The sequence below is a fragment of the Schistocerca nitens genome, chromosome 5 (assembly GCF_023898315.1).
Source record: "Schistocerca nitens isolate TAMUIC-IGC-003100 chromosome 5, iqSchNite1.1, whole genome shotgun sequence".
Lineage (NCBI taxonomy): Eukaryota > Metazoa > Arthropoda > Insecta > Orthoptera > Acrididae > Schistocerca > Schistocerca nitens.
Window position 1 is genome coordinate 873,439,783 of NC_064618.1, and position 144,179 is coordinate 873,583,961.

A 144,179-nucleotide genomic window follows, 5' to 3' on the forward strand; every position below is an offset into this window, starting at 1 on the left:
CATTTCCTGCAACAAAGTGTTTGAAGTCACACTGGTACGTTCTGTTACTATGTGTTTCCATTCCATGATTAATGTGATTTGAAGAGAAGTAATAAAATGAGCTGTAACATGGAAAGTAAGCGTTTCCGGACATATATCCACATATTTTCTTTCTTTGTGTACGAGGAATGTTTCCTGAAAGTTTGGCCGTATCTTTTTGTAACACCTGTATATGTGATGAACGCTAAATTAGGTTACATTTTAACTTATTCATCGAAACTAAATCGTTAGCTTCGGGCTGTTTTTAAGTTGCCTCATTATACGAGCCTCTGTTGCAGCTACCTCGCTCGCTCGCTGCTTCATTATCCAACTTGTGTCGAGTCCGGATAGTAACTAAAGGCGTAACGAAAGACGGTCTCCCATCCCCAGTTCAACAAGTGAAATTCAGTCAGAAATGTGCGCCTGATTATTTTCACGGGTATGGTACTTCAACTTCTAAAACTCACCGAATTAGACGATGGCATCAGGAATAGTACTGCTAGTTTATGTGAGTCGTGGAGGAATCCATGGGTCGCCCGTTATGCTTATTCGAGACATGGGGTGTTTCTCCACAGTTTTGCACGCAGTCCAGAGAAGTCGCCTCGGTGTGCCAACCCAGAATTAGCCATCTTCATGTGCCCATGTAAATTTTTGTGCCGAAATTTGTGTTCCGAAACATTCAGGAGTCATCTGATATAATCATTCCGTGATGTTGGCACGCAACGAACTGTTTTGTGAATTCAGTCTCAGCTTGGAGATGGATGACAACTTCCATTCACGGTTAGTGCTCAGTGATTCTCAGTTTCCTTCAATGAGGAAAGAGAACTGCTACAACTTAAGAATTTGAGAATACAACAGGTACACACTACTTTTGAACGCGACAAAGACTCGCCAAAAGTTGATGGATTATGTGCCGTTTCCCGGGAAGACAGTCAAAACCGATCATTTCTGAGGAAAAGACAGTTACGAAATCGCACAAATTGATATACTAGTGATCCAGTGAGTTGCCACCAGAACTTACCGGAAGTTTCACTTTCTCAACACCGCACTGGCGCTTGTATGTAAACAACTTCATTTCTTAACAATAAGCTGACTACACAACGGATTTGTCTTAAAGGGTCGTACGTAACACGTAATGCTGCCAATCGCTTCCAAAGTCGCCTGTTCTCATTTGTTTTTTAGGGACTGAGTGGGTCCCCGACCAACATTTTTGGGTGAGCTGTGCCACCGAAAATCAACAGTCAGTAACTGCAGTTACTCCAAACACATTCGCGAAAATATAGGACGAGTCTGACTATCGTTTGGAAGTTAGTCATTCGTCCGGTGGAGCGCATCTGAGCCATGTGAAAGTAAACGAAAACGTTCGATAAAAAGAAATTAATCCTTGCACGAGGTCTGTTCAGAATATCCTGGAACTTAATCCACAATTTCTTTCTACACTTACCTTTTACTTACTGTGCGTCGTCTCTTTCGAAATACTCTCCTCCACAATTGATACAACACCCCCAACGCCCTTGCCACTTCAGGAGTCTCGGTACACCTCTTTCTGGATTCCAGCGAAGCGCCATCTGCGAATTCTCTTTTATCTCGTCTATCGTTGCAGATATTCGTCCATTCAACGTCTAGGCAGCACAACCCTAGACCCACGTCTCATCACCAATTATGATTCTCTTAAGCATTATCTCCCATTTGCGCGATCCAAAAGCTCTTCACAGATTGTGAGGTGAAGCTCTTTCTGTTCTTGACTTACGAGCGGTGGGACGAACTTGGCGGCAACACGATGTATACCAAGAAGCTGTGTCCGTATTTCATGACACCATCCGACTGAAACAGTACATTCTTCTGCATTTTCTCGGACAGTCGGTCTTCGATTGGACGCACAAATTCGCTGACGTTCCCGACATGAGCGACTTCGGTAGACGTCGACGGCGTTCTTCTGTCCGACCATTTTTAAATCTTCAGAACCATTCGTAACACCGAGTACGGCTTAAGCGCTCATCACCGTAGCCTTCCTGCATCATTTGGCGTGTCTCTGTAGAGGTTCTCTTGAGTTTCACGCAAAATGTAATGTAGATCCTTTGTTCCTGTAACTCAGCCATCTCGAAACTCGCAAACTGTGCTACACAACGTTCTACTCAATACAGTACTGAACAATAACTAGGAAACGTACAACAATGAAACTTCCGACAGTTACGCATTAAACACGGTTTTGTGGGGATGCCAACCGAATTGCATCACAACACACCACTGACGCGGAATTTCGAATGTACCGGAACTTTTTTGAACAGACCTCGTATTTGCAGGTATACATGAGATATACCCTTGTTAGCCAGGCAGACGCTTTGCAGGTACGAACTTTGCGTGTGTTAGGATCTACCTCAAGTTCTATATTTCTATCCACATCATACATGACCTATACATCCTAACGAAGGTCCGAGCCACATCACGCAGACACTTTTTTTTGTACCTCAAGAGTCCAATGAGAGTACCCACAGGGCGCTCTCACTGGTGCAGCAGGTGCCTGTCACTCTGAAAGATGAGGTCGCCGGGGGCGCTCCTCTACTCGCTCGTTTCGCAGCTGAGTTGTTTGAGCCAGCCGCCGTCGTCGCACTTGTTGCAATTTTTGATGAGTTTCCTCCATCTGCTGCGGTCTTTGTCATTTGTGGCAGTTTATACGAAGTATGTTCATTTTGCGCTTGACGTAATCTTCAAAGCGCACTGCAGGTTAAAAGATGTTAAATGCGTGTGAATTCCTAAGGGACCAGACTGCTGAGGTCATAGGTGCCTAGACTTACACACTAATTTAACTTACGCTAAGGACAACACACACACACACCCACGGCCGAGGGAGGACTCTAACCTCCGGCGGGAGCGACCGGTCAATCCGTGACATGGCGCCTTAAACCGCGCGGTCACTCCGCGCGGCGCACTGAGGGTCTTCCAGCGGACTCTTGGCAAGTGATATCTCACTAAACAAGTGATATCTCACTAAAATGGAACCGTCGACAACATGACATATTTTAAGGAGAGGACAGTACACTAGCAAAATATCAAACCCAACAATAGATCCCACGCGAAAATCTGGGCCATAATACTGATAGTGCCCGGTTATGACATTGTGAATCTACTGCTTTTTAATTCCGCGCGTACCTGGTGTTTTGTCACCCACTTGGTCGCACTGCAGCTCCTTAACTCCCGAGCGTGAATTGCTGTACAGCGGAGCCAAACGTTTGTGAAATATTACTGTGACTTTGGTGATATGCTTCGTTCATTACGTCAAAGTACCAATTTGCTAACCTGTATCTTGCGCCAGAGATCTCTGCACTGAACATTTTCATGCTGCGATTCACAAATTTAGTGTAAACGAGTAAAACGAATAAATTTGTGATTGAAGGAACAGTGGAGTACTATTTACAGGGTTATTACAAATGATTGAAGCGATTTCACAGCTCTACAATAACTTTATTATTTGAGATATTTTCACAATGCTTTGCACACACACAAAAACTCAAAAAGTTTTTTTAGGCATTCACAAATGTTCGATATGTGCCCCTTTAGTGATTCGCGAGACATCAAGCCGATAATCAAGTTCCTCCCACACTCGGCGCAGCATGTCCCCATCAATGAGTTCGAAAGCATTGTTGATGCGAGCTCGCAGTTCTGGCACGTTTCTTGGTAGAGGAGGTTTAAACACTGAATCTTTCACATAACCCAACAGAAAGAAATCGCATGGGGTTAAGTCGGGAGAGCGTGGAGGCCATGACATGAATTGCTGATCATGATCTCCACCACGACCGATCCATCGGTTTTAAAATCTCCTGTTTAAGAAATGCCGAACATCATGATGGAAGTGCGGTGGAGCACCATCCTGTTGAAAGATGAAGTCAGCGCTGTCGGTCTCCAGTTGTGGAATGAGCCAATTTTCCACCATGTCCAGATACACGTGTCCTGTCACGTTTTTTTCGCAGAAGAAAAAGGGGCCGTAAACTTTAAACCGTGAGATTGCACAAAACACGTTAACTTTTGGTGAATTGCGAATTTGCTGCACGAATGCGTGAGGATTCTCTACCGCCCAGATTCACACATTGTGTCTGTTCACTTCGCCATTAAGAAAAAATGTTGCTTCATCAGTGAAAACAAGTTTCGCACTGAACGCATCCTCTTCCATGAGCTGTTGCAACCGCGCCGAAAATTCAAAGCGTTTGACTTTGTCATCGGGTGTCAGGGCTTGTAGCAATTGTAAACGGTATGGCTTCTGCTTTGGCCTTTTCCGTAAGATTTTCCAAACCGTCGGCTGTGGTACGTTTAGCTCCCTGCTTGCTTTATTCGTCGACTTGCGCGGGCTACGCGTAAAACTTGCCCGCACGCGTTCAACCGTTTCTTCGCTCACTGCAGGCCGACCCGTTGATTTCCCCTTACAAAGGCATCCAGAAGCTTTAAACTGCGCATACCATCGCCGAATGGAGTTAGCAGTTGGTAGATCTTTGTTGAACTTCGTCCTGAAGTGTCGTTGCACTGTTATGACTGACTGATGTGAGTGCATTTCAAGCACGACATACGCTTTCTCGGTTCCTGTCGCCATTTTGTCTCACTGCACTCTCGAGCGCTCTGGCGGCAGAAACCTGAAGTGCAGCTTCAGCCGAACAAAACTTTATGAGTTTTTCTACGTATCTGTAGTGTGTCGTGGCCATATGTCAATGAATGGAGCTACAGTGAATTTATGAAATCGCTTCAATCATTTGTAATAGCCCTGTAGTTATTAACACTACCGCCGAGCTCGATTGTCTTTGGATTTTAGGGCTACCAACTTAAAAGTAAAGTACATTTACAGGAGTCCTGCTACCCGTCAACGTGTCTGGCATGATTAAATTGAAGGTGTCGGCGGAAGAAAGTACTAACCCTCAATTATAAATCATTAGTGAAATCGGGAATTACCAGGATGAGGCAAATGACACGAAAGGACTTGGCCACTTTAACTAACGTCATTTATCATTCGAAAACACCATTTATTTCTATATTTTGGGGTAACAAAAGGTCCTCTTTGAAAAACAGGTACCAAAACTGAAGTTAATTTGCCATTTCAGATATGAAGAATTTCAATAATCATAATCTCAAACAAACTGAGCAAATAAAACCTTAACAATACTAGCCCCTTTAAAAATTTTGAAATTAAACAATTTTAAACCATCTAATTAAAATAATTAAAAGAGTTCAAGATAAACTTCTTCAGGCGGATTCAAATACAAGATATTAGCCAGCTCACCAAAAGATAAATATTAACAATGATAACACTTGTCCTACACAGATTACCCAAAAGGTTTACAACTAAAATTTCCAATAAAACTTAGAACAATGGTACAATATGTATTAAACATTAAAGGGAAAATTTCTTGTGCGAAGCCAGTTAATAAAAGTCCTCTTGGTGAATACCAAAACTTCGTTTGCAGTGAAATTCAGATAACAGCAGATGCTCAGCTTGAGCACAGACAACCAGGGCGCAAGACTCCAAACAAACAGCAAGCCGCGCTGGCAAATGTTCGAGAGACTTGCACGCGGCCGCAAGAAAGCCAGGCCCACGCGGCGAGAAGGCTTCAACACTGAACACTCTGCCAGCAACTTAGTAAGTGCTTTCAAGAAACAAGAAACATAAGCGTCTGGGTGGATTATACTACAGGTAAAGTTATGGTTTAACCATGAATGCACTTATAGAGCGTTTCCAACAATAATTTTATCTTGGAACCCTTCCACTTGGCCCGTGTTTGCATAGAAAAACAATAATATCAGAAACTGAGTCCGCCTTGATGCAAAACACCTTGTTATTCGTTTATTTCTTTATTCTCCCAAACTAGTTTCGGCCACAAATATCACCATCATCGGTAGGTTTTTTTCATCTAAAACATGCAGAAAATAGCTTGGTTATACAGACACAGTAGCACATATTACATTTTTACTATTCGTTTTTTGAAATATAGTTTTCTATGGATACTGTCATATTACCTTATTTATTGTACGTTACAGCATGTTTTAAGAATGATCGTCGCTGTTTGCGACATATTTTCTGTGCGCTTTTCTTCTGTTGACGTTTTTCACTCAGCAAACAGTATGTCATCTGCAACCGTGTGAGCGGCTGTTAGTAAACAAAATCCTAAAAGGTGAACTTCGTATACTCACGTTCGTTGGATGGTATGTAGCTGTTTTTATACACAGAAAAACAAAACTTAAGCACTTTGATTCTGATCCAGAATATTACGCCATCTTGCTGTTCGCGTGTGTTGCGAGAGGTGTATCGCATGTGGCGAGAAAGGCTATGAAAAACTGTAGAGCGGATTGCGACGACTTGGGTTCATTATTTACGTCTCTGTGTGTGGTGGGGAAGTGGTTCTTTTGCGCGTGTGTGCGCTTTCTGTTCTGTGTCCTTGGTCAGTTCTCTCAGAGCGGTGAAGAGTGTGTTGTTGCAAAGTGTTGTGTTTTCGTTTATTACATTTTTTCCCTTCGACTACAGCCTTTTGTATGTAGTAATTTTCTTCTATCGTTAATTGTCGGTATAGACTGTTGCTGTTTCTCAGAATGTGTAGATCGTTTTCGATATTAGTGGAGTTATGGTTTCTGTTCATTAGATGTTCTGCAAAAGTTGAATGTGTGCTGTCACTTTTTAGAGCTCTCATGTGCTCTGTGTACCTCGTTCGGAAGTTTCTACTTGTTTGTCCAACAAGTCGATACTCAAAACGTGCTAAACGTGCTTAAGCGGCTATATAAGAGTGATAACAGAGAGCACACCTTTTTTTTTTTTTTTTTGCTAGATCAGGCATAGGCCTCTGATATACCTATGCGTGACAATTGGGCACATTACATAGCCATAACAACATTATTCATGACAAATTATTTGAGACAGAACGTTGGCCACCAGGTTAACGCAATTTACTTCAAAATCACAACAGGGCAATCCACTAGTCCTACAATCACAGAGCCAAATAATAAGGCGTGCATGACAACTCAACGAACATAAACGCGAACATCTGCTCACGCAGCTTGCGGAGCGAGAAATCGCTGCATATAGCTGAACAACTAGTTGCGCATGACATAAGCGGACCAGATCTTTGCCTTCCGCCCAGTACTGGCGAAGAAGACTGAACAACGGCGCGGAAAAGAGGTCGTGCCCATCCGAACCGCGTGTCCGTCACTCCAAGCACTGGTGCTGCCACCGTCAACAGCCGGCGCCGCGATCTCCGGAGGCCTTTCTCCCTAGTGTCCGCTTTTGAAGACTATCTGAGACAGCGATAACCGCACAAGGAAGTAATCCACGCCCTCTGGCGAGACATCAGCCAGCAGATATCGATACTGGAAGACGAAATGAGCCGCCACGGCTCAACCTCCCACACTCAAGCCAGAAACCTCACCCCCCACTTCCTATTTTCTGATTTCTAAATGAGAACAGAACGAGAGAAACAAATTACTTAGGTAGCTTTTATTTGGGTGACATGTACTTCCAAGCTTTTCCCAGTCACCAGGTTGCATACTATCATATTAATGGGACTTCATATTAACAACTGCACAGCTGTCCCATAAACCTGGGAACAAGCTTCCTGGTAATAAGCTTCCTAATAATAACATTACCCTGAATACCACCCATACACAAATTCCTAACAAAAGCCTTATCCCCAATTTGGCTGCCAAAGAGTTTCATCCCCTGATTATACCATCTCACTTGACAGTGATGGGCCAAGTCGGTGTTCCTAGCTCTATACCTGTTTTCTTTAATCAGACAGGGCTAATCCGCTAAGGCAACTGACGGTATACTCTATGGGCGAATTAAGGCAATAAGAAAACATCAAAGCGGCAGGAGCTTCACACGGTGCCGAATTTAAGGCAGCATCAATCCAAGGGATGGAAATGTCCCATTTGGTCTGATCCTTAACATGACAAATAATAGAGATGGCCTGAAGATTACGATTACCCCTCTCCAGAAAGGAAGGATGAGGCTAATAGGGCATTGTTGCATTATGCGTAATGGTTCAAATGGCTCTGAGCACTATGGGACTTAATATCTGAGGTCATCAGTCCCCTAGAACTTAGAACTACTTAAACCTAACTAACCTAAGGACATCACACACATCCATGCCCGAGGCAGGATTCCAACCTGTGACCATAGCACTCACTCGGTTCCGGACTGAAGCGCCTAGAACCCCTCGGCCACCGCGGCCTAAAATATGCGTAATGGTATTACCAAAACAAAACTGCTTAAATTCTCGTGACACAAGGGCGGGGCATTGTCACCGACAAGCGCATTTAGTGGTCAGAACTAGGAAAATATTTGAGTTAAGTGACAAATATTTAGCGAGGCAGTAAGCCCTCTACCGGGCAGTAGCCACGCAAAGGTAGAAAAGGGATCCACGACAACTAATATATAACGGTACCAGCTATTGTTCGAGACAGGGGACCCACATATTCAGTGAACAGTTTATCCAGAGGGTGCTTCGCTCTCTTCCGGAATCAGCAAGCCTTTATGTGAGTTTGAAATGGGCTTCATCAGTTTTCAAGAATAACACTCCTGAACCAATTGGCGAGGATCCTTATCTACCATGTAAAATGAGCACGGACCTTAGCAAGAGTTTTATAGAGGCCCAAACACCCACTTAATAAGGAACTATGAAAATAACTAAATACGGATGCCACCAGTTCAACCGGTAAACAAAGTTTGGGTTCGCTTAATTTCCCAGCTTTACGACAAAGTATATCCTTCCTCAAAGAATAACCCTGAAGTTGCTCACAAGGTAACAACCACCTTCTTATAAGACCTAAATAAATATCTCGCTCCTACTTAACCTGACATCAGAAAATAAATGAGTTACTTCAATTAAGACGTTAAAAACGGAAGACCTGACTACCGAACAACACTCCCAGGAATCATGGGCGCCCTCCTCAAACATGCTGCTGAGCATATTGACCATCTAGTTATCTGAACCCCTGATACGGCGAACTTTGAAAGGAAACGCAGTTACACGGATCGCCCACCTCGCAGTCCTGCCTGTCTTTCTTGGGCGAGCCAAAATCCAACTTAAGGCCAAACTGTAAATCTCTAGATCAAATTCTCTGCGTTCAAGATGAAATTTTAACTTTTCAAAAGCGAACAGAACAACAGAACAGCCAGAGCCTCTCACTCATACACGAAATGCTTAAGTTCACGTCCCACCAGTCTTCACGAGGCGAGTGCAACGAGTCGTCTTTCACGTCGGTCTTCCCGTAAAAGGACTGGGGACTCCCAGGCCTTACACGCGTCGGTCTGGAAAACGAATCTGTTTTCGAAATAAGGAATCGCTAATGCTGGAGGGTTACTTAAAGCAGTCTTAATCGCCTCAAATGCGGCCTGTTGGCTCCATCCCCGAAGAAATTCCAGTCCCTTCTTATAAAGATCGTTAAGAGGGGTAGCTAACTGAGGGAAATGAGGGACAAACTTCCTAAAGTGGTTGGCCATCCCGATAAATGGGGTGACTCCTTTTAGGGGAGGCAATATTCCTAAGATCGGAAGAAATACCAGGTGTCCCAAAAACGAAATTTGATGACTGGCGAGAGTGACCTTAGAGGATTTGACTGTCAACCCAGCAGACCGAAGCCTCAATAAGACCTGTTGCCAAAGACGTTCAGCAAGGGACCGACTACACAGAACAACATCATTAAGATAATAATAAACACAGCTAAATTTTAAACGCTCGAATCGAGATCTGCAAGCTCCAGCAGCTATCCCAAAGGGTACATGGTTGCCTTTAAAACGGGGAAATAGATAAAGTTAGATATAGTGGGAATTTGTGAAGTTCGATGGCAGGAGGAACAAGACCTCTGGTCAGGATAATGCAGGGTTATAAATACAAAATCAAGTAAGAGTAGTGCAGGAGTAGGTTTAATAATGAATAAAGAAATAGGAACGTGGATAAGCTACTACGAACACCAAGCGAGCGCATTATTGTAGCCAAAATACACACGAAGCCCACGCCTACCACATTAGTATAAGATTATATGCCAACTTCTTCCCAGATGATGAAGAGATCGAACATATGTATGATGCGATAAAGGAAATTATTCAGATAGTTAAGGGAGACGAAAATGTAATAGTCATGGGGAACGGGAATTCAATAGTAGGAAAAGGAAGAGAACGAAAAGTAGTAGGTGAATATGGAATGGGGGTAAGGAATGAAAGAGGAAATCGCCGGGTAGAATTTTGCACAAACTTAATCATAGCTAACACTTGGTTTAAGAACCATGAAAGAGGCCTGGAGACACTGGACGGTTTCAGATAGATTATATAATGGTAAGACAGATATTTATGAACCAGGTTTTAAATTGTAAGACTTTTCCAGGGGCAGATGTGGACTCTGACCACAATTTATTGGTTATGAACTATAGACCAAAACTGAAGAAACTGCAAAAAGATAGGAATTATGGAGATAAGACCTGAATAAACTGAATGAACTAGAGGCTGTAGAAGTTCTAGAGAGAACATTGGGAAACGAGTGAAAAGAACAGGGGAAAGAAATGGAGTAGAAGAAGAATGGGTAGCTTTGAGAGATGAAATAGTGAAGGCATCAGAGGATCAGGTAGTTGGAAAGACTAGGACTACTAGAAATACATGGGTAACACAATAGATATTGAATTTAGTTGATGAAAGGAGAAAATATAAAAATGTAGTAAATGAAGCAGGCGATAAGGAATAGAAACGTCTCAAAAATGAGATCGGTAGGTAGTGAAAAATGGCTAAGCAGGGATGGTTAGAGGACAAATATAAGGCGGAAGAAGCATGTGTCACTAGGGATAGGACAGAAACTGCCTATAAGGAAATTAAAGAGACCTTTGAGAAAAGAGAACCACCTTTATGAATATTAAGAGTTCAGATGGAAAACCGGTCCTAAGCAAAGAAGGGAAAGCAGAAAGGTGGAAGGAGTATATAGAGGGTCTATACAAGGGCAATCTACTTGGGGGACAATATTATGGAAATGCAAGAGGACGTAGATGAAGATTAAATTGAAAATATGACACTGCGTGAAGAATTTGACAGCACTGAAAGACCTGAGTCGAAGCAAGACCCCGGGAGTAGACATCATTCCTTTAGAACTACTGACAGCTTGGGAGAGCCAGCCACGACAAAACTCTTCCATCTCTTGTCATGTTTGAGACTGTGAAATACCCTCACACTTCAAGAAGAATATAATAATTCCAATCCCACAGAAAGCAGGTATTGACAGGTGTGAAAACTACCTAACTATCAGTTTAATAAGTCATGGTTGCAAAATACTAATACCAATTCTTTACTGGAAAAACTGGTGGAAGCCGACCTGGGGGATGATCAGTTTGGATTCCATAGAAATGTTGGAACACGCGAGGCGATACTGACCCTACGATGTATCTTACAAGATAGGTTAAGAAAAGGCAAACCTACGTTTCTAGCATCTGCAGACTTAGAGTAAGCTTTTGACAGTGTTGACTGGAATATTCTCTTTCAAATTCTGAAGGTTGCAGGGTCAGATACATGGTGCGAAAGGCAATTTACAATCTGTACAGAAACCAGATGGCAGAATAACAGTGAAAGGGCAAGAAAGGGAAGCAGTGGTTGAGAATGTATTGATACAGGGTTGTAGACTATCCCCACTGTTATTCAATCTCTATATTGAGCAAAGGAAACAAAAGAAAAATTAGGAGTAGGAATTAAAATCCATGGAGAAGAAACAAAAACGTTGAGGATTACCGACGACGTTGTAGTTCTGTCAGAGATAGCTAAGCACCTGGAAGATCAGCTGAACGAAATGGATAGTGACGTGAATGTAGGATATAAGATGAACATGAACAAATGCAAAACGAGGATAATGGAATGTAGTCGAATTAAATCAGGTGATGCTGAAGGAATTAGATTAGGAAATTAGACACTTAAAGTATTACATGAGTTTTTCTATTTGAAAAGCAAAATAACTGTTGACTGTCGCAGGGGAGAGGATATTAAACGTAGACTGACAATGGCAAGGAAAGTGTTTCTGAAGAACATAAATTTGTTAACATCGAGAGTATATATTTAAATGTCAGGATGTCTTTTCTGAAAGTATTTCTATGGAGTGCAGCCACCATGTATGGAAGTGAAACATGAACGATAAACAGTTTGGACAAGAAGACGATAGAAGCTTTCGAAATGTGGTGCTACAGAAGAATGCTGAAATTTAGATTTGAGGTGTAGTGTCCTGCGGTCGGCAGGAAAGAACTAACGATCTAGTTTGAACACACTTTATTTAACTAAAACGATTTCTTGGCATTCATTAATTTCGAAACTCAAGAACAACAAGAAACACAATAATTCTTGTGGTGGCGAAAGCCAGATAAAAGTTACAATTCAATGAAAAGAAATAATAACAACCAAAATACCACGCTACACAATTCCAAAGTGGCGTTACGCTCAAGAAGATACAAATTTCTGCAGACTACGACGAGTGTCTACTGAATTGGTGTAGGTACTGGCCGAAGCTGTCCTATCTGTAGGTACGCACTGCCTCTGTGACTCTGCTGGCGTGCTTATAACACCGATTCTGCGGTGGTCTACACTTAGTCAGATTAGCTCTAGTTGGTGGATCTCTGTCACACTCCTTTTCACGAAGTAGTGCCGCGTTTATGCGGAAAGTCTGTTGATGTTTACATTCTCTGGCGGTGATTTGATATGAGCTCTTGAAGAGACTTTTGAGTGGTGCGCCCAGAGCAGCGGCGCTGGTCACCTTTACGCGAGTTCTTGAAGGAAACAGATATGTCTGTGGTACCGTGCGATGTTATTTCATGTAAGTGACAGACACTGAGCGGTGAAGGGTCACTACCAATACTTTGAGTTTGGAAGAGGTCTGAATGTGCTCCAGTGCTGAACTTTAACTTTTTCGCCTACATTATGGAACTGAGTCTCAACAGATTATAACTTCCTACCCATTGTCTGTCATGTGTAAATTAAATTGTCATACTGTGAACCCTGAATTATTTAGAGCTGGCAAATGTTTATTATGTTGTTCGTGGGTCTTGTATGACTGTTTACCTTGAGGATTCTGCTACCATTCTCATAACGTACTCAATATAACTTTTTTCCATGTCTGTGCTATAACTTGTTACTGTAGTATCACTTTCTGTTTGTTTGAGAATACTTTCTTGAGTAAACGGTACTCAACAGAAGTCGCTGGTGTGATCTACATCAGTTTCTGATGTCGGAATCGAACCATTTTTAATTATTAATGCCGGCCGCTGGTGCCGAGCGGTTCTAGGCGTTTCAGTCTGGAACCGCGCGACCGCTACGGTCGCAGGTTATAATCCTGTCTCGGGCATGGATGTGTGTGATGTCCTTGGGTTAGTTAAGTTTAAGTAGGTCTAAGTTCTAGGGGACTGATGACCTGAGATGTTAAAGACCATAGTGCTCAGAACCATTTGAACCATTTTTAATTATTAATTTACCTTTATATAATGTTTCTGTTTGTTATATTAATTCGCAATTCTAGCCAATGCATAGACTTTTTGACTGTAGGATCACAGTCTTGTGTTAACATTTGCATCGAGTTATCTAACGAAGGCCAAACGGTACCGACCGGTTGCTGTGTCATCCACAGCACACAAGCGTCACTGCGTGCGGATACAAAGGCCGGCCGTGTGTCAGTCTACGAGACCGGATCCGCTACTTCTCAGTCAAGTAGCTGATAAGTTTGCCTCACAAGGGCCGAGTGCACCCCGCTTTCCAACAGCGATCGGTAGACCGGATGGTCACCCATCCAAGTGCTAGCCCAGCCCGACAGTGCTTAACTTTGGTGATCTGAGGGGTGTTACCACTGCGGCAAGGCCGATGGAAGCGAGTTATTTGCTGGGCTTGAGACCAGATGTGTGCGGCTCTATTCTACAACATTATGATGCTATTCTCTATAAACAGATCTGTGCGTAGCCTAATTACCTATGGCATGAGCAAGATCAGGTAAACTCACAATTGGTTTTCTCGTACAGGATATTGGTTAGAGAAGCCATTCAGAAATCATTTAGGTAACGTCACAATTCGTTTTATCTTGTGGGATTCTGGTTAGAGATTCTACACTGAATAATCCCTCTAGGTAAGGTCTCAATCTTTTAAAGTCGATATATGGATCAAGGATCATTCAGCATGAGGCATTTGTCCTACTCATTAGTACGCAATCTACAGGGCTTTATCGTCAGTTTGATCACACGTGCTGGTAGAACTATGCAAAGCTCTTACTCGATAATAAACAAATAAAATTTAAAATTCGTGTTCTAAATACGCAACTCGCTTCGAGATTTAGAGTAGTCGCTAAGGGCTCTACCTCTGATTACGCTTTTGCAGACATTAACTAGGTTCTGCACATTACTCGAAATTACCTACCTGCTTGTACCAAGGAATTAATTAATGCCAGTATTGTCATATTTGCAAACAGAAGAGAGAACTGATTTTAAGTCAATGGTTCCCTTGTGAAGCGGCACCAGTACTGATGGCGCAGGATCCATATTGGTACGGACAAAGGGAGAACTCAAATACTAGTATCACTCTCGAGAATTACTTGAACCCATTCCAGGATTCGAGATTAAAAACTCTCCCGAACACATATAGAATCTAAGGGAGCAGTTCCTTAACAAACAACAAATGTCTGTCCTCACATAAAAAACAGACATGCACCAATACATGTGAGTTCCTTATAATTTTTCATGTAACATATAAAGAAAATTTTTCACAATAAGGCCATATAATACAAATCGAAACATCATTAATTATTATTTAGTCTAGTTACTTTGGTCACTCTTGAAAAATTCTCCAATAGAGTATAACGGATGCTGTCTCAGGTCAGGTTCAATTTTCCTTTTGAATAATCCTGCGGCAGACATTGCACTTCTCGAGACAATGCGATGAACATTTTAGAGCAACCATTGTAAAATTATCTTGCGTTCCAGACTGTCAACATCTTGGCAGCTTGGTATTTCGATGTTCCTCAGGTTGCACATATCATAATTATGTACTTCTTGTTTCTTTTATACTAATGAGGAATTAAAACACATAATTAATGTAGGTTGATTCTTATAAAGAAGAATCAACCCATATTAATTGTACACAGAATCGGTCTCACCATGTCCGTTTTAAACAAAATAACATACAGGCTGAAAATTATCAATACGCCTGGTCACGAAAATATAGATCTGCGTTGCTCCAATGTTTTGCTTGAAGTTATGATTTTGACACAATCTTTTTTATCATTTACACTGCACTGATGAGTTGACACAGCCTTTTGTTTCCTCAGGACTTACATTACACGGGAGAGGTTGGAGCACATGTTCACCATGTGCTCATTCACAGAGTTTGCTGTTAATCATGACGTCCAGTACTTTGAGTGCCTCCTTGTTATCCTGGTATACAACGTTGCTGATGTTTCATATCAGATGATATATTTTTTCTTCGTACATTTTCATTTTTTTCTTTTTTTGACGAATCATTCTATGATGTTTTCAAAGAACAAATCTGTAACATGCAGAGCCTGTGCAGCAATTTTTCCTTCGGCGAAAAGGGTAGTGTCATCGGAAAACTGTAATATGTGGTTACTACAGTCTCTACAATTAACATAAGAAAGGACAGGAGAGCTCTTATGACGGATCCCTCAAGCACGTCATTCTCCAATTTTTGTTCTTGGAAGATTGCCCCATACCCTTAACCTAACTACCTGCGGTTTTCAAGACAAGGTTAATGAGTTTCCAGAACAACACCTCCAGTACCGTAACACTTAAGCGTATGAAGCGGTTTCAAGTGCGAGACGCAGTCAAATATCTCGCCGAGGTCACCGAGCCCCAGCGTGACGCTTTCTCCGTCCTGAGACCCCTGCCTCATCTTTATACTTAAATCCAGTGCTGCTGTAACCGTTGACTTTACTTTGCGAAAAGCATGCTATGTGCCATGGAACAGTTTATTGTCTTCAAAGTAACTTATTATCCGGTGTTTCAGCGCAGATTCTCTACCGTTAGCTAAGAGTGGGATTTTTGAAAATGGTCTAAACCTGCACACTTTGTAGACTGACACTATCAGCGCAAGTTTCAGCAAGTGAGGGAAGACACTAAGGATAAGCACTCTGGAATAATTTTCTTCAGGAGTGTGCAGCACATTCCAAATACGTCTGCAGTGTCTGAATAATCACATGAATTCACAATTTTTACGATGACTTTAGGGTGCAGTTCATTCTAGTTGCTAATGCTGCAACAGCTTATATTTTCGTATGAACTGTAGAATCTGAGCCTAAGTCTCGAATTTCCTTTACAGTGTTTTTTCAGTATCCTAACTAAGTACTCGTTGAAGAAATTCGGACTCCATGAATTTAAGGCGGAGGTAGGCTTCTTCCTGTGACCATTTATTGGATTCCAAGCTGCTTTACATGAATTACGAGCCTCTTAAATGAACCTATTGAAATTTTTCTTTGCATTCTCTGCTCTCCATCTGTAAATTCTCTTGTCTCTTTTTTTTTTTTACAATGAAGCCCCGCTTTAGCTGGAGGATCTAGAGCTGGCTTCATCTGGTGCCTGAACATTATGAAAATTCATTTTAATTTATCTAGCTCAGTTGTATACCACACCTTTTAAGTGGTTATCCATTGTGATTTGCCTACAGGATTCTTCTTGATGGGAACATGTCGTCGAATTTCTTTCTTAAGCTTGGTAACATATATTCAGGTGAGTCACTGGCAATTATTGCTGCAGTTTTCTGCTGCTAATTTAAGCCAAACGTAGCAGCTTTCATCTCATTTACTCTTTTTTATATAATGATCCTTTTCCACAATGTGTAACTTGAGTACTACGCGCTTGGTTGCAGTTTACTGTTGATCTTCGTACTGAGTTCCATCATTAATGTGCTGTGATCTGCAATCATAGGTTCAACTACACTGATACTATAATTCCCAGAATTGAGATCTATAACTGCGTCTAGACAGGCCTCACCAATTGTTAGCAAGCTGGTTGGCTACAAACAACCAATAGCTGTTTATGAAGCTCATAAGGGTTCTCTGCTTAGTACATCTATCACATATATGTATGCTGACCTGATATTGTTTAGTTTTTACACTGAGCGTGCAGTAAAGGAAACCAAAGAAAATTTTTGAGTAGGTATTAAAGTCCACGGAAAAGGAATGAAAAGTCTGATGTTTACTAATCACATTGTAATTTTGTCAGACACATCAAAGGTCTTCGAAGAGCAGCTGATCGGATTGGACATTGCGTTGGAAGGAGAATATAAGATGAACATCAACAAAAATAAAACAAGGTTAATGGAATGTAGTCTTCTTCAGTCAGGCGATGCAGACCGTATTAGATTAGGAAACAAGACACTGAAATTAGTAGGTGAGTTTTGCTATTTCGACAGTAAAATAACTGGTGACGGCCGAAGGAGAGAGGATATAAAATGTAGACTGGCAATGGGAAGAAAAGCGTTTGTGAAGAAGGGAAATTTGTTAGCGTTTAATATAGATTTGAGTTTTAGGAAGATTTTATGAAGGGATTTGTCTGGAGTTAGCCTGTTCTGGAAGCGAGATGTGGTCGGTAAACAGTTCAGGCAAGAAGAGAACAGTAGCTTTTAAGATATAGCGCTACAGAAGAATGCTAAAGATCAGATGGGTAGATCATATAACTAATGAGGGGGTACTGAGTGGAATTGGTGAGAAGAGAAATTTTCGGCAGAACTTGACTAAAAGGAGACGTCGCTAGATACGACAGATTTTGAGACATCATGGATCACCAATTTACTACTAGAGGAAGTGAGGGGTGGGGAGAAGTAAAACTTGTGGTGGTAAATCAAGAGGTGAATAAAATAAGCAGTTTCCTAAAGATGTCGGTTGCAGTAGTTATTCGGATATCAAGAGGCTCGCACAGGATAGAGCAGCATGGAGAGCTGTATCAAACGAGTGTGTGGACTGTAGACCACAACAACATGTGTGCTGAAGCCAACAGCGGTCACAGAGAGGACCAGTACTTACTTAAGGGGCTGGAGGGGTATATCATTAACAGTACTTCAGAACGAATGAAACAAGAACGCTTGGACTCGAGAATAAGTCCCTTGATAAGTCTCACTGGAGAGGCCCAGTAAGTTGCTATTTCGTTATCAGAAATAACCAGAAAGTCTCTGCTTCCCTCAACAGCAGATCTGAACTACCTAGGCCAAACATTCGTGATGCACGAATTATTCTTCGACAAGTAGTGGATAAGGACAGAAAGTTGGTTGTGGCATAATAAATAATTTTTTTTTCGCACCATGCACAATATCTTCCTAATGGTATAAAAAACGCACAAGCAAAACCATCGGTGCAGCGTGTAAATGAGTTTAGGCGACATAAGAGAAGCGGAAATGGTGACATTTACCCGACAAGACATGCAAGAAAAATGGAAGTGTGCTTGGAGATCCATGTTTCACAGGAACAGTCTCACTGAATTCTGTGTCACCCTGGATCGTTGGTTGGAGGCTAACGGCAGCCTCACTATGGAATTACGACTCCGTGTGTAGGTTGCCGTTAAAGTCACAACACAAACGGCTGCATACTGGAGGGGTGCCATGATATGGAACTGTAGAATGCCGATCAATGCCGTCGCATTGTGTTAAGCGATGAATCGCGGGTTCTACACTACTCTGGACGACCATGGCGGCGACCTGGGGAGAAATGCCATTCTTCCAATATTTTGGAGAGACAAAGGTGTAATTCCTGGTAGAATGGAGTGGGGAGCCATCAGATGTGGCTCCAGGTCAAGGCTGGCAGTGATTAAGGGAACACACTACAGCGCTAGGTCACGGATGTCCTGTGTCCTCATGTGTTACCACTCATGCAACAGTAACGTGGACACATTTTTCAACAGGACAACGCTCATCCAGTCGTCGCACGTGTCTCTGTAAACTGTCTATGTGTTACTGAGGTGTACCCGTGGCCAACAGCATCCCAAGATCCGTCCTAGACAGGACATGTGTGGAATGTGATCGGCTGTCATCTCTGTCCTAGTGCCAAGACCAACAGCTGTGTAGCAGGTTTCCTCAGGAGAGAATACAACGGCTTTATGACACCCTTCCCAACCAAATTACTGTATGCATGCAAGACAGCAATGTCATACTGATAGATGAGATCAGCAGATCTTTCTAAACTTCATTCGATTTTGTAATCATGTAAGATCAAATAAGGCAGAACGGATAGATAACCTTTCATCAGAATTTCTAAAATCGTTGGGGGAAGAGGCAACAAAATAACTATTCACGATGGTGTGTAGAATGTATGAGTCTGGCGACATACCATCTGACTTTCGGAAAAATATCATCCACACAATTCCGAAGACTGCGAGACAAGTGCGAGAATTATCGCACAATCAGCTTAACATCTCATGCATCCAAATTGGTGACAAGAACAATATACAGAAGAATGGAAAAGATAATTGAAGATGTGCTGGATGGCAATCAGTTTGGCTTTAGGAAAGATAAAGGCACCAGAGGGGCAATTCTAATATTGCGGTTCATACAAGAAGCAAGAGTACAGAAAAAAATCAAGACACTTCCATAGGATTTGTCCACCTGAAAACACGTTCGACAATGTAAAATGGTGCAAGATGTTCGAAATTTTTAGAAAAATATGGGTAAACTGTAGGGAGAGATGGGTAATATACAATATGTACAAGAGTCAAGAGGAAATAATATGAGTGAAGACCAAAAACGAAGTGCTCGGATTAAAAAGTGTGTAAGATAGGGATGTACTCTTTTGCGTCTACTGTTCAATCCGTACATCGAAGAAGCAATGATGGAAATAAAAGAAAGCTTTAGGAGTCGAAGTAAAATTTAAGGTGGAAGGATATCAATGATACGATTCGCTGATGACATTAGTATCCTGAGTGAAAGTGAAGAAGAATTACATGATACGCTGAATGGAATGAACAATCTAATGAGTACAGAACATGGGTTGAAGGAAGACGAAAGTAATAAGAAGTAGCAGAAATGAGAACAGCGAGAAACTTACAAAGACTGATGGTCACGATGTACATGAAGTTAAGGAATTCTGCCACCCAGACAGTAAAATAAATGACGGACGGAGTAAGGAGGACATCAAAAGCAGACTAGCAATGGCAAAATGAGTATTCCTGGGCAAGAGAAGTCTACTAGTATCAAACGTGGATCCTAATTTTAGGAAGAAATTTCTAAGAATGTATAGCATCGTATAATAGTCAAACATGGACTGTGCGAAAACGGCATCACAAGAGAATCGAAGCAATTGAGGTATGGTGCTACACACTAATGTTGAAAATTAGGCCGGTTGGTAAGGTAAGGAATGAGGAGGTTGTGCGAAAAATCGGAGAGGAAAAGAATATGCAGAAAACACTGATAAGGTGAAGGGAAGGGATGATAGGACATCTGTTAAGACATGAAGGAATGACTTCCATGGTACTAGAGGGACCTGTAGAGGGCAAAAACTATAGAGGAAGACAGAGACTGGAATACATCCAGCAAATAATTGAGGACGTAGTTTGCAAATGCTACGCTGAGAGGAAAGGGTTGGCACATGAACGAAATTTTCGTATTCACACCTGTATATAAGCTGAGAAAGGTAGCTGATGAACCGTATCACCTTCATCTTTGCCTAGGGGTGGCGTGTCGTCTTACGGAGCCTTGGCTCTGCTCTGCCGCGATTGGTCCGTTTGCTTTTAAATTTTGGAGGGCGCTGCGTTCTGTGGAGAGACCTGCTGACGACGAGAGTATCGAGTGCTGCTGCCGGAGTGAGACGGTTAGTTTAGTTTCCGGTTGTGTGGCAGCGCAATGTTGCGGGAAAGGTGGTATGACTTCCTGTGAACGCACGTGCCCGCATCTCGTGGTCGTGCGGTAGCGTTCTCGCTTCCCACGCCCGGGTTCCCGGGTTCGATTCCCGGCGGGGTCAGGGATTTTCTCTGCCTCGTGATGGCTGGGTGTTGTGTGCTGTCCTTAGGTTAGTTAGGTTTAAGTAGTTCTAAGTTCTAGGGGACTGATGACCACAGCAGTTGAGTCCCATAGTGCTCAGAGCCATTTGAACCATTTTTTGTGAACGCACGTGATTGCTACGAGCGTGTGTACTCGGGACGGCGGCAGTCGTTCTGGACGGGCTGCGTGATAAGGAGGCTCGGCGTGGCAGCTGTTGACGCGGCGTGTCCGCGTTGCTGTGGCGGAACTGGGGCGATCGACGTAACTCGAGTTGGTGCTGGTTGCAACCTGTCAGCGAATGCTTGTCTGCATTCTGGACTAACGGTGAGAATTTCTTGATGTGTCTCACTCAATTTCTGCCCGTGTCGTCGGGTGTGTTTTGCTCTAAGGTCGTGTGCCATGGTGTTATGCAACTTCAGTAGGCTCAGGCGTGCCCGAAATCCCGATTCAATGATCTACTGTTGTACTGTCAAGTGTAACTATCACTAGGAAAAGAGTGTTAGAAAAGAGTGTTAACTCTCTGTGCATTAACAACTGAACCTAAAATATTATCTGTGGTTGAAATTTTATTCTGACCCAAGTGCAATAACGATCTTCTATTTTACAATTTGTTGAGTGGTATTATTATTTAGTACTGGCCGTCACATTTACTAAGTCGAAGGTTTACGAAGGCCAGTGGGCGTCATTAACAGTTCCTGCCTAGATAGGCGTTATATTTTGAACCATGTGTTTCAATGTTTAGTAATTTTTATTTTATGTGTTACAGAGAGTTGCTGTCATGCCCCATGTGGACGATTCGCCACCTTGGTGAAGTTTCTAGTTGTTCTGCTGGTCTGTGCCATATTGCTAAAGCAGGCAGTCCTAGCACAGCTGATTGTAAATTTTTCCGAGTGGTGAGGAGCACGGGCTGGTTTTAAGTGCTAACTCACTAACTTAAGCCATTCTCAAACATTTATTACTACTGATATTCGGGCCCTTCAGGCCGAGTAGCGACGTCACTACCACTTTTTGGTTATTAATTTTATCTTGTTAGCTTGTTTCATTACAAAAAATCCTTTGGTATATGAATTTGTCTTTTGGCCTTTACTGCTCCTTTGGACGAAGTAAATTAACTGTTGGTTTTACATTCTTGTAGCATTATCAAAACAGCATTTGTGGTTATATTTGATTGGCCCTTCTGGCCGAATGAAATGGCTCTGAGCACTATGGGACTTAACGTCTGAGGTAGTCACCTAGAACTTAGAATTAAGTAAACCTAACTAACCTGAGGACATCATACATATTCATGCCCGAGGCAGGATTCGAACCTGCGACCGTCGCGATCGGTCGGTTCCAGATGATAGCGCCTAGAACCACACGGCCACTCCGGCCGGCACCAATGATTAAAGTCAATCCTTTCAGTAACTTATTGTATTGGTCAATAATTAAAGGTGTTGGGTCCTTCAGACAATGATTATCTCCTTATGTTGAATATTAAGGTTGTCGTTCTGACATTACAGTTGTGAATGTTCAGCGGCCCTTCAGGCCTGGAGCTTAAAAATTTTTATTGTGTTTTGTGATATATAAAATTAAATTGTGTTTGAAACTGTAACCTCATTTGGTTCTACGCTTTCACTCCCTGCAGTTTCTGAGCTCTGCTTACCAAACGTTTTGGTTAAGTTTTCCCGTACCACGACGTATCAGAACTAGTATACAACTTTTAAACGCCTTTACGTGCGGTAATTGACGTACAAAAAAATCAACAATCGAGTTTTAATTTCCAGCAGGACACTACAGAAAGGAGTAGGGGAGCTGAACCGTTTCACAAGCCAGCCGCAGATCTTATCGTTGAGTCAGCTCGTGATAAACGGTTTCACTATCGCGGCCTCTGGCGATTGTGACGCCGCTGTGCCTGGCGCCTCAGACGGCTCCTATATCTGCTCCAAGGTCAGTTTACACGGCCGGCGAGAGAGGCGACACGAGCGAGGCCAGTCCGCCTTCGTTCAGCAGTACCAACGCAACGCGCCAGTGCGGTACGCGCTCCAAGGCTGAAGGCGTACACGGGAATATCGACGCAAAATGGGAGTAAGTTGGCAGCATTGCGTGAGAAATTTAGTTTTGCTGAAACTGGCTTCTCTTGCACCAGCAGCGTGTGTATTCAAGTGTATATAGTGTTGTTGCCGAACGAGTCTGCATTGTAGAAATGAGCCCGTAAGATACGTTGTGTGTTAAATGTGGAGAAATGCTGGTTAAAAATGGTAAGAAAACGTTAAGAAAATCTACGTAGATATGATGCTAAAGTCACAGAAAGATTAGCAGTAATATTTCTCGTGAATGTGTCTAGAGCATGAAATTCCTTGGAGCTCGTGACTCGAGAAGTAGTCATCCACGTACGGAGCCAAGTGTGGTCATATCTGTGGTATACTACGAGTCCGTAACAGATAATATTATCTTGGCTGGTTTAAGGCTATACAAAATGTTGATTGTTCAACGAAGAGCGGCGCGTTTCGTCACAGCATCGTTTAATCGACGTGACAGCGTTACAGAAATACTACAGTAGCAGACACGGGCGTACTTAAAGTGTCCTTGCGTCACAGAGGCTTTTACTACTAAAATTTCGAGAGAGTAATTTCCGTTACGTGTCTGACAACGTATTAGTTCCTCCCACATGTTGTTGTTGTGGACCTCTGTCCGAAGACTGGTTTGAAACAGCTCTCCATGTTACTATGTACTGCGCAAGCCTCTACATCTTCGATTCACTAATGCGAATCTCTATTCTTACAATTTGTCTGGTTATATACTAATGTCAGAGCTTCGTGCAAAAGAGTAATAGTGCTTTTGGTGTTAAACGTAAGTTCAGCAATTCCTGAGTTTTTAAAATAATTTAACGTAAGTACGTTACAGGGTTCTTGAAAAGGTGTGTAAACAGTTTTGCGGGAAGTTTCGTTGTAGTAAGCAGGACGAATTATTCAGTGTCTGCTAAGTGCCATATTATTAGCATTTTTATTGCCTCCTTTGATGTTACTCTCCTGCATACTGTGACTGTAGTTGCAGTTCAAAACTTCAAATGGCTGTGAGCACTATGGTACTTATCATCTGAGGTCATCAGTCCCCTAGAACTTAGAACTACTAAAACCTAACTTATCTAAAGACATTGCACACATCCATTCTCGAGACAGGATTCGAACCTGCGACCGTAGCGGTCGCGCTGTTCTGGACTGAAGCGCCTAGAACCGCTCGGTCACAGTGGCTGGCGTAGTTGTAGTGGCAGTGGTATCGATAGTAGTAACAGCAGTAATAGAAATAGTTTTGTTCATTGGTGGTTCACTTTTAAAGAGATAAGAGAGTGTCGTAGTATTTAAATTTAAGATGAGAAAAGGTTCTTCATATACACAAAATTTACGAACACCTAGGTGACAAAAGTCGTCGAATATCTCCTGATATCGTGCTGGACCTCGTTTCCCCCTGCCTGGTGCAGCCTCTCGACGTGACATCGACTCAACAAGTCGCTGAAAGTCGAAACATTGAGACATACTGCTTCTGCAGCCGTCTATACTCGTGAATGTGTTGCCGGAGCTGTATTTTGTACACGAACTTAACTCTCGATTATGCCCCACCAACGTTCGATGGGATTCATGTTGGGCTATCTGGGCGGCCAGATCATTCGCTCGAATTGTCCAGAATGTTCTTCAAACCTATCAGGAATAATTGTAGCATGGCGACAATTCCATCGATGTTTGCGAACAAGAAATCCGTGAATGGCTTCAGATGGTTTCCAAGTAGCCATACATAACCACTTCTACTCACTGATCGGTTCAGTTGGACCAGAGCACCCTGGTCATTCCATGGTAAAGCAGCCCACACCATTATGGAGCCACCACCAGCTAGCACAATATCTTCTTGACAACTTGGGACCATGGCTTCGTGGGATCTGCGCCACTCTCGGACCCTACCATCAGCTCTTACCAACTGAAATCGGTAGTTTTGTGGACAGGTTACGGTTTTCCAGTCGCCTACTGTCCAACCGGTATGGTACCGAGCCCAGGAGAAGCGCTGCAGGCGATCTAGTGCTGTCATCAAAGGCTTTCGCGTCGGTCGTCTGCTGGCATTAACGCCGAATTGTGCCGCACTTTCCTAACGGATACGTTCGTCGTCCGTCCCACATTGATTCCCGCTGTTATTTCACGCAGTGTTGCCTGTCTGTTAGCACTTACAACATTTCTGAAACACCGTTGCTATTCGCCATTACGTGAAGGTTGTCGGACACTGCATTGTTTATGGTGAGAAGCAATGCTCGAAATCTGGTATTCTCGGCACACGCTTGTCACTGTGGATCTCGGAATACTGAATTCCCTAACGATTTCCGAAATGGAACCACCATTCCGCGTTTGGAGGCTGTTAACTGCCCTCATGCGGCCATATTCACGTCTGAAACCTTTTCACACGAAACACCTCAGTACAAACGCCAATGTACTGTCCTTTTATACCTGGAGTACGCGATACTACCATCATCTGTGTGTGTACATATCGCTATCCCATGCCTTCTATCACTTCAGTGTACTTACAAGTGTAGTTGGCGAGGATGGGCAGTCGGTTGTATGCCTGTGTTAGTGAAGATTCCGGAACTTTCCTGAAGTAATTTAGGAAAAATGACAAAATCTAAAAATCAAAATGCCCAGGCTCCATCACCCCAAATGCAAACCCATTCTGTTAAAAGCAGTGCACGTCCACCGGGGTAATCCTTAGTGTACAAGATACTGCTTTGTTTACACACAATCCCAAAAAAAAAATATTTCATAATCTGAAAAGCTAAAACCGTTCGTTCATGTCTCAGCAGCACACACTGCACACAAAATCCACCCTGTACACGCACAATCACTGATAACAGGACCATGGCGATTAGGTTTGGTTTCCATTTTGTGTACTGTAGTTTCTCATTTACTAGCCTGAGGTACTGATGCTGAATAATATAAATGTAGTGCATCGGTTGTTTGACGCTACTTTTTTTTTTTTTTTTAATTTTGTGTACTACGACCTTTAGCTGCGTAGCCATTCCGAAACAACATAATGAGAATACAAAATAACAATTCGTTACAGTTAGCAGAATAAAACCGGTGCAAAAACAAAATAAAAGAGCATTCACAATATTTAAACTGTTAACTGTATATGTTTGGTTTACATTCATATAATATTGTCAGCAGTCTCTGACTGTCCTGATGTACAATAAAGTAAAATAAAAATTAAACACTACATAAGTACAGGTAATAAGTTTACCAGACAGCCATTGAAAGCGTCATGTTATAAAATGGTTAACCACATTATTGGCTTGTAGAGCTGCAGGCATGATGTTCGGTTCAGTACAGACAGCAGCACACAGCCAAGCCATTTACTAGTGCGTGGGAACCAGTGGACTGTGTGCTGCAACACCCCACAGCAAACAAGTCAGGCGTAAGCCAGTGCGCACGCATGCGCTTCATGTGTGTCCACCAACCTACTGTACCCCTGATAGGTGTACAGCAGCGTGTACACTCCTATGATGAGGATCTCTAGTATTCTGATGGCTAGTATTCTATTGATCAGCATAGAGACTTGTACATCATCATAAGCAGCTGAGATAGGCAGATGTCCAGGAGGAGGTTGAACTAAATGAACGAGGGCCAGCTGTCAACTACCATCTGATGGTCACACATTGAGTATACGAGCCTCGCAGTCTCCTGGCCTCGGGGAGGGCCATTCTGGCGAAAAAAAATATCTCCTAGCACTATGGGACATGACATTTGAGGTCATCAGTCCCCTAGACATAGACTACTTAACCCTAACTAACCTAAGGACCTCACACACATCCATGCCCGAGGTAGGATTCGAACCTGCGATCGTAGCAGTCACGCGGTTCCGGACTGAACCGCCTACAACCGCTCGACCACAGCGGCCGGCTTTGGCGAAATCGGTTGGTATTCGCTGGAGTAACCTCTGACGTCACAGTGGGGAGACAAGCGCCTCGCGGCTATCTCGTAAACGAGCCACATCACATACACAAATAAAATCAAGTGAATTACAGATGTATTATACCTTAGGACTAATTATATGGTATTTTTGATGAAAGATACAGATGAAGAGGCAACCAGCAGCTGTTTTCTCCTTGTGGCACATTGCCTCATAGCTTTCAGCTTAGCTGTATGATTCAGATAACTAATTCTTATAAAAGTTCTTGTTCCTACATAAAGAGCTATATCTATGTCATAAAACTCAGGAGACCTTTATTCCAAAGTAGAGCATAGAGATTTTTGAATTTTGTTTCCTTGCACACTCTGATTCCAAGAGGAGCAGCCAATTCAGGTCCAAAATGTGATACTTGGTTTGTCAATGCTGTTGTTTAAGCCTTAAGACATCCAAGAGATGTAATTGTTATCCAATCTGCAATAGATTCTCTTATTTCACTTTTGACATTTAAATGCAAAGTTGCCTGAACTGCATTTTTCTACATCTGGAAGAACAACTGAGATCATTGATTCATCACACTTAATTAGTACATCTATTAAATCCATAATTCGAAGTGCTGGTGTTGTGTAGTCGTTAAGATAAATTTCTCACACACAGGTTGTGGGTTTGAATCTCATTTTTTTATTTTTATTTTTAAATCGTTATCTAAATGAGTTTCATCATTATTTTTATTTAATTACGTAGGTTTAATGTAGTTTCTTATTTTTGATATTTTTGCTGTTTTAATTGGTTCATTAACGCTTTTATTTGTTCTAATTTTTCCCTTATGTCATTCTTGTTTTGTTTGAAGGACTGCAGGGACTCGTGACTGTTAATGGCTTCCTCACCTCTGGCGACCTCTCCTCTCCTTGTTACAAAATGTGTGGATGCAAGAGTTCAGCCGCGATTCGTGCTATATTCTCACAATGAAACAGTGGCAACTCGTTCAAAATCTTACCAGTGTGCTGCAAAATTACGAAAAGATACAGCAAACAAATCCACAAAAAATATATTAAAATAAAAAGTGTAACTCACAAACTGACGAAATAATAAAGTCCGTAATCACTGTTTTCTGCTGCAGAATTTATCCGTACCTTTGGAGTTGAGACCCTCAACGTTGGTCATCATATTGTTCTCAGTGGAGAGCCGTTAAGTCATTGTTCTGACATGTTATTTCAAAGAGAGGTCTTACACCTCTTCAGAGATGAGAAATGTCTTTCAGGTTCAGCAGGCGTCATCAGTCTTATCTGTACTATTTTCAGAGGTCCTGTTATGTGAGAGCAAATATCCTACAGGTTGTTTCTCGAAATGGAGTATTGATACAGCCTCGACGAAAGATCCATACCCAAAAATTGGAAAGTTGCACATATCACACCAATATTCAAGAAACGTAGTAGGAATAATCCACTAAATGGCATGCCCATATGATTAACGCCGATATGCAACAGGATTTTGGAGCATATATTGTGTGCGAACATTATGAATTATCTCGAAGAGAACGGTTTATTGACACACATTCATTACGGATTTAGAAAACATCGTTCTTGGGAAACACAACGAGCACTTTACACACACCAAGTGTTGAGTGCTATTGACAAGGGATTTCAAATTGATTCCGTATTTCTAGATTTGCAGAAGGCTTTTGACACTGTACCTCAGGAGCGGCTTGTGGTGAAATTGCGTGCTTATGGAATATATGTGACTGGATTCGTGATTTCCTTTCAGAGAGGTAACAGTTCGTAATAACTGACGGAAAGTCATCGAGTAAGAGAGAAGTGATTTCTAGCGTTTCCAAAGGTAGTGATATGGGCCCTCTGCTGTTGCTCATCTATATAAACGATTTAGGAGTCAATCTGGGCAGTCGTCTTAGGTTGTTTGCAGATAATGCTGTCGTTTATCGTCTAGTAAACTCATCAGAAGTTCAAAACAAATTGCAAAATGATTTGGAAAAGACATTTCAGTACTACGAAAATTAGCAACTGATCCTACATAATGAAAAGTGTGTTGTCACGCACATGAGTGCAAAAAGGAATACCTTAAACTTCGGTTCGATGAATCAGTCTAAACTAATGCCGGTAAATTCAACTAAATACCAAGGTATTACAACTGCGAAGAATTTAGATTTGAAAGAATTCATAGAAATTGTTGTACGGAAGGCAAACCTAAGACTGCGTTTCACTGGCAGAACGCTTAGAAAGTGTAACAGATCCACTGAAGAGACTGCCTATGCCACGGTTGTCCGTCCTCTTTTAGAATACTGCCTCACGGTGTGGGATCCTTATCACATAGAATTAATGGAGTACTTTTAAAAAGTTCAAAGAAGAGCAGAACGTTTTGTATTATGGCGAAACAGGGGAAAGAGTGTCACGGGCACGATACAGGATTTGGGATGTACACCATTAAAACAAAGGCGTTATTCGTTGCGGCGAAATCTTCTCACGAAATTTCAATCAACAACTTTTCCTTCGAATTCAAAAATATTTTGTTGACGCCGACCTTCATAGAGAGAAGCGATTATCATAACAAAATAAGGGAAATCAGAGCTCGCTCGAAAAGATATAGGGGTTCGTTTTCTCGGTGCGCAGTTCGAGAGAGGAATAACAGAGAGAATTGTTAAGGTGGATCGATGACCCTTGCCTGGCACTTAAGTTTGATTTGCAGAGTATCCATGTAGATGTGGATGTTCCTGAAGTCAAGTCGTTGATACAATATCGACAGCTCTGCCTTTAACCTTCGTTTCTCCTACATATTGGAAGCCTGGACAACAACAATAAGTTCTTTCTTAGGAAAACAGGTTTTCTTCAAACTTGAGAAATTTAACAGCATTGTTGCGTCCAGATGATATAAGGCTTGGAAACGATCATGGGATTTTCTGTTAATCCTACCACATAATTCTTTTGCCTCGTAATATCGAGAAAGACTATCTTCTAGAGCTTGCTCTGAGAGGTGGTTGTTGCTCTAATGTAGTGCTGAAGGTACGAAGCTCTGATAGTACTGGCGGAGGTGATGCCACATCATAGAGTGCTGAAACGAACACACAAGACCATAGTGCAGCTGAAATTATTTCTGTACTCGGCGCTGTGGTTCCTAGTTGTGCGCCAGAGCGTTCTACAAGAGATGTTGTTGTCTGTTTTGTTTGTATACCACCACACATTCAAAGGGAAGTGCTGTAATTTTAGTGCGGTTTCTGGCTCGCATTCACAGATAATTTTAGTCGGTATTTACAGTCTCCTATAGCACATTTTTCCCGAGGACATGCAGCTTTACTGTATGATTAAATGATGATGGCGTCCTCTTGGGTAAAATATTCCGGAGGTAAAATAGTCCCCCATTCGGATCTCCGGGCGGGGACTACTCAAGAGGACGTCGTTATCAGGAGAAAGAAAACTGGCATTCTACGGATCGGAGCGTGGAATGTCAGATCCCTTAATCGGGCAGGTACGTTAGAAAATTAAAAAGGGAAATGGATATGTTAAAGTTAGATATAGTGGGAATTAGTGAAGTTCGGTGGCAAGAGGAACAAGACTTTTGGTCAGGTGATTACAGGGTTATAAATACATAAACAAATAGGGGTAATGCAGGAGTAGGTTTAATAATGAATAAAAAAATAGGCGTGCGGGTAAGCTACTACAAACAGCATAGTGAACGCATTATTAATGCCAAGATAGACACAAAGCCCATGCCTGCTACGGTAGTTCAAGTTTATATGCCAACTAGCTCTGCAGATGATGAAGAAATAGTTGAAATGTATGACGAGATATAAGAAACTATTCAGGTAGTGAAGGGAGACGAAAATTTGATAGTCATGGGTGACTGGAATTCGTCAGTAGGAAAAGGGAGAGAAGGAAACATAGTAGGTGAATATGGATTGGGGGGAAGAAATGAAAGAGGAAGCCGCCTTGTAGAATTTTGCACAGAGCATAACTTAATCATAGCTAACACTTTGTTCAAGAATCATAAAAGATGGTTGTATACATGGAAGAATCCTGGAGATACTAAAAGGTATCAGATAGATTATATAATGGTAAGACATAGATTTAGGAACCAGATTTTAAATTGTAAGACACTTCCAGGGGTAAATGTGGATTCTGACCACAATCTATTGGTTATGAACTGCAGATTGAAACTGAAGAAACTGCAAAAAGGTGGGAATTTAAGGAGATGGGACCTGGATAAACTGAAAGAACCAGAGGTTGTACAGTGTTTCAGGGAGAGCATAAGGGAACAATTGACAGGAATGGGGAAAGAAATACAGTAGAAGAACAATGGGTAGCTCTGAGGGATGAAGTAGTGAAGGCAGCAGAGGATCAAGTAGGTAAAAAGACGAGGGCTAATAGAAATCCTTGAGTAACAGAAGAAATATTGAATTTAATTGATGAAAGGAGAAAATATAAAAATGCAGTAAATGAAGCAGGTTAAAAGGAATACAAACGTCTCAAAAATGAGATCGACAGGAAGTGCAAAATGGCTAAGCAGGGATGGCTAGAGGACAAATGTAAGGATGTAGAGGCTTGTCTCACTAGGGGTAAGATAGATACTGCCTACAGGAAAATTAGAGAGACCTTTGGAGAGAAGAGAACCACTTGTATGAATATCAAGAGCTCAGATGGCAACCCAGTTCTAAGCAAAGAAGGGAAAGCAGAAAGGTGGAAGGAGTATATAGAGGGTTTATACAGGGGCGATGTACTTGAGGACAATATTATGGAAATGGATGAGGATGTAGATGAAGATGAAATGGGAGATAAGATACTGCGTGAAGAGTTTGACAGAGCACTGAAAGACCTGAGTCGAAACAAGGCCCCGGGAGTAGACAACATTCCATTGGAACTACTGACGGCCTTGGGAGAGCCAGTCCTGACTAAACTCTACCATCTGGTGAGCAAGATGTATGAGACAGGCGAAATACCCACAGACTTAAAGAAGAATATAATAATTCCAATCCCAAAGAAAGCAGGTGTTGACAGATGTGAAAATTACCGAACTATCAGTTTAATAAGTCACAGCTGCAAAATACTAACGCGAATTCTTTACAGACGAATGGAAAAACTGGTAGAAGCGGACCTCGGGGAAGATCAGTTTGGATTCCGTAGAAATGTTGGTACACGTGAGGCAATACTAACCTTACGACTTATCTTAGAAGAAAGATTAAGAAAAGGCAAACCTACGTATCTAGCATTTGTAGACTTAGAGAAAGCTTTTGACAACGTTAACTGGAATACTCTCTTTCAAATTCTGAAGGTGGCAGGGGTAAAATACAGGGAGCGAAAGGCTATTTACAATTTGTACAGAAACCATATGGCAGTTATAAGAATCGAGGGGCATGAAAGGGAAGCAGTGGTTGGGAAAGGAGTGAGACAGGGTTGTAGCCTCTCCCCGATGTTATTCAATCTGTATATTGAGCAAGCAGTAAAGGAAACAAAAGAAAAATTCGGAGTAGGTATTGAAATTCATGGAGAAGAAGTAAAAACTTTGAGTTTCGCCGGTGACATTGTAATTCTGTCACAGACGGCAAAGGACTAGGAAGAGCAGTTGAGCGGAATGGACAGTGTCTTGAGGGGAGGATGAACATCAACAAAAGCAAAACGAGGATAATGGAATGTAGTCAAATTAAGTCGGGTGATGCTGAGGGGATTAGATTAGGAAATGAGACACTTAAAGTAGTAAAGGAGTTTTGCTATTTAGGGAGTAAAATAACTGATGATGGTCGAAGTAGAGAGGATATAAATGTAGACTGGCAATGGCAAGGAAATCGTTTCTGAAGAAGAGAAATTTGTTAACGTCGAGTATAGATTTAAGTGTCAGGAAGTCGTTTCGGAAAGTATTTGTATGGAGTGTAGCCATGTATGGAAGTGAAACATGGACGATAACCAATTTGGACAAGAAGAGAATAGAAGCTTTCGAAATGTGGTGCTACAGAATAATGCTGAAGATTAGGTGGATAGATCACGTAACTAATGAGGAGGTATTGAATAGGATTGGGGAGAAGAGATGTTTGTGGCACAACTTGACTAGAAGAAGGGATCGGTTGGTAGGACATGTTTTGAGGCATCAAGGGATCACAAATTTAGCATTGGAGGGCAGCGTGGAGGTTAAAAATTGTAGAGGGAGACCAAGAGATGAATACACTAAGCAGATTCAGAAGGATGTAGGTTGCAGTAGGTACTGGAAGATAATGAAGCTTGCACAGGATAGAGTAGCATGGAGAGCTGCATCAAACCAGTCTCAGGACTGAAGACCACAACAACAACAACAATAGCACATTATCACATTATCAACAGCTGCCACTGCACTGAAATAGTTAATATGTCATTAGAATACGAAAAAAACAGTTATTTCTACGAGAAATGAAGCTATAATATCCAGGATCAAAAGCTAAAAAACCTAAGCAACACAATTTATTTATTTCCTATTCATAAATTGTTTCAGAGTACTGCAGTAAGGTGTGAAACATAAAATTTATGGAAATTAATTTATGCGAAAGTAATATCTGAGTTTTAATTAATTTGAATGTTAATTATTTAACTGCCGACTTCTTATCTTTTCACTTGCATCCTTATTCTCTACGTTTTTTTTCCCTTTAGAGTTTGGAATGTTTATGCTGCAGGTTGATATGGACAGTAGCTTCTTTGTTGAAGGTAATCACGAAGTTCGTTTCTTAAATCTCATTCGTAATTTTCTGGCTGAAAATGAAATGAACCACCTTAACTCTTTGAATTCAGTTTGCCGGCGTGTATGCAAGTGAAGAATCTTACAAAAGCATACAAAGCTGCGAGTACATCTACGAATAGACCATAGGTATAGGTAATCAATCAGTCGTACACCATCAGCTGTGTATACCAGTATTCATCTACATCTACATCTACATGGATACTCTGCAAATCACATTAAAGTGCCTGGTAGGGGGTTCATCGAACCACCTTCACAATTATCTATTATTCCAATTTTACATGGCGCGCGGAAATAACGAACACCTATATCTTTCCATACGAGCTTTGATTTCGCTTATTTTATCGTGATGATTGTTCCTCCCTATGTTGGTCGGTGCCAACAAAATATTTTCGCAGTCGGAGGAGAAAGTTGGTGATTGAATTTCGTGAGAAGATTCCGTCGCAACGAAAAACGCCTTTCTTTTAACGATTTCAAGCCCAAACCCTGTATCACTTCTGTGACACTCTCTCCCATATTCAGTATTCAGTATTGTTTTCCAATACACACAATGAAAAAACCACGCACATGCAAAAATTCAGCGTTCATTAGACGTGCAGTACGTCGCAAAAATTGTTGTTTTACACGTTGCTACTAGCCTGATGCGAACAGTGGTCCATATGTTACACATTATACTTGCCACACATGTAGATATAATTATATAAATGATATGACTGTATTGATTTGATGGAAAGAAACTCGTGTACTCTTTTTTCATTTCAAATCTGCTAAAGGAAGGAAAAAAACGTCTCTATTTTCAGCATAAAGATTACGAAAATGATAATTGATTCATCAGTAACGGATAATTTGCAAAGGCTTGGTAAATTTGTTGTTAGAATTAGGTGGGAATGAATAAAAGTACCAGCAGTGAGACAGGATTCACAGACCTCTTGCTTATAAAGATAGGTCCTTGCTCTACTTGCTGCGGTCGCTTTGAAACTCGATTTTTCTCGATAAAGTTTGAGAGTTGCGTCTTCCCGTTTACATATGTTTAAATCTTACGAGGTGAATTTGTACGGTATCCTTATAAGCCAGCTGCAAATGCACGGCCGAGTGGCAAGGAGTCAAAATGCAGCTACGAAATATTACGTAGCAAAATATTAAAATTCAATATGATGGACCTGCATGATAAATGAGAAAAGCAAATTGTGCATCCTGGCGTCAAATGTTATACCCAGCATTGCACCATCCTGTGCAAAGTCTAGTTTTCAAACTGACTTTTATAAGCAATGGTTGTAAATAAATTTTAAATTACTCTACCGATAAACCGAAACTGCCACAATCATAAACGATTTGTTAAACAGGTGCTTCGTTGTGCACTGAATGCATGGTGCCACAGTTTGCCTGCAACTTAGCTTAGATCAAAAGTGTCAAGAATATAATTAAAACCATTCATTTAAGCCAACCAAAATGATAAGTATCCAACACTTACACGTATTATGACGTTACAGTCTCAATCTACAGGTCTACCCTTTTCAGATATGTAAGACATTTCTGTTCCGAGTTGTTATGCTGTTCCATTGTGACAGGCCTCCAATTATATTATCTGCAAATCAAGTTTGGTGTATGCCGTATTAAAAAAATAAAATAGTACCACGTGACCTAACAGGAAATGCGCTCTGTTCTAATATGACACGCTTAAATATATAAAAATATTCTCCGGTATTTGCTTATTTTAAAAGTTCTGCGTGCTGGCACCAGATCATGTTTTCATTAATATTTAACATAATATGAATGAACGAATGTTACTTATGATCGAAAAGTGATCAGCTTGGGGAGACACTCATTTGAATGCGTTTAGTCTTAAGAAAGTGACATACTTTCAGTGATGGTTTCATGGTCTCTCGATGTAAGTTTGTAAGACATTGGCCTACATGTATCATGGTGTGGTTTCCAGAGAGTCGGCTGTTTTCTCAAGGTCGGATCTGGAGCGCAGCTTGAGGTCGGTCTGCGTAATTTTTGACAGGAGGTCAGCTTCATCTCTGTATGGTAGTTCAGCTGCACCGTTCCAACACCTGAAAATTTTACGGGTGACGCAATTGTTAAACAGCGCCTGGGGGCTTAAACATTCTCACGCTGCTTTCGAGTGTTGTCTGTTTTCGCTGTTTGAGGTCTTATCTTTTCCCGAATGTTAGACTGTGATGAACTTTAGCGGACAGAAGCAGCCTCGCTGGTAAACTTTACTAATGACGCGTGACTGGAACCAGGATTTTGGTTCTGGTTTCACGGCAGGCGATCTAACTGACGACTCGACCTAATGTCATTAACTATTCACGCGATCTTAACTTCTGCTACGATCTTACTTCTTTAACCTTCTTGTGTAAGACTGTTCGCATTTAACAAATTCATTTAAAGCTATCATGTATACACCTGTGTTTTGAATGAATGATATTAAACATCCAGCTTAAATTCGCCATGGCCTTGAGTACCTTCTTCGTTGTTTTGTTTCCACTGAATTTTAATTCAATTTATTTAACGTATCTACTTAGTCTTTAGCTGTTACAATATATGCCAAACTTCGTGTATGTAATCGTTGATTGCCTAACACACGTGTTGTAGGCTGATGGTGCAGTTACGAGGGAAGAAGTACTTTGTAGGACGACCGACCTCGCATCTCGTGGTCGTGCGGTAGCGTTCTCGCTTCACACGCCCGAGTGCCCGGGTTCGATTTCCGGCCGGGTCAGGGATTTTCTCTGCCTCGTGATGACTGGGTGTTGTGTGCTGTCCTTAGGTTAGTTAGGTTTAAGTAGTTCTAAGTTCTAGGGGACTGATGACCATAGATGTTAAGTCCCATAGTGCTCAGAGCCATTTGCACCATTTTGAACGACCGACCTCTATGACAGCAGCACATAATTCGTTGTTAGGGCAGTTTACTATCCCCCGAGGCCCAACAAACTCTAGAACCAATAAGAGAATGTTAACGCAATACGTCCTGAATATTTTTCTCAAATAGGGGAGGGGGAGTCAGGTTGCAACACGATCGCTTTACTTTCTAAAAATTATTTTGGTTGTTCTGGAGTAACTAAATGTATTCCAGCCCAATGTCCAGCAATGTTTTAACAATCTGTTTCAGAGATCAGCACAATCGTTACTGCAGTATTTACCTTGCTCTGCATTGATTTTGGTGGCTTACTTCATTGAGTGCGATCCTATAGGGCACATTTTACCGAAGATTGATAGGGAATGTTGCGATGGCTCTGCTGGAAATAATCCTGTAACAAATGTTTCCAATCCCGAAAGCCTTGTGAAAGATTTGCTAAAATACCAGCAGAAATTTTCTCATTGTATCAGGTGCATATCGAAAGCGCGCATACACCACAAAATCGAACAAAGTACCGTGAGGCCTGACGGATGTTGAGTAGAATGTGTCCAAATGACGGCCGATATATACAGGGTTGATTGTGTCCACTAAGTCTTCCATCTAGCCGGTGAACATGTCCGATCCTGTGCATGTATGTCTTGTTTCGCAGCCTCTCGACTCTTCGTCATCGTAGCACCTCCCGTCAGTCAGATACCGATAGACTTTCTAGAGTCACTTTGGCGTGGGCTCGAACGTCACTGTACTGTGAAGTAAAAGGGTCTTTCCCTATGTACACTGTGTGGCGTCGCGAGTTTGTTCCGAGCGAACGTTTGTTTTAGGATAGAAGCCGACCTCGGGAAAGATCAGTGAGGGTTCAGTAGAAATACTGAACACGTGAGGGAATACTGACCCTTCGACTTATCTTAGAAGCTAGATTAAGGAAAGGCAAAAAACCTACGTTTCTAGCATTTGTAGACTTAGAGAAAGCTTTTGACATTGTTGACTTGAATACTCTCTTTCAAATTCTGAAGGTGGCAGGGATAAAATACAGGGAGCGAAAGGCTATTTACAATTTGTACAGAAACCAGATGGGAGTTATAACAGTCAAGGGACACGAAAGGGAAGCAGTGGTTGGGAAGGGAGTGAGACAGGGTTGTAGCCTCTCCCCGATGTTATTCAATCTATATATTGAGCAAGCAGTGAAGGAAACAAAAGAAAATTTCAGAGTAGGTATTAAAATCCATGGAGAAGAAATAAAAACTTTGAGGTTCGCCGACGACATTGTAATTCTGTCAGAGATAGCAAAGGACTTGGAAGAGCAGTTGAACGGAATGGATAGTGTCTTGAAATGAGGATATAAGATGAACATCAACAAAAGCAAAACGAGGATAATGGAATGTAGTCGACTTAAGTCGAGTGATGCTGAGGGAATTAGAGTAGGAAATGAGACACTTAAAGTAGTAAAGGAGTTTTGCTATTTGGGGAGCAAAATAACTGATGATGGGCGAAGTAGAGAGGATATAAAATGTAGACTGGTAATGGCAAGGTAAGCGTTTCTGAAGAAGAGAAATTTGTTAACATCGAGTATAGATTTAAGTGTCAGGAAGTCGTTTCTGAAAGTATTTGTTTGGAGTGTAGCCATGTATGGAAGCGAAACATGGACGATAAATAGTTTGGACTAGGAGAGAATAGAAGCTATCGAAATGTGGTGCTACAGAAGAATGCTGAAGATTAGATGGGTAGATCACATAACTAATGATGAGGTATTGAATAGGATTGGGAAGAAGAGGGGTTTGTGGCATAACGTGAGTAGAAGAAGGCATCAGTTGGTAGGACACATTCTGAGGCATCAAGGGATCAATTTAGTATTGGAGGGCAGCGTGGAGGGTAAAAATCATAGAGGGAAACCAAGAGATGAATACACTAAGCAAATTCAGAATGTTGTAGGTTGAAGTAGGTACTGGGAGATGAAGGAGCTTGCACAGCATAGAGTAGCTTGGAGAGCTGCATCAAACCAGTCTCAGGACTGAAGACCACAACAACAACAACAGATAGCTGCATGTAACTTCGGGGGCTGACATCTGGCGGCCTAACCAGGATACACACGCGCATCTGTCACTACCTGCCCTGGGAAAGCTATCCAATGTCTCTTACTGGACACTTACATTCACCACCTATAAGAACCTAAATAAATTATATTAAATATTATTTAATCATTTTCAAAATCGGTACACTACCTTTTTACATTCAGGAGAAGATTTTACCCAAATTTCAGCTTTATAACAATCATAGTTTCAGAGATAAAAAAGTTGCTAAAAAAGTAAAAAACTGACACTTAGAAAACTAAATTAAATTAGAAAATGTAATAGTTTATCCTTTGGAGTTATCCTAAAACATAAACAGAAGTCGCAGGGTGCAGAATTAAATAATTGAGATTTTCATATTAAAATTTTTAATTATTTTTCGTTTTCATAATATGAAAATCAGACTAAATTATTATTTGTGTCTAATATTATTGAGAGAGTCAATATAACTGAATGAGAGTGTGTACGTGGGACATTCGTCAAATTGTAATCTTGAATTATATGCTTTCTTCAGTAACCTGAAAGAATTACGCAAGCCTGTCGAGGGAATTGTTCATAGGGAATTTACCTACTTTGCTGATGACGTACGTCTAGGTGTGATTCCTATCGCAACAGAGCAGCCAGAAAGGCAGCTGTAGTATTATCTGTATCTAAATGATATTTCCAGAGTTATTGCTGCGTTTCCGTTTTCGTTTATTAAAATTACTTTAATATTTGTATATCAGAATGAAGTAGATGCGTCTGTATGTAAGGATTGCTGCAGGCCAGTTTTGGCGCGAGTATGACCATGAGCGAGCATTCTGGTTGGCAGCGAGTATGGTTAGCCAATCGGAACTGACACGGTTCCCGCTCGTTACCTGATACACTGGGAGTGATGCCACAAGGAGGGAGTCTCCCGCTAGCTTTGAACGCGGACAGTCATGTTACTAAATTGCGAGTCAAAACAATGTGTAAAATGAGGTAATGCTGAGTTCCTCTCGTTTGATACGTGTTGTGACTAACGCTGATGTAATTACGGACAGTTTTGTGAAGTTTGGAAGCTTTAGAACTTAATGTTGCAATGATATTCGAGTGTGAAAATTTGGCCTTCGTAGTATCCGCGTGGCATGTTCCGGTATTCAACCACTGAGCATTTTTGGCGAGCAATTTCTTTTTTGAAATCCACAAGAAGGACCGAATGCAATAACTCATGTTAGTGGTGGAATTAATGACTGTGGAAACGTTGTTTAACTCAGGTCAGATTTGGACAGATTTCTGGTTGCTGTGCGTGTGAAATGAGTGTAAAAATTGTGAACTTGAAGAAAATAGCCAATAGTTTAAATGTGGACTGAATAGTACCGTTTCTTTGGATAGATGGACAAAAATAAACCTTTTAGTGGCGAAATTTCGGACATTGTTTTTCAGAAGCCATTCCACTTTCTTACTGGCCGATGAAAAATTTTAATGACAGTTTTTCTACAGAAATTTATTTCATCACTAGAGTTGCGCGGCCTCAGTAATTGTAGATATTAGATAGTGTTTATATCAACGCTGCTTTCACATCATCTTGTAAGTACGTTGCCGAGTGGAAGGACATCGAGCAGGCGCTGTGTTGAGGTAGGTGATTTCTAATATGCAGCCTGCAAAGCAGAGTAAAACGCCGCCACGCCGCAACTGCTGGCTAAACTTGCTTAATGTTAACCATCTTAAAGAAATGGGCTGACAGCATTGCGTCTTCCACCCTATGTTTCATCCAGTGTGGTCGTGTGGGAGATTGGTGAAATCTATTTTTATCCTGCTCTCATACTGTTCGGTCGGCATTGTGGCAGTTTCATTGCGTTGACCCAAATACCTCGGTGAATGCGAATTTGCTGCTAGAGTGAGCAGTATGGGCTAGTGATTAGACCGCGTGAGGTTTCTCAAGGCTCTGCAGTTACATATCAGAGCGAGAGAAGAAGGACAGACGGAGACGTCAAGATCTCAGTGTTGCGTCCTGTCAAGTCGTCTAATATATGGTGCCTAGGGAACCTGCTTTCTCGGATCGCTAGACAACAATTCATGCAAATTGTATTAATGAGATTTTATTATAGTACGATAATTGAAAATACTTAACTTTTGTGAAATACAGAAGTGTCGCAAACAGTGAGCGACAGATACATATCAGCAAGCTCTTCACATTATGCAATTCGTAATTCAAGCGAAGCAATATGGGTCATAAGTCGCTGCTGTAGAGCTCTTACAAGGGAACCTCCCCATCGCACCCCCCTCAGATTTAGGCATAAGTTGGCACAGTGGGTACGCCTTGAAAAACTGAACACAGATCAATCGAGAAAACAGGAAGAAGTTGTGTGGAACTATGAAAAAATAAGCAAAATATACAAACTGAGTAGTCCATGCGCAAGATAAGCAACATCAAGGACACTGTGAGCTCAGGAGCGCCGTGGTCCCGTGGTTAGCGTGAGCAGCTGCGAATCAAGAGGTTCTTGGTTCAAATCTTACCTCGAGTGAAACTTGTACTTTCTTTATTTTCGCAAAGTTATGATCTGTCCGTTCGTTCATTGATGTCTCTGTTCACTGTAATAAGTTTAGTTTAGTGTCTGTGTTTTGCGACCGCACCGAAAGACCGTGCGATTAGTAGACGAAAGGACGTGCTTCTCCCATGCGAACCGAAAACAGTTGATCGCAAGGTCATAAGTCAACCGATTCCTCCATAGGAAAACATATCTGATATATTCTATACGACACTGGTGACAATAATTGTCTGAAAATAAAAAATTAAATTTTTCGCGTGAGGGTAGACTTGAATCAAGGACCTTTCGTTCCGCAGCTGCTCACGCTAACCACGGGACCACGGCGCTACTGAGCTCAAGCTTTCCATGATATTGCATATATTGCAAATAAACAATTCAGTTTGTATATTTTGCTTATTTTTTCATAGTTCCACACAACTTCTTCCTGTTTTCTCGATTGATCTGTGTTCAGTTTTTCATGGCCTATCCACTGTGCCAACTTACAACTAAATCTGAGGGGGGTGCGATGGGGAGGTTCCCTTGTTAGAACGGCTCGTCTTCAACACGGCCGCTGCTCGGCGCTTGTGCCCTCTTTGTCTAGGTGGCGCTACTGTCTCGTTGTCCTAGAGAGGGGTCGGTCTGCGTGCTATTGGCTGACGTCTTCTCACCGCCGTCTCTGTATTATATCTCTCAAAAACAATAATGTAACTATTTATCTAGAGGAAACTCTCCGAGTAAATTTGTTTGTCTTTGATCGTGATATGTTACTGATTTTTAGTGAAGCTAGTTTTTACGTTTAGCTTTCAAAAAAAAATACAAAACAGATATAATAAGCAAAATAGTGAATTTCGTAGGTTGCCAATTACGTATTATATCTGGTTTTATCGAGCGCCAGGCTCCCTACAAATTACTGTAAATGCAATAGCGTAGTATTATTCAGCTCCAGTTCACTATCACAGAAAATATACAAGTTTTAATAAAATTTCACTGGATTCCTTCAATTAATCTCACTGAATATTTTAACATAATTTCTTCCGCTCCGGCTATCACACATTGTGCTGTGAAAAAATATTTTTAAATGTACCGCGTAATGGCGGCTAATTGTTAACAGTCAGAGATCACTGTTACTCGCTCCGCAGCAGCTGGAAACATGCTAAATAATTTTCATTAAATATTCTTTTCATAAGATAAATGTGGCGTAGGTTCTTGAAATAACACACGGAGATCACTTTACACTAATATATTCTTACTAGGACACAGTTTACACCATAAAATATTTGCATTTACGTTACGACAGAAACAAATGCTAGCGCAGAACAATAGCTTGCGTACCTTATTCCAGCTAACACCAGAACGAACAGACCAAACAGACTAGACAGAAGAATGAACATTGCATTGTGTTTTATACTCTTACAAAACGATAATACTTCTTTTAATTACTTACACATCACAATCTCATACAATAAAAATAATGTCTTTTCTGCATCTATCGATCTATATTGTATATTTTTACAGTTAGTGTTATTACCTTTCGCTGATAAATCGATGTTTGCAGCTCATTTTGAGTCACGTACAGTCATTTTTATTTATGTTTCACCTCGATAAGGGTGAATATTGCAAAAGGGACACTACATCTGCTTTAACGTTCTTGCCCGTTGTGCCGGAGCTTGACTTCCCGCCGGTAACACTCCGTTGCGTCCACTACAGGCCTTCAGGTAAAAGTTCTCTACTGGTTACACATGCAGTTATAAGAACATTTTGCCCACAATTTCCCCACGTATAAAAGTCAAAAGTAGTACTGGGAAACCCACAATTTCGCCATTTAAAAAGTCATAAACTACACAGTGCGAATGTAGAACTGAGGAACACCGAGATCATGACCTGAAATATGAATGTTAATTTGACTGACAATGTCGTTAAAGTGTCGTGCGACATCTCACTGACTTTTTCAAAAGTGCACCATTTCCAAACCAAAAGCTTGGTAATAGTAATTACATCATAGATCATGCTTTTATTCCTTTTTAAATTACAAATTAAAATAATATATCTGTAATGCATAATGTACCTAAAATCTAACTATAATATAGATACTTTTATCATTCCAAAACAGTCAATTTTCTGAAAGAAATATTTTCACTCTAAAAATATATGCATATGTTTAATGAATGAATATTTCACATGTCTATTAATTTTTTTTTTCACAATTTCGATATATATATACAGCCTTCAAGGTTAATAAATCTATGATTACTTTAACTATCGTACTGAATCCAAAAACCGTCTTACTACTTACAAGGCTTTGCGGATTTTAAAAATGAAAAAAACTATGAAACGTGAACTAAAATATCTTGTAGTTTATATGTGTGACAACAGCACCTATTCAATAAATAAGCGTTTTCAATCGTGTTTCTGTCAAGTTCTGCAGCCTTCGCTGGTCCTTCGATACCGTGATGTCTGACTGTACTGTGACCAACAGTTTCACTGCCGCTGTAATTTAATCTTGTAACAGGATTTACAGTGTTTTTACCACAATACATGCTGTTTGTTGAGCATTTAATCTGTTATTAATTATCTTCACTGTTTATACATCTACATCCATACTCCGCACGCCACCTGACGGTGTGTGGCGGAGGGTACCTTGAGTACCTCTATCGGTTCTTCCTTCTATTCCAGTCTCGTATTGTTCGTGGAAAGGAGGATTGTCGGTATGCCTCTGTGTGGGCTCTAATCTCTCTGATTTTATCCTCATGGTCTCTTCGCGAGATATACGTAGGACGGACCGTACTGTAACCTACTTCCCTTGTTTTCGGATTGCATTTCCTTAGGATTCTTCCAATGAATCTCAGTCTGGCATCTGCTTTACCGACGATCAACGTTATGTGATCATTGCATTTTAAATCACTCCTAATGCGTACTCCCGGATAATTTATGTAATTAACTGCTTCCAATTGCTGACCTGCTATATTGTAGCTAAATGATATGGGACCTTTCTTTCTATTTATTCGCAGCACATTACACTTGCCTACATTGAGATTCAATTGCTATTCCCTGGACCATGCGTCAATTCTCTGCAGATCCTCCTGCATTTCAGTACAATTTTCCATTGTTACAACCTCTCGATATACCACAGCATAATCTGCAAAAAGCCTCAGTGAACTTCCGATGTCATTCACAATGTCATTTATGTATATTGTGAATAGCAACGGTCCTATGACACTCCCCTGCGGCACACCTGAAATCACTCTTACTTCGGAAGACTTCTCTCCATGGAGAATGACATGCTGCGTTCTGTTATCTAGCTACTCTTCAAGCCAATCACACAATTGATCTGATAGTCCATATGCTCTTACTTTGTTCATTAAACGACTGTGGGGAACTGTATCGAACGCCTTGCGGAAGTCAAGAAACACGGCATCTACCTGTGAACCCGTGTCTATGGCTCTCTGAGTCTCGTGGACGAATAGCGCGAGCTGGGTTTCACACGACCGTCTTTTTCGAAACCCATGCTGATACCTACAGAGTAGATTTCTAATCTCCAGAAAAGTCATTATACTCGAACATAATACGTGTTCCAAAATTCTACAACTGATTGACGTTAGAGATATAGGTCTACAGTTCTGCACATCTGTTCGACGTCCCTTCTTGAATCTCAATGTAGAGATTTAAAGTACGAGGGCTATTCCGAAAGTAAGGTCCGATCGGTCACGAAATGGAAACGACTATGAAAATCCGATAAAGCTTTGCACAGATGTGTTGGGTAGTGTCTCTAGTATAACCCCAGTTAGCATCACGTCGCTCTTCTCATTTCTGAGCTCGCAGTGAGTGCGTAAAGATGTCTAGAAAATAGTGTCTGCCGCCAAGTACGGGGGCCTGGTGAGAAATTTCCCCTGAAGCTATGCAGCTAACATTACATAACTGTCGTGCTGTTTCGTCTTCAAGACAATTCTCAGCCGCATTCTGCAGGGGCAATGAAGATGCTCCTGCATCGTTTTCAAATGGAAATGTGAGAGTACCCACAATACAGCCCGTAATTGTCTCCCTCTGAGTTTCAGCTCTGGTCACATGAACCGCTGGTTATGAAGACAACATTTCGGCACAAGACAACGAGCCGTAGGCCAGCGTAGAGAATTGGCGGAGAGCACTGGCGGCTGCCTTCTATAGCGAGGGTATGGGAAAGTTGGTACAACGCTACGATACACGTCTAAGTCGGGTCGGCGACTATGGAGATAAGTAGCTGCAAGGTGTATCTAACTGTTGCAAATAAAACATTTTTGATTTTTACCGTGTTTTCCATTTCGCGACCTATCGGACCTTACTTTCTGAATAGCCCTCGTAAATCAGCCAAGAACTCTGAATTAAACCAGTCAAGTGCTTTTTGAAAGGTTTGGTGACAACTTTTCTCCTTTATTTATTTCATATAGACATATATTTATATACTGCGTATATTACAAAAGTATGTATAGCTTGTGTCCGCCAATATCTTCATTAAGGGATCGTGTAGGAAATCCACTAAGAACGGTTAGAGATTTTTAGTAACATCGTTCCCCCTTTATGTACCACATACAAAACTAGTTCAAGTGACATTACAACATGTTATGTTGACAGTGATCTTCCCTTGTCCCGAACGTAAAGCGTGCAAAATTTCACCAAAATCGAAATGAAACTTCAGATTTCCATTAATTACAAAGAAACAACAAACAAACTGACACTAACAAGAGGCTGCGTCCTCACAAGTAGGTGGACAGAAGAAGGGAGATGATATTCAGTTATTTTTCAAACTGAGTGATGACAATACTTGAAGGATGTTAAACAGACAGTGATACATGACACCGTTGGATCTTTGGCTTAGCGCATAAAACTGATTTACTAGGCACTTTCCGAGTTTCGCTTCGTGTGGGTCACCCGGTTTGGTAGTTACGTTTACTATACGTGCAGTCCTACCTGCCGCTGTTACAGGTGAGTGCTGTCCTGCTGCTGCTGTTGGTGACGTCAGCGCCGCTGCTGCCGGGCCTGGAGGCTGCCGAGGTGCTGGGGCTGTTCCAGTCGCCGGGCCGGAGCCAGTGGCTGCTGGCGGAGACGTACCTGAGGGCGCTGGAGCGGCGCGGCCACCGCGTCACCGCCGTCACCACGTTCCCCTCCAGCCAGGGCGGCGCCGCGGCCAACTGGACCGAGATCCTCATACCGAACCCTGTCAACGAAGACGGTGAGCATCATGCGCATCATCAGAGTCTTCTTTGCATTCCAGCCTGGAGGAGGAACCTGTTACCAGAGAAAACAATTTATTGCCTGACCCGCTACCTACGTCTCTTTGGAAGTCACATTGTTTTTTTTTTTTTTCACAAGCTCATGTTTTTGCTTCGGAATTTTAATACCAAAGCCATAAAGATAAATACCTTTAGTTCTCAAAGTAATATTGGCTTGGAGTATCGCGAGTAGCTCGTTTGCGTCTGTAACTCTTACTACAAATGACTTAAATTGTAGTGAAATGAAATATGCGAGTTGTTAAGCCCTCGCGTCGGGTATACTGTCCGCCGGATGCAAGTCTTTTTAGTCGGTGTCGCTTAGGTGTGCCGATGAGGATGAAAGTATGACAAAGGTAATACAATACCCAGTACGCAAGTGGAGAAAATCTCCGACACATCTAGAAATCGAACCTAGGCCCCTTGCATGGCATTCTGCCTCGCTGAACACTCAGTTACGGAGGCGAATAATTGTGGCACAAGAAAGAAATAAAACTTGTGCCCCAACACAAAAAACAGTCTGACGAACTCACTGCTTTCTAAACATTGGAAGAACCACTCACTTTGTTAACGATTCCGAGAGCCTACCAATTTTTTTTATTTTTTTTTTTTTTGGTCATCAGTCTACTGACTGGTTTGATGCGGCCCGCCACGAATTCCTTTCCTGTGCTAACCTCTTCATCTCAGAGTAGCTATTGCAACCTACGTCCTCAATTATTTGCTTGACGTATTCCAATCTCTGTCTTCCTCTACAGTTTTTGCCCTCTGCAGCTCCCTCTAGTACCATGGAAGTCATTCCCTCATGTCTTAGCAGATGTCCTATCATCCTGTCCCTCCTCCTTATCAGCCCGCATCTCGTGGTCGTGCGGTAGCGTCCTCGCTTCCCACGCCCGGGTTCCCGGGTTCGATTCCCGGCGGGGTCAGGGATTTTCTCTGCCTCGTGATGGCTGGGTGTTGTGTGCTGTCCTTAGGTTAGTTAGGTTTAAGTAGTTCTAAGTTCTAGGGGACTGAAGACCATACATGTTAAGTCCCATAGTGCTCAGAGCCATTTGAACCATTTTTGAATCCTCCTTATCAGTGTTTTCCACATATTCCTTTCCTCTCCGATTCTGCGTAGAACCTCCTCATTCCTTACCTTATCAGTCCACCTAATTTTCAACATTCGTCTATAGCACCACATCTCAAATGCTTCGATTCTCTTCTGTTCCGGTTTTCCCACAGTCCATGTTTCACTACCATACAATGCTGTACTCCAGACGTACATCCTCAGACATTTCTTCCTCAAATTAAGGCCGGTATTTGATATTAGTAGACTTCTCTTGGCCAGAAATGCCTTTTTTGCCATAGCGAGTCTGCTTTTGATGTCCTCCTTGCTCCGTCCGTCATTGGTTATTTTACTGCCTAGGTAGCAGAATTCCTTAACTTCATTGACTTCGTGACCATCAATCCTGATGTTAAGTTTCTCGCTGTTCTCATTTCTACTACTTCTCATTACCTTCGTCTTTCTCCGATTTACTCTCAACCCATACTGTGTACTCATTAGACTGTTCATTCCGTTCAGCAGATCATTTAATTCTTCTTCACTTTCAATCAGGATAGCAATGTCATCAGCGAATCGTATCATTGATATCCTTTCACCTTGTATTTTAATTCCACTTCTGAATCTTTCTTTTATTTCCATCATTGCTTCCTCGATGTACAGATTGAAGAGTAGGGGCGAAAGGCTACAGCCTTGTCTTACACCCTTCTTAATACGAGCACTTCGTTCTTGATCGTCCACTCTTATTATTCCCTCTTGGTTGTTGTACATATTGTACATGACCCGTCTCTCCCTATAGCTTACCCCTACTTTTTTCAGAATCTCGAACAGCTTGCACCATTTTATATTGTCGAACGCTTTTTCCAGGTCGACAAATCCTATGAAAGTGTCTTGATGTTTCTTTAGCCTTGCTTCCATTATTAGTCGTAACGTCAGAATTGTCTCTCTCGTCCCTTTACTTTTCCTAAAGCCAAACTGATCGTCACCTAGCGCATTCTCAGTTTTCTTTTCCATTCTTCTGTATATTATTCTTGTAAGCAGCTTCGATGCATGAGCTGTTAAGCTGATTGTGCGATAATTCTCGCACTTGTCAGCTCTTGCCGTCTTCGGAATTGTGTGGATGATGCTTTTCTGAAAGTCAGATGGTATATCGCCAGGCTCATATATTCTACACACCAACGCGAATAGTCGTTCTGTTGCCACTTCCCCCAATGATTTTAGAAATTCTGATGGAATGTTAGCTATCCCTTCTGCCTTATTTGACCGTAAGTCCTCCAAAGCTCTTTTAAATTCCGATTCTAATACTGGATCCCCTATCTCTTCTAAATCGACTCCTGTTTCTTCTTCTATCACATCAGACAAATCTTCACCCTCATAGAGGCTTTCAATGTATTCTTTCCACCTATCTGCTCTCTCCTCTGCATTTAACAGTGGAATTCCCGTTGCGCTCTTAATGTTACCACTGTTGCTTTTAATGTCACCGAAGGTTGTTTTGACTTTCCTGTATGCTGAGTCTGTCCTTCCGACAATCATATCTTTTTCGATGTCTTCACATTTTTCCTGCAGCTATTTGGTCTTAGCTTCCCTGCACTTCCTATTTATTTCATTCCTCAGCGACGTGTATTTCTGTATTTCTGATTTTCCCGGAACATGTTTGTACTTCCTCCTTTCATCAATCAACTGAAGTATTTCTTCTGTTACCCATGGTTTCTTCGCAGCTACCTTCTTTGTACCTATGTTTTCCTTCCCAAATTCTGTAATGGCCCTTTTTAGATATGTCCATTCCTCTTCAACTGTACTACCTACTGCGCTATTCCTTATTGCTGTATCTATAGCGTTAGAGAACTTCAAACGTATCTCGTCATTCCTTAGTACTTCCGTATCCCACTTCTTTGCGTATTGATTCTTCCTAATGTCTTGAACTTCAGCCTACTCTTCATCACTACTATACTGTGATCTGAGTCTATATCTGCTCCTGGGTACGCCTTAAAATCCAGTATCTGATTTCGGAATCTCTGTCTGACCATGATGTAATCTAATTGAAATCTTCCCGTATCTCCCGGCCTTTTCCAAGTATACCTTCTCCTCTTGTGATTCTTGAACAGGGCATTCGCTATTACTAGCTGAAACTTGTTACAGAACTCAATTAGTCTTTCTCCTCTTTCATTCTTTGTCCCAGGCCCATATTCTCATGTAACCCTTTCTTCTACTCCTTCCCCTACAACTGCATTCCAGTCGCTCAGGACTGTTAGATTTTCGTCCCCCTGTACATACTGCATTACCCTTTCAATATCCTCATACTCTTTCTCTATCTGTTCATCTTCAGCTTGCGACGTCGGCATGTATACCTGAACTATCGTTGTCGGTGTTGGTCTGCTGTCGATTCTGATTAGAACAACCCAGTCACTGAACCGTTCACAGTAACACACCCTCTGCCCTACCTTCCTATTCATAACGAATCCTACACCTCTTATACCATTTTCTGCTGCTGTTGATATTACCCGATACTCATCTGACCAGAAATCCTTGTCTTCGTTCCACTTCACTTCACTGACCCCTACTATATCTAGAGTAAGCCTTTGCATTTCCCTTTTCAGATTTTCTAGTTTCCCTACCACGTTTAAGCTTCTGACATTCCACGCCGCGACTCGTAGAACGTTATCCTTTCGTTGATTATTGAATCTTTTTCTCATGGTAACCTCCCCCTTGGCAGTCCCCTCCCGGAGATCCGAATGGGGGACTATTCCGGAATCTTTTGCCAATGGAGAGATCATCATGACACTTCTTCAATTACAGGCCACATGTCCTGTGGATACACGTTACGTGTCTTTAATGAGTGGTTTCCATTGCCTTCTGCATCCTCATGTCGTTGATCATTGCTGATTCTTCCGCCTTTAGGGGTAATTTCCCACCCCTAGGACAAGAGAGTGCCCTGAACCTCTATCCGCTCCTCCGCCCTCTTTGACAAGGCCGTTGGCAGAATGAGGCTGACTTCTTATGCCGGAAGTCTTCGGCCGCCAATGCTGATTATTTATCATAATTTAGGCAGTGGCGGGGATCGAACCCGGGACCGAAGACGTTCGATTATGAACCAAAGACGCTACCGCTAGACTACGGCCTACCAATATGTTACTGATAAATTGTGAGTAATACTAATTCTCACCCAGGTCCACGTGACGTCACCCTTAACTGCAGACGGACAGTGATGAGTCAGCTGGCTCTGCCTGTGTCTCCACAGAGCTGATCAGCTATGCAAGACAGCGGTATAGCTATAGCGACCCTGACACCCTTTGTTTGCACTTGTCAGAACATTATGACCACCTACCTAACAGCCGGCATGTCCGCCTTTGGCATGATTAACTTAACAGACGTGTCGTGTCATGGAAGCAATGAGGCCTTGGCAAGTCGCTAGAGGTAGCTGGAGGCACATCTGCTCACACAAGTCACCTAATCCCCGTAAATTAGTGGGAGAGGGGCGGTGAGCTCTGACGCCACGTTCAATCATATCCAAGATGTGTCCACATCTGGTGAGTTGGGAAAAAAGCCAGCACATCGACTGAAACTCGCCACTGTGTTCCTCTAACCCGTCCATCACATTCCTGGCCTTCTGACATGGTGCATTGTCTTGTTGAAAAATTACACTGCCGTCAGGAAACATGACCGTCGTGAATGGGTGTACGTGACCGGCAACCAGCGTACGATATTCCATGACCATCATGGTGCTTTGCACGAGCTCCACTAGATTCAAGGATGCCCACATGAATGTTTCCCAGAGCATAATGGAGCCCCCGTCAGATTCTCTCCATCCCACAGCACAGGCGTCAATGATCTGTTCTCCTGGAAGACGATGGATTCGCGTCCCCCCATAGGCATGATGAGGAAGATATCCGAATTCATGAGGCCATGTAACGCTCTGCCACTGCACCAATATCCATTGCCGATGGTTAAGTGCCCATTTCAGTCGTAGCTGATGTCATGGTGTTGACGTAGGCGCATGGATGGGTCGTCGGCTGCAAAGGTCAATCGTTAGGAGTGTTCGGTGGACTGTGTGTTCAGACACGCTTGTACTCTGCCCAGCATTAAAGTCTGATTTTAGTTCCGCCACAGTTCGCTGCCTGTCCTGCTTTAATAGTCTGCCCAGCCTACGACTTCCGACATCTACAATGAGGAGTGCCCGGCCAACCGCACAAGTCGTGAAGTTTCCGGAATGTTCATGCCGAGCCGCTGGGCCATCCCAGTTTGCCCTCAGTCAAACTCGAGACAGATCGCGCGTCATCCCCATTTTACACATGGACAGCGCACTCACCGATACTGCATGCAACGTGCGTGTGTGTGACTAGCTGTCATTGCTCGCCAGGTGAAGCTGCTATCGTCTGGACGTGTTTATGACGGCAGTAGGCGGGTCGTCATAATGTTCTGCCTGATCAGTGTAAGCGCCACCATTTTGTGACATTGTGACCCAGGTCAGTGCCCTACTCATGACGTCGGAAGGCCTACCCCCGGTTTCAATCACAAACCATGATGTAATAACTCTTATCAATGAAGTCATCAAATGGCTCTAAGCGCTATGGGACTTAACATCGGAGTAGACTTAGAAGTACTTACACCTACGGGCATCACACACTTCCATGCCCGAGGCAGGATTCGAACCTGCGACCGTAGCAACAGCTCGGTTCCAGACTGAATCGCCTAGAACCGATCGGCCACAGCGGCCGGCAGTGAAGTCATCAGCCTTATCGGGACGCCTCCTCCACTCTCATCTACTACCTCCCACTCAATCTCTCCAGCCGATTACACTGCACTATTAAAGTGATGCACCCAAACAGTAGTGTCACTCTCCTCTAAGGCAGAGTTATAGTAAACTCAGACAAGTTCTTCGTATAGTGCATTTGTGTGCTTAAATAATGCACCGTGGTAATTATTCAGCATTCAAAGATCAGTATTTACGGGCATCTTTGATTGAAGATCTTGGAAAGTGTGCATTTATTTTCTCTCTAGTTTGTTTACTTTCGGCCTACGCACTGTAAATTCAACAAGCGTCTCTCCTTCTCTTTTCTCTCTCTCTCTCTCTCTCTCTCTCTCTCTCGCTCTCTCCCCTTTAACATGAAACACAGAGATACGTGTGCATATACACACTTCAGTACCCCATTTTACGTACGTAATGCATGTCTTTGACACTGGAGTCATTTTAACATTACGCCAGAGGTATGTACAAGTAGACAATGTTTATGTAAATGACCTTCACATTTTAATACAAAACCTTAATGTATGTATGTGCATAGAACTTCTGTAACATGACACAATTTTTATGCATAATTTTAATGCAGTCGTCGTCGTACATGTAGATTTGCCCAGTACAGCGTGAACGCAAGCTTGTGTGTTATGCTACGACCTCTAATGATATTCCGTTTAATATTGAATTTAAATACGCCGGTGGTGCATTTACCGAATTAGCTGACAGGTTTCAATATGATACTAATGGTGTACTGAATCAGTTACGTGTTGAGAATACACCCAGGTACTGTAATATGGTGTTGAGGAAATACGTGTTTGAACCTCACAATATTCGTTGAAGAGTACAGTGGGTACACAATTATCTATCGGAAAAAATGTAACTTGACGCAATTTTTAGGCACCTTTATAATAGAATGAGATTTTCACTCTGCAGCGGAGTGTGCGCTGATATGAAACTTCCTGGCAGATTAAAACTGTGTGCCGGACCGAGACTCGAACTCGGGACCTTTGCCTTTCGCGGGCAAGTGCTCTGCCAACTGATACTGGCAGAAGTAAAGCTGTGAGGACGGGGCGTTAGTCGTGCTTGGGTAGCTCAGTTGGCAAAGCAGTTGCCCGCGAATGGAAGGTTGGAAGGTAGGAGACGAGATACTGGCAGAAGTAAAGCTGTGAGGACGGGTGTGAGTCGTGGTTGGGTTGCACAGTTGGCAGAGCACTTGCCTGCGGTAGGCAAAGGTCCCGAGTTCGAGTCTTGGTCGGGACACAGTTTTAATCTGCCAGGAAGTTTCACCTTTATGATACTTTAGTTTGATAGGCTGGGGAGAAGAGAAGAGGTGGCACGACAGGGTTTTTAACATCCCACTAACATACTTCCTCTCCTTTGACCGAATTTTTTGATTGAACTTTACTTTTTAATACCTTGCTGTGATTGGCTAGTGATAAGTGAAGGGGAGCGGATGTGGGGAAGTTTTTAATTTCACAGTAACACAACTGGGCTGTTTCTATTATCTTGAGTTTTATTACGGGCTCTCATTTTTAGTACTGTGTTATGAGCAGATGAAGATAAGGGATTTCCGGAAAGCATTTCAGACGGGGCCCCACTGAAGACAATTGACGAGGGTCAGAACATATGGATTAGGCTCCCAGATACATCAGTATCTCGAAGACTTCTTAACTTATAGAACTCAGTGCGTAGATCGCGACGGTGGGTGTTTATCGGAAAAGTGGTATTGTCAGGAGCGCCCAAGGAATTTTTATAGGACTGCGGTTATTCTCTGTATACAATAAAATATACATTAACTATCTAACGTACGGCTCGTGGTCTCGCGGTAGCGTTCTCGCTTCTCGAGCATGGGGTCCCGGGTTCGATTCCGGGCGGGGTCAGCGATTTTCACTGCCTTGAGATGACTGGGTGTTGTTGCGTCGTCTTCATCATTCATCCCCATTACGGTCGGAGTACTGCAATGGAAAACCAACTCCACTAGGACCTTGCCTAGTAGGGCGGTGCGGGTCTCCCGCTATGTTAAGGAGTATGGGACTTGATTATCATCTGACGGACAGAGTGAACGGCAATCAGCGTCTGTTTGCTGTGATGCTGTTTCATGTCGGTAGGTGTCGTTGTTAAGGGACAGTAGGTGGACGAAAGGCGTCTTGGGAAAATTTCTAGCTGGTGTGACGAATGGCAGGTAGCTTTAAATGTAGATAAATTTACATTAATGCGGATGAGTAGGAGAAACAGTGCTGTAACGCTCCGATACATTAGTAGCGTGATACTTGACACAATCACATCGATTAAATATCTAGGCATAACATTGTAAAGCAGTATGAAATGGAAGGAACACGGAAGGCTGGTAGTGGAGAAGTCAAATTCTCGACTTAGTTTTATTGGGAGAATTCTGGAAAAGCGTAGCTCATCTGTACAGGAGACGGCGTGTAGAGCACTAGTGCGACCCGTTCTGGAGTCTTCTCGAGTGTCTGCTCCTCACCAGGTAGGATAAAAGGAAGGCACCAAAGAAATTCAGACGCGTGCTACTGGATTTGTTACCGGTAGGTCTGGAAATCCACCGTGAGCTCGAATGGGAATCCCTGGAGAGAAGGCGACACTCGTTTCGTGAGGCACTACTGAGGAAATTGACAGAACCGGCACTTGAGGCTGATTGTAAGAACGAGTCTACTGCCGCCAACGTAGATTTCGCCTAAGGACGACAAAAATTCAGGGAAATTATGGCTCGTACGAAGGCCTGTACATAGTCGTTTTTCCCTCACTCTATTTGTGAATTCACCAGGAAAGTAGTGGTACAGGGTACCCTCTGTCAGACTCCGTTCATTGACTCGTGGAGTGCATATGTAGATGTTGAGGTAGATGTAGACTTCCAGCGGCACAAAAACACTCTTGTATTCTTTGAGAAGTTTCTGACCGTGCTTGAAACACTTTCTGAGTAAGTTCAAGGATTTTGCTGGCTGGAGGCATGTATGGAAGTATACGTCTCCCCGTTGCATCCCAATGAGTGGACTGGATAAATCAATGAAGGATCCACACATTCCTCAAGGCGTTTATAGTGTGGTGTGGAGTGATGTGTCGTCCCTTGGTATCCTGGCCACCAGATATGTGACAACAGAGTATAACATTCGTGCCACATACTGGCGAACATTCGACAACCTTTCAGCAGTTACCAAATTAGTCCTGTTGTCATATCCAATAACCCTTCACACCTCATTCCAGGAGTGGAAGAGGTATAGGTCTCCAGTATGGCTGCCACCTGTGACCTTCCAGCGGGCTGTCCCCAGACACTGTCACGCCGATCTGACCGCCACGGACAGAAGTGAAAACCATTGATGAGCAGCTACCGTGTCCCAGCTGACCCAAGCTGTACACCTCGGGTAGGCATCGGCCCGCAATTTGGTTTCAATGCGGCCCACGGAAGAAAACGTGGGCGACACAGTGACACACTCCCGCTGTACCTCGGCCCGGACACATTTTCTGGTATTTCCGTCGACGCTGAGTTCGCCTCAGATTTACAAATTATGACACAGATAAGTGAAAGTATTGCTTGCCCCGAGCATGCGCAATGCCATTTCGCCGCCACTGGATTTGAACGACACGTTTCCAGTGTAAGCTCCAAGTTACTCCCCATGTGCTCATGTGAGTTTGGAGTCTGGGGGCCACAGCTCTGCGTTGAGGGGCTACACGTTAGTTAACTGCTTACTACCTTTATCTGCTCTGTTCGCTGCTCGATCACAAACCATGATAATGGGCGACAGTTGCACGAAAGGTGTTCACTATCCGCAAAATGCGCCGATTGTGTGATTGGACTGAAGAGTTCCTAGATAACAGAACGCAGCATGTCATTTTCAATGGAGAGAAGTCTTCCGAAGTACGAGTGATTTCAGGTGTGCCGCAGGGGAGTGTCGTAGGACCGTTGCTATTCACAATATACATAAATGACATTGTGGATGACATCGGAAGTTCACTGAGGCTTTTTGCGGATGATGCTGTGGTATATCGAGAAGTTGTAACAATGGAAAATTGTACTGAAATGCAGGAGGATCTGCAGCGAATTGACGCATGGTGCAGGGAGTGGCAGTTGAATCTCTATGTAAACATTTGTAATGTGCTGCGAATACATAGAAAGAAAGATCCCTTATAATTTAGCTACAATATAGCAGATCAGCAACTGGAAGCAGTTAATTCCATAAATTATCTGGGAGTACGCATTAGGAGTGATTTAAAATGGAATGATCATATAAAATTGATCGTCGGTAAAGCAGATGCCAGACTGAGATTCATTGGAAGAATCCTAAGGAAATGCAATCCGAAAACAAAGGAAGTAGGTTACAGTACGCTTGTTCACCCACTGCTTGAATACTGCTCAGAAGCGTGTGATCCGTACCAGATAGGGTTGATAGAAGAGATAGAGAAGATCCAACGGAGAGCAGAGCGCTTCGTTACAGGATCATTTAGTAATCGCGAAAGCGTTACGGAGATGATAGATAAACTCCAATGGAAGACTCTGCAGGAGAGACGCTCAGTAGCTCGGTACGGGCTTTTGTTGAAGTTTCGGGAACATACCTTCACCGAGGAGTCAAGCAGTATATTGCTCCCTCCTACGTGTATCTCGCGAAGAGACCATGAGTATGAAATCAGAGAGATTAGAGCCCACACAGAGACATACCGACAATCCATCTTTCCACGAACTATACGAGACTGGAATAGAAGGGCGAACCGATACAGGTACTCAAGGTACCCTCCGCCACACACCGTCAGGTGGCTTGCGGAGTATGGTTGCAGATGTAGATGTAGATGTAGATTTGAACAGAAAGGTGTAGTTAGATCGGTATGTCATCCAACAAACATTTGCGTCACGGACGTTCCTATAGACTTCATGCTCCAGGAGCGCTGCTGTCGCGTCCCGTGACAAGGCAGTCCGCGAGCTTATGGGGTAGTCCTTCTTGAACGCAGGAAAAATATGTGATTTCGTAATTTTATTTTCAGCTGAAATGTAACTCTAACTCTGTTGATATAGTTTTATTCCTTACACTTTTGTCTTTAAGAATTAATCTTTGTGTACTCATCGGACACTCCATGTAACTGCCGCACCACGAAGAAGGACCCCTTGCAGCTGGAACGTTATTTATCGGCAGCAGTTTTCTCCTATTTGGTCCGTAACAAAATAATTTTATGTAAGTCATTTTCAATATACTTTCTATTAGCATACACAAGATAATTGAAAAATACACTCCTGGAAATTGAAATAAGAACACCGTGAATTCATTGTCTCAGGAAGGGGAAACTTTATTGACACATTCCTGGGGTCAGATACATCACATGATCACACTGACAGAACCACAGGCACATAGACACAGGCAACAGAGCATGCACAATGTCGGCACTAGTACAGTGTATATCCACCTTTCGCAGCAATGCAGGCTGCTATTCTCCCATGGAGACGATCGTAGAGATGCTGGATGTAGTCCTGTGGAACGGCTTGCCATGCCATTTCCACCTGGCTCCTCAGTTGGACCAGCGTTCGTGCTGGACGTGCAGACCGCGTGAGACGACGCTTCATCCAGTCGCAAACATGCTCAATGGGGGACAGATCCGGAGATGTTGCTGGCCAGGGTAGTTGACTTACACCTTCTAGAGCACGTTGGGTGGCACGGGATACATGCGGACGTGCATTGTCCTGTTGGAACAGCAAGTTCCCTTGCCGGTCTAGGAATGGTAGAACGATGGGTTCGATTACGGTTTGGATGTACCGTGCACTATTCAGTGTCCCCTCGACGATCACCAGTGGTGTACGGCCAGTGTAGGAGATCGCTCCCCACACCATGATGCCGGGTGTTGGCCCTGTGTGCCTCGGTCGTATGCAGTCCTGATTGTGGCGCTCACCTGCACGGCGCCAAACACGCATACGACCATCATTGGCACCAAGGCAGAAGCGACTCTCATCGCTGAAGACGACACGTCTCCATTCGTCCCTCCATTCACGCCTGTCGCGACACCACTGGAGGCGGGCTGCACGATGTTGGGGCGTGAGCGGAAGACGGCCTAACGGCGTGCGGGACCGTAGCCCAGCTTCATGGAGACGGTTGCGAATGGTCCTCGCCGATACCCCAGGAGCAACAGTGTCCCTAATTTGCTGGGAAGTGGCGGTGCGGTCCCCTACGGCACTGCGTAGGATCCTACGGTCTTGACGTGCATCCGTGCGTCCCTGCGGTCCGGTCCCAGGTCGACGGGCACGTGCACCTTCCGCCGACCACTGGCGACAACATCGATGTACTGTGGAGACCTCACGCCCCACGTGTTGAGCAATTCGGCGGTACGTCCACCCGGCCTCCCGCATGCCCACTATACGCCCTCGCTCAAAGTCCGTCAACTGCACATACGGTTCACGTCCACGCTGTCGCGGCATGCTACCAGTGTTAAAGACTGCGATGGAGCTCCGTATGCCACGGCAAACTGGCTGACACTGACGGCGGCGGTGCACAAATGCTGCGCAGCTAGCGCCATTCGACGGCCAACACCGCGGTTTCTGGTGTGTCCGTTGTGCCGTGCGTATGATCATTGCTTGTACAGCCCTCTCGCAGTGTCCGGAGCAAGTATGGTGGGTCTGACACACCGGTGTCAATGTGTTCTTTTTTCCATTTCCAGGAGTGTATTAAGCACTAACAAAATGGTAACGTGTTGAAATAAATGTCACTTTCTTCGCCCACAAAATTGAGACAGAAGCTTGAACCGAAAATAGACTTTTGAAGATATCGCAGAACGGCTACGTACAATGGTAAAGAATTCAGTTCAGAATGGCAACATCAAAATTCAATCAAAATCTCATGTACCGTTCTCAAGCTATGTTTCCTGGCAGTTTGAAAAATATGCTTTCATAAGAAACATACCGCTAGTGAGCGACTCCTGGATCATGCAGCAGTCCTTTCAGATCCTCGTGGTCGCGCAGGTCCTGCGAGGCTCTTTGGCAACCTTTGCCATTCGCTTCTCCGTTCGCTCGATACGATTTACGTTCGCTTGCATGCAGAAGCTGTAGCAGACTGGTCCGATCTCAAATTCAAGCAAGTTCATAATTTCAATAATGCCTGTCAGTCCATCACTGAAATTATTTGTCAAGTATGTCTTTCCATACTCTGTGAATGGTTTTCGGAGACACTTTTTTCGAAATCGGCTTGTAACCTGAGAACAGAGTTTCTGGCAAATTTGGGCTGAACGCTGCCCAAGTAGACATCCCGGAGAACGTATCAAGCATAAAAAACACAATTTCAAATTTTCAAAGAGGACTACACCTTTAAGTAAGAATGCGAATCAAGCCTACGGTTCACCGAAGGTTGCTCAGGCAAGTATCGCAAACAAGTCCCTGAGCACAATGTGTTACAATTTTCGCCTGAGAAGCACCACTGACGTCAGAAACACCTAACAGGCATCAAGTGCCCATACCATTTAGCATCTGTAGGAATAGGTTTACTCTGTACTGAACATACGAGAGTCGTTCGAAAAGTGATGCAACTCGTGTTGTCTTGGCCAGCTTGGGGTGAAAATTGCGGAATTTTTTTTTGGCACATCGTGCGATATTCCCTCTTCAGCCGCTATTGTTTTATGAAGTTCCAATTGGTGGCGGCACTTATATGTAGCCTTCCAAATGGTGTCTGAAACAGAGGTGAGTCCATACAGGGAGCTCTCACTGGGTTTCTTTTTGCGGAAAACCAGAGCGTCGCAGAATTCACAGACGCTTTCAGAATATGTAGGGAGATCCAGCAGTGAACAAAAGCGCGGTGAGTCGTTTGGCCCGGCGCCTGCCAGCATCACAACAAGTCGCGCGAACCTGTCCGATCTCCTTCGTGGTGATCGGCCACACACAGCTGTGAATCTTGCAATGTTGGAACGTGCTGACTCTCTGACTTGAGGTGATCGATGGATCATAATCACGTCGCTGCTCAAATAGACGTCTCTACAAGTAGTAGTGAACACTCGTCTACCAGTTGAGGTACATAAACGTGTGGGCGTGCTGGCTTCGCCACCGCCTAAGAAAAGATCGTAAATACCAACGAAGGACCATCTGTGCCGAACTGCTGGCCCATTACGAGGCGAACCAAACCTTATTCCATGGAGTAGCATCACACCACCTCTCCTCAGAAGGAAAAGATCGAAGGGCACCCTCCGCTGGTAAAGACAAGGCGACGGTCTCCCGAGGCTCTGAAAGAGTTGTTTCCTCATTGCCTGACGATCGTCTCTGAAGTGTACAGTCCTTCCATCAGGAATTTGGAGAAATAATTTTAGCGTGGTCGACGCCACAACAGAACGAAAGAACTTCTCCTTCCCCATGACAACCCAAGGCCTCAGACAAGTCTGCTCACCCGAGAGCAGCTTAGAAAACTTCATTGGACTGGTCTTCCTCACCCGCCATACAATCTGGGTCTCGCATGTTCCATCTGTGTGGCCCAATGAAGGATGCACCCCACGGGAAGTAGTACGTGGACCATGAGCACGTTACTGCCGTAGCAAGGTGTTGGTTCAGTCATCGACCAGTGGGCATGCAGGCCCTCCCAGTGTCATGGCGTAAAATCGTCGCATTGAACGGTTATTGTGTTGGAAAATAGTGGTTCATAGCCAAATGAGTATTGGTATCCCGGATAAACCAAAACATTTTTAAAAAAAGTGATGCGTTACCTTATTGAATGCCTCTCGTACGCTCGCATAAGAATGAAAGTTTAATCAACTATGGCACTGCCATGGTCCTAATGGGGTATTAGTTTGGTAGCTTTTATTCAACGTGTGCCGTTGTTGTTGTGGTCTTCAGTGCTGAGACTGGTTTGATGCAGCTCTCCATGCAACTCTATCCTTTGCAAGCTTCTTCATCTCCCAGTACTTACTGCAACCTACATCCTTCTGAATCTGCTTAGTGTATTCATCTCTTGGTCTCACTCCACGGTTTTTACCCTCCACGCTGCCCTCCAATGCTAAATTTGTGATCCCTTGATGCCTCAGAAAATGTTCTACTAACCGGTCCTTCTTTTTGTCAAGTTATGCCACATACTCCTCTTCTCCCCAATTCTATTCAATACTTCATCATTAGTTATGTGATCTACATATCTAATCTTCAGCATTCTTCTGTAGCACACACTTCGAAAGCTTCTATTCTCTTCTTGTCCAAACTATTTATCGTCCATGTTTCACTTCCATACATGGCTACACTCCATACAAATACTTTCAGAAACGACTTCCTAACACTTAAATCTATACTGGATGTTAACAAATTTCTTTCTTCAGAAACGCTTTCCTTGCCATTGCCAGTCTACATTTTATTTCTTCTCTACTTCGACCATCATCAGTTATTTTGCTCCCCAAATAGCAAAACTCCTTTACTACTTTAAGTGTCTCATTTCGTAATCTACTTCCCTCAGCATCACCCGACTTAATTCGACCACATTCCATTATCCTCGTTTTGCTTTTGTTGATGTTCATCTTATATCCTCCTTTCAAGACACTGTCCATTCCGTTCAACTGCTCTTCCAAGTCCTTTGCTGTCTCTGACAGAATTACAATGTCATCGGCGAACCTCAAAGTTTTTATTTCTTCTCCATGGATTTTAATACCCACTCCGAATTTTTCTTTTGTTTCCTTTACTGCCTGCTCAATATACAGATAGAATAACATCGGGGAGAGGCTACAACCCTGTTTCACTCCCTTCCCAACCACTGCCTCCCTTTCATGCCCCTCGACCCTTATAACTGCCATCTGGTTTCTGTACAAATTGTAAATAGTCTTTCGCTCCCTGTATTTTACCCCTGCCATCTTTAGAATTTGAAAGAGAGTATTCCAGTCAACATTGTCAAAAGCTTTCTCTAAGTCTACAAATGCTAGAAACGTAGGTTTGTCTTTCCTTAATCTTTCTTCTAAGATAAGTCGTAAGGTCAGTATTGCCTCACGTGTTCCAACATTTCTACGGAATCCAAACTGATCTTCCCCGAGGTCGGCTTCCACCAGTCTTTCCATTCGTCTGTAAAGAATTCGCGTTAGTATTTTGAGGCTGTGACTTATTAAAGTGATAGATCGGAAAGTTTCACATCCGTCAACACCTGCTTTCTTTGGGATATACCACTACCAATTTTTATCAGTGTATCTGCCATACAAATGAAAATGAAATCTACATATTGGGCTTTTTAAGAAATAATTACTGAGCGGAACCGCTTAAGGAAGTAACTGCTGTTCTAGCACCGATATAAACAGCCTACGGGCAGTTTTGTGACATAATATCAGAGTGACCTTGCATGGGGTCTCAGTAGAGTCCACCAATAGTAAAAATTTCGACTTTAAACTTGATCATTCTTGAAACTAGACATCTCGCCTGGTTGAACAGGCTACGCAATTCAACTCACTGCTTCCTTTTTCTTTTCAGGTAATCTCAACGTATTCGAAGCGGCCTCGACAACTCTCTTGGATTTGGCGAAGGAGTTCCTTGTGCTTGCTGAAAAAATGTGTCACGGATTTCTGAGGGACGAAAATGTACAGAAGTTACACAAGTCGGGCAAGAAATTTGACGTCATTATTCTGGAGAACCTCTTCACAGAATGTGTACACGGATACGCTCATGGCCTGAAAGCGCCTGTAATTGTGCTCTCCAGTTTCCCGGGAACGGACTGGATGGCCGACATGGTGGGAAATCCGACCCCGTACTCTTATGTACCGAACCCATTCCTCGCGTTAGGCACCCACATGAGTTTTATCGAGCGACTTCAGAATGCACTTGTAAGTATAGGAGGAAAAATCATCCGTCAGTTTCTGTATCTGCCAATGCTGGATTCAATTTTACAGACGTATCTGAAAGATCCGTCACTACCTTCATTGTCCGAAATCGAAAGACAGACGTCGCTTTTCCTGGTTAATTACCACTTCACCCACGGTTGTCCCCGGCCACTTGTACCCAACATGGTGGAAGTTGGAGGGTTGCATGTCAGGCAACCAAAAAAGCTACCCGAGGTAAGTTATGGCAACATTAACTCGAATACTAAATCTTAACGAATCTGGATATGTAGGTATTATACACCTTCTCTGTTGATTAGCGCCGGCAAGTGTGGCCGAGCGGTTCTAGGCGCGTCAGTCTAGAACCGCGCGACCGCTACGGTAGCAGGTTCGAATCCTGCCTCGGTCATGGATGTGTGTGATGCCCTTAGGTTAGTTAGGTTTAAGTAGTTCTACGTTCTAGGGCACTGATGACTTCAGTTGTTAAGTCCCATAGCGCTTAGAGCCATTTGAACCATTTTTGAACTTGCGAAAGTATACAATGACTAATATGACGAAAATCCACCCTTTGAGCCACGCTACCTTTTTTAACAGGCCCCTATGCTCGTTTTCGACGACGGTTTGTGTGCCTACTTCTTTTCGTCTGTATCTTAAAAGAATAAACGGAATCTGTTGGTTCATAGAATAACTTTGTCAATTGCGTTAGGCATCTTTAAGCATTCAATATCAAATACTACCGCGAATGTGATGTAGCGCGTTTTGAAACGGGTAACGAAACTCACAGAAAGTAAATCACTGTAGAAAAAATTCAGATTGGAAATGCAATAAATACATTCCGCTAGAGGAGTCAACCCATAAAACTGAAATATGTATATCAACGCTTTGGGAGACAATATGAACAGCCGCCTCAGGTTGCCTGCAGATGGTACTGTCGTTTATCGACTAGTAAATTCATCCACCCTAAAGAACGAATAGTGTGAGGTCATCCACACGAGTGCTAAAAAGAATCTGTTAAACTTCGATTACACGATAAATCAGTCATCTGTAAAGGCCGTAAATTCAACCAGACACCTAGGAATTACAATTACTAACAACTTAAATTGGAAGGAATACATAGAAAATATTATGGGAAATGGTAAGTAAATTCTCCCTTTTATTGGTAGGATACTTAGAAAATGTGACAGATCTACTAAAGAGGCTGCTTACACTACGCTTGTCCGCTATTTTTTAGAATACTGCTGCGCGGTGTGGTATCATTATAAGATAGGAAGTTGAAAGAGGAGTGGCACTTTTGTATTATCGCGAAATAGGGGAGAGAGTGTCACTGAAATGATACAGAATTTCGGGTGGACGTCATTAAAACAAAGGCGTTTCTTGTTGCACGGGATCTTCTCATGAAATTTGTATCAGAAACTCTCTCCTCCGAATGCGAAAATATTTTGTTGGCGGAGACCTACATAGGGAGAAACGGTCATCATATTAAAATAAGGTAAATCAGATCTCTCACGGAAAGATATATGTCTACGCTTTTTCCGCGCGCTGTACGAGATTGGAATAATAGACAATTATTGTGAAGGTGGTTCGACGAACGCTCTGCCAGACACTAAAGTGTGATTCGCAGGGTACCCATGTAGATGTAGATGAAGATTAATTTCATAGGTGATACAGCTGTTCTGCCGTGTATGGCAAAGCGAGCTTTAAGCGGCTGATTCGTCTTCAGCTTGCCAACGGACACCACTGGCAGCCAGTAGAAACAATAAAAAAATAAAAACAATACGCGTCTGCACGATGAAGCGTCACTTTCCTGATTATGATGGCTTCCGAGCATTCCGCTTGTTAGCGAGACACACTGGTCATATCAGTTATGTTCCAAAACTTGATGATATTATACACTACGCAACAAAATTAAATTATCACTTTTTCGAAATTTCGTACTTTCTTCCCATTACGATGTGTAAGTTTGAAATTTGTCTAAAAGTTGAATACAACTTTCCTGTGTAGTGATGCAAAATCTTGGCGCCCTTGTGCCGGCCGAAGTGGCCGTGCGGTTAAAGGCGCTACAGTCTGGAACCGCAAGACCGCTACGGTCGCAGGTTCGAATCCTGCCTCGGGCATGGATGTTTGTGATGTCCTTAGGTTAGTTAGGTTTAACTAGTTCTAAGTTCTAGGGGACAAATGACCTCAGAAGTTGAGTTCCATAGTGCTCAGAGCCATTTGAACCATTATTTTCTTGGCGCCCTGCGACGTCACCGCCCGGCTGTCATCACATGCGAAAAAAAAACACTAAAGCTCAGAAGTTGACAAAAGGTTCGGAGGCATTACACTCCGGCACGCCGTAATACATGCGCAGTGGAATGCCGACTCGGCGTGTTGTCTCGACGCCGACGAAGTGGACTTCGCACGTGGCCAAGGGGATATGCGACGGGGCAGCAACGTTTCGTACACTGCCCAACGAAATTGAAACACCACTTTTACGAAACGTTGCAGTTGTCTCCCACTGCGATGCATAACTTCGGGGAAAAAAAAGAAAACAGAGAGAGAGAGAGAGAGAGAGAGAGGGAGAAGGCCACACCTCGGAATATCATGTGCGCTACAAGTGGGTTAGTGATGTCATAATGGCACAAATCTCTCGACAATTCAACCCAATACAACTATGGGCGTGTCACACGATGGGAAGGTCGTCACAGCGCCTCTTGCAGACATCTAACCCCCTTCTTCTGACGTCTCTGCGATGGAGATCAACCCGCCGGAGTGGCCGTGCGGTTCTAGGCGTCAGTCTGCTTTCGGCTGCGGTGTGACGAGGACGTCCGCTGCGCCCCGCCGTGCGCGACCGTGAGCACCTGCTTGTGTTTACCTTCTCGCGGCGCGAGTTGTATTTGTTCCAAGTTCAGTGCGACTATGGCACACACAGGGCGCCACGATACGATCAAAATTACTTTCCAACCAGATCACGCGCGTCCTCGAGCCTATGAAACAGAACAGTTCATACGCGACGATCTACGTTTAGATCCGGCGACTGTCGTCGGAATACATTTTTCTATAACGGCGAGCGTGGTTTATGTTAAAATGACCAGTGCAGAGGTCTGCGCGACAGAGGTTTCTAAATACTCGAACTCTCTCCGATTCAAACATTCTGACGGGCACATCGGTGCAGTGACGGTGGATCATGCAGGCATGGGCCTAAGGACTGTAAAGGTTTTTGAGCTCCCCTTCGAGGTCCCAGAGGAAGTTGTCAAGGACGCCTTCCGACCATATGGCAATGTTATCAGCCACGTTGCAGAAAAGTGGCAAACTTTCTCGACGTATAAGGTCTACAATGTTGTGCGCCAAATTGAGCTCAAGAAACATGTGCCGTCCTATTTGAACATCGGTGGCTGTCGTGCAATCATCATGTACGACGGTCAACCGCGTACCTGTTCCGGATGTGGGCAGGAAGGCCATGTTCGGTCGAGCTGCTTACAACGTAGAATTACGCAGATACCAGTGGGGGACTCCGTTTCCCCGACGGGGACGACAATCCTGCCCCTCACGTACGCTCAGATGACGATGCGCACCATAGTAGAGGACGAAACGGGCGATCAGACACACCCATCGACGTCAGAAGTACCAAGGGAGGAAGAGGAAGGACCCTCGGTGCCAACCAATATGTCGCCCCCTCCACAGCAACAACAACAGCAACAGTCCCACGGACTCCAGACGCAACATAACATTCAGAACGCGATGGACGTGGACGCGAAAATTGTCCCGACCGCGGCTTTCCTAGCGGAAGGTGATACGACGCTGGATTGCCTCCCACATTCGGATACGGATGTCCACGTTCGAAAGCAACGTTCGCCTCGACGACGCAAGCGACGTCGGCGGACCCCTTCTGACGATTGCCTCCTACACACTGCCGGTCAAGAAGGTGACATCTCATCAGACGGCATGGATGCTGCGCCTGCTGAGGATCTAAGTGGTGTAGACGGTTCACTTGCCAATACTACGAGTGCCCAGTTACTTCTTGCACCACAAACGCGGCAGGTCGCGTCGATGGATGGCGATCCGTCTACCTCTACCAAAGACGACGTACGTGAGAGAGATTTAGGTGCCGATCAGCTACACAGCATCGTGTTGCACCCACTGTGGTCGGACGATGTTGAGGAACTTCCTGAAGAGGGCACGGGTGACAGGGGAGGGGGCGGCATTGAGGGTACCACTCCTAGCGTGGAAGACTCATAATTTGTAACGGGTTTGGTGGGTCCGGCATCTCTTGCGGTTAGCTTTTATTGCCATGGCGTCTACCCTAGGTGAAGAGGCTAGGCAGCACACCTTTCGCCCTGCCACAATCAATATCAACGCGATAAGGGCACCACACAAACTAACAATGCTACAACGCATGCTTGATGCGGCAGACATCGACGTGGCCCTCTTACAGGAAGTATGTGTCGCTAGTTTCTCTCTTCTACCGATTGTGGTGTGGCTGTCCTGCTACGGGACGGTTTGGCGGCTACGGACGTACTGTACTTACCGAGTGCAAGAGCCCTCGTATAAACGGTGTACGACTCATCAATGTATATGCGCCTTCAGGATCAGGGAGACGGAGAGATCGGGCCCGCTTTTTTTCGGAAGATATTACGCGTCTATTTATGGGCCGCATAGACGATATGGTGCTCGGAGGAGATTTTAAGTGTACATTATCTCCGTCTGATCAGCAGCCACATCACGTCCCGTGTGCGGAATTGGAAATGCTAGTGCCTGACCTCCACCTGATTGACACGTGGCGCCACATCCATGGCTCAGCTCCTGGTTACACCAATTATACAAGCCATTCGTAAAGTCGGTTGGACAGGATTTACGTCACAAGCACCATTTCGACGGCGACGAGAGGAGCAGAGCTCTGGCCCACTGCATTCACCGACCACACAGCCTGTATTTGCACCACTGCCCTCCAACCTGCACGTGTGTGGCGCAGTAGGCCTCCCTGGAAACTGAACGTCGCCCATCTGGACAAGCCGGCATGTAAAGGTGCTGTCGAAGAGTCGTGGAACGCGTCCTTACAGCGTCGTGGTCGTTACCGATCGACCCTCAGTTGGTGGATTGAATGTGCGAAACCTGCTCTTAGGCGCACCTTCATGGCTTACGGCCGGGAAGCAGCGGCATGGAGGAGGAGCACAGAAAACTTTTATTACACCGTCCTACGGGAATGTCTTGCTATGGAGCCCTCACCTGACAGGCAGATCATAGTCAATCGTGCGAAAGCGCAGCTCGTCTGCTTAGCACGCCATCATTTACAGAGCGCTGTTATACGGTCGCGTGCTCCAGACATGATACAATCAGAAAGGGCAACGCAGGAGGCGCCGTAGGGCACTGGTAACCGACATGATAACCGACGACGGTCGACATGTGGTAGAACAAGCAGATATAGCAGAAGCCTTCTATGGGCATTACGCTCAACTTTATTCAGCAGTGCTCCCTGATATGGCGACGGTAGACACCGTTTCAGCACATGTCCACGGTACAGTTCCACCAAACATGGTACCGACTTTACTGGGAGAAGTGACAGAAGAGGAAGTGCTCGACGCCATTGGTAAAGGTGCTCCCCATAAATCACCAGGAATCGATGGATTACCATTAGAGTTCTATCGAGCCTTTAAACAACTGTTGCTACCGTGTTTGATTGAAATTTGCCAGGAATTGATGTCCCCGGGTATAACATTGCCTGCACCATTCTTGGAAGGTCTGATTGTCCCCATCCATAAGCTGAAGGGACGGAATCATGTCCGCGACTATCGTCCCTTAACGTTATTGAACAGCGACTTCAAGATCTTTTCGAGGCTGCTATCAGTACGTATTCGCGGCACACTATGGCACGTCTTGTCCGGCGATCAGACGTCCTTGGGGGGACCCAACAACATCAGAACTGCGTTATGTCGTTACAGAGATCTCATCTCCCTTGCACGGGTGAGACGTTTGCCGGCAGCCCTCGCGTCTATCGGCTTTAGCCAGACTTTTGACCGTGTGGGCCACACTTTCCTCACGGCCGTTCTACGGCGCATGGAATACCCCGACCCCTTTATCACAGTGTTGACACGCCTACTACATGGTGCAACTTCTCGAGTTCTTGTTAATGGAAGACTGACGGCACCCATGCCGATCCGCCGATCAGTACGACAGGGATGTCCATTATCAACATTGTTATTTGCATTGGCCTTAGAACCCTTGTTGTGTGGTCTCCGAGACAGGCTCACTGGAATACAGTTCGGCGGCTCCATCTATCGTTGCACCGCATATGCGGATGATTTGATGATCGTCATGCGTGGAGCTGACGACATGGCCGCGGCTTTGGTCTGGATTGCAACCTACGGTACAGCTTCTGGTAGCCAAATCAACGTTGACAAGTCCGTCGCCTTGAGCACCGGGATTGGGCTACCGCAGGAACACATTGCCCCCTTACGCTTCAGTGATACTGTACGCTGCTTGGGCTTAGATTTCATGAACGACATGCGACGCGCGACGACGCTCAATTATCGACGCCTTCTTAACCAAATTAGGGCCGGAATTGCAAATCAGCGCTTGCGATCCCTCAACATCGTTCAGCGGGCGTATTATGCCAATGTATACCTTGCGTCCCGCATACCGCATGTCGCCCAAACGCTACCCATTCCGAAGTCCTTGGCTCGTAGCATTATGGCAGCGCTGGGATACTTCGTCACCGCTGGTATGTTACTGAAGATCAGATACGAATCTCTTACCCTCCCCAAGGAAAAAGGTGGTCTAGGCCTAGTTAACGTCCATGATAGGGCCATTGCCCTCTACGTTAGCTCACATTTATGTCTGCTGCGCCGTTGTCCTACGAGCCTCACGAGTCTGCTTCTGACGGCGCTACGACCTGCTTCACTAAGAGCGCCGGTGCCACTACAGGACATCCCAGCGCCCCTCTTTTACATAGGACGTTTCTATTTAGAACAAAGTTACTGCAGAGTCGCGCTCACGATACCACAAATGGCCACAACTCGACGCCTATGTCATGACATGCTGCAACGCCGCCCCCTAAATGTGGTCGAACTAAAATATCGTGACGTACGGTGGCGCGTGGTGTGGAAGACTGTACACGATGCCATGCTTGATTCCGATGTTGTTTCACAATGGTACGTAGTCGTTAATGGCAAGCTGGTGACGCAAGAACGTCTCTACAATATCCACATGGCAGAATCTCCCAATTGTGTGGGTTGTAATATAGTAGATTCTGACGAGCACCGCCTCAGCTGTGGAGAGGCGGAACCGGTTTGGCACCTAGTGCGGCAGATGCTGGCTTATCTCTTGCGAGTTAGGCCGGAGCATATATCTGCACGCACGTTATTGTTTCCGGATGAGACATTTTACCCCAAGACTCGAACCAACTCTTGTCACCTGGATACGTGGACATGCAGTCCATTACCTCTGTCGTGACTTCTGGCTCTATTTGCAAGAAAGACATCATGCTATTTCCGGGCATACCAGATATCGACAGTGCTTCGCAAACTACCTATGGAGTGCCTTTCACAGCCCGCCGTGCATCTGGAATGTTCCAGGCAGTGGCAGATGAGGTCAGAACGAACTGCAAACGAGCATATATTGAACAATCTTTATCAGTGGGCGCAGTCCCTGGGAAGCCTCACTACGACGTGGTAGCTTTCTTTTCATTTTATTTATGTTTCATATCTTCGATGGCGTCTTCATTCTGTTTTAGTTTTCCAGGCTTGATTAACTATGACTGTTCGCACATTGATATCTATATAAATAAAAAAAAGATTAAAAAAAGTGGTCAGGAGACCTGCGTTCGAATCCAAATAAATACACAAGAACAAAATAAGAACAAAATGAACAACAAATAAAATGTAATAAAGTATTATACCCTTTCCTTTTTCCTTTTATTTTATTTTTTATATAAAGTTCAGAGGCATATTTAATTTTTGTTCGTTGGCGGAACCTGAAGTGGTGGCGAACGGCCGTCCTAGTTAGCTTTAGGATGAAAGTGGCAGTGGCAATAGCTTTGTTTTGGTTTTTAGGCTAGATGGGTTTTTGGGAGTAGTATGGGTGATACGGCCCAACGCCTGAAGTGGAAGAGGTAATAAAAAATAAATAAATTAAAAAAATGAAAAAAAAGGAAAAAAAGGGCGCTACAGTCAGGAGCCGAGCGACCGCTACGATCGCAGGTTCGAATCCTGCCTCGGGCATGGATGTGTGTGATGTCCTTAGGTTAGTTAGGTTTAAGTAGTTCTAAGTTCTAGGCGACTGATGACCTCGGAAGAAGTCGCATAGTGCTCAGAGCCATTTGAACCATGTTTTTGATGGAGGTCAGAATCGCGACACCCAGCGTTGAAATCACGCGGTTTCCTTATGGATGGCCAAGGAAAACATTTCAGACACAAAGACTTCCAGAATCGACTTGAAAACACCTGAGTAGAGGGAGTGGTGGGTTTCATTGAAACATCCCTTTTCCTGGGGAGTCGATTCCCACACATTCTGTCATTGAAAACGACAAATCGCAGTGCGATGAGTAACAGGTTGTTGACAGACTTTGACATAGCTGATCGCCTCAGACGTTTAAACCCTTCTCTAAGGACATTGTGGGCTGCAATAGGATTGAACGTGGTCGTATCCCTTTGGAGCGCAACGCAAATACAATTTTTGTCTCATTTTCAAAACCAGTGAACGAAATTTGAACGTGATCAGAAACATCAGAAGGTACTGATGGTTTTTCTATCCTCCTGTTTTCCACCCCGCTGTGGAGTGATCGTGTGAAAGTGCAACATTAAAACGTGCGTGGATAAAACGGCAAAGGATCCCTCTAAGGCCCTCCAGGTTCGGAAGTACCTCAATTCCAGCGACGCACTTTTGTCGCCTACATTAGTTATGTAGCTGCCGGTTAGGTAACCCTTTCGACTCCTCCTGGGTAGGGTTAGTTACATGTTCCACAGATCTTTGCAACGATCCTTTACCGAAATTATGTGGAACGACGCATTTTAAAGGATGTGCATACATGATAAGTGTTAACATTAATGAACACATTATCGTTTATACCAGTATAAACTGAAGGTGGCGTTGCGAGAAAGGAAAAGGAAGGGGCTGTCATTGTCACTTGGAATTTGTCCTCAACAACATGGACCAGTTTTAAAAGAACAGTGACATTCGTGATTATAATACCACAAGAAAGAAAGGCTTGCACTATCCCCTACTTAACCTATCTTTGGCGCAATGTCTGACAGACAGCAGTAATAGTTTCAAAAATAAACTGACACTCCTTCACATCAGTTACCATACCATAGGTGAATTCTTGAATAGGAATAAACAAATGTATGTAATATACGCATTTTGTGCTATTTAAAGGAATGGGTAGTTATTAAAAATTTTAAGCTTAAAAAAAAAGCCTTGATTCATGTGTGCATTTGTTGTGCACTTGAAACGTTCCACATCATAACGGTAACCGTGAGATTGATCAATGTCACACGTAACTAGCTAACCTGCATCGGGACTTTGTGTGGAATCAGCAGCGAAAGAACAGGCACCACGCTTTCGTACAAGAAATTATCGTTTTAATTTTTTGTTTGTTTTTGCCTACTTTCTTTCGCTAGAGCACATGCCAGGCTAAACTGGTGTCGAAGTATCTAAGAGGCTCATTGGTAACTTTCTCAACAAAGTTGCATGGGTGCACAGAGGGTATGTCGAACTTGGATGGCGGGGAGGGGGGGGGGGGGAGGTCGGCTTCTTGGAGGCCACTTTGATGCTTTATTCACGCACGTAAGCATGGAGAAAAACAGCAGGGTTGAAAGGGCATCATCACCCATAGCCGCTTCGCTTCACATTCAAATTTTGTTGGCTAGTTTTGAAAGCGAGACAAAGGTTGGGGTCGCGCTGCACTCCAAAGGGGTGCGTTTACGTTCAGTGTGGATGTAGCCCCACAGCGTCCTTAGACAAGTGCTGAGACGTCCGAGGAGTCAGCAGTGTTAAAGGTTGTCAACAACGTCTTGCTGTTGGTCAACACACTGCGATCTGTCGTTCTCAACAGCGAAATGTCTGTGAATCAACTTCGCAGGGAAAATGAGGTGGTTTCGTTGACGTCCTTCATTGGATCCACTGACGCGTTTTGGTTTGGAGTCATTCTGAGCGTGAGTGTGTGTCTGAAATGTTTCCCTGTGCCACTCATAAGAAAAGCGCGTTATTTCAACTCTGGTTGTCTTGGCTCTGACCTCATAGCAGAGGCGTCCAAAGAAGGGGTAAAACGTGGATAAGAGCAGCTGTGAAGACCTTCCCATGCCGTGACACATTGGTGGTGGCACTGGCCAGAACTGTGGTGAAATCTGGTGCACTTGTGACGTCACAGATCCACCTCACAGTTAACGTGAACTTTCGAGCCGTGGCCCTTGTTTCACACGCGTCGACACCTCGGCGTTTGAAGCGTCAACGGACCACGGGGTGACGTCACAGGGCACCGCGCCTTTGCAGTACCACAAAGGAAGGTAGTAGGTAACTTTGAGCCAAATTTCAAACTTATGTGTCATAATGGAAGGCAATTGCCAGATTTGGGAAAAGCGATCCTCTGATTCTGTTGCAAAGTGTACACATCTTCTGCAACGCATACCACATTAAACCCGGCACCACAGGTAAAATTGCAGTTAATATTAAAGCGTCCAACAGATAAACATGTACCTATCATTAGCTGTGAAAATATGTAGATATTCTGCTGAAGTAACTTCCCTCTGATGCAGGATATACAAAAGTTTCTGGACGAGGCCACGGACGGAGCGATATACTTCAGTATGGGCTCTAACTTGCAAAGTGCCCACTGGCCTGAGGAGAAGCGGTCCGCCTTCCTGAAGGTGTTTTCGCAGCTGAAGCAGCGAGTCCTGTGGAAGTGGGAGACGGACTCGATGCCCGGCCAGCCGCCCAACGTGAAGACGGGCAAGTGGTTGCCGCAGTCCGACATACTGGGTGAGTCGCACCACCTCTTGAACCAGACCACGACACAATAAATAAGCAGCGGTAGCCATTCCACCTTTTATATGGTATTTTTTTATTTACACTTGTACAAACATGTGGAAAACATTGACAAGAAGGAACAGTGTGACAGGAGATTAGTTAAGTCATCAAGGAATAACATCCATGGTACGGTACGTGAGGAAAGTGCAGGGGGTGAAAACCGCGGGGGAAGGCAGAGATCGGAATGCTCGTATATACAATAAACTGTTGAAGACATAGGGTGCAAGTGGTACTCCAGGAATGTAGAGCTTGGCAGGGGGGGTCAGTTCGTGGAGAACCTTATCAAACCGGTCATAAGAGTCATGAATAAAAAAATAGAACACATTCTCTTCCCTTCTCTGCGGCCGCAGTGGACAGCTCAAAAAGAGGAAAGAAGCCATAATAAGGAGAAGAATTGGACAAGGAAACTATAGTCTAGTGGAAGCTTGATATGTGTTCGAAAGTAACATATTTTAGACGACGAATACTTGTTTCGGGATAAACTGAATGTGGACGAAGATTATTGTTAATTTCTACTAGACTATTAGCTACAGAAATATGCAGAGTAAGACTCTGTAACGCGGAAAACAATTATGTTTTCCGAGAAGTTACCCGATACCATGATACGAGGGCTATTCGGAATGTAAGGAACGATAGGTCGCGAAATGGAAACCACAGTGAAAACCAAAACTGTTTTATTTGTTACAGTTAGCTACAACTTCCAGATACTTATCTCCATAGTCGCCGATCCGACTTACACGTTTGTTGTAGCGTTGTAGCACCTTTTCAGTACCCTCATTACAGAATGCCGCCGCCAGTGCTTTCCGCCAATTCTCTACGGCAGAGTTTCCCAACAACATTTTCTCGAGGACCCCCTCATCGAGCATGATTGGTACCTTGTCATATGACAGTTTCAAGTACCTATGAAGCCAAATTAAGAGTCTGTTTATACGTTTTCTATTTTTGGTAGTTAGAAAAAAACATTAACATATTCATTATTGAAAACATATTGAGCAGCCAAAACAAAAAATATGTTATCATACGAAATATATTTAATGTATTTTTTATTCTAGTAGAATCTTGCGGACCCCTCTAGCATAGCTCGCAGACCCCTGGGGGTCTGCGGACCACCTGTTGGGAACCACTGCTCTACGCTGGCCTAGAGCTCGTTGTCTGTGCCAAAATGTTGTCTTCATAGCCAGCGGTTCATGCGAGCAGAGATGAAACTCAGAGGGAGGGAACTACCGGCTGTATTGTGGGTAATCAAACATTTCCAATTGAAAACGATGCAGGAGCATTTTCATTGCTCCTGCAGAATGCGGCTGAGAATTGTCTTGAAAAAGAAAACGCACGACAGTTATGTAATGTTGGCTGCATAGCTTCAGGCGAAATTTCTCACCAGGTCTACTTGGCGGGAGACACTATTGTTGTAGGTATCTTTATGTGCTCCCTGTGTGTTCAGATCTAAAAAGAACGACGTAACGCTATCGATGGGCATACGAGAGACACTGCCCAACACACCCGTGCAAAACTTCTTCGCATTTTCACTGGGGTATCCATTTCGCGACCAATCGTTTCTTACTTTCCGAATAACCCTCGTATTTCATGTCATTACTGAATCGGTTTCTGTCTAGAAACTATACTTTCTGGCACGTAAACGTTGTCACTGCCAGCACAATCTCTCACAGAGAGGTCTCTGTGACATTCCTTTCCGACAGCGTCGTGCAAGCAGTTATAATTTTTTGTTAATTTTCGCCACTGTTATATGCAGATTACACTCTTTTAACACGTGGAATATTTCGTTTGTACCGGCTGAGGTAATATTTCCTTCAGAAGTCAAAATCACAGTTTTAGTTCGTATTCTGCAATTAAAGCACTGATGCGTTCTTCGGACCATGTTGCCATATCCTACCTTCTTCCACAACAAAACCACTCAGACGCTTCACCTCTTGAGAGCACACGTGTGAGTGAATGCTTCGGCTTCTACAGGCCACATTCATGTAACGTTGCATGCACCGTGAGGTACCGCTGTAGAGGTCCTCTTCCCAGCTATGGTTATCTGGAAAATTTTACCAGATGCGACGTTCCCTAGCCTGGTCTTACTTTATTACAAGCTGTTTTCCACCAGCCACACACACGTTAAGTTAAGCTTTATCATTAGTCGCTATTAAAACACTACACACTTTCGCATAAGGTGTGTCCCAGGAGTAACACGCCCTTACTCAAGCTGTAGTCCAGTGAGTTGGTGTCGTCCGACTCACCCAGCCTGGGATCAAAGGTCTAGGAGAAAGGTCACTGCCAGGTCCCATGACATCTCATTCCTGAGAGTGACCTGGAAAGCCCAGCAGAATGAGAGTGTTACGATTAGTGGCGCGTAGGATACTGAAGACCAGCAGAGTCCAGCAGATCAGGATCAAGAGATGAGAACAGTCAAGACATTTTGATAAATTAAATAAAACCTCTCTTGTGATTGCACAGAATGGTGTCCTCGAGTAGTGAAAGAAGAGGTGTAAGTGCCTAGGATGAGTTAGTGATATTACCAAAGGCACATGACGAGAAGAAAAGGGAGATGCAAGAGTTTATTGAGGACGTGAACGCCGCATTTGGTGAGGTAAAAAGCGAGGATGAGACGCTCTTATTCCAGTATGTGAAATCCAAAACAACAGGGGATGCCTGTAAGGGATATGACTAGTTAGTGGGCTGAGATAAGAATCATTTTAGAGAGGGATTATTATGTCAAGAGAAAGATTGAATTTTGTGTGTGTAGGATATTTCGATCTGGACAGAACTCATGGAAATCAATAGCCTACTGCATAAATAGGATACATGAGGTAGCCAGATCATTCAGAGTTGCCATAGGGTAACAGAAAGAAAGCAGTTAAAAGGTGCAGTGGAGTTAGTTCACACACTACGTTATGCTTGTTTCATTCAGAGAATGGCAAATGAGAAAATACAGCCTACTACGGACCATGTTTACGTGTATTAAGCATCTGGAGGCTGTGGATCCCTATAAACACAGAATTTTAAGAATACAGAACATTGTGCACAGTAGAGGCGAAGACATTAGCATAACCGAGTCAGCTGAAATAACAAAAGAAGAGGTGGTCGTTATAATATCTATGGGAGAAAATTTGGAAATTTGTCTTTGACTAATGGTACCAAACTGCTGAGGTCATCGATCTCTAAGCTTACGCACTACTTAATGTAACTTAAACTAACTTACGCTAAGGACAACACACATACCCACGCCCGAGGGAGGACTCGAACCTCCGATGGGGGCAGGCGTGCGGACCGTGACAAGGCGCCGCACACCACGCGGCTACCCCACGCGTCTATATGGGAGAAAAAAAGAAGTTTCTAGGGGAACATCATTGGCAGTGTAATAATAATAATATAATAATAAAATATACGAAATACTACATCTGTGGTAAACTGGACGGGTGTAGACACACACCTGGGCAAGAGGAGCGAGGAGGTTCCAAGATTTTTGTTACCATCGTGATGAGTCAGAGCGTCCACATGCAATGCGTACCAAAATAACAGCGTGTGAACATGTTAGAGGTATTGACATAATGCAAAATACTATAGAGCTAAATGTTTTCTTTGTGTTTCGTGTGGACATTCATCGTATCAGTGTATTGAAAAGCCCAGGGGACGAATGACACAAGATGGCAAACGAAGCCGGTGGTGTGCACAGCAGCCAAGCATCACCACCGTCAAATGGCCTAAGGGTGGGGTGGTAAGCAGCGGGGCAGGAAATGAGGTAATGATGGCCGACTCATATGCTTGCAACGGTCGAACTGATCGCAGCAAAAGTTTATGTTACCTGTAAAGAACCGATGACGTACGTCACATGCTAACAGGGACATGTAAACAAAACATTGCTGGCGCACATTTAACCAGATGTCACTATGAGTGCATGTTCCCCGTGATTCTGGCGTTCTGTTCTTCTGTGTTTCCCATGACTAATGGGTTGGAGAAAATGAAATACAACATGGAAACAAACCGTTTCCAGACCCACGTTGACATAACATGATTTCTTCGTCTACATGCGAAAAAAGTCCTGCAATTTGTGCCGTAGATTTTTGTTACACCCTGTATTCTTTATTCTGTATTTCTTACAATTTTTTTGACAATTCTCCTCTTCTTTTGCCCTCCTGGCATTGTGAAATGATGCATTAGGGCTTTGGTTTCCGGTAACAGCTGTAAGTTATCTGTAGCCCCATTCATTAATATATTACATTCTACATTCCTAACGCTAAGTTCCTACACCTATATTTACAATGCAGTACTGCCCTCAGTCCTACCTGTTTCACAGCGTGAAATTTCCCGTTTGCTGTCCTGAGATGTTACCAGCTTCCAGGTTGTTCTAGTTATGCCGACTTCCCCTTCATGATGATAATGTATACCTGCGGACGTCTTTGTCGTGATGAGTGTCGGTTAGACCGTCAGTGAGAGAGCACTTCGATTTCCTGCTGCTAATAAGGCGAGTACACCGTTCGCTTGTTACACATTTTTACGAGCTTCAAACAGGTACAACTTATTTCAGTTATCTGGGTAGTTACTATTTTATTTTTGTAATTTCTTGCGTGTTTGAGTGCCTACTAGACACAACCTTTTATTTTAATAACAGTGTAGTGTACAGTATCGCCGTTGCTATCGACCCTCGTATCGTACAGGCTTTTGTTTGTTTGGTTAGAACAGCTCAGTGTCGGTTAGACCGTCAGTGAGAGAACACTTCGATTTCCTGCTGCTAATAAGGCGAGTACACCGTTCGCTTGTAGGGTAAACATAGTCATGTGTAGGGACTGTGGTTGTTGTGAGCGGACGCAAGGAGAATTGGCCACTCTTCGGGGGCAGGTGGAGGCTTTGTCTGTTAGGCTCATCGAGCTCGAGGCGCAGGCGTCGGCTCGTAGTGGCGTTGGGGCAACTGTGGTGAGACCTATGCCTACTTCGGTGGCCTTGGAATCGCATGGAACCCCTGATGTCGCTGCGTCTTCCGGCAGTGAGCATCTTACCGGTCAGCCATCACTCCAGGGTGAATGGCGGACAGTGGTGGGCTCGCGCGTGCCTGGCCGAAAGGCGAAGGTGGGATCTGGCCGCGTGGCAGCTGCCTTACCCCTTTCCAACAGGTACGGGGTACTTCCTAGTGGTGATGACATCGTTTCCGAGCCACCACAGGATGCCTCGCCTGTTGGGCCAGTGGCCGATTCTCCGGCAAGGTCCCGACAGTCACAGAGGGCGGGCCTATTAGTTATAGGGAGCTCCAACGTTAGGCGGGTTATGGAGCCCCTTAGGAAAATAGCGGGTAGGTCGGGGAAGAATGCCAGTGTGCACTCGGTGTGCTTGCCGGGGGGTCTCGTCCGTAATGTGGAGGAGGCCCTTCCGGCAGCTATTGAACGCACTGGGTGTGACCGGCTGCAGATAGTAGCACATGTCGGAACGAATGACGCCTGCCGCTTGGGTTCTGAGGCCATCCTTGGTTCCTTCCGGCGACTGGCTGATTTGGTGAAGACAACCAGCATCGCACGCGGAGTGCAAGCTGAGCTTAATATCTGCAGCATAGTGCCCAGAGTCGATCGCGGTCCTCTGGTTTGGAGCCGTGTGGAGGGTCTAAACCAGAGGCTCAGACGACTCTGCGACTATAATGGTTGCAAATTCATCGACCTCCGTTATTGGGTGGAGAACTGTAGGGCCCCCCTAGACAGGTCAGGCGTGCACTACACACCGGAAGCAGCTACTAGGGTAGCAGAGTACGTGTGGCGTGCACACGGGGGTTTTTTAGGTTAGAGGGACCCCCCCTTGGGCGAAACGATATAATACCTGACGGCTTACCAGAGAGGACATCATCATCGTTGATAAAGAACGTCCGTCCTCAGAGACCAAAAACAGGAAAAGTCAACGTAATATTGGTAAACTGCAGGAGTATCCAGGGCAAGGTTCCTGAATTAGTATCTCTTATTGAAGGAAATAGTGCGCATATAGTATTAGGAACGGAAAGTTGGTTAAAACCGGAAGTGAACAGTAACGAAATCCTAGACACAGAATGGAATATATACCGCAAGGATAGGATAAACGCCAATGGTGGAGGAGTATTTATAGCAGTAAAGAATTCAATAATATCCAGTGAAGTTATTAGCGAATGCGAATGTGAAATAATCTGGGTTAAGTTAAGTATCAAAGGTGGGTCAGATATGATAGTCGGATGCTTCTATAGACCACCTGCATCAGCAACCGTAGTAGTTGAGCGCCTCAGAGAGAACCTGCAGAACGTCGTGAAGAAGTTTCGTGATCATACTATTGTAATAGGGGGAGACTTCAATCTACCAGGTATAGAATGGGATAGTCACACAATCAGAACTGGAGCCAGGGACAGAGACTCTTGTGACATTATCCTGACTGCCTTGTCCGAGAATTACTTCGAGCAGATAGTTAGAGAACCAACTCGTGAAGCTAACGTTTTAGACCTCATAGCAACAAATAGACCGGAACTTTTCGACTCCGTGAATGTAGAAGAGGGTATCAGTGATCATAAGTCAGTGGTTGCATCAATGACTACAAGTGTAATAAGAAATGCCAAGAAAGGAAGGAAAATATATTTGCTTAACAAGAGTGATAGGGCACAAATCGCAGAATATCTGAGTGACCACCATCAAACGTTCATTTCTGAGGAAGAGGATGTGGAACAAAAATGGAAAAAATTCAGAAACATCGTCCAGTACGCCTTAGATAAGTTCGTACCGACTAAGGTCCAAAGCGAGGGGAAAGATCCACCGTGGTATAACAATCATGTACGAAAGGTACTACGGAAACAAAGAAAGCTTCATCATAGGTTTAAGAGTAGTCGAATCATAGCTGATAAGGAAAAGCTGAACGAAGCGAAAAAGAGCGTAAAGAGAGCAATGAGAGAAGCATTCAACGAATTCGAACATAAAACATTGGCAAACAATCTAAACAAGAACCCTAAAAAGTTTTGGTCATATGTAAAATCGGTAAGCGGATCTAAATCCCCTATTCAGTCACTCGTTGACCACGATGGCACCGAAACAGAGGACGACCGAAGAAAGGCAGAAATACTGAATTCAGTGTTCCGAAACTGTTTCACTGCGGAAAATCGTAACACGGTCCCTGACTTCAGCCGTCGCACGGACGCCAAAATGGAAAATATTGAAATAAACGATATCGGAATTGAAAAACAACTGCTATCACTTAGTAGCGGAAAAGCATCCGGACCAGACGAGATACCCGTAAGATTCTACAGTGATTATGCTAAAGAACTTGCCCCCTTTCTATCAGCAATTTATCGTAGATCTCTGAAAGAACGTAAAGTACCTAGCGACTGGAAGAAAGCGCAGGTCGTTCCCATTTTCAAGAAGGGTCATAAATCAGATGCGAATAATTATAGGCCTATTTCGCTTACGTCAATCTGTTGTAGAATAATGGAACATGTTTTATGTTCTCGTATTATGACGTTCTTAGATAATACAAATCTCCTTCATCATAACCAACATGGATTCCGCAAACAGAGATCATGTGAAACTCAGCTCGCCCTATTTGTCCAAGAAATTCACAGTGCCGTAGACACTGGCGAGCAGATTGATGCCGTATTCCTGGACTTCAGGAAGGCATTTGATACGGTTCCGCACTTACGTTTAGTGAAAAAAATACGAGCTTACGGAATATCGGACCAGGTTTGTGATTGGATTCAGGATTTCCTAGAAGAAAGAACACAACATGTCATTCTTAACGGTTCAAAATCTGCAGATGTAGAGGTAATTTCGGGAGTACCGCAAGGAAGCGTGATAGGACCTTTATTGTTTACAATATACATAAATGACTTAGTTGACAACATCGGTAGCTCCGTGAGGCTATTTGCAGATGACACGGTTGTCTACAAGAAAGTAGCAACATCAGAAGACTCGTACGTACTCCAGGAAGACCTGCAGAGGATTAATGAATGGTGCGACAGCTGGCAGCTTTCCCTAAACGTAGATAAATGTAATATAATGCGCATACATAGGGGCAGAAATCCATTCCAGTACGATTATGCCATAGGTGGTAAATCATTGGAAGCGGTAACGACCGTAAAATACTTAGGAGTTACTATCCGGAGCGATCTGAAGTGGAATGATCACATAAAACAAATAGTGGGAAAAGCAGGCGCCAGGTTGAGATTCATAGGAAGAATTCTAAGAAAATGTGACTCATCGACGAAAGAAGTAGCTTACAAAACGCTTGTTCGTCCGATTCTTGAGTATTGCTCATCAGTATGGGACCCCTACCAGGTTGGATTAATAGAAGAGATAGACATGATCCAGCGAAAAGCAGCGCGATTCGTCATGGGGACATTTAGTCAGCGCGAGAGCGTTACGGAGATGCTGAACAAGCTCCAATGGCGGACACTTCAAGAAAGGCGTTACGCAATACGGAGAGGTTTATTATCGAAATTACGAGAGAGCACATTCCGGGAAGAGATGGGCAACATATTACTACCGCCCACATATATCTCGCGTAATGATCACAACGAAAAGATCCGAGAAATTAGAGCAAATACGGAGACTTACAAGCAGTCGTTCTTCCCACGCACAATTCGTGAATGGAACAGGGAAGGGGGGATCAGATAGTGGTACAATAAGTACCCTCCGCCACACACCGTAAGGTGGCTCGCGGAGTATAGATGTAGATGTAGATGTAGATGTAGATGAGAATGTCCTCAACCTAGTCGCCCTCTCAGAGCATTTGACAACTGTAGGTTTGCCACAGGTAGGTGATAATTTGCTTATTCCCATAACACTCCGTTTAGTTTCGTGAGATGCATACGTGTTACAAGAAACTGTGACGTCTTTCACCTTAGGGAATACACGTAACTGTTCATTAGCCGTTAACTATGTCCGTAAACTTCTGTTTAACAAAATTATTTTCTTAACACAATTACCAGTATGTGAGTGTCTTGCAAAAACCTCATTTCACAGTGCTCTTGATCACACATTGTGATCAACCCAGACGTTTGTTTACATATACTCCTTTGTTTATCCATTTTTTCACACACTCACTGATCAGGCGATAACTTAGCGTACAACATCTTAGAGCTATTTACCAATAAATGTGCATCCTCTGGTCGTATGTATGCGCATTGTTCTGTGCCAGATGTCAATTTAATTGGTAACGATAACATTTTATACAAATTAAACTTCTTATTGTTTGTTAGTGGAGTACTAATTACATACCCTGACACACCAGTCTTTAACATAGATGCAGATCCATAACTTGTAATTGTAAAGTAGGGTTTCCAGTACCTTTAAGGGAAGAATATGGGTACATACTGTTACAAGTTACAGATCTTGACGTATTTTAACAAATGATGTGTCAGATTCTGTAATTAGTGTTTCACTAACTAAGAATAAGGAGTACTCCCTGTTCTGCGCTCATAGGTGGCACACCGCGCCTAGTACACGTCCATCGCGGCGCTCGGGGACCACAGCACCAAGTTACGACACCTGAAGATGGGCTTATAAGAGCCCGAAACCGGTCGTGTAGTAATGAAAGAACTTTACAACTGTTGTATAATGCTCAGCTGCGGATGTTCCTCCAACAGGATCGATTGCAGTATAAGATTAATTATTTTAATTATTGTATTTGTGTGCAATTCAAAATGTAATTGTAGTAAATTATAAAAATTGTTTGATGAGCCTGGTGGAGGGAACTGCTGTCGTTACATTTGTATAAGCACGATTGTAGAGATTGGACCAGAGCCAAATGGACTGTGTTTACGAGCAGGGAACGAGGTAGTGGTTGCATATGAGATTTGGATGACAGCGTGTTCAGAAAAAGTAGACTTCAATATGCTGTTTTCTTTCAGATGTTGTAAAAGGAACAAAAAACGTACAACTTTCAATGTATTAACAGCCTATGTGTAGTGCCCATTATTGTTCCTTTAAGGGGCGACGTCATGACCATAGAATATTTTAGTTATGTCATTCCATAAAGAGAAAAAAACGATTGACTGCTGCTCCCTACTCGACCCAACCCATGACATGATGAGACGAAAATGCAGACAGAACATCTGTAAAAGATAACGTGTTTACGAACTCTGGAAAGGAGCTATCTTTTGGAGGTCAGCCAAAGTGGAGCTAACATTTGTCACCGCAGCAAACAAAGCGAGGGTCAACGACGAATTCGTGGTAAAAAGAAGCCAGAACTACATTTAGAATATTAAACAGAAGGTGATCACGTGCAGATGGAAAATTCGAGTAAGATAATGAAGATAAAGGATCGGCTATGAGCAGCTGGAGTATCAATATAATCCAGTGTCTAGCGAAAACCCAGCCAGTATCAAGATATCATTGGTCAGTGACACCTAGCAGCAGCTACTGAAGGAGATACTACGAGAAGACGGTGAAATACTCAAGTGGAGACTACTACAGCTGTCAGGGAAGTACATCTTAATGTTGTCCTCGGAACAGTGTCGAACGGAGGCAGCTGGTCGCTATCTCAAACAGCTGCTGTTCAGAATTTCAGTTAGTAACAGGAAAAAGTCACTGATTAATACTTATTTCCTGTTAGACCAAGGAGCCAGCCGTTAATGAGGTAGGCCAAGTATCGAGTGAATCATTAGTTCACAAAATGGGTGACAGTAAGAACACTCGTTTATGATAGAAACAGTAATTCAGGTGTAATAAGAGTTAACGTCCGGAGAGGGGCTGAATCTATAGGATATTAGGTGTATCTGGTCGGACACCTCACATCACAATGTGTTTAACTTTCTACTTTAGCAGACCATTCCCGCCAAAATCAGATCATTGTCGCCAGTCGCGAACACAAAGTAACCAAGGTGGTTTTGCTCCCTCTCATCTCCGCTCTAAATTCTGATTAGTATAACTAAAACAGCACAAAAAACACAAACTGTCCCCACGTGGGTCTCACCGACCCTGTATTGGTGCATTGGACCTGTGCCATGACTGTACAACTCTCCACATACGACGTCCCATCGCCTGCTTCTCCAAAAGGCACTACAACAAAAATATTTACCATTATTGATATAAGACTTTATGAAAATATAGTATACTGAAGAAGTTTATTTATGGCAGAGGGTGCTCCTTTGTACATCATTGAGGAAAACCCTGCTACACAGCTTAGAAAGGCTATAATGGGTTATAGACATATACATTTACGTTATTACTCTGCTATTCACAATTGTCTGGCAGAGGGTTCAATGAACCACCTTCAAGCCGTCTCTCCACCGTTGCACTCTCGAATGGCTCGCGGGAAAAACGAGCACTTAATTTTTTCTGTGGAAACCCTGATTTCTCTTATTTTATCGTGATGATCATTTCTCCTTAGGCAAGGTGGGTGCCAACAGAATGATTTCGCAATCGGAGGAGAAAACTGGTGACGTCATCCTCCAGTCCCACCTGATGCGGGTCCCACACCTCATAGCAGTACTCCGGAATAGAGCGGTCAAGTGTGGTGTAAGCACTCTCTTTACTAGACCTGTTGCATCTTCTAAGTGTTCTGCCAATGAATCGCAGTCTTTGGTTTGCTCTACCACAGCATTATGTATGTGATCGTTCCAATTTAGGTTACTTTTAATTGTAATCCCTAAGTATTTAGTTAACTTTACAGCCTTCAGATCTATGTGACTTATCGCGTAATCGAAATTTAGCGGACTTCTTTTAGTATTCATGTGGATAACGTCATACTTTGCTTTATTCATGGTCAATTGCCACTTTTCGCACCACACAGATACCTTATCTAAATCATTTTGCAATTCGTTTTGGTCATCTGATGACTTTACAAGACGGTAAATGACAGCATCATCTGCAAATAATTTAAGAGGGCTATTCAGATTGTCTCCTACATCGTAAATATAGATCAGGAACAGTAGAGGGCCTATAACACTTCCTTGAGGAACACCGGATATTAGTTCAGTTTTACTCGATGACTTTCCGTCTATTACTACGAACTGTGACTTTTCTGACAGGAAATCACGAATCCAGTCGCGCAACTGAGGCGATATACCATGGGCATGCAGTTTGGTTAGAAGACGCCTGTGAGGAACGGTGTTGAAAGCCTTCTGGAAATCTAAAAATATGGAATCAGTTTGACATCCCCTGTCGATAGCACTCATTACCTCCTGAGTATAGCGAGCTAGTTGTGTATCACAATCATAGACATGTGACACACAAGCTGCTGAAAAACATCGTTTATTTGGTGTTTTTGATGCTGTGTAGAAGCTGTTCTGCAAAAGAATAGTATGTATGATGCTTATTATGGTTTTGCACACAGAGGTAGGGCTCTGAAAGACGATTTTATGAAGTGTTAATATCACTGTTGGATGTGTGTATCTGATGGATTGCGACCCACCTTGCTTATGTAGTATACGTATCGGCAATAATGAAACTAAGTGTAGGTGATCTGAATATCTGGTGCTTTTCTCTCGACTTCCATTCAGATACCCTACAAATCTGCGGATATTTTTATAGGTTAGCGAGTACATCGTCTGTACTATGCCTATAGTGCACTAATGAAATAATACACGACAAAATTGTGACCATGTATGATATCAAGTACCCATAAGTCAGCAGATACATAATGATAAATAAGATCTGTTCCAATCATTGAATGAAATGTTCTCTAGTTATTACAGTGTGCTACGATAAGTACTTATGTGTAAGATGATTATTGTTTGATAATGGAGTGTTGTGTAAACTGTAAATTATCAGAGTTTTTGACAGTGACAAAAGTAATGTACGTGTCTATGAAAAGCTTCAGCACAAATGTTCCAAAACTGTGGCAATATTTTGAAACTAAGCTTTATCTGTATCACTGCCCTATTTACAAACCGAGAATCATTGTGCAAGGGTTCCTTGTTTGCTTTGCTCAGAATATGTTCGATCACCATCCAATCTATTTAGTATGTTTGTAGCGTGTGTCAGGTCAAATCGTCTAAAAGCTCATCCACAAGTCTTAAATGTATTTCGAGAAGAGTGGAAAAAGTTCTATCTGCACTGTACCGGAACATTAGAATGTTTTCTCAGAAAGCCCAACGCTATAATGAAGAAAGAATTTCCTACATTATAGTCAGCTCCACAAGAAAGTGCACCCAATAATTTTAAATGTAACGTCCTCAGCGAGAAATCTGGTAGTTGTCTCGAATCTGTACCAAATTGACTTTTGCACAGTGTATAGAAAAACAGGGTGAGACTTGAATGTTTAGTTTTGTCAGTTTCAGTTTTGGCTATTTGCACTTATTTACAGCCAATTTAAACACTAAAAAATTGAAATATTCATCAAAAATGACTCCTGAGGTCTGTTAAGAAGCTATTTGCTTCAAACGAGGCATAGTTTGTGCCTCAAAGGGACAATGATCTGAAACATCGCAGCCGTCTCTGTACAGCTCGGAAACAAAGACAACGGGGTGTGGACTATGGACTGGCCTTCAGTGTCTCCAGATGCAAATCCGTTCGGAATCTTTGGTCATATATTAAGGTGAAGCTTAAAAAATTCAGTATATACACTCCTGGAAATTGAAATAAGAAGATCGTGAATTCATTGTCCCAGGAAGGGGAAACTTTATTGACACATTCCTGGGGTCAGATACATCACATGATCACACTGACAGAACCACAGGCACATAGACACAGGCAACAGAGCATGCACAATGTCGGCACTAGTACAGTGTATATCCACCTTTCGCAGCAATGCAGGCTGCTATTCTCCCATGGAGACGATCGTAGAGATGCTGGATGTAGTCCTGTGGAACGGCTTGCCATGCCATTTCCACCTGGCGCCTCAGTTGGACCAGCGTTCGTGCTGGACGTGCAGACCGCGTGAGACGACGCTTCATCCAGTCCCAAACATGCTCAATGGGGGACAGATCCGGAGATCTTGCTGGCCAGGGTAGTTGACTTACACCTTCTAGAGCACGTTGGGTGGCACGGGATACATGCGGACGTGCATTGTCCTGTTGGAACAGCAAGTTCCCTTGCCGGTCTAGGAATGGTAGAACGATGGGTTCGATGACGGTTTGGATGTACCGTGCACTATTCACTGACCCCTCGACGAGCACCAGTGGTGTACGGCCAGTGTAGGAGATCGCTCCCCACACCATGATGCCGGGTGTTGGCCCTGTGTGCCTCGGTCGTATGCAGTCCTGATTGTGGCGCTCACCTGCACGGCGCCAAACACGCATACGACCATCATTGGCACCAAGGCAGAAGCGACTCTCATCGCTGAAGACGACACGTCTCCATTCGTCCCTCCATTCACGCCTGTCGCGACACCACTGGAGGCGGGCTGCACGATGTTGGGGCGTGAGCGGAAGACGGCCTAACGGTGTGCGGGACCGTAGCCCAGCTTCATGGAGACGGTTGCGAATGGTCCTCGCCGATACCCCAGGAGCAACAGTGTCCCTAATTTGCTGGGAAGTGGCGGTGCGGTCCCCTACGGCACTGCGAAGGATCCTACGGTCTTGGCGTGCATCCGTGCGTCGCTGCGGTCCGGTCCCGGGTCGACGGGCACGTGCACCTTCCGCCGACCACTGGCGACAACATCGATGTACTGTGGAGACCTCCCGCCCCACGTGTTGAGCAATTCGGCGGTACGTCCACCCGGCCTCCCGCATGCCCACTATACGCCCTCGCTCAAAGTCCGTCAACTGCACATACGGTTCACGTCCACGCTGTCGCGGCATGCTACCAGTGTTAAAGACTGCGATGGAGCTCCGTATGCCACGGCAAACTGGCTGACACTGACGGCGGCGGTGCACAAATGCTGCGCAGCTAGCGCCATTCGACGGCCAACACCGCGGTTCCTGGTGTGTCCGCTGTGCCGTGCGTGTCATCATTGCTTGTACAGCCCTCTCGCAGTGTCCGGAGCAAGTATGGTGGGTCTGACACACCGGTGTCAATGTGTTCTTTTTTCCATTTCCAGTAGTGTACTTTGAAGCAGCTGTCGTATGAAATCAGGATGGTACGAAGATCGGTACAGAGAGAATATGCGGAAAATCTTCATGCCAGAAAGGTGCCAAGCTATAATTGATAATGGCGGCGATTAACTATTAGTTAATTGCGCAATTTGTAATAACATGTATTTTCATGTGGACATATTTTTGTAATAGTGTCTTTTTTCACACAGATAACGGCGTACACTTTCTTGGTGAAGTGACTGTATGGCTATCGTCTTTTTGATGAACAGCTCTGGTTTTCCAGAGATGTTGCAGAGACGGTGTAATGGAAATCAGGCAACACAGTACCACGACTGCAGTGTACCACCTGTGTACTGGCGAGCGTGACGGCTACAGCTCTTGCTCCCCCTGTGTTCCAGCCCACAAGAACGTGCGGGCGTTCATCACGCACGGCGGGCTGCTCAGCACGCAGGAGGCGACGGCCAGGGGCGTGCCGCTGGTGGGAATCCCCGTGTTCGGCGACCAGTTGCTAAACATGGCGCAGGCGCAGAGGCAGGGCTACGCAGTCACGGTCGCCATCAGCAACATCACCGAGGCATCACTGCAGTGGGCCCTGAACGAGGTGCTCACCGTCCCCAGGTAAAGGACGCCCTTTAAGCAAGCTGAGCCTCACACTATGGCGAGCCCTGATTTGGCAAATAAATGTGACTATTGTGTTTGGAGTACATTGAACCACATTGACACACACAGTGGTTGCGGTTACTACAAGCCACACCACAAGTTGGGAAACGTGGCCAAATTTCCAGTAGTTTACTGTCGAGTTGAGACTTTCACAAATGTTTTATTAGTATCTTACAGAAAATAGCAGCCTTTTAAAACACGCCGCTAGCGGCAATCTAAGTAATTTATAGCAATACAACAATTTAAAGAAATTTAAAGAACGTTAGTAAACAGGCTACTAAAGTAAATACAAAACTTTGTTAATAAGGTACGGTGAGGTAGTGAAGCTACCATCACCGCCATTAAAAAAAATAAAACAGGTCTCATCAAACACACGATTAATGGCATTATAAGGAATTTACAAACTTGGAGGAATTAAAAAAAATTTAAACAAAAGTGTCCTGGAATATCATTAGAACATAACAGATATGACTGACCCGTGTAAGGCGGACACAAATCACCCACTCAGGGATGCTCAGGCTAGACAGAATACTGACCAATTTAAATACGCCCGTAAACACAATTGCCACTCTCAGGCTGGTCACTGCACCGACTTTAAGCCAGCGAAAACTTGTTATAAGATGGCTTATCTTGCTGACAGAATTAGAGCTAACCTCGTGCAAGGAAACATTACACCACACGGTCCTGAATGAGCGACCACATGATCAACCAACAAGAAGCATGAATTTACTCATAACCCACGACAGAATAGCGAAACAATTAAACTGCCAAAACTACACCTCCCATCGGACAGTAACGAGAGGGGGGAAAGATCACTGTCTTCAATTACACCGGTGCCAGGGACAGGAAACCCGGTCGCCGGAGGCCACAAGGAAGAAGAGGCGCTGGTTACACAAAATTATTACTTAATGATTAAACCTTCTACGAACTTAACTTGCAATTATGCTCGAACAGGCAGTACACGACCTCCGATGGCCAGGATCCACACATCCGACCGCGCACGCGTCGCCAGCGTACCCGACACGCCACGGTCACGCGACAACACGCTCTGTCACCGGAGTTCACTTCTCTGCAACGTTGACGGGTAGTGATCGCTCTTTCATGTTAGGTGTCTCCTTTTAAACTCCAGTATTGAAACGGAGGATTTAAAGAAGCTTGTTAACGTCCCACCAAGGCAAAATGAACAGCAACTACTCGTGGGGCGATTCTGTATACAACCAACACGTGGGGAGCTCTCCCGTATATCGATAGCAGAGGGAAAAGACAACCAAGCAGCCACTTAATGACAGACAACATATCAAACAAACGTGTCAGGGGAAGAAAAGGACAACCAATGCAATCTGAACACGAGTCGACACACGGCTCTCACATCTATCATTTTTTGACGTTTGCGCCAGACTGGAGATGTTTTCTCCCGGCAACTACCTACGAAAAATAGCTGTCGGACTAGAGATTAGTATTTCTATATCTTTACACTCCGCAAGGCAACTTATGGCATGGGAAGGAGTGCGAGAGCAATCTATGGTCTCTGCTCAATGGGACTATTTCACGTCCCCGCTAATAACATAGCCTCTCTGACGAAAAAAAGTGAAGCTCCCAAAAGACAATGTTGAATGGCGACGTAACTTTGTTCACGTACGTACGATCAGAGACTATGTAACTGATTAGAGTTGCAATTTTCTGTCGCAGGTAGGATAGACACCAGAGTGCATTAGTGTTGTTACCAGGGCTGGTAAGGCATACAGGAGGCATGAACGTCGCCATATGGTGAGTGATCACTAGGAAGGAGTGAGACTATTACCGGCACCTAACAGACAGTCAATGGAGTTCTAAAACCGTAAAAGTTGCACAAAAGCATTTTTTAAATGTTCCATTATCAAGCCACACTGTAGAACAGGGTGTACCACCTCAAAATGTACATATGCATTACATAAAGCCAATCAAAGTACAAATGCATTTGACAAGGTGATTACATACGACATTAGTCCTTGAGGGCGCTGAAGGGATTGCGCCATGTGGAGGTTGTTTGTTTTACTATGCAAAACTGCGAAATAAAGGTTAGTTATGACTCACAGTGGCACACTCTCTTCAATGACCCCAACCTGAGTTTTAACGATGTTCAGTACTCAAGCAAATATATTTCCTGTACGCAGCTCTGGACTGTCGCATGCAAGTAGTAACCACTCGTACAACCAATATGGCCACGGTAGACACCTTATGGGAGGACGTATGTCGTGTGGTGTGTAATCATCTTGTCGAACGTATCTGCACTTTGATTGACCTTCCGTTACCTGTAACGCAGTACACTCTGTTCTGGAGGATGTCTTGGTAATGGAAAGAAGTCCGAAACTGGTCGTCAGTTAAATAAAAAACAAATTTCTGTGCAACTTTCACGGTTTTATAGTATCACTGAATCATAATAAGTTGCAGTCTATTGCCATCCAGCAGGCTGGAACTGAGTAACAGATTTTGAAAGGGCTCTCGTTGTATGCCTCCATATATCTGGCACGTCAGAGAGTGCCTTACCCAAATTTATTTATTTATTTATTTTTGAGGAAGGGATCATTCATATGTGGTAGTGGTCCGACGCTGGACTGCATTGGGAACATGAGGGCTGGCATACTCGTTGTCAAGTTACTGGTCGGCGACGTCAGATCTCCGCAAGGGAGGACCGTCGTAATGTGCACACAACGTGAACAGCTGTGTTTGGACTGGTGCCATAACGAGGAAGTATGGGCGGCCAGTGAATAGCTTCTGTATGTCCATCCTGTAAGCAGGAGGTCTCTGGGACGACGGCCGTTTACTATCGTGACAAAAAATAAAAACACCTACAGCCGTCCTTATGATCTTATTTTATTTTGTCGCTACGAGTTTCAACGCTTCATTGCGTGATCTTCAGGCTCTTTTTGATGCGGTACAGGTTGATACGATCCCTATGCATAACGCATTAGTAGCCATCATTACTGGATACGCAGTTGATGGTTGGAGTGCTGACACATCTGCATATCCAGTAATGCTGGATACTGATGGGTTATGCATGGGGATCATATCAACCTGTACCACACCAAAAAGAGCGTGAAGATGACACAATGAAGCATTGAAACTAAACTGGTAGCGACAAAATAAAATAAAATCATAAGGACGGCTGTAGGTGTTTTTATTTTTTGCCACCAGTGAATAGTGTCGCATTGTATTTGTTTAAGAATCAAGGGACTGCACTACCATGGATGTCCATCGTTAGTGACTATGGTGGCAGTGTAAGGGGAAGTCTCATTCTTCCAATGATTTTTGAGAGGCACAGCTGTGTTGCTCCTGGCGTCATTGGGTATGACCCCAAATTGCTCTGAGCACTATGGGACTTAACTTCTGAGGTCATCAGCCCCCTAGAACGTAGAACTACTTAGACCTAACTAACCTAAAGACATCACACACATCCATGCTCGAGGCAGGATTCGAACCTGCGTCCGTAGCGGTCGCGCGGTTCAAGACTGATGCGCCTACAACCGCTCGGCCACTCCGGCCGGCGGTATGACCCCAGCTCACGTCTGGTAGAGACTGAGAGAACTCGGACGGCGCGGTGTTTTGTTGCCAACATGCTGTGTGCTCAGCTGTTGCCTCTCATCTGACTGTATGGTGGTGCCACTTTTCAGTAGAATAATGCTCGTTCATACACGCCACGTGACGCCCTGAACTGTGCGCCAGATGTTGAGATACTCCATACTCAGCAAGACCCCACATCAGTTCCCTGATAGAACATATGAGCGACCAACTCGGACATCAGTTCCATTCCAGTGCCAGTACATGGGACAACGTGGACAAGTTACAATAGTTATGGGCCAGCTTGTCTCAAGAGAAGGTATAATGGCCCTATGACACCCTTCCCAAACGAATCACTGCAAATTTCCAAATCCATAACTCCAATGTATAGCGTCCCGAGTGAAATAATACGAAAAGACTTAAAAAAACAGTATTTATAAAGAAGAGACATTTAAAAATTGAATAATATACATTTTTCTCATGTACCCGTAAAATAATCATTTCTCCGTGTAAGTTTCGAGGGCAAAGAAATATAACAAAATGATCTAAAGAGACGACAAGATACGCTCTTTTGTTAATTTTTTAGTCGTCTTCACTTCATCTCTTGTCTTGGTTGTGTGTAGACGGACATCTTGCGAGTGCTGGCAAATGTAAGCATATTTGTACTAATTAAGCAGATAATATATTGATTTAATAATTTGGTTCAGTTTTAATTTGTAAGGGGTGAACCCGATTTCATGTCCGCCTTCTTTGAATTAACCCGCATTCGAGTAATTTACAGTTCAACAATCGCAGCGGCCCATACAGCCAACGACGCTATTACGTGGCGATATTAACTTATAAAAAACTAGCGGAAGCGAAAAACTCGCCCGCTATTAACATAATATACATTTTTCTCCACAACCGCCCGATTTTGCAGAAAATACGTAGCTTTAAGGTTCTTATTTTCAGTACCACAGCCGAGAGCCGGAGCCAGGACTCCGACTACAATGAAATGGTTAACGGAGGTAATAAGAAATACTCTCGCGCGTGTGTGGGCCGCAATTATAACTAATAACTAAGATTTTTTGCTTTAAGTGAAGTGAATAGCCAAGGAAATTAATATGAAAAGTTTATTCCATTGTTCAACTTATATTCTCATGTTTTAAGATTCAGCTAGTCTAACTTTCATTAAGGTAACAAATAATTTAAGATTAATATTGTTAAAAAGGAGAACTTCACAAAAGCATTTAACTGTAAATCAAAATTTAATGCCCACCACGTAAGTCGACAACAATCGCCATCACCAATATTAAATTACGACGGCCGACGGATGCGGGAAATGGATGTTCTTATCTTCTAGCCGTTTGCCGTCTAGGGTTGCAGGCCCAAAGCTTTGTACAATGACTGAGATGCTTTTCAACTCTGGGTACTACAGACGGAAGCATCTCAAATGTTATGTTCTGGAAAAAAAAATATTAAAGTTGAGGTATTAAATGAAGAAGTATTTAGACGAATGGCTGAAAAATGCCAATAGGGGTCTGTTACCAGAGGGGACAGACTTGTGGTAACTCGCTGCTGAAATGAGCACTAGAGGGTGAAAATGGTAATAAATAAGGAATAGGATCTGCAAAAGGGGTTATTGGGATACAGGCTGTAGTGTCTATACAGAGAAGAAAGGAATACCGCAAGACATGTTGCTTGGTTGATTTGGGGGAGGGGAGCAAACACACAGTCATTAATCCCATCGTATTAGGGAAGGATGGGAAAAAAGTCGGCCGTGGCCTTTCAAATGAACCATCCCGGAATTTGCCTGAAGCAATGTAGGGAAATCACAGAAAAACTTAGCAAGGTTGGGCGGACTTGCGTTTGAACCGTCGTCCTCACGAATGCGAGTCTAGCGTGGTAACCACTGCGCCATCTCGCTCGGCCCAAGACAGGATAGATTAAGGGATACAATCATACTATTCGAAACTTAGATAATAAAATAAATGCAGTTCAAACATTTTTGCAGTATATGAGCCATAAAAAATATACTCGGTTTACCTGTCTAAGTACGCTTCCAGAGGAAGTACACTCGTTAACGGAAGGTATGTGTTTTATAGCATGTAATAGAACACCTTATGAAACAGAAACTTCACCCTCTCAATGGTCATTCATCTCTATTCCATTCCTACCGTCCTGGCCGAGTTTCCTGGGCGGGTAGCGGAGGGGGTGATGGAGGAAGAGAGCTCCAGCTACTAAACTCCAACAAATAGATTTGGGGCAAGTGGGTTGTCAGAGGAAACAGCTTGCACTTTCCTTACATTGTAAGACGTCGTGGTCTCCTGACCTTCATTGCTTACATATTCCGCCCTGACAGTCATATTCCACACATCAAGACGCTTCATTCGAACCCAAACTCGATAAGATAAGGTAAATGTTGTATGAATTCATGTAAACGATATGCAAATACCTAATAAATCGCAAGTGTGCACCGTGGTCGAAATTCTCGAGGCTGGCATACACACATACATTTCAGACACGACGGTCGCAGGAGCTTTTAGTTCGAGAGAGGCAACCGCACGCCAGGAGGCCAGTCCCAACCCATCTACGTCGGTCGGTGACCGCCCGTGGAGTGGACAGCGTCTACCCGAGGGAAAGGGGGAACGACCCCGTGTTCAGTTTAAAAGCAAATTACGCTACATTGTGTGGGAGCGGCCAGGCTACGCACTCTTTAAACATAGCACGCAGTTTCAGAGATTTTCACAGGGAGACAGCAAACGCCAAACGCCGATACTACAGATTTCCGGATTGGTCGCCTTAAACGAAACGTCATTCTCCCGTTTTAGAAGGGCAATGCTGATTGGCAGACGATATTTCTGACGCCTTGAGCTGAAGGAGTAATGGAAGAGACCAAAAGATATACCCCTTCACGTCTGGCGTGGAGAGGGGCCGTTCCGTTGTCGCTCTTGGAGCGAGAACACGTAACGAGAGCGTGAGTAGACTTCACTGAATTTCACACGCGACAGCCTCGACTGTACCTAGCAACATTCTAACGGATAATTATTCAAGTTGAGTAGGCGCGGCTCTCAGCCATTCTGCCAAATCAATAACAAACTTAAACTTTGTATAGAAATTTCATTAGCGAATCCTATCCTTGAGAGGTAATTTCACATTGCGAAAAGAACCAGGAAGTAACGTGTTCAGTTCATAACTAAAAGTGCCATTGTGATTTCTCAGAATTTTTGCGTAATAAATAATAATTTTCGTTAGTTTCATGTTTTTCTTACACTAACTAGCACTACTCCAGTACCCAAGTATCCCACTAGTAATTTTATGAATTTTTGTGTCATTTCCTTACAACGGACGACTCGAGAAGATATTTATTTATGAGAGGTTTTCAGGCATATCTCTTTGCAACGTTAGGAGCGTCTGTCTGAGTTCTGTAGCAGTGTGGGGGTGGAAATTGCATCTTGCAGGAGCCACAGGGTAAATCTCAGATTAATCCATTGCGCAGAATTACAGAATAGCACCCACACGCTCACAACATATGTGCTTGCTGATTCATCGTCGTGTGATAATCACTTCGTAATGGCCACAGTACATCCACAGAGTGTACTCTTAGGTCCCCAATGTTGGCAGCACCCAGGCACAAAACACTCGTGGCCGAAAATCGAATGATTTCAACCGATCCAGGACTAGAAACCTTTCGTTCAGGACGATGTGGACAAACTATATAAGTATTGGCAACTGCTGTTCATTTGGACATCAATATATGTGTAACTCTAGACCCTCGGTGTGCAGGTACCGAGAGAACGCCCAGCGGCTGTCCCGCATCTTCAACGACCGCCCCAGGAAGCCTCTGGACGAGGCGGTCTACTGGACGGAGTACGTGATGAGGCACCAGGGGGCGCCGCACCTCAGGTCCGCGGCGCTGGACCTCGCCTGGTACCAGTACTTCCTGCTAGATGTCGTCGCGGCGCTGCTCGCCGTAGTACTGCTGGTGCTCCTCATCACAGGGGGAGCGCTGAAGGCTGGACTGCGGCTACTGAAGGGGACTTCCGGTGGATCCAAAGCTAAGAGGTCGAGCAGCAAGTCCACCAAGAGGGACTGACGGCTTTCTATTTATTTACCTGTTGTGTATATCTGACTAGTCAGCCGAATAAAATGGGTTTATACAACCATGGACTTTTAACAATAGCTGTTGGGCAGTAAAACCATATACACTTATTAATTGTTTATTCATCCACGGATGGTTTCACAATTAAATCAGCTACACGCGCTTATTACAACAATAAAACGTATTTCACTGTTAACATACATACAGGTTTTTTTTTGAAAGATTTCATGATGCCTTCAGCTGATACTCTCTCTATTTCATGTACGATTGTACAATTTCGGCCTTAGGCCATTTTTAAGTGTCTAAAACCGAAGCGTTATACGTTGGATACATTACTGACTTTTGTGATGTTGATGTGGAAACAAGTAATATCTGTAGATATACTAGGCGCATTATAACTTATTTTATGGATGATTTTTTTATTAGTAAACTTTGCTATGAATGTCGTTGCTCCTATGACTCCATGTTGTGCTCATAAAATAAATCTGAGATGTTTTACGCTATTTTATGAGCACGTGACTTTCGAGCAGTTGCTGAAAAGCTCTTGTGTATAAAGCCCATGTGATCGTGTACGTAGCACTAGGAAGATTAGAATTATTTTACAGAAATTTGTTAATAAACCTGCATATGCTTTTCTTCTCAATTATGTTTACTTACCGTTCGTCATTGGTGTAAATATGGCTGTACGTAATTTCTTAAAAATAACTTATAAATATTTGTTCTTTTGTTTTTGGAGCACGTCATTTTTTGAGTAGTTGGTACAAAGATCTTATGTATGAAATCTGTCACAGTACTCTAATGAATCACTACTGAAAACTATGAGAGTCAAGTAAAAACTGCTTTATGGTCGGTTGATGTTTCGCAATACAGTCATACTTATTAATAGGTGTAGGGATAATTTTACATCCTATGTTTCTGTAATGCTTCGTCGTAGAGCTGGTAGAACGTTGTCTAGGAATTTCCCATTTCGCAGATCATTTTCCTCTTTTAAAACTCTGTCTGATTGATCTTTCATATGGATGTAAATTTCAATTTCTTCCAATATGTCCCTGACTTTTCCTTTCTGTAACTTATATAATGAGTATGGAGTCTGAAGTGTCTGCTCAGATCACGTTTCGACAATTTTTGTGAAAGCGCATGGGAGGTGAACTAGTGAGCAAAAATGTAGTGAAAAACTGATTGGAAACAGTGCAATGAACAGCAGCTGATCCAGACACCAATCACAGACACGAAACAGAACGAAAAATTTTGCAGATGACATGCTGCCAAAAAAAAAAGAAAAAAAGACGAGAAAGAGCACAAAATACCAGTGTATAATAATGAAATACATTTAGCGGTGCAATTTTAAGAAATAAAAATTTCATCCACAGAAGATGACAGATAGGTGTCGAAACAAGTCTGGGTAAATATATAAAAAAATACTAACTGTGTTTGCATAAAGTAATTTTTAAATATTTGATGGTTATCTCTCACTTCTATTTTAGAAAGGCTTCTAGAAAACTTGAAACCTCTGAAATACTGTTTTAAAAGCGTAAGTCCTAAAGTTTTCATAGCGTATTTTTGCAATGAAAATACAGAAGTAGACAAAATTGTTCAGGCTAATATTAGTTCGTTTGTGAATATTGGAAACGTTTTCATTTAAAAAGCAAAGTATTTGGAGAATTCCAACCTTAGTATTATGGAATCTCTTGAAGTTGTACAGTTAAAATAACTGGTGAAATTAGACAGAGAAAGGGAGACATCTTTTGGTAGTGGTACTCCTAAACTGTTAGCCACCGTTCCTGATTGAAATTTGAAATCTGCTGTTGAGAACAACTTCACTGAATTCTATAAATTCTTCCTTAGTTAACAGATTTGATGATAGTTTAAAGTGCTTAATCTCACAATGTCTAAAATGTGAATTAACATTTAATGACAAGCACAGAGTTGTGGAATGTGTCAATGTGGATTGTGTGAACGAAGGTGAATTATATGAGAAATTGTGTAGTTGTAATGGTGCAATTAAATGTGCCGTCTCTTTAGAGGCTCTTAGCCAGAAATCAACCAAAGTTTTAACTACTTTGAAATCAAAAAAATGTGAATTTTGAAAACGTCGCTAAACTGGTGGGTTATGTTATGAGTACATCAGAAAGTAATGTTCACACCGAGAGCGTATTTTCTCTGATGAATAATAAGTGGACAGATGTAAGGAGTAGGACTACAAACGTAATCAAATCTGAACTGCAAGTTTCCATGAGTTTTCCGTATTCATGCAGTGAATTCTTCTAATTTGCTAAAAATGATATAAAACTACTGACTGAGGAAATCTGTTGCATAATTTGTGTAAGTACTTGCGACGTGTAATTAGTTAACTTTTACAAATGCTGCTTTGACTTTTGATGAAATTTCGCCGTGTTCTCAGTCTTCCTTAACTCTTGTCAATTATCTAAGGAGCTCCCTCATTTTCTTTTAAAAAAAAAAATTAGCTACCATAGGTGAGGCACTTTCCGCGAGAACATTCCGAGAGCATCTGCATGCATCGGACATTTATATTCGGGCAGCGCACTAAATGTAAATGCTCTGAGCGCGATTTAAAATCGCACATTTTCATTGGGATAAAAAACATAAAAGCTGATCTGGACAAAAGCTGAGAACGTGTAGGGTGGTTCCGTAAAATCCCAATTTCTCTTATTTTCAAATGATATAAGGAGAAGTGTGCTCCGGCGGCCCAATTAACGTGTTTAACCCCCAGTGTCTGGCGTCGGTTCTTTAGCCCAAAAGTGGTTCTGTGATGTTTTGGTGGTGCTTTTTGCACCGTGATCTCTGCAGTTTAATTCAGGTTACTTTTTATCATGAACCAGTAGGATTATTTTACCATATTCGATGCCCAAGTATTGCCATTTATTTGACACCTTTATTGTGCGTTTGCTGTGCACACTCCCGTCTTCCAAGATGACAACTTCCGGCCTCACACGATTGTGTGCATACACGCAGCCGACATATCGTTCCTCAGCTGACCCGACAAATCACGCTATCTTGAATTTATAAAAATATCTGTTCGGTTTCGATCAGTGGGTGAAAAGCAGCCATCAGCTTACCTTGGTAGCTCTGCTGAATATAATGACAAATTTGTGGCTCGGCTGGATACGACATATTTGAAGAAACTTGCGGGCTCTTTGCCTCACTGAACCGAGGCCACCGTCAAAGGACAGAGGCGACGATACACATGATGAGCTTGATGTCTCCAAAAGACTGATCTACAATTTAGGTAACCGATTATCAATTAACGACGAAAACCCGATCCCATCACCTTGCGACAGACTCAAGCTTCCCTTCACCCCTTAGCGAAGAAATGGGGCAACTGTTCCTGAAATCAAGATTGCCATTTTCAGGGATGGGTGTTGATACCAAATGGTTCAAATGGCTCTGAGCACTATGGGACTTAACTTCTGAGGTCATCAGTCCCCTATAACTTAGAAGTACTTAAACCTAACTAACCTAAGGACATCACACACACCCATGCCCGGGACAGGATTCGAACCTGCGACCGTAGCGGTTGCGCGGTTCCAGAAAGTAGCGCCTAGAAACGCTCGGCCACTACGGCCGGCCTGTTGATACTGGCCTGTGATTTAAAGGACATGAGAGAAAACGTAAGGAACCCGAAGAGCAAAAGAAATGGAGACTATAAGGAGAGGCGCACAGCAGTCAGTTGCAAATCGGATTAGTTTTTATTATTCTTACAAATCTACAATAGCTATCTTCACCACTAAAACACAAGAAAAATAACAGAATCAAAATTAATTTACTTTACATAGAACAATAAGTGAACACCATGTTATCCAGCAGCAGCAATCCGTTCTGATCAACGTACCATTTGCGTTACAATCACCTGACCCGCGGCAGTGCATTTCACCTTATGTTCTTACAGGTGTATAGGCAGAAGGAAACTGAGGCGGTTGTTTCCAACGAGTACAACGGTCTTAGTTGACATCATGTAGTGCAAGTATATCACGAACAAACAGAGCTTTGTTTCAATACAATAGTTTAAATCACCTTTTTCTATATTTTTTATAAGTTCTAAAATCAAGAAGCGTATTTGCATATTACTTTGAAATGTTCAAGAAATGCCAAATTACAAAGTACTTTCGAATATCTTTATGTTGAAGCGATCCATGAATACCTATACAAAGGATCATTTATTTGTTCATATAATATCTTATACAAAATTAGTGTGTCACTTTAGAAATGAAAATTAACGCATTTATAAGACATTGTTGAAGATAGTCATGATAAAATACAGTTACATACCAAATCGATTTTATTCTGTAACTTTCCTTGTATTTTAGCACTGGAGATGACTATTTACAGCCGATATCTAGATATGCTAGAGTTTTTTTTTCTTTTTTTTTTTTTTTTTGGTCATCAGTCTACTGACTGGTTTGATGCGGCCCGCCACGAATTCCTTTCCTGTGCTAACCTCTTCATCTCAGAGTAGCACTTGCAACCTACATCCTCAATTATTTGCTTGACGTATTCCAATCTCTGTCTTCCTCTACAGTTTTTTCCCTCTACAGCTCCCTCTAGTACCATGGAAGTCATTCCCTCATGTCTTAGCAGATGTCCTATCATCCTGTCCCTCCTCCTTATCAGTGTTTTCCACATATTCCTTTCCTCTCCGATTCTGCGTAGAACCTCCTCATTCCTTACCTTATCAGTCCACCTAATTTTCAACATTCGTCTATAGCACCACATCTATACAATGCTGTACTCCAGACGTACATCCTCAGAAATTTCTTCCTCAAATTAAGGCCGGTATTTGATATTAGTAGATTTCTCTTGGCCAGAAATACCTTTTTTGCCATAGCGAGTCTGCTTTTGATGTCCTGCTTGCTCCGTCCGTCATTGGTTATTTTACTGCCTAGGTAGCAGAATTCCTTAACTTCATTGACTTCATGACCATCAATCCTGATGTTAAGTTTCTCGCTGTTCTCATTTCTACTACTTCTCATTACCTTCGTCTTTCTCTGATTTACTCTCAATCCATACTGTGTACTCATTAGACTGTTCATTCCGTTCAGCAGATCATTTAATTCTTCTTCACTTTCACTCAGGATAGCAATGTCATCAGCGAATCTTACCATTGATATCCTTTTGCCTTGTATTTTGATTCCACTCCTGAACCTTTCTTTTATTTCCATCATTGCTTCCTCGATGTACAGATTGAAGAGTAGGGGCGAAAGGCTACAGCCTTGTCTTACACCCTTCTTAATACGAGCACTTCGTTCTTGATCGTCCACTCTTATTATTCCCTCTTGGTTGTTGTACATATTGTATATGACCCGTCTCTCCCTATAGCTTTCCCCTACTTTTTTCAGAATCTCTAACAGCTTGCACCATTTTATATTGTCGAACGCTTTTTCCAGGTCGACAAATCCTATGAAAATGTCTTGATTTTTCTTTAGCCTTGCTTCCATTACTAGCCGTAACGTCAGAATTGCCTCTCTCGTCCCTTTACATTTCCTAAAGCCAAACTGATCGTCACCTAGCGCATTCTCAATTTTCTTTTCCATTCTTCTGTATATTATTCTTGTAAGCAGCTTCGATGCATGAGCTGTTAAGCTGATTGTGCGATAATTCTCGCACTTGTCAGCTCTTGCCGTCTTCGGAGTTGTGTGGATGATGCTTTTCCGAAAGTCAGATGGTATATCGCCAGACTCATATATTCTACACACCAACGTGAACAGACGTTTTGTTGCCACTTCCCCCAATGATTTTAGAAATTCTGATGGAATGTTATCTACCCCTTCTGCCTTATTTGGCCGTAAGTCCTCCAAAGCTCTTTTAAATTCCGATTCTAATACTGGATCCCCTATCTCTTCTAAATCGACTCCTGTTTCTTCTTCTATCCAATCAGACAAATCTTCACCCTCATACAGGCTTTCAATGTATTCTTTCCACCTATCTGCTCTCTCCTCTGCATTTAACAGTGGAATCCCCGTTGCACTCTTAATGTTACCACCGTTGCTTTTAATGTCACCAAAGGTTGTTTTGACTTTCCTGTATGCTGAGTCTGTCCTTCCGACAATCATATCTTTTTCGATATCTTCACATTTTTCCTGCAGAGTAATAGAAACAAATTGGACTGAGACTCATCGCTGGGTGTCTCTCCTTACAATTTACGGTCGCTGTGCAGGAAGGTTCCTTGTGGAATCAAAGTTGGACAAAATAAAAGGGTGTTTAGTTTACAAGCCTTACTGAGTAATTAAGTCGATCTTAAATGAATGTAGTTACCTGGTTTTCTGTGTTAGCTCTCCATCACAAGACGGGAAGTAAAAAATTCCTATTCAAGAGTGTAGCGTTCGTTCCTTACAAGTGGAACGGAAAGTACGTCAAATTATTGAATCAAGCTAGTTGCATGAAACTTACGAAGTAGCAGCTAGATTATTTTGTCACGCACTCAGTTTTCCTCTTTCATATCCAGTTTAATATTTTCCGCCACATATTCCGTGCTGACTCTTGAGCTTATTCTTCACACTTCAATTTGTTTTCCTGTGGCTTAACCTACCTTATGATAACTGTACCGTATTTTTCCTTGAGCTAGCTTGCACTTGAATAATTGTTGTATCGAATATAACTTGGAGTATCAACTTCATTTTCACATTTTTTCTAACAATTTGCGTACAGATTCCTTATTGATGTTATTTGATTATACTAAGTCACTGAGTACGAAACATTTTGTTAAACATTTGAAATCAGTTACTAAGTACAATCACAGTTGCCTTCTAAATGGCAATTACAATATAACCACGCTACGCTCGTGTCAGTGACCGGTCATTTTTAATAATTCTATGAACAGAATCTTAGACCCTAACCTAAAGTGACGAATCATAAATTCTATACTCCTTATAGTTAAAATATGCTTTTAAAAACAGCACGACAATGCAGAGCGCTTGGTTGTTTCGTAGGCACCATACGGTTTTTCGGATGCCGTATTTTAAAATCTCACTAAGAAATCCACGTTTAGAATATTGGAACCATATAAGGTCATTATCCCATATACTCCTACCCATTTGGAGATCTATAACAATTAAAGGTCACCACACAACAATGGGTGTCACGGGCTACCTAACCTTTTGGCTAAACAGTAAATTTTATCATGTACTGAGAAAAGGATCAGTTATGCAACGTCTAAATTCAATTAAACGATGTTTTCAAAAGTAAAGTTCATTCAAATGGTATTACAGGACAAAAGATAATGCTTTCTAAGTGCAGCTCGAGCCCAAACACATGAGATGGGTTAATCGTACCAAAATATTCATCATAATATGGGATTCTTCATAACTTTGTAAATATTGCTATTTCACAGAATCTGAGACCTGTTTTGGAATCAACACACAGTTGCTTTAAGATGAGACACTTTACGTATCACCTGACAGTCATTCAGTCATTCTAAAGTTCGTAAAAATTACGTTTATTTCGTTTTGCTACGACGCGGAACAAGTCGTGGAAGGAGTATCTGACTCAAATATTTGCTCTCTGACTGACTGGACAGACAAGTGACAGTGTGTTTCATATTAAAAGTATTATGATAAAAGTAGTTCATACCGCCAGGTAGCTTTATTCTACTACGAAGCGCATATTTATTCTTCGGTTTTGTTACCCCACGTCCTCTAACCTGGTGGAGATATGTATACGGGTTTTTCAAGGAAGCCATAGACACTATCGACCTGACGTTGATGTAGGTCGTTAAGGCTCCTGCACTTTATTATTCTGAAGTCGTGCCACGATTAAATAGGTAGCAGTAAAAATGCATGAGCGACGGTTGTTATAGTGAATAGTGAAGTCTGTGAATTGTGCTTACTAATGAACCATGTACCTTGAATAAATGGTTCAAATGGCTCTGAGCACTATGGGACTTAACTGCTGCGGTCATCAGTCCCCTAGAACTTTGAACTACTGAAACGTAACTAATCTAAGGACATCACACCCATACATGCCCGAGGCAGGTTTCGAACCTGCGACCGTAGCCCCTTGAATAAATGTTTTGACTTATTAGTTAATGACCAGAACAGTAGTTCTCGCACAGCTGATCTCTGTGATCACAGGAACGGATTGCAACCATGTTTCATTCATCGTTGTTATCGATGAAATCCATAATATGGATTTGCGGCGTAGTATGCAGCGGCTCCGAATTTAATTGTATATGGTCCTGATGTCACAGGTGACGGAAAAGGCTTTGTATGGTGTGTTTATGAACTGACAGCTGGTTGCATGGAGAACTTTTCCTCCCTGATATCTACATATCGATAAGTGCTTCAGTGTTTAGTAATTGGACCCACACTACTCCTCACAGCGAAAACTTGCCCTTGGTACCGCAAGGAAGCGTGATAGGACCATTATTGTTTACAATATACATAAATGACTTAGTTGACAACATCGGTAGCTCCGTGAGGCTATTTGCAGATGACACGGTTGTCTACAAGAAAGTAGCAACATCAGAAGACTCGTACGTTCTCCAGGAAGACCTGCAGAGGATTAATGAATGGTGCGACAGCTGGCAGCTTTCCCTAAACGTAGATAAATGTAATATAATGCGCATACATAGGGGCAGAAATCCATTCCAGTACGATTATGCCATAGGTGGTAAATCATTGGAAGCGGTAACGACCGTAAAATACTTAGGAGTTACTATCCGGAGCGATCTGAAGTGGAATGATCACATAAAACAAATAGTGGGAAAAGCAGGCGCCAGGTTGAGATTCATAGGAAGAATTCTAAGAAAGTGTGACTCATCGACGAAAGAAGTAGCTTACAAAACGCTTGTTCGTCCGATTCTTGAGTATTGCTCATCAGTATGGGACCCTTACCAGGTTGGATTAATAGAAGAGATAGACATAATCCAGCGAAAAGCAGCGCGATTCGTCATGGGGACATTTAGTCAGCGCGAGAGCGTTACGGAGATGCTGAACAAGCTCCAGTGGCGGACACTTCAAGAAAGGCGTTACGCAATACGGAGAGGTTTATTATCGAAATTACGAGAGAGCACATTCCGGGAAGAGATGGGCAACATATTACTACCGCCCACATATATCTCGCGTAATGATCACAACGAAAAGATCCGAGAAATTAGAGCAAATACGGAGACTTACAAGCAGTCGTTCTTCCCACGCACAATTCGTGAATGGAACAGGGAAGGGGGGATCAGATAGTGGTACAATAAGTACCCTCCGCCACACACCGTAAGGTGGCTCGCGGAGTATAGATGTAGATGTAGATGTAGATGTAGATGTTAATGTCGCCCGTTAGGTCGCTGAGGGCTCGAGTCGTCGAGGGGAGTACCTCCAGCGCGTATAATCCGCATCTCTCGAGAGGATACCCTGGTTTGTGACGGGGCCTTCCTGGATGTTAACGCGCAGCCTCCGGCCGTATAGAGAGCTCACAGCCACAGACGCCAGCAGAGGAACGCTAGGTGTCTGAATGGCGGCGAAGAGCAGCTCCGCCGGAGATTGGCCGCCCTGAGAAAGGCACGCGCTCGCGCCGGCGCCCATTAGGGAAATCCGGGGAGCGACGCCGACGCCGCCGACGCCAGAGGCGACGCCTCGCGCCACCCATTAGCGCCGCGACGCCTGCCCTGCCACTCTGGGCCGTACTCACCCCGGCCGGCTGCTCACACGCGTCCTCATCGAGACGTCAACTCTATCGTCACTCTTACCCCAGTCCGCTTCCGCAGCTTGTTTCTTCTGCTTCCGTACCCACTGGGCGAGTCGCAGACTGGCGTGGACTGCCGATCCAACACCTTATGGCCACCTAACTCAGTGGTGTGTTGATACAACTTGGGAACGCAGTACAGCAGCCTTTTGACAAATCCTTGATTGAAACTTCCTGGCAGATTAATACTGTGTGCCCGACCGAGACTCGAACTTGGGACCTTTGCCTTTCGCGGGCAAGTGCTCTACCATTTGAGCTACCGAAGCACGACTCACGCCCGCTACTCACAGCTCTCCTGCGAACCCTGCAGAAATCCTTGATTGGTTTCTGGAGGTATATGGCCCCAGATGTCTACCCACACGTTACACAACTGCTGCACGTTAAAGACTGGTCGTTTGAGAGTGCGGTGCTGCGCCACGAATAAGTACAGCCGTAGATTTGAGGAATTCTTGTAAATTTCACGCAGCTATGTCTGGAAGGCAGTAGTTAAGGGACCGATTCGCACATATACAAAGTAAGAGCCCACGGAATATCAGAGCAGCTGTGTGGCTGGATTGAAGAGTTTTTAGCAAAAAGAACACAGCATGTTACTCTCAATGGAGAGACGTCTACAGACGTTAAGGTAACCTCTGGCGTGCGACAGGGGAGTGTTATGGGAGCATTGCTTTTCACAGTATATATAAATGACCTAGTAGACAGTGTCGGAAGTTCCATGCGGCTTTTCGCGGATGATGGTGTAGTATACAGAGAAGTTGCGGCATTAGAAAATTGCAACATAATGCAGGAAGATCTGCAGCGGATAGGCACTTGGTGCAGGGAGTGGCAACTGACCCTTAACATAAATGTAATGTATTGCGAATACATAGAAAGAAGAATCCCTTATTGTATGATTATATGATAGCGGACCAAATACTGGTAGCAGTTACTTCTGTAAAATCTCTGGGAGTATGCGTACGGAACGGTTTGAAGTGGAATGATCACATAAAATTAATTGTTGGTAAGGCGGGTGCAAGGTTGAGATTCATTGGGGGAATCCTTAGAAAATGTACTCCATCAACAAAGGAGGTGGCTTACAAAACACTCGTTCGATCTATACTTGAGTATAGCTCATCAGTGTGGGATCCGTACCAGGTCGGGTTGACAGAGGAGATAGAGAAGGTCCAAATAAGAGCGGCGCGTTTCGTCACAGGGTTATTTGGTTTGCGTGATAGCGTTACGGAGATGTTTAGCAAACTCAAGTGACAGACTGTGCAAGAGAGGCGCTCTGCATCGTGGTGTAGCTTGCTGTCCAGGTTTGGAGAGGGTGCGTTTGTGGATGAGGTATCGAATATATTGCTTCCCCCTACTTATATCTCCCGAGGAGATCACGAATGTAAAATTAGAGAGATTCGAGATCGCACGGAGGCTTTCCGGCAGTTGTACTTCTCGTGAACCATACGCGACTGGAACAGGAAAGGGAGGTAATGACAGTGGCACATAAAGTGCCCTCCACCACACACCGTTGGGTGGCTTGCGCAGTATAAATGTAGATGTAGATGGGATGGCAGGCTGAGCGATGCTGATATTTTGCAAACGGTTCAGAGAGGCGGGTTTACGACACGACTCGCAGGCTAGAAGGCACGGACGGATGGGCACTGTATGCAAATGTGAAGTAACCAGGGCAGCACAGGACGCCGACGAGCTGTGAAGGACCCATACGTTCCAGTTTCGATAGCGCATAGTGACCTGTATGTGGCCCGAGGAAAGCTGACGTTGTAATTATCAAAGAGCACTCTGAAGAGGAACTACGTTAGAGACATAGGGAAAAAACGTAGAAATAATTGACCCGGGAGGATAAAAGCAGGCACCCATTTTGTCTGCATCTACAACCGGAGAGTATGACGATTGTTTAACTTGAGGAACAACCATGAAGTGTTGAGTGCTATTGACAAGGGCTTTCAGATCGATTGCGTATTCCTGGATTTCCGGAAGGCGTTTGACACTGTACCACACAAGCGGCTCGTTGTGAAATTGCGTGCTTATGGAATATCGTCTCAGTTGTGTGACTGGATTTGCCATTTCCTGTCAGAAAGGTCACAGTTCGTAGTAATTGACGGAAAGTCATTGAGTAAAACAGGAGTGATTTCAGGTATTCCTCAAGGTAGTGTTATAGGCCCTTTGCTCTTCCTTATCTATATAAACGATTTCGGAAACAATTTGACCAGCCGTCTTTGGTTGTTTGCAGATGACGCTGTCATTTATCGACTAATAAAGTCATCAGAAGATAAAAACAAACTGCAAAACGATTTAGAAAAAAATTATCAGAATGATGCGGAAACTGGCAGTTGACCCTAAATAAAGAAAAGTCTGAGGTCATCCACATGACTGCTAAAAGGAACTCGTTAAACTTCTGTTACACGATAAATCAGTCTAATCAAAAAGCCATAAATTCAACTAAATACCTAGGTATTACAGTTACGAACAACTTAAATTGGAAAGAATACACAGAAAATGTTGTGGGGAAGGCTAAACAAAGACTGCGTTTTATTGTTAGGAAACTTAGAAAATGTAACAGACCTAATAAGGAGACTGCCTACACTACGCTTGTGCGTCCTCTTTTAGAATAGTTTTGCGCGATGTGGGATTCTTACCAGATAGGACTGACGGAGTACATCGAAAATGTTCAAAAGAAGGCAGCACATTTTGTATTATCGCCAAAAGTGGGAGAGTCACAGAAATGGTACAGGATTTGGGTTTAAAATCATTAAAAGAAAGGCGTTCTTCTCACGAAATTCGAATCACGAACTTTCTCCTCCGAATGCAAAAGTATTTTGTTGACACCGACCTACATAGGGAAGAAAGATCACCACGATAAAATAAGGGAAATCAGAGCTCGTACGGAAAGATATAGACGTTCATTCTTTCTGTTCACTATACAAGATTGGAATAATAGAGAATTGTGAAGGTGCTTCGATGAACCCTCTGCCAGGCACATAAATGTGATTTGCAGAGTATCCATGTAGCTGTAGAATCATGACGACCTTTTTGTGGTGGTAATCGGCGGCCAACCTTTCCGCTGATGCTTGATCCAAGCACCACTGCAGATCTGTCTGTGGGCTCTGAACGAGCTGTCGTGGGAAGACGGCCGGAGCTGATGAGGATCTCTACAACGACGGTGGCTGGCTGCTTCCCCTCGGCGCTCTGCATGGCGTCCACAAGTCGCGCCTGAGGGTGCAGTCAGCCAAGCTCTGAGTCTACATCTACATTTATACTCCGCAAGCCACCCAACGGTGTGTGGCGGAGGGCACTTTACGTGCCACTGTCATTACCTCCCTTTCCTGTTCCAGTCGCGTATGGTTCGCGGGAATAACGACTGTCTGAAAGCCTCCGTGCGCGCTCTAATCTCTCTAATTTTACATTCGTGATCTCCTCGGGAGGTATAAGTAGGGGGAAGCAATATATTCGATACCTCATCCAGAAACGCACCCTCTCGAAACCTGGCGAGCAAGCTACACCGCGACACTGCAGTTCAAACAGGAGTGGCGTAATGGTAATGAGTATGTGTTACTCCTCAAACGAAGTGTATTTAATGTCTTGCTGTCTTCTCGGGCACGCAGCTGTGTTATTGAACTCATTTTGAAGTGTTCTGTCGAGTGAATGACTGCTCCCCACTTCAGTGTATTCTTTAGAGTAGTATTGTAAGGTTTTTTGGATATTTGTCAGTGGGGTGTATTGATTCAGTTTTTTTTGTCTTTTTCTTTTGAATTACGGTGAATTGTTTAGTTTACCTGGTTATTGGCTTAACTCGCTCTTCACGCACTAAACCAGCTGATACTGAAATCGTTTTTTTTTTATTCCTGTTTATTGTCAGACAGATTCAAATGTAACTTCATTTGTGTTATTTGTAGTAAACGTGTTGGATTGGCCTTAATGAATTATGTGCAATCGAAGTAAGGGACCCAGTCCTTCATTAGTGCTTAACAGTGGCGTGTGGTTCGGGTTGTGAGCGCCTCTCTTGCAGTCTGCCACTTGAGTGTATTAAACATCTCCGTAACGCTATCACGGTTACCAAATAACCCTGTGACGAAACGCGCCGCTCTTCTTTGGATCTTCTCTATCTCCTCCGTCAACCCGATCTGGTACGGATCCCACACTGATGAGCAATAGTCAAGTATAGGTCGAACGAGTGTTTTGTAAGCCACCTCCTTTGTTGATGGACTACATTTTCTAAGCACTCTCCCAATGAATCTCAACCTGGTACCCGCCTTACCAACAATTAATTTTATATGATCATTCCACTTCAAATCGTTCCGCACGCATACTCCCAGATATTTTACAGAAGTAACTGCTACCAGTGTTTGTTCCGCTATCATATAATCATACAATAAGGGATTCATCTTTCTGTGTATTCGCAATACATTATATTTGTCTATGTTAAGGGACAGTTGCCACTCCCTGCACCAAGTGCCTATCCGCTGCAGATCTTCCTGCATTTCGCCACAATTTTCTAACGCTGCAACTTCTCTGTATACTACAGCATCATCCGCGAAAAGCCGCATGGAACTTCCGACACTATCTACTAGGTCATTTATATATATTGTGAAAAGCAATGGTCCCATAACACTCCCCTGTGGCACGCCAGAGGTTACTTTAACGTCTGTCGACGTCTCTCCATTGATAACAACATACTGTGTTCTGTTTGCTAAAAACTCTTCAATCCAGCCACACAGCTGGTCTGATATTCCGTAGGCTCTTACTTTGTTTATCAGGCGACAGTGCGGAACTGTATCGAACGCCTTCCGGAAGTCAAGAAAAATAGCATCTACCTGGGAGCCAGTATCTAATATTTTCTGGGTCTCGTGAACAAATAAAGCGAGTTGGGTCTCACACGATCGCTGTTTACGGAATCCATGTTGATTCCTACAGAGTAGATTCTGGGTTTCCAAAAACGACATGATACTCGAGCAAAAAACATGTTCTAAAATTCTACAACAGATCGACGTCAGAGATATAGGTCTATAGTTTTGCGCATCTGCTCGACGACGCTTCTTGAAGACTGGGACTACCTGTGCTCTTTTCCAATCATTTGGAACCCTCCGTTCCTCTAGAGACTTGCGGTACAAGGCTGTTAGAAGGGGGGCAAGTTCTTTCGCGTACTCTGTGTAGAATCGAATTGGTATCCCGTCAGGTCCAGTGGAATTTCCTCTGTTGAGTGATTCCAGTTGCTTTTCTATTCCTTGGACACTTATTCACGGGCACAATAAACGCACGCGGTGGCCACTTAGCCGTAGCGCGAGTAGGACTGCTACGGCCGCAAGCCTGGGCACCCAGACGCTGAAGCTGCAGATTCCGGCATTCGCGTCGACCCTGACCCGCGCACGCTGCGAGGCGCCATCGCCGAGTTCAGCGCAAGGCCGGCTGTGCACCTTCGATGTGAACCTTCCCCACAGTCGTAAAATGACCAACGTAACAGCATATGGACTATCAGACCAATTGCGTGATTGGATGGAAGAGTTCCTAGATAACAGAACGCAGCATGTCATTCTCACTGGAGAGAAGTCTTCCGAAGTAAGAGTGATTTGAGTGTGCCACAGGGGAGTGTCGTAGGACCGTTGTTACTCACAATATACACTCCTGGAAATTGAAATAAGAACACCGTGAATTCATTGTCCCAGGAAGGGGAAACTTTATTGACATATTCCTGGGGTCAGATACATCACATGATCACACTGACAGAATCACAGGCACATAGACACAGGCAACAGAGCATGCACAATGTCGGCACTAGTACAGTGTATATCCACCTTTCGCAACAATGCAGGCTGCTATTCTGCCATGGAGACGATCGTAGAGATGCTGGATGTAGTCCTGTGGAACGGCTTGCCATGCCATTTCCACCTGGCGCCTCAGTTGGACCAGCGTTCGTGCCGGACGTGCAGACCGCGTAAGACGACGCTTCATCCAGTCCCAAACATGCTCAATGGGGGACAGATCCGGAGATCTTGCTGGCCAGGGTAGTTGACTTTCACCTTCTAGAGCACGTTGGGTGGCACGGGATACATGCGGACGTGCATTGTCCTGTTGGAACAGCAAGTTCCCTTGCCGGTCTAGGAATGGTAGAACGATGGGTTCGATGACGGTTTGGATGTACCGTGCACTATTCAGTGTCCCCTCGACGATCACCAGTGGTGTACGGCCAGTGTAGGAGATCGCTCCCCACACCATGATGCCGGGTGTTGGCCCTGTGTGCCTCGGTCGTATGCAGTCCTGATTGTGGCGCTCACCTGCACGGCGACAAACACGCATACGACCATCATTGGCACCAAGGCAGAAGCGACTCTCATCGCTGAAGACGACACGTCTCCATTCGTCCCTCCATTCACGCCTGTCGCGACACAACTGGAGGCGGGCTGCACGATGTTGGGGCGTGAGCGGAAGACGGCCTAACGGCGTGCGGGACCGTAGCCCAGTTTCATGGAGACGGTTGCGAATGGTCCTCGCCGATACCCCAGGAGGAACAGTGTCCCTAATTTGCTGGGAAGTGGCGGTGCGGTCCCCTACGGCACTGCGTAGGATCCTACGGTCTTGGCGTGCATCCGTGCGTCGCTGCGGTCCGGTCCCAGGTCGACGGGCACGTGCACCTTCCGCCGACCACTGGCGACAACATCGATGTACTGTGGAGACCTCACGCCCCACGTGTTGAGCAATTCGGCGGTACGTCCACCCGGCCTCCCGCATGCCCACTATATGCCCTCGCTCAAAGTCCGTCAACTGCACATACGGTTCACGTCCACGCTGTCGCGGCATACTACCAGTGTTAAAGACTGCGATGGAGCTCCGTATGCCACGGCAAACTGGCTGACACTGACGGCGGCGGTGCACAAATGCTGCGCAGCTAGCGCCATTCGACGGCCAACACCGCGGTTCCTGGTGTGTCCGCTGTGTCGTGCGTGTGATCATTGCTTGTACAGCCCTCTCGCAGTGTTCGGAGCAAGTATGGTGGGTCTGACACACCGGTGTCAATGTGTTCTTTTTTCCATTTCCAGGAGTGTATATAAATGACCTTGTGGATAACATCGGAAGTTCACTGAGGCTTTTTGCGGTTGATGCTGTAGTACATCGAGAGATTGTAACAATGCAAAATTCTACTCACATACAGGAGGACCAGTTACGAATTGACGCATGGTGTAGGGAATGGCAATTGAATCTCAATGTAGACCAGTGTAATGTGCTGCGAAAACATAGAATGATCCCTTATCATTTAGCTACAATATGTCAGGTCAGCAACTGGAAGCAGTTAATTCCATAAATTATCTGGGTGTAGGCATTAGGAGTGATTTAAAATGGAATGGCCATATAAAATTAATTGTCGGTAAAGCAGATGCCAGACTGAGATTCATTGGAAGAGGAAATGCAGTCCGAAAAGAAAGGAAGTAGGTTACAGTACACTTGTTAGCCATCTGCTTGAATGCTGCTCAGCAGTGTGGGATCCGTACTAGATAGGGTTGATAGAAGAGATAGAGAAGATCCAATGGAGAGCAGCGTGCTTCGTTACAGGATCATTTAATAATCACGAAGGCGTTACGGAGATGATAGACAAACTCCAGTGGAAGACTCTGCAGGAGAGACGCTCAGTAGCTCGGTACGGGCTTTTGTTGAAGTTTCGAGAACAAGGAGACCAAGAGGATAAAATCAGAAAGATTAGAACTCACACAGAGGCATACAGACAATCCTTCTTTCCACGAACGAGACTGGAATAGATGGGAGAACCGCTAGAGGTACTAAAGATACCCTCCGCCACACACCGTCAGGTGGCTTGCGGATTATGGATGTAGATGTAGATGTAATAAAGACAATGACACACTTGGCTATGTCTCTCCGCATGCTTCGACGTCAGTCATCCCTCTCGGTCATGCTCACATATTGAGACCCTTGATCTCTGGAGGCTGTAAAAGTGGAGCAGTCACCCGATAGCGTCCAAGATCTGTTTCATTGAGCTCATATCAGGCGAACGTGGTTGCCAACACATCAGTGCGGTCATCGAATCTTTATAGCACGAATCTTGGCCTTCTTATAGGGACAGCTGGGGAAGACCTCGTGTATCAAAGAGTGCATGTGGTCTATCATAATGTTCATGGAGTCCACAGCTGTAATGATGGCTTTGATAACTACAATACGTCTCCCACAAAAGCCCACGTCAATGTACCCCATAGCATAATACTGCTCCTACTAACCTGCATTCAGTCAGTGAGCCAGATCGCTGGTCGATCATCAGCGATCTGCTTCTTATCTTTGGTGCGTCCCCAGGTATGAGCATCTTTGCGTTTTCGGCTGGGGCGCGCGGGACGGCGAGAGGCAGTCGGTTTGGGGCGGCCGCGGCCGGTGAGACTGGCGGAGTTTTGGCTCGGGCGTAAGCACGTGTGTGATGTCTGTTAGGTTGGGGCTGTTTGCTAATCGCGAAACTCCTGCGGCGGTTACTGGTTGCCTCGAAGGCATTTCGTATAAACTGTGCCGAGCCTCGCAGTGAGAGGGGAGTCCGGAGCTGGTGTCGGCCTAGATGTTTGTACAAACTGAGGTTCCTGTGTGAGAAGCACGGCGTGAGCCTGTTGGTCGCTTCGTCCTTCTGGCGGCCACCGCAAGCGGATGTTCGGCCGGAATGTCTGCAGTTTGTGGTGAGCGTAGTGTGAACAAGTTCCCGAGCATGTGCTCCCGGCCTGACTCTTAGCCTGTGTTATTTGTGGGTGCCGACCCCTTGTCTGTTACTGCTTCCGGTTGTCCTGTAAGATTTCACAGCAAAATTATGTTTTTGTGGCATTCTGTGTTTCTGGCTCAGCCTCCACCTAGAAAGGGGAAAGATTTGGAATTCCTTAATGCTGTAATTTAAACATATAAAAAATTGTTCTTTCAGAATAAGCGTCTGTTTCTTTGGGACGCTGCAGTTCAAACAGGAGTGGCGTAATGGTAATGAGTATGTGTTACTCCTCAAACGAAGTGTATTTAATGTCTTGCTGTCTTCTCGGGCACGCAGCTGTGTTATTGAACTCATTTTGAAGGGTTCTGTCGGGTGAATGACTGCTCCCCACTTCAGTGTATTCTTTAGAGTAGTATTGTAAGGTTCTTTGGATATTTGTCAGTGGGGTGTATTGATTCAGTTTTTTTGTCTTTTCTTTTGAATTACGATCAATTGTTTAGTTTACTTGGTTATTGGCTTAACTCGCTCTTCACGCACTAAACCAGCTGATACTGAAATCGTTTTAGTTTTATTCCTGTTTAATGTCAGACAGATTCAAATGTACCTTCATTTGTGTTATTTGTAGTAACCGTGTTGGATTGGCCTTAATGAATTATGTGCAATCGATGTAAGGGACCCAGTCCTTCATTAGTGCATAACAGAGGCGTGTGGTTCGGGTTGTGAGCCCCGTGCTCGGACCAGTCAGTGATTCGAGCAACCGGTAACGAGGATGACCGCATATGCAGACACAAGCACGCACGCCATTATTCAAGAAAGGCAGTGGGAGTAATCCGCTAAATTACAGGCCCATATCATTAATGTACATACGAAGCAGCGTTTTAGAACACATAATATGTTGGAACATTACGAATTACCTCGAAGAGAACGGGTTATTGACACACAGTCGACGCGGATTTAGAAAACATCGTTCTTGTGAAACACAATTACAGGGTCTATACAAGGGCGATGTATTTGAGGGCAATATTATGGAAATGGAAGAGGATGTAGATGGAGATGAAATGGGAGATACGATACTGCGTGAAGAGTTTGACTGAGCACTGAAAGACCTGAGCCGAAACAAGGCCCCGGGAGTAGACAACATTCCATTAGAACTACTGACGGCCTTGGGAAAGCCAGTCGTGACAAAACTCTACCATCTGGTGAGCAAGATGTATGAAACAGGCGAAATACCCTCAGACTTCAAGAAGAATATAATAATTCCAATCCCAAAGAAAGCAGGTGTTGACAGATGTGAAAATTACCGAACTATCAGTTTAATAAGTCACAGCTGCAAAATACTAACGCGAATTCTTTACAGACGAATGGAGAATCTGGTAGAAGCGGACCTCGGGGAAGATGAGTTTGGATTCCGTAGAAATGTTGGAATCCGTGAGGCAATACTGACCTTACGACTTATCTTAGAAGAAAGATTAAGGAAAGGCAAACCTACGTTTCTAGCACTTGTAGACTTAGAGAAAGCTTTTGACAGTGTTGACTGTTTGAAATTCTAAAGGTGGCAGGGGTAAAATACGGGGAGCGAAGGGCTATTTACAATTTGTACAGAAACCAGATGGCAGTTATAATAATCGAGTGGTATGAAAGGGAAGCAGTGGTTGGGAATGGAGTGAGACAGAGTTGTAGCCTCTCCCCGATGTTATTCAATCTGTATATTGAGCAAGCAGTAAAGGAAACGAAAGAAAAATTCGGAGTAGGTATTAAAATCCATGGAGAAGAAATAAAAACTTTGAGGTTCGCCGATGACATTGCACTTCTCTCAAAGACAGCAAAGGACGTGGAAGAGCAGTTGAACGGAATGGACAGTGTCTTTAAATCAGGATATATGATGAACATCAACAAAAACAAAACGTGGACAATGTAATGTGGTCGAATTAAGTCGGACGACGCTGAGGGAATTAAATTAGGAAATGAAACACTTAAAGTAGTAAAGGAGTTTTGCTATTTGGTGAGTAAAATAACTGATGAAGGTTGAAGTAGAGAGGATATAAAATGTAGACTGGCAATAGCAAGGAAAGCGTTTCTGAAGAAGAGAAATTTGTAAACATCGAGTATAGATTTAAGTGTCAGGAAGTCGTTTCTGAAAGAATTTTGTGTAGTGTAGCCGTGTATGGAAGTTAAAAATGGGCGATAAATAGTTTGGACAAGATGAGAATAGAAGCTTTCGAAATGTGATGCTACAGAAGAATGCTGAAGATTAGATGGGTAGATCACATAACTCATGAAGAGTTATTGAATAGCATTGGGGAGAAGAGGAGTTTGTGGCACAACTTGACTAGAAGAAGGGATCGGTTGGTAGGACATGTTTTGAGGCATCAAAGGATCACGAATTTAGCATTGGAGGGCAGCGTGGACGGTAAAAATCGTAGAGGGAGACCAAGAGATGAATACACTAAGCAGATTCAGAAGGATGTAGGTTGCAGTAAGTACTGGGAGATGAAGAAGTTGGCACAGGATAGAGTAGCATGGAGAGCTGCATCAAACCAGTCTCAGGATTGAATACCACAACAACAACAACATCTTCCCACATTGGGCGACAATATGTTATGAATTCACGAAAATATAGAAATGTGGAATAATGTATTCTGTCAACCCTGGGCTCCAAAACACAGTGAAACGAATTAAATGAAGGGATTATATCGTGATGTCAATTGAGTTTACTATTTTACCTTCCATATAAATATAGCTGTATTAATATTAAAGTTTTATTTATAATCTTTATATAGCTGTCTAGACTGCGTACAGTACAATACATTAAAATGTCATGACCATTTTATTCGACTAATCATCTTCAGTTCTGAGAACAAACAAAGAATGTCTAATTAAATTTCTTTCTTATTATTGTTTTGTGATGTTTTGAATCGTGATGAAAGTCTTTGTGTGTTGAATGCAGCTTGCCGCTAACTTGGTGTAGTGTTTGTCTGTACAGAAGTGTAACTGTCGTCTTTATCGCTCCTTCACTCTCACGCCTGAATCAGTACAGTAAAGTCAGGGCTTCGTGGATTATGATTGGCTGATCCGTAAAAGGACAGACAAACAATTATACTACTGGAGGATTGTAAGTAATTTCTAGAATTACATTCACTCTCTCTCTCTCTCTCTCTCTATAATTTATCTGTGTACAATGAAAATATATTACTTGAGATCAGCCTCGTCGAATCTCTGGTAGAGCCCCTCGTCTTAATATTCAGCGGCAGTTTTGCTAGAAAAGATCTTTACGTTTGTTATTATTATTAAGCGCTGCATTCAGTTGGGAAAATCGATCGTTTGAACAATCCGTTCAATTTACGACAGATCTAATATTTCAGATGTGGACGAAGCCTTTTTGGACGATTTGTAAAACTCATAGATTGCAGGTTCTCTTCGTCACAGCTGAAACTTCCCAATTAATTACAGGCCCAGACAATCATCAATGATTCATACAGAGAACTCATTCTTCATTCACTCTGTAATAAAATGTTCACAAACCTGATTTCAGATGAACGGTTTATATTAAATCCTTTGTTGTACAGATTCCGTTTTCTGGTATTTTAAATCTCAAGAGATTTATTTTTACAGGTTTATTATTTCTTTATCTCTCCCACTAGCGGCACAAATTTCCCTTGTTCGCTTTAGTGCGAAGAAGAATACCTAAAACTTCTTTAACAATCCGATTTTTGAAAAAGTTCCGTTCTCTCTCTCTCTCTATCCCAACTATAATAACCATGGAGCATACATATCTCTACCTCTGTTGTTCCAGAGAATAAACGTACTAGAAAACTACCTTGGCGTCGACGAGCTGTCGGCGCATATCTTACTAGAAAATCTGATCAGATACTTTTTAAACGTAAATAAATATGGATGATTTGATTAATCATTATTAATTAGTGCGTGGTAGAGGGTAATTTTCCGTGGGGATATTACAATGCCCCTCGCAGCGAGCGAAGTTTGTGAGCTCAATTTTGATTCACCGAACACACTTCGCGAGCTATCTATTAATGTGGATAACCCGGAAGTGATGATTGTCAGTCCTCCGACTGAAAAAGAATATTATGTTTGAGACAGACGAAGAAAAGAAATGTGGAAAACAGAAGAAATGAAGAGGCAGGTATCGCGGCTGTATTGCTTTTACGTGCATCTCGGTGTTATGTTTGCTGTGCACAACCAAGGAAGATGATCTTTTATAGACTGTTGTCAGGGTCTACCCATTCGGGAACTTTCTTAAGCAGGGAAACCTTGGAAAACCTCTTAAGCTTAGACCCCCAGCCTACGATACATAGGAGATAGGAAAGCCTATAGAAGAACAAAATTAATTTTGACATTTGTCTTTAAAGAAAAGATAGGGATCAATTTGTCTCACAATTTGGAAAAAGGTAGTTTGTGCCTCTAGCAAAAAACTTTTTACAATAAATAACGTGAATTTGCGTTTTACAATCTTGCTCCTAGTACAATATCTTGCGGTGCTAAACTCCCCCGGGTCTTGCATGTCCCCGACGTCCACATTTGTAGTCGGTCTTCTACGCGGCCCCCTTTGTAGTAGATCTTCTACGCGGCCCACAATGGGAAGAGTAGAAGGAACCGGGATACTCGAATTGACATGCAACATTCATTCCCAAAAGAATTAGCAGTGAACAAAAAGGAAACTCTTCCTGTAAGAGAACTGATTAGGTTGCACCGTCCAAGATTCTCCTTTTTGAAAGCAAAATCCTTATGGCTTCATGGATCCTTTTTGTTACGACGTACTTCAATGAATTTAACTCTTAATTAATGATGTTGCCAAAAGCATCATACGATTTACTTTCATTTGAATACTCCTTTTGACTTTGCCTCCCCACTGGTACTTATAAGTCCAAACGCTTTAACAGATTTTCTATGACTGATTTGTCCTTCGTAATTTAAAGGATTCATGTAACTTACTATAGATTTTGGATTCAAATCATCGAATAATGGAAAGTGTAGTTCATTTTATACCAGACATCATCCATATTCCCTTAATAAGTCATATAATTTAGCTATCCTCAAAACCTTTTATTCTAAACACATATATTTCTTCGCTTTAGTGCTGAATTGTAAAATTTATTAGCATTGAGGAATGCGGATTCGCTTCTTTCATTTTCTCTCTGATTCATACTGCGTTCATCCATGCGCATCTATGGAACTGGATTTTTCAAACAGAATTCCCAAACGAACACAAACCATTTAACAACTATTAATTCTATAAATATTAATAATTTTAAAAACTCTTAACTCCTAATTGTGACACTTATTCCTTTTAAAGTTCAACCTGAATGAGTTTATTCTCGCACTTGGTGCGATTCTCTTATAAAGCATATCTGTGTCGTCTCTATCGATTTTAATTCTCGCGCCGACGTCAACTGTTTTGCGCGGGAAATTGTCTTTGCGGCGTTAACTGTCACTCACGATTCACTACCACAACACATCCCTTCACACGTTTATACATCTAAGCGTTCACATGAGATTATATCTGAATATTCACTTTGAACCTTTTTTTTGATTATTCAGCGTCCTTTTGCGGGAAACATTTCATTTTTCTCGCAGGTCAGTCAGATACTTTATACATCTTGATCACATTAGCAAAGCTAAAGTCCTATGTTCACTCAAACCACAGGTGAAGCCTATCTCCACTATCCTTTTTACAACACTCAATAGTAATAATTAGTCACTATTTCTATATTCTATGTCATTGATTAACTACTTCACTTTAAAGGTTTTTAACACTACACACACACAGTTCATTGTTATAATTTTTACGAGCGTTCATCTCTGTCACTCGGAACACCATTCCTCCCTATCTTCTAATCTTCATTATATCTTTTTCAGTCATTATGAGGAAATAACCCTTTTATTTTGTTCGATCCCGTGTATGCTTTTGGCACGACCAACAATAGTGAACAGTAGGGGTTGTGGAGGGTTCGATCAAACCCCATTTCAACATGCGATCTATTTCTTCTTGAACTTGAGCCTTTAACCTCCAGGGAACAGGATAGAAAGTTCGACAATATGTTTCGTGCGGCTTAACGTAGAGATGGCATATGTATCCTTTAATCACTCCTGGCCTTTCATCAAACACGTTTTCATACACTAATAATAATTCTTTGAGCTGCTTCTTCTGATCTTCAGTGATGCAGTCAGATTCATTTAACTTCTCATACACTAATTGACCGAAATCTCCTTTGGCTTGGAACTCATTATTTACGTGCCGTTTAGAATTCTGTGCAGTCCTCATTACTTGCACACTGATCCCACTATTATATTTTCTGGTAAGGCCTTCCTTTTTCAACAAGTCCAACTCAATTTCTTGTTTATTTATATTTAACCAAATTTTTCCTGTTTTAAAATCTATTCTGCATCCGTATTGACGTAGGCTGTCGACTCCGATAATGCAGTCTACCACCAAATTTTTCACAACAAGGAATGTGCTTAATATTGCTACATTTCCTACTTCTACACTAAGTAGTGACTGCACTTTTACATTCGCCGATCGAGCCCCAACGGCGCCTATTATTTTGCAATTTTGAACTGGAAAAATTGGTACTCGTCTTATATTTCTGATCTTGTTGAATAGAGCCTCCGAAATAACATTCGTGGTTGCAGCTGTGTCTAAAACCGCCACTATAGGTACAGCCTCCAAAATCACTTGCACTTCGGCTACTGCCACCTGTTCCTTATCCTCATCTTGGGGTTCTAAGTCTTCGGTCAATTCATCTGCCAGTAATCTTCCATCATTATACGTCAGCATGGGTACACATATCCTGTTGCCCCTCAACCTATTGTTGACCGCTCCTCCGGGGCACGAGTGGGTCCTTACAAGTTTGTTGGATTTTGATTCGCCTGGTGGTTGACATCGTCCGTCACTTCGGTAATTACCGGTTGATTCGTAGATGTCTGTCCCCACTGATGTTGGTTGTTTGAGTTTATTCCCCCCGGTTGATTCCACTTTCTATTACCGTTATTGTTCCAAGCTTGCGGTCTAAAATTCCTTTCGTTTCCCCATACGGGATTGTATCTTTTCCCATTCCTGTTATTCCTTGGATAGCCCCTCGCAAGACTATTACCGGTATTATTGTTGAGATTTTGATGAGTTTCTCCATTATTTATCGATCTCTGTGCGTTCCCTTGCCTACCATTAGCCGGAGGTTCTATCTCCCTATATTGGAATCTGCTATTACGTGCTTTCTTGCTGTTCTCTTCTATAATGTCTATATGATCTAACGTCGTGAGGAACGACTCCAGGTCTTTATCGTTGCCGTAAATTAATTGATTCCGGATGCTAGTTGGTAATCTTGCCATAAGTATGTTTATTATGTCTGGCAAAGGCATAGGTCTGTCCCAATATCTTGTTTTATTTATATATTTTTCAAAATATTTCCTAAGGCTTCCCTTCGAAAAAGAGAAAGGCTCGGGGTAGAGCACCTCCTGCCTTAGGCGTTCCTGTACTCCTTCTGACCAGAATTTCGCTAAAAACGCTTTTTCAAAATCTTCATACGTCGAGCAAACAGAAGTCATGTCCGAGGCCCAGATCGCCCCCGAATCTTGTATATGCCCAGTAACGAAACTGATCTTCTGCCACTCCGACCAATTTCTGGGTAGCACTCCTCTAAAACTTCGAATAAAAACAATCGGATGGACCCCCCTTTTGTCAGTGTTAAAAATCTGAAATTGCCGATGCTTTATCATTTTTTCTTCGGCATGACAAAGGCTTTCGTAATCTCCATCCGCTAGGACATCACGCGAACAACTAGCTCGTGGCAATTTGATATTCGAGTTACTTACACATGTCGGTATTGTGTGCGAATGTGCAGTAACTGGGTCTATAGTCGCTGACAACTTCTGCTGTCGACCTGTATTCATTTGTTCTGAGCCTTGTTGTGAAACGCGTATCGATTCTTCGATCGTTTGTTTCCAATGCTCGAGATCATCACCTAACTGCTGTCGCACTTCCTCAAGTCCTTTCGCAAACAAATTCTCTTCGTGTTTGGCGCGTAGACTCTGGAATGCTGCTTTAGCATTTTTCTCAACGTTTTCACACATTAGCCTTTTGTTTTCTAATGTGATTTCGGATAATTTACCCGTTAATACATTAATCTGGTGGTCAATAACGTCTTGACGTTCTGTCAGATGTTCCACACTTTCCTTTAGGTTCGTCTGCGTACGTGCCAATTCAGGAAGTTGCGCAATTGCACATGACATGGCATCTTGCTTTTGTACTAACTGCGGAACCATTTCCACCTGTTCGCGTACGGTATCTATCTTAATGGCCACATACTCCTTCATTTCTACACGTACACGTTGAGTAGATTCCTCACATTGAGCTTTAACCAATTCTATTTGTGCAGTTAATTTTCGTTCCGTCTCTTCGGCCTGATCTTTTAGTTCCTTTGTCTTTTCCTCTATCCGCTGCTCTAATTCGGAAAAACTGGCCTGTAAGTGCTGCTTAATCTCAGCTTTCAAATTTTCCTGCCCTTCAGTGACTGAAGCTAATTTTGTATTCAAATGGTTTTGCCCTTCAGTAACTGAGGCTAACTTCGCCTTAATGTCGGTTTGCAAATTTTCCTGCCCTTCAGTAACTGAGGCTAATTTTGTATTCAATTGGTTTTGCCCTTCAGTAACTGAGGCTAATCTCGCATTAATGTCGGTTTGCAAATTTTCCTGCCCTTCAGTAACTGAGGCTAATTTTGTATTCAATTGGTTTTGCCCTTCAGTAACTGAGGCTAATCTCGCGTTAATATCGGTTTTCATATTATTCATGCTCTCGGTTATCATTTGCATCTGTCTCATTATAATTACTAATGGATCTAATCCATGTTGCATCCCTGCTGTTACATCTCCAGACGTGTCTACCGGGCGTTCTATTGCGCTATCTGTAGCGATCGGTTTTACAACACTTCTTACTACCTCATTATCGTCGGTGCTCACAGCTGAAGACTGTTGCGTGTTGCTCTGCTCTGCTTGACTCATCTTAAACATTGCCCTAGTTAAAACCATATAAATGTTCTACAGTCAAGATTTATATATATCTCTCTCCACACAATAACAGTTTCATATATTACTTATATATTTAAATGCAACTAGGGCAGGTCAAACTACGTCTGGTATGAACACAATTAGTCAATGTTCAAATCTACGTCTACTTCCAGCATACAAGCAAGCTTTAGTAAAAAAAATTATAGATCTGGCCTTATTTTTCTGCGCCCTGCATGCTGTTTATTCGTAGACCCCACTAATTCAGCTGCGAGTATTTCTTCTCTTTTTTCCAAGTTAGGTTGTCTCGTCGTCGTTCACATGAAACAAAGAACAAAATTATTTTAACAACGTCCAAAAACGTGTCCTGTCACGGATTGGCCATTCTAATTAAAACTCTTTCTTATTATTGTTTTGCGATGTTTTGAATCGTGATGAAAGTCTTTGTGTGTTGAATGCAGCTTGCCGCTAACTTGGTGTAGTGTTTGTCTGTACAGAAGTGTAACTGTCGTCTTTATCGCTCCTTCACTCTCACGCCTGAATCAGTACAGTAAAGTCAGGGCTTCGTGGATTATGATTGGCTGATCCGTAAAAGGACAGACAAACAATTATACTACTGGAGGATTGTAAGTAATTTCTAGAATTACATTCACTCTCTCTCTCTCTCTCTCTATAATTTATCTGTGTACAATGAAAATATATTACTTGAGATCAGCCTCGTCGAATCTCTGGTAGAGCCCCTCGTCTTAATATTCAGCGGCAGTTTTGCTAGAAAAGATCTTTACGTTTGTTATTATTATTAAGCGCTGCATTCAGTTGGGAAAATCGATCGTTTGAACAATCCGTTCAATTTACGACAGATCTAATATTTCAGATGTGGACGAAGCCTTTTTGGACGATTTGTAAAACTCATAGATTGCAGGTTCTCTTCGTCACAGCTGAAACTTCCCAATTAATTACAGGCCCAGACAATCATCAATGATTCATACAGAGAACTCATTCTTCATTCACTCTGTAATAAAATGTTCACAAACCTGATTTCAGATGAACGGTTTATATTAAATCCTTTGTTGTACAGATTCCGTTTTCTGGTATTTTAAATCTCAAGAGATTTATTTTTACAGGTTTATTATTTCTTTATCTCTCCCACTAGCGGCACAAATTTCCCTTGTTCGCTTTAGTGCGAAGAAGAATACCTAAAACTTCTTTAACAATCCGATTTTTGAAAAAGTTCCGTTCTCTCTCTCTCTCTATCCCAACTATAATAACCATGGAGCATACATATCTCTACCTCTGTTGTTCCAGAGAATAAACGTACTAGAAAACTACCTTGGCGTCGACGAGCTGTCGGCGCATATCTTACTAGAAAATCTGATCAGATACTTTTTAAACGTAAATAAATATTGATGATTTGATTAATCATTATTAATTAGTGCGTGGTAGAGGGTAATTTTCCGTGGGGATATTACAAATGGAAATAGCTTTAATTTTTTCCCAGCGTCTGAAGATGGTTGCTTAGTCGCTTGAAACTAGGCATCACATTGTAATGTTTCCAACTGTACGTTATGTTGGCAATTTAAAAACAAATTAACTCTCCAGAAGATGCGTTCTCATAAAAAGTATAACTGAAGCGGTTTTCATGCGTTATCAATGCCGTAACCTTGAGTTATTGCGACACCGCTGCAATATATTCCATCGCTGGTGACATTAGGCACGCAAGCCGGAGGGTTGAGAAATATATGTATGATCATATTCTCCTTCTTCTGACGTTGTCAGGTATAACTAATAAATGTAAGTCTTGGAGCCGATTTGATTCGGCATAAATTTTCCATGGGGGTTCGAGTTGGGTGACTTTACAGAGCAATCGAGATGTAATATTGTGTAGAATTGTTCTGCAAAAACAGTCATGAACTTCGCTGTTGCGGTTTTTATGTCCCTATGTGTGGAATGGCCTCTTGCGAGGTGACCGATTCCAAATGTTCATTGCAAGCAGCTCCCGTCGCAGTTTTCTCTCGCTATTCAGATGCGATGGACCTTCATTCACGGCCTGCAGCAATTTCTGCCGGGTCTGGAAGCGATTCTGATTCACAACCCGTACAACGTGTCTGCGGTCCCCCTCAGTCAGAATATTTTTCCGACAGCCACTCTGACGTCGTGTTTCGTGGCCACGTGAGTTCTACGACAGTTTATAGACGCGATGAAGAGCCCTCCGTAAAAGAGCAACAAATCCAGCGACTTCAGACGCCGCATGGTCATGGACACGGCCAAACACGATTGTCGCTTTTTGATTGTCACGTCCTTCCATTTGCCATGTGTCCGTACTATTTCCGCTTGAAAAATAAAGGTCTCACTGACCGACACTCCGTATGTTCACGTGAAGGCAGTACGAACGCGGTTGAGCGTTTGACTCGATCGTAGCGCCAGCTTTGTAGGTTTAAATATTCATCTATGCGTGACTAATATATTTCCTGTGATCCTATAATGCTTTGCTTAAGGAAATGCCGTAAAATGGTTTTGAGAATGGCTACACTTCCATTACGTGTTGCTTTAATTAAAGAAAAAGGAATATGTATTCAGTGAGCGATCTATAGCATCAACTCCCTATTGACAACGTATGACGTTATTTTGATGATTTTTGTTGTACGTTCTAGCTTTTATTGTTTACTGTGAATGCAAATGATATTTCTCAGTTTCTGTAAAAGAAGACAACAATCAATTTCAATTTCCTCATTCGTTATTTCATAACAGATAAATGAAACGCCTCAATATTACCGACATAAGAGTTTCTCTAGGTATATGGTCAGCACATTGTCACGTTTTTCATTCAGACGTTGTATTTCAATTCTAAAAATGACTCTTTCCACATCATAACAAGAGGTGTTATGGTTCATGGAACATGAAAATCACTGAACTATACTGAGAGCAGACAGAAGTGGCCAAGACATACAGAATCCTGGCATAGCCCTATATGCGCTTTGGGCTTTGTTACGTTCCCCAACACGATCTCGAAAAGTAGAACAAAGCTTTGACAATGAAGCACTATTTCAGTGAAAAGAATGGCGCTATTAACTGGATTTACTGAATGGTTGTATTAGGCTACTTGCTTATACATGTCAATTTATTTTCGTTTTATTTATTTATTTATCCTTATCTGATTATGGCCACCACACACTTCCATAGTACCAGGGTTTCACACATACAGTAACTTTTTACGTCATAGTTACCTAAGAAATAACAATTTTAATATGACAAATAGTATTAAAGTGATCTGAGTGTCTATATTGACAATGTGAGCAAATAAAACTAACCGTGAACTAATAAAGTTAATAACGACAGTACTTATCTTACAGCTGATGCTGCCAATAATAACAATAATAATAATAACAAGAATGACATTATCATATGTAAAAAACATTTTATAGGTGTACAACATAGATGTTTCCTGATACACTTATATACATTCAGTCTCTCTCGGCACACACACACACACACACACACACACAAATGGTTCAAATGGCTCTGAGCACTATGCGACTTAACTTCTGAGATCATCAGTCGCCTAGAGCTTAGAACTAATTAAACCTAGCTAACTTAAGGACATCACACACATCCATGCCCGAGGCAGGATTCGAACCTGCGTCCGGAGCGGTCGTTCGGCTCCAGACTGTAGCGCCTAGAACCGCACGGCCACTGTGGCCGGCTACAAACACACACACACACATACACACACACACACACATACACACACAGACATACACACTTCACTATTTATATACTTGATTCCTTTCAACGGTGACTAGCGGATATTATAAGGGTCATTTCTCCTTCTACTGTTATATTTTCGAATAATATCGTAGTTTCCAAATTGCGACATATTGATGACAGCAAAAATCGTAAGGTAGTAAATGCACACTGAAGCTGTTGTCTGAATGGCCAACTGTTTAAAATTGCCAGCCAGCCGACAAGGTTCAAAATGGTTCAAATGGCTCTGAGCACTATGGGACTCAACATCTGTGGTCATAAGTCCCCTAGAACTTAGAACTACTTAAACCTAACTAACCTAAGGACATCACACACATCCATGCCCGAGGCAGGATTCGAACCTGCGACCGTAGCAGTCGCGCAGTTCCTGACTGAGCGCCTAGAACCGCTAGACCACCGCGGCCGGCTAGCCGACAAGGGATTCTACAGTGGACACCACACAAGACAATACAAGATCTGTGGAACAAACACTTCTTTTTTAACGACTACATGTCTCGAACACAATGCCATAACATTTTAGTGCATGAAAATATGAAAAATAAGTCCACCAGATATATCCATAACGAAAAAGCTATAGAGGGTAAACATAAAAGATCTGTAACATGTGATTTTCAACTAACTTTCTTGCCACCGCGGCCACTTTAATTAGTTAAAACTTTCCAGACCTGGCGAACCGGTTGGTATGAACCATCTTGCAATTCACCTTTTGCAGCAAGCGTATGATAGTCTTGAAAAGTGAATACTTGATACAAAAACATAACACGGACGACAGGTCATAAAGTCAGTTCACCAAACGTGTAAAAAAACTGTGGGTTAAACACTTTCACTGCAAAACTCTTTTAATCAGTCAAACCAACTACGAATTTAAAATTTTCTGTCATTTACTGATTAACCCTCATTAATACACTCCTGGAAATGGAAAAAAGAACACATTGACACCGGTGTGTCAGACCCACCATACTTGCTCCGGACACTGCGAGAGGGCTGTACAAGCAATGATCACACGCACGGCACAGCGGACACACCAGGAACCGCGGTGTTGGCCGTCGAATGGCGCTAGCTGCGCAGCATTTGTGCACCGCCGCCGTCAGTGTCAGCCAGTTTGCCGTGGCATACGGAGCTCCATCGCAGTCTTTAACACTGGTAGCATGCCGCGACAGCGTGGACGTGAACCGTATGTGCAGTTGACGGACTTTGAGCGAGGGCGTATAGTGGGCATGCGGGAGGCCGGGTGGACGTACCGCCGAATTGCTCAACACGTGGGGCGTGAGGTCTCCACAGTACATCGATGTTGTCGCCAGTGGTCGGCGGAAGGTGCACGTGCCCGTCGACCTGGGACCGGAGCGCAGCGACGCACGGATGCACGCCAAGACCGTAGGATCCTACGCAGTGCCGTAGGGGACCGCACCGCCACTTCCCAGCAAATTAGGGACACTGTTGCTCCTGGGGTATCGGCGAGGACCATTCGCAACCGTCTCCATGAAGCTGGGCTACGGTCCCGCACACCGTTAGGCCGTCTTCCGCTCACGCCCCAACATCGTGCAGCCCGCCTCCAGTGGTGTCGCGACAGGCGTGAATGGAGGGACGAATGGAGACGTGTCGTCTTCAGCGATGAGAGTCGCTTCTGCCTTGGTGCCAATGATGGTCGTATGCGTGTTTGGCGCCGTGCAGGTGAGCGCCACAATCAGGACTGCATACGACCGTGGCACACAGGGCCAACACCCGGCATCATGGTGTGGGGAGCGATCTCCTACACTGGCCGTACACCACTGGTGATCGTCGAGGGGACACTGAATAGTGCACGGTACATCCAAACCGTCATCGAACCCATCGTTCTACCATTCCTAGACCGGCAAGGGAACTTGCTGTTCCAACAGGACAATGCACGTCCGCATGTATCCCGTGCCACCCAACGTGCTCTAGAAGGTGTAAGTCAACTACCCTGGCCAGCAAGATCTCCGGATCTGTCCCCCATTGAGCATGTTTGGGACTGGATGAAGCGTCGTCTCACGCGGTCTGCACGTCCAGCACGAACGCTGATCCAACTGAGGCGCCAGGTGGAAATGGCATGGCAAGCCGTTCCACAGGACTACATCCAGAATCTCTACGATCGTCTCCATGGGAGAATAGCAGCCTGCATTGCTGCGAAAGGTGGATATACACCGTACTAGTGCCGACATTGTCCATGCTCTGTTGCCTGTGTCTATGTGCCTGTGGTTCTGTCAGTGTGATCATGTGATGTATCTGACCCCAGGAATGTGTCAATAAAGTTTCCCCTTCCTGGGACAATGAATTCACGGTGTTCTTATTTCAATTTCCAGGAGTGTATATTCTGAAGTATTGCTAATTCTGAGAGGCATTGATTTTCCTTTTGTTTTCCTTTCCTTTCACTTTTTCCTTCTCTTTGTATATAACTGCAATACAGGAACATTACACATATCTTTGTTAGCTGCGTTTTATTCTATAGTAAATGAAATCGATAGTCAGAGAATCGACCGACGCGTGTTCGAGTGAGAGTTTCCCTGTAAGCAGACAATTGCGGGCCTGCGTAGTGATGGAACAGAATGTGAGCGAAGTGCTCCCAACACTTCTTTTATAAATGTGATGAAAGCCCAATTTTGTAACCAATTGTGTCGGGAAGTTCTCATACTGGTTCAAATGGCGCGAGGCTCGTGAAATGCTACAAACAACACTGACAGTGAATACGTGGTCAAGTCGTGATTACTGGTTTCGCCGGGCAGAATTCACTTCGTGGACAGCTGTTACAAAACTGATGTTTCATAATTTCCTGTTTGCAACCTAAAACGAACTAGCGTGGGTTAAGACAGTAAAAGCGGCCACAAAATCAGTTAAACAGTGTGCAAGTTCTTCGTCAGGCTGTGAATTTGCTGGTGTGGGACATGCTACAGTTTCGCTATCGCCGCCATCTTGCTACTGACAATACCGCCAGACGTCATCCGTCATGCAAAGGTAAGTACTTTCCAAATTTATCTTCGTCATGACTGTGAAAGCAGCCCGAGTAGTTTTTAATCTCATTTTTATTGAATTTACAATATAAATTGTTTTTCTGAGGAAATGTAGTTTTATGCATGTTACCAATGGTGTCATAACCACAAACGTGATTTTCTGAAGAAGCATAGTTTTATGCACATTATCAATATGTGTCGTAGTATTTCCGACCGCTGCTGTTAGTCGATTTTACTTTTTTCTTTTGTTTGCCTTCGTATATACCCGTATTAGTTAAAGCCTTCTGCGGTAGGTCCTGGGGGGATATGTATGTTCAGTTATTATGTCAGATCGTTTTACGTATTAAAATGTCTCGTATGTTAAAATGAGTGCGTGTTGTGACGTCCTGCTTACGTTTATGGCCACGACCAATCAGAATAAAGCAGATTATCTCTTTCTTGGCAACGTTTAAACACGGCGTGAATTTTAAATCTGGCAGCAGTACGATGACGCCAACTTGCATCGTTCTGGAAGTAGTGATTGAGTTTATTTACTTTTATGATCACTTTTGGGCAGATTTACAATTTTTGGGATTGTTTTGCTATTTATGGGATTCTTTCTTTATTTTTTATATTTTTAAGGTTGTCTTTAGCAATTGCAAACGTGACTTCATTATCGCAACTGATTTTTCCAGCTCTTAAGTGAGTAAGTGCTGTTATTTTACGATTCTGTGCTGAATGTGTAGGGACAATCACGGTTGGAATTTGATAGGTAACATCTCTTCAACGGTAGTTTCGATGCAATTAATGGCTTCGGGGAAAGTTAAAGCGTTGACAGCCGACTCCACATAGCTTGTGCAAAGAAATCAGTACGTGTGACATTACTTACGATCCGTTGCAGACGTTGCGCACTATGGCAGACGTCGCTGGGGCTGCTGCATCACGTGAGATTCTTCCGCGCAACCGTCAGCTGTTTTATATACGCACTGAGGAGCTTAGCGCTCGCTGTTTCAGTCGCGTAGATTGTATGGCCTTCAAAGATTTTTCTTTTTTTTATGCGAATTTCTGCGTTGTTCACAAATTAAAACTTCTAAGTTTTTCACGCTAATTAAGACCATATAAACATGGCCTTTTCCGAATGTATTTGTGATCAAAAAGCGATTCTTCTACCTGGAGTCCAAAGTCTTTCTTAATTAAGCTTTTTGCATTCTTGTGGAGGTGTTTCCGTAGGAACTTTCATCCCCTAACAAACATTTCTTTACATCTAACGGAGAAGTGAAATAGGAATTTTCGTAAATCTAGCTTTAAAATTTTTTAATGTAACGAAATACTTTCTTAAAACTTTTCCACCGGCATTGCATTTGCTTAGGGAAGGAATTTCCAGAAACACTGAAACATGTATTTTTTTATACGCTTGTGTAGCCATTTTCCGCAGCAGCTGTTGACATCTGTTATTATGGGTTATCTGCCTTGAGCCGACTGCAATGTACTCAAAAAGAATTTTACCAGACGCGTTTCGCTTTTATTTATAAAGTATCTTCTGTGGCACTGGTGTTTCTTTACATAGACTGCTCCTTCCCCTCTTCCTAGTAGTGGATGGTGTCGGCAGGTTTCATTCCACATCTGCGGTTTTTGGCATTTTGCGTTATTTCCTGCGCTTCGCTGCACTGTTTATAATTGACTTTCTTATTGCCGAGCGGTTCTAGGCACTCGAGTCTGGTCGCAGGTTCGAATCGTGCCTCTGGCATGGATGTGTGTGATGCCCTTAGGTTAGTTAGGTTTAAGTAGTTCTAAGTTCTAGGGGACTGATGACCTCAGAAGTTAAGTCCCGTAGTGCTCAGAGCCATTTGATCCATTTTTCTTATTTTCTTAACTGTTTTTCATAACTGGTACAGTGTTTATGCCGTTATGCCTTAACAGATGTCCTACCATCCAGTCCCTTCTTCTTGTCAGTGCTTTCCATACAATCCTTTCCTCGCCGATTCCCCGGAGAACCTTTTCATTCCTTCCGCTATCAATCCATCTAATTTTGAACATTATTCTGTGTCACTAGATCTCAAATACTCCGATTCTCTTGTTTTCCGGTTTTTCCACAGTCCACGTTTCACTAATGTATAATAATGTGCTCGACGCGTACATTCTCATAAATTTCTTATTCAAATTATGGCCTATATTTCGATGCAAATAGATTTATCTTGTTCGGGAATGCCCATTTTTCCACTGTCATTCTGCTTTCTATGTCCTCCTTGTTCCTTCCGTCATTGATTATTTTACTTCCTGGCAGCGGAACCCCTTAAATTCATGTATTTCGTGATCACCAATTTCTCGATGTTCTCATTTCAACTACTTCTCATTACTTTCGTATTTCTTTGGTTTACTCTCAACCCGAATTCTGTTCCCATTATACTGTTCATTCCATTCAGGAGATGGTGTAATTCTTCTTCACTTCCACTGAGGGTAACAATCTTATCAGCGAATCTCATCATTGGTATTTCACCTCGAATTTTAATTCCACTCTTTCACCTTTATTTTTGTGATTGTTTCTTCCATGTATATACTCAACAGTAGTGGCAAAAGACTACATCCCTGTCTTACACCAGTTTTAATCCGAGAACTTCGTTTCTGGTCTTCCACTCTTATTGTTCCCTCTTGGGATTTGTACATATCTTGCTCCAATGTACACTATCGAGCGCTTTTTCCACAGTGATAGTTCCAATGAACGTGTCTCGATTTTTCTTTAGCTTTGCTTCCAATATCAACCGCAACATCAGGATTGTCTTTCTGGTGGCTGTGTCTTTCGTGAAGCCAAAGTGGTTGTCATTTAACAGATTCTCAATTCTCTTTTCCATTCTTCTGTATATTGTTAGCCACTTGCATACACGAGCTGTTAAGCTGATTGTGGGATAATTCTCGTACTTATCTTCGAAATTGTGATGGTATTTTGAAACTCTTGTGGTACATCGTCACTCACGCGTTTTACACGCCAACGTGAATAGCCGTTTCGTTGCCGCTGCCCCAAATGGATTTAGAAATTCTGATGGCATGTTGCCCGTCTCATCTGCTTTATTTGACCTTACGTCTTACAAAGCCGTTTCAAAATTTGATGCTGATAATTGGTCCCCTAGCTGTCCCCTATTAACTCATGCTTCCCTTTCTATTACGTCTTCAGGCAGGCCCTTCACCTCCTACAGACCTTCAAACTGCTCTTTAAATCCATTCGCTCTCCCCTCTGCATTTAATAGTGGATTTCCGCTTGCATTCTTAATGTTACACCCTTGCTTTTAATGTCACCGAATTTTGTTTTGACTTTCTTGTAGGCTGTCATTCCTTCCGACAATCAAATCTTTTTCGATTTCTTCAGATTTTTCATGCATGCATTTCGCCTTAGCTTCTATGCACTTTCTGCTTATTACACTCCTATGTGTCTTGTATTGCTGCATTTCTCAATTTTTCCTTTTATTTCATCGATCAACTTAAGTATTTCGTTTATTGCCCACGGTTTCTTCAGTTACTTTCTTTACTCATAAGTTTTTCTACCTGACTTCCGTGATTGCCTTTTTTAGAGATGTCCATTCCTCTTGTATCTCCCAGTCTTTTCCAAGTATACCTGCTCCCCTTGCGATACTTGAACAGAGTATTCGCGATTACTAGCTGAAATTTATTGCAGAGCTCAATTGGTCTCTCTCCTCTCATTCCTAGTACCAACACCAAACCCTTCCATAACCCTTCTTTCTACTGCTTCCCCTATAACCACCTTCCGTTCCGCCATCTTCATCTCCCTTTACGTAGTGAATTATCCATTCAGTCGGCTTGCGATGTCGGCATGTACACCTAATCTATTGTTGTCGGTGTTGGTTTCCTGTCGATTCTGATGAGAACAAACCTATCACTGAACTGTGCACAGTAACTAACTCTGTCCTAATTTCTACCTTCCGTTTCATAACGAATCCTACTCCCATTATACCATTTTCTGATGCTGTCGATATTACCGTGTACTCATCTGAACAGAAATATTTGTCTTCTTTCCGTTTAACTTCACTGGCATCCACTGTATCTAAATTTATCCTTCGTGGTTTCCATTTTCAGATTTTCCAGATTTAGTACAGCGTTCAAACTTCTGACATTCCACTCCCCGGCTAGTAGAACGTTATCCTTTCGTTGGTTATTCACTATTTTTCTCACGGTTACCTGCACCTTGGCGGTCCCCTCACGGAGATCCGAATGCGGGACTGTTCCGGAATCTTCAGTCAATGGAGAGATCATCATTATACTTCAACTACAGGCCACATGTCCAATGGACACACGTTTGCGTCTTTAAAGCAGTGGTTTCCATTGCCTTCTGTAGCCTCATGCCGTAGATCATAGCTGATTCTTCCACCTTTAAGGGTAGTTTCCCACCTCAAGTTCAGGAGAGTCCTCTGAACCTCTGTCGCATTCTCCGCTGATACTACAGGGCAAATAAAAAGACAAAGCGTGAATAAATTTGGCAGAAATATCTTAAAACACTAAAAAATCTCCGACAAAGTTGTAACTGGTTTGGCACCCACAAAATTCATTTTGATAGTAGTCTGTGTGATTGTGTATAATGCACTGAACACCCTGACCTAATAGCCGTAGTGCATAACTGGCTCGAAACAAGTCCCCTAGAGTATAGCAACAATCTTTCAGAGTTACTGAGGTCCCTGAGAGAGCCAGCTATGTCAAAATTATTCCACCTGTTCTTCAAGATACACGATAAAGGCGAAATACCAACGAATGTAATAATTACAGTTCCAAAGTCAAGGTTGTAAAATACTGATATGAATTATTTACAAAATAATTCACTGTCTGGTGCAGTCTTCGGCTAAGAGCAGTTTAGATTCTGGAGAAATGCAGGAATATGCGAGGCGTCTGTGGTACAAGGACTTAACTTAGATGATGGACGTACGTTTATAGCATTTGTAGTTTTAAAGCATACTACGACGTTGGATGGACTACATTCTTTGAGGTTAGGAGGGCATCATGAATAAAACACAAGGACAAGGTTACCTACAGCCCATAGACGAACCAAACTGCTGTTGTAAACAATGAAGGCTATGAAAAGGAAGCAGGAGTGAAGAAGAGAGTAGTATATGGTTATCTGTTATCCCCCATTTTATCCGATCTGTGCATTCAGCATCTTGTGAAGAAAACCCAAAAAAAACTTGAAAGGGATCTTAGATCAGAGAAAAGAAATTAAAACTTTTAGGTTTGCCGATGACATTGTTATACCCATAGAGATGACAATACTTGAAAGAGCACGTCAGCTGATTGGATAGTGTCTTGAAGAAAGGTTATAAAATGGGTACCAGCAAAAATCTAAAGGAACGTACAGAATTATATTAGGTGATGATGATGGAGTTAGACTGAGAAATGAGAGACTAAAAGTAGTAGATGACTTTTGCTATGTGGGTAGTAAAATATCTGATGATGGACGAAATAGAGAGGATATAAAAATATACATAGGCGGGCAATGGAAAGAAAAACGCGTTTATGGAGAAGAGACATTTGCTAACCTCTAATGCAAATTTAAGTTTTAGGAAGTGTCTTCTGAAGGCATTTGTTTAGATAAAGGGAAACCAAGAAATAAACCCAGAAAGAAGTTTCAAAAGGATGTATGTTGCGGTAGTTACTCGGAGATGAAGAGGCTTGCACAGGACAGAATAGCGTGAAGACCTGCATCAAACGACCCTTCTAACATAAGACCACAAAACGAACATATACTGCTGATACTACATATATTGTGAAAATGAACTGCATCCCCTTTGTGCTCTCTATGCTAAGTTACTGTAAAGCGTAGATGATGTGTAATATTGATCCCACAAAGGCAATTATAATTATGTAAAAACTCGACTGCTATGTTGTAGAAAATCAATGTAACCATTACCATATCATTGATGCATTTATTAATTTTGCACTGAATTTATGAAATTATCGTCTTACTGCCAAACGAAAAACAAACACGTTCTCAGATTCAGAACCATGTGAAGTAATCGTTTTGATTTTTGCTTGCTGTAACACTGTTTCGTCTTGGATTATAGCATATGTCTATTAGCCTGTGTGCAGCGGGTGGCTGTCTTTCGTCATTTACTTCCCCCCCCCCCCCCCCCTGTTCCTATTCCTCATCTCCACACGGTGGAACGGGACGTCGTAACAATTTCCAGAGTCTGGCCGCCCACACGAAAAACATGGTGGCTCCCCTTCACTCGTAGCTTTATTGGATTCCGGATGGAGCAGACGGAAAAACATACCGACCACTTTGCGACCGAACGCACCACCTGCGAACTCCTCGGAAACCCTCACAGCAATACTGGGGAAGTGTGGGTGGGGAAATTCTGTTTCATCATCCCTACGGAAAAATACGGTATTAAAGACCGTGTAAGATTTTCGGAATGGTACAGGTGACAGAGAAGAATGGTCTACATTAGAAAAATGATTGATCTACATCTGAAATGTTAAAGTGTGAGATGTATTTCTTAACGAAAACAAACTCAAAGGATTCGTCATCAAAAAATTTACCTCCGTTCTCCAGCAGTCCTCGTACATGTATTACTGAACACGAGAAAAGCATTAGTTGCATATACAATCGCTTGATGGTGTATAAATGTTTTACTTTTACTTGATCGTGGAAAGAACACAACTGTTTACAGATTTCACACTAGCCCAATACTGACACAGATACCCGTTGCATTCATAACAATATTGTTGAAAGCTGGCTCTAATATAAATGCATTTTCTCCTGCCAAGCAATATTTTGCATACGATGACTTTCCGGAAACAGTTCCAAAAGTTTATTGAGTTAAGATGTTTCGTAGTTGACGACTAATGTGTATCATTTTCTGCATCGTACGGTTAACACACTGTTTCGTCAACAGGTAAAAATGTGCCGTTACTGTCCTTGTGGTACAGATACTGTGAAACATGAAAGGAAATCTTCGTGCGATATTTGAGCCTCCTTAAGTCGAATTTGACGCATGACAATTATAGTGCGCCAGAATTTGTCTTGCGTTAAATCGATGTTACTAGCAGATGTCACGTCATTTTATTAAGAAGATTTGCTGTGTAAGTTCAAATGGTTCAAATGGCTCTGAGCACTATGGGACTCAATTGCTGTGGTCATAAGTCCCCTAGAACTTAGAACTACTTAAACTTAACTAACCTAAGGACAGCACACAACACCCAGCCATCACGAGACAGAGAAAATCCCTGACCCCGCCGGGAATCGAAACCGGGAACCCGGGCGTGGGAAGCGAGAACGCTACCGCACGACCACGAGATGCGGGCGCTGTGTAAGTAGGCTGTTCATGTTTTCTTATTGGCAACGTTACATAGCGCTCTGTATGAAAATCACTGGCTGTGCTGTGTGCAGTCTGTGGCTAGTTTGCATTGTTGTCTGCCATTGTAGTGTTGGGCAGCGGCAGCTGGATGTGAACAGCGCGTAGCGTTGCGCAGTTGGAGGTGATCCGCCAGCAGTGGTGGATGTGGGGAGAGAAATGGCGGAGTTTTGATATTTGTAAGAATGGATGTTATGAACTCCTATATATATTATGACTTTTGATGACTATTAAGGTAAATACATTGTTTGTTCTCTATCAAAATCTTTCATTTGCTAACTATGCCTATCAGTAGTTAGTGCCTTCCGTAGTTTGAATCTTTTATTTAGCTGGCGGTAGTGGCGCTCGCTGTATTGCAGTAGTTCGAGTAACCAAGATTTTGTGAGGTAAGCGATTTGTGAAACGCATAGGTTAATGTTAGTCAGGGCCATTTTTTTGTAGGGATTTTTGAAAGTCAGATTGCGTTGCGCAAAAATATTGTGTGTCAGTTTAAGCACAGTCTCGTATAATTGTTCAAAGGGGACGTTTCATATGTCGACCCTTAGCCGAGGATACCTCACTGGAATCTTCTTATTTTTTCTTGTAGTTTGTGTAATTAGTGTAGCTATTGTTTATTGCTAGCGCGTAATCATAGAGAGAATTTCCTTTGTAGTTGTAGTTTTTCATTGTTGTACAGTAAAACAGTTGTGGTATGCATGTAGATTTGCACCAAGTATTTCGCAGCTGCAATTGACTGGATGTTATTTTCAGTACTATGTTAATGTTTTCTCTTATTTTTGCTCTTCAAATTGTGCTTTTCTGTGTTGTCGAGTGAAATACTGTGACAATAATGGCGTGTGAAAAACGTAATACTAGGCTCCAAAGTAAACTGAGAAATGACAGTGAAGACGAAAGCAGTGTGTTAGCGCCACCATGTAATGAATTAACTAATATTCAAAGTAGTAATTTGGTAACTGTGCATAGGGAAATGGAGCGGGCGGCAAATAATGGTGTAGACAGTGAAACAGGTAGTGAACAGGGAAGCATTATCGATCGAACGGTCGGCAACAGCTCGCCTCAGGAATCGGGAATGACAGAACACAATATTGCAAATACTGTAGACTCAGGTTTTGGGTTCTCATAGTTTTCTCAAATGAGTCAAGACACATTTTCCGCTTGGCAAAGTGTGAATGTTGCCGGTGCAAATTCACTGCCGAAAAGCACTGAGGAACATGTTTCAGACGCCAGTGCATTATTAAAATTAATGCAACGAATGGGACAAAAGCTTCAAAAGTTAGACACAATGGAACAAACTCTTGAACAAACACGTGAAGATTTAACTACTGAGTTAAATGACATTGTATCGAAATGTCAAAAAGCCTATAATGACGTAAAAACACAAATTTGTGAGCATTTTCAAACTATTTTTTCGCGGCATGAAAATGCATTACAGAATCACGAAGCAGCCATAAAAGAACTGCAAATTATTGTTCATGAAAATCATGAGACCTTGCAAGCTAAAATTGACTCAGTTGCATCTACCGATACGGTTACGCAACTTGCAAAAACTCAGGAAAACTTAAAGGACACAGTAGATACGATTTCAACACAAATGGACACTCTGAAACTTGGTTCAGAAAAACATACAGAGGAAATAAATTCACTATCGGATAAAGTAGCCGAACTTTCAGATCAGTTCACTAACTTATCTACAAAGGTAGATGATGATCTGAATGACAACACATGTAGCCTTCACTGACACTGAAGAGTATGAAGAAATTAGAAAATTCAAACAAAATCAAAATCAAATCAATACACAGTACAACAGAGAAATCCGGGAAGTGCAAGATCAGTTGGCACAAGTAATACAAGAATTACGTATTTCAGAGGACACTCGCGCCCCAATATGGGAAGGAGGACATAGAAATACGCAACAGCCACAAAATAACAACACAGCGCATTTCGGAAATTATGAAAGAAATTGGCAAGGTGCACCGAATTTTGAAATGGAACCGCCGAAACGACGTAACAATGACCGATATGAGACTCGCTGACATGATGACTTTGACTATAAGCTGTTCATTACTACACGGAAATTCAAAACATTTAAGAATTCTGGCAACGACATTCATCCACAAGCATGGCTCCATCAATTCTCTCATTGTTTTCCTCTCAACTGGTCGTTAGAACACAGATTAGAATTTATATGTGGCTATTTAGACAATGAACCAGCTGTAAGAATGCGATCGGTCATTCATGCTTGCCACAATGAAGGAGATTTTTATCATGCCTTCCTCTCAGCATATTGGTCTCAAGCTACACAAGACCGAGTAAAACATAGCATCATGATGATGAAACACTGAACAACCTGAATTTTCCAGTCTTGTGAAATATTTTGAAGACATGTTGCATAAGAATCAGTATCTTTCAAACCCATACAGCCCTTCAGAACTCATCCGCATTTGCTTAATGAAATTGCCTGAACATTTAAGAAATATTATTTTGGCAGGGCGTTGCAAAGACGACATTGAAGCTTTTCAGGGACTGTTACAAGAACTGGAAATTGACACAGACAGTCGCGGGATGCGAAAACAGGAAAAAAATCACTACAGGTCACATCCGTTACAATTCCGAAACAACAGAAATAATAACTGGACACGACAAGTCTATTCTTACAACGCAAATAGTGACCAAAACAGTCACCACCCATATGACAACCACTGGCAGAGTAATAATAGTTACAGAGAAAGATCGCATTTCCGTAGTAATGAATATGACAGAGATTACCTTAGAAACAGACAATATGGGAACCAAAACAATTATTATAAGGGGAGACATAATAACTTCAGACGAAACAGTTCAGCGCGCAGTTACGATTCAGGGAGAAATTCTCCACCGCATGGCCGACAAACAAGAAACTATGTAAACTACCGACAAAACGACCGACCTGAATTCCACCAGAACTGGCAAGCTTCAAACAGGGCAGGGCCTTCTCGTCAAGGTGAATTTGTAGAAGTTCGGTCTCCTAATCCCAATAACGGCGCGCGCCAACAAAGAGACAGACAATGATTCGCACCGCAGGCTGCCGCGTGCGCCGGCTGGCTCAGAGAAAAATAACATAGACGCTGACCTTGAGAAAAATTCCAGTATTCTTTACCGACGTGCACCGCATGACAATTGCATTCAAGTTCAAACTCTAAGTACTATGAAGAGTAAAGGATTTCACCACATTTCACATATAAAACCGTTTATTGAAAGATAATCTGCTTTTTAACGTAGTCTTTGCCATAAAACTTTTCACTTCACGCTACTAGTACAATTTGTCACACTGAGAAACTGTTAACATGATACAATGTTTGAAGTTAAATATCCAGTCAAGAACCAAGAGAACTTATTTCAACAGGAATTACAAATGCATTGTTATAGTGAACAGGCGACACAATGTTGTTATTTGTACATTCTTGCTTGTTAGTTGCACGATTACGTAACGACTATCAGGCTTACATACATAGAACATGTACTGGTACTGCTAATGACATTTTAGTGCAACATTTTGGTTTACTTGAAATTTGGTGTATCATGAGGTAAGTGCATTGGCTTCTGCAGAACTTAGCTTTCGGAGGACGATAACTACGACGCTTCCACAGAGATTATGTTGCAACAAGATGCACAGTTTAGCGCTACAGTACACGTATTTGAGTGATTAATTTTGTACTTAAAACATTTATTTTTGAAGAGTTTTGAATTACAAAGGTTTTCCGTGATACATTTCATTCCATTGCTGTAATCTGTAACACCTGAGGGTATAATTACATTAATCCTCAGAGGGGTACACGCCTACTTTGTGTACCATGTGTTTGGCAAGCACAAGGAGCCCTAGCTAATGTGGTACTTGCTTATACAACTTTACACATCGGTACCGTATTTCTCTAACATACAAATTACACAGCTATCTGATTATCTACCTGAGAGAGACAAACATTTATTTTACTACATCAGTGACAGACGTTTACGTAATTACACCGTTGGATAACTTTACACTTACGAAATTGTATGTTGTTTGTACTTTGTGAACTGTTCATATTTCTTTTTTTTTTTTTTTTTTGGAACCATTATGATGCTATGAGGGCTTTGAATGATGTATTTGGTATGGGATCAGGATTTTTAAAGTACGAGGGCGGTTCAGAAAGTAACCTCCGATTGATCACAGTGCGGGTTGTGGGGGGAGTAGCGACGCCATCTGTGCGTTCACGCACTCAACAGGTCAGTCGGCATCAAGCCGTGGTCGAGTGAACGTCGTACCTGCGCTAGTTTAGTTTTTGTGGCAGTTTGAAATGTGTGCTGCAATAGAAAACCCCGCCAAATGTGAAGTGCGTGCTGTCATAAGGTTTTTTACAGCCAAAGGATATTCTGCAGCAGCTATTCATTGTGAGCTTTGTGCCGTGTACGGACCAAGAGTTATGAGTGAAGGAGTTGTCCGTGAATGGGTACGTTTATTTAAAAGTGGACGAGAAAACGTTCATGATGAAGAGAGGAGTGGTAGACCATCATTGGTGACTGATGAACTCGTTCAGACAGTTGATGCAAACGTTCGTGAAAATCGACGTTTCTCAATGTCGGAGTTGTCTACTGGTTTTCCACAGATTTCTAAGACTCTCTTGTACGAGATAGTGACAGCAAGATTGGGTTACCGTAAGTTCTGTGCACGATGGGTGCCCAAAATTCTTACCGACCACCACAAAACTCAAAGAATGGCCTCTGCATTAGACTTTGTCACGTTATGAGGACGAAGCAGAACCATTGTTAAACAGAATCGTGACCGGTGACGAAACCTGGATTAAGTACGTGAACTCTGAGACAAAAGAACAATCAAAGATGTGGGCACATTCAAATTCGCCTACCAAACCAAGAAAAGCCTCGCAAGATTTTTCTGCCAGAAAACTGTTGGCAACGGTGTTTTGGGATGCCAAAGGGGTGTTGTTGGTTGAATTCATGGAACGTGGTACGACCATTAATCAAGACGTGTACTGTGAAACAATAAAAAAGTTACGACGGGCTATACAGAACAAACGCCATCGTATGCTGACTTCCGGTATCGTTTTTTTGCACGATAACGCCCGTCCTCACTCTGCTCGCAGAACAACGGCCCTTCTTGAGTCCTTCAAGTGGGACGTTATCAACCATCCACCTTACAACCCAGACCTGGCGCCAAGTGATTATCACCTCTTCATGCATTTGAAGAAATGGCTCGGGTCACAGCGGTTTGATGACGACGAAGAGCTCAAAGATGCGGTCACAGGCTGGCTCCAGGCACAAGCGGGTGATTTTTATGCAGAAGGAATTTCAAAGCTTGTGAAGAGGTACGATAAGTGCCTCAATCGCTATGGAGACTATGTAGAAAAATAGTGCAAAGATGTAGTTGTAAGATGTATATATTAAAATATTTTTATTTAACTTGCTGTATTTTTTTAAATCAACCGGAGGTTACTTTCTGAACGGCCCTCGTACGTTTGAGGTATATGAAACTATTTATATGAGCAGAGAATATTTTTTAGGGTTTGAAATTATTGCAGAAAGCTACGACGATTTTGAGATTTGACTGAGGTGTTATGATGTAATTATTACGATGACGATGTGTATTATCTTGCTGAGGAATGTTTATTATGATATGTATTTATTATGATGAAATATTGAAGAAGTGTCGACGATTAAGGTAAGGAATAATGAGTAGTGGTTAGGGACTCTGGTTTGTGAAAAAGGTTGTTGGAAACCAAGAATCGTACTTTAAGAGTTATGAAATGTATGTAAATGCATGAATGTATTACAATGCCG

General features: G+C 43.1%; 1 protein-coding gene across 2 annotated transcripts; it reads left to right on the forward strand.

The window, feature by feature from the left end:
• The first annotated feature begins 22,860 nt into the window (after positions 1–22,860).
• On the forward strand, positions 22,861–97,579 carry LOC126260007 (UDP-glycosyltransferase UGT5-like). 2 transcript variants are annotated; one of them, XM_049957166.1, is made up of 6 exons: positions 22,861–23,026; positions 45,955–46,201; positions 62,412–62,992; positions 73,483–73,705; positions 89,057–89,276; positions 96,621–97,579. In XM_049957166.1, exons 1-6 carry the CDS (start codon positions 23,021–23,023, stop codon positions 96,928–96,930), a joined length of 1,587 nt encoding a protein of 528 aa, XP_049813123.1. In that variant the 5' UTR covers positions 22,861–23,020; the 3' UTR covers positions 96,931–97,579. The 2 variants fall into 2 exon arrangements, with proteins under 2 accessions (XP_049813123.1, XP_049813124.1); XM_049957167.1 differs by lacking the exon at positions 22,861–23,026 and adding an exon at positions 23,069–23,199.
• Positions 97,580–144,179: the final 46,600 nt, after the last annotated feature.

Excerpts from the sequence above, each read along its gene's own strand:
- LOC126260007 (XM_049957166.1), top strand. Across the intron at positions 46,202-62,411 it reads GAACCCTGTCAACGAAGACG|GTAATCTCAACGTATTCGAA; the intron begins GTGAGCATCATG and ends TTTTCTTTTCAG. Across the intron at positions 73,706-89,056 it reads GCCGCAGTCCGACATACTGG|CCCACAAGAACGTGCGGGCG; the intron begins GTGAGTCGCACC and ends CCTGTGTTCCAG.